The following is a 144,179-nucleotide window of genomic DNA, read 5'->3' on the forward strand; positions in this document are numbered from 1 at the left end:
TGGTGCTAGCATTGACTCAGTCTTTTTAGATCAGCATCACGTCCAAATTTCCCATTGCCCCAAGCCACATTTGCTTTTCAATAATTGTAGCAACCATGTTTGTAAACTCCTTGGTAGCCGGCTCTAGAAGCTCAGATTTGCAGACAATTTGATGGTGAGCCAAGGTGTGGATGTCCCATTCCCTGAACCTTAGGAGATCCTTCGCATCAACAAGACGGTGGACACCATGTGGAAACTTGATCATTGCTGTGGCTGTGGCATCATCGTATGCCGAAAATTTCATATCGTCCAAAGATCCATCTTGATAGTATTGAATAATAGGAATCTCTTTCGTTTGTTTAGTTGGAGGCCACATCACTATCTTCATAGGCTCATTGGTTCTGGGATCAAGCACATCCTTGTCTCTCCTCACAAATGAATTCACAGATTTCATCCCATCAAACTAACTTTTGACTTGATTCTCTAATAACATCTTGAAAGCAGTAGCCTGAGGATCCTTGGATTGGTTAAGAAATGGAGCTTCTGAGAGTTCAGTGAGATCAGATATCGTCCTAGAACAAAATTCATTCTTATTATTGTAATAATCTAGATTACCAGTTTGTCTTTACACTACCCACAACTTTAGTTTGTCGTGATACCCCCCACATTCTGATTCAAGATCGGTTGACATAGTTGTCACCGAACTGCCTTTTCTCGAGATCAGTCACCGTTAATTTGGGATGGTCCATACGAAGATTTTCGTTGGAACTCCTCATGAAAAGCAATTGTGCTTTATTTTTAGGAGCAGACGGTTTCTGAGCTCTTTTGAGTGTAACTAGAGGGTTCGCTTGAGCAGGCTCCTTTTTGAAACGATCAACAATCCGTGTGGTTCTGATAGGTGGTGGCTGAGATGATTGGGCAAGGTGTTGGGAGAAGCCTTGGTTGCCTTGAATTCTTCGACAGTGGATTTGAATTTGTTGCCAAATTCCTCTGCAAGTTTCTTCTTTAAGTCGAAGTAACAGGCGATTAGAGCTCCAAAGTGGGTCTGGAGATCAGATATATGCGATGTCTTCAAAAGAATTGTCTGCTTTTAGCTTCGAGACTTGTGTTTTGAGGTTTTCAATCACACCATCTCTGTCAATAATTCTCTAATTCAATATACCCATTTCCACTGTCTCTGTTGTCGGTTGAGCAACTTCATTGACAAAGTGAAAGAAAGAATCGACATCTTCATTTGTTGGGCTGTACTCATCATGCTCAAACTCAGAATTTAAAACTTCATTTAAATTCGACAAATCACCACCAAAAATATCATCTTCATTACCAAATTCCTCTTCATCATCATCACCCGCATCTTCATCCTCATTGAAGTCACTTTGTATCTCAACATTCGTCATTTGATCATGTTCCTCTGCCACGATTATGACAGGAGGAACATGCTCTTTTTCCTTTTCAGAAGCAGTGATTACATCATCTTCCATGTCCATATGATCTGATGAGATTTCGGTTGATGATGCATCACTAACTTCAGAAAACTTTTCGAAATTTACCAATGGGAACATGGCTTGAAACATAAACTTCCCCTTTCTATTTTGCTTCATAAGCTCAAAGGTGTTTGAGCCAAGAGATTTGACATCAACGATTTCTCCTCTTCTTTTTATTTCTAGGTGCTTGATGTTTAGGATCAGTTGCAAAAATCTTGGGTACATGAGAAACTTATCTTTTTTCTCCTCTTCAACATTCCACGCCATTTCATTTAGAATGAAATGTGAGAAGTTGAATTCTAGACCCATAGAAAGAGCTGCAATTGCACCCGTATTTAGCAAAGAAATTTCATCAGCTCCGGCTCTCTGACCAGAAATGCAACTCACGAACACATGAGCTAAGAATCTCTAGTAGGATGGCAGAAGCTTTTTGATGGTTGGAGGAAACACCCCTTCATAGCCCATATTCTCAATGATAGTTTCAGTTTGATCCATTGAAATCTCAGTCGGAAAACTTGGCTGGTCATCAATTTGCAGAACCTATCGAATGATCTATTCCGTCACAAAAATCGTCTTTCCTTTAAATTTTGCTTCTAAGAAAACAAAAACATTTTCACCTCTTAGCACCACAACATTGCTCCAGAATTCCTTGATTAATCCATGATAGATAACAAGACTGGATGTGAGAGCATGAACAAGACAACACTTCTTCAATCCATGAACCATGGACTTGAAATCAGTGTGGGCTGCACGTGGATCAACCAAGAAAATAGCCAAGTTGTGGACATCATCAAGTTTCAAGTCAGCCATTTCATTGATCTCCACAAACCGAGCCAAGTGAGAAAACCAAATGATTTAAACAATTAAGATTAGGTTTTACTCATTAAACAATTTAATTAGGCTTTTAATTGATGATTAAGTGATTGAAAATTAATGTTCCTGTCCGTAGTTTTGAGTTCACGGTTAGAATGGGGTTTACGGTCGAAAATAGGTTCACGGCCGTGACCCATCAAAGCGCCGTGAACCCTTCAAAGAGCCGTAAACGCCAAACAATCAGTTTTCTTTGATTAAACCCTCGATTCATGGTCGATTTTTGTTAAGTTTAGCATAAGATTGATTGCCATTAAGATACTAACACGAATCAGTAAACGATTTTGGATGAAAAACACTAATGAAGTCGAATATATGAACAGTGAAAGGGGAGGGACTGAGAAGGTTCACGGCTGTAAACTGAATAGTGAGAGTGAAAAGAAGAATACGGCTGAGAACAGGAGAATTTATATGGATCCAAGATCCGGTCCATCCATATGGGCTGCAACCCAAGATGCTTCAACTCCAAGCCCAATACCACTAAGTAATTTAAATATAACACATTTTGAAGACTTTAAAAATTAAAATATAATAAAATAGAATCTAAAAAATTTAAACAAAAATAAAATGTATTTATTTTTTTTATTATTTTTATTATTTTTTATTTTTTTAGCAAAATAAAAATAAAAATAAAATAATAAAAAAAATTGAAATTAAAATGAATTAATACTAATTTCTCTTTTACCAATGCTAATAATATTTTGTGAGTTTGGGATCAAAGTTCTTAGACATCCTTAATCTGTTTATCGGTACCTCCTCCTTCATGAATAGATCTGGTCAATCGTCGGTATGGTGGTCCACTTAAACACGAAAGACTGTGACAAAAATAGAACATACTACAAGTGACAAGACATTGTGACCTTATGATTCTAGAAAAATTCCTAATGACCATTTATCTGATGACGACCAAGGATATTGTTGTCCACCTAAATTGAGCAATGAGATCTACAGACAATCTATTAATTGTTCAATTTTAGATGTACTAGAATATGTTTCCTGCTTCCTGATATACCCCAATAATCAAGAACTTCCGAGATACTCCTTACTTTAGGTAAGCACACAATTATTATGGGAGAAGACAAATTTAGAATGCATATGCTATACACTCAGGTCGGATCTCTTCCAATCACACAAAGGGTGAAACGTATGACTAACTAGAGTTCAGAGGGATTGAGAAGTAGAATAGTGCATATGCTATGTACCAGGTCGGATTGTTAATCACACAAAGGATACAACATATGGTTAACAGGTAGAAAGAATTGCATAGAATGAGATGCATAGAGATAGAACTGCATATGTTGCAGTCCACGTCGGATCTTTCGATCACGCAGAGGAGGCAACATATGACTGACAGAAAGAAAGCAAGAAAATAACTTTCTACAGACCTAATTTATCGGAATTCCCCGGTTGCCCCGTCAATATCGGAATCAAGGACAGAGTCCGTACATCAAGGAAAAGTAAACCACGATTCTAGATACAAATAATTTAGTGTAATCCTAATATTCCCATGTATATCTCCATTCGGTATTTCCATTCTGGGAAGCCCTCAAAAGATAACAGTCTTGGAATGCATGTAGTTTTTCCCATAAAGGAGTCAAGTTCTTGATGAACGGTGTTTTGAGATTCTATTGTTTTTGTTTTTCTTGTTTTTTTTTAATTTTCTAAACAACCGAACTAATAAAGAAAATACAATTGAATTTGTTCATTGACCAACGGGGTTTACGGTTGTATATGGATCACGGCCGTACACTCTTCACGACCGTATACAGCAGTTCACGGCCGTACATAGTCAAGAATGAAGTTTCATGGTCAACGAATGAAGGTTTCTCGGTCAAGGATGGATCACCCTCAAAAATCAGTTCACGATAAAAATTTTTTTGAATGGTTCACGACCGTATACTAGATCACGGCCGTAATCACTTCAATATTTTCAACAGTAAACACTTAGATTTCGATGAAAAACAACAGATTTTGATCCTAATAGCCTTGAATCCTAGAACAAATGCAGAAACCCAACAATCAAGCTCGAATCACACACGAAAATGATGAGAACCTTGAGCCGTAAACACCAAAACGAGTTTGACACCGGATTTTCTCTGATACTAATTTAGAGTCCCAAATCCAGGAACCAAACCAGTATTCAAACAATTAGACGAAGGAGATGAACAATAAAGCACAAGCACAAGAACAAAGAAGAAGAAAAGAGTTAATCAAGCAATGCACACGTAGTATAGCTAGGCCGCAAAGATGTCTGGCACACCTTGACACATACACTATGAATTATATTTGACAACATCGCTGACATAATATTGACACACAACTATTTATAGGGATAGACCAACCGCGAACTAGGTTCACGACCGTGAACAAGTTCATCACCGTGAACACCTACACAGTCGTAAACACACACAAGGAACAGACCAAACCCTACCAAGACTTGTACATAAAGAGCCTAGCCCAAACCACATTAATATGACATATCATACACAAACCATACATATCCTTGGGCCTAAACCTATGGTATATTCCAACCCGATACACATATATGGTCCCCGCCTGGGGGACTCGCCCTGGGGTGTATTTGAGCCTGATCAACACATATGGGCTCTGCCGTGGGGCCTCGCCCTGGGGTATCTTTTAACCCAATAATACTATAGTGGGCCTTGCCCCAGGGTGTATTTCAGCCCAAGCATATGATAGTGATCCCTGCCCTTGGGTATATTTTAACCTCAACATGCAATAGTTGGCCCCGCCTATGGGTTTATTTCAACCTGAGCATGCAACACCTATAAGCCGCATAACAAAAATTATACCATGTAACTCTTACAAAGACTGATAGCATATAAAAGTCCTAGTGGGTCGACATTGGTGCTTTCGACCCACGGGTATAGTAAGGAGACTCACCTCTCCATCTGAAAGATCGCTGAATAGGACACTTCTCCGAATGTTAGCTCTACTAGTCACCTACTCATTGAAACATGAACAAAGTTAAATTCTAATCAATATACCCAAAATACACATAGGTCAAACTTGGTCAAAGACAGTTCAATGTCGAAAAATCAAAAAAATCAACTTAGTCAAGTTAGCTAAGTACGCCCAGCGTACTCAGCTTGTACAATTAGCATACACATGCCTTGACCAGAAACAAGGTGTTGACCTCATAATCCATGTGTACCATAGTATATGCGCAACATACGTGCAACCATCATTTTCTTATATTTAGAGCTTAATCACTTAAACTTCTTAATCAAAATTCCAGATCTAGTCCTCAAATGATATCCTCAACCATAAAGTTTCCAACTTTATGGTCTTGCATGGCCATTAAGTGCTAAATTCTAAAAACCCTAGCTTCTTAAATCTTTAAGACATCGTAGCTCATGAATGGAAGGAAATTAAGGTCCAAGTATTTTATGGTTCCTAATAACTCCATAATGGATAAAGCTTCCAACTTTATCCATTATAATGGTCCAACAACCAAAGATCTAGTCTTTAAGTCTGAAAGGGACCAAAAGTGCATCTTTTCCAACTTAATCCATTAATTCCATGTATTAAGTGTTTAGATCTGAATCAATATGATGTTTAGATGGATAAATTTTCCAACTTTATCCATAACAAGGTCATAAACTTTCATGATCTAAACATTATGCATTAAAGTGACGAAAAGCTCATAACACCCAAGCTTTGCTAGATCTATCAAACGCATCGTCAAGATTCAAACTTTATACCTCTAGAAAAAAGATAAAGGTGAACCAAGTTTGGATCTACAAGCTCCAAAGCAAACAACACTTCTTTATAGAGCTCCTTCTTCTCCAAGATGAACCAAGAACATTCCAAAGAACTTAAGCACAACTTCTTTTACTCAAAAGGCTCAAACTAGGGTTAGGGTTTTGAACGGAGGGCGTTGGAGAGGTGGAGGCTGAGAATGGAATGGGTTTGTTAAAGTTAAGGAACTTAAATCGGGCTCAAACCACAAACATAGGGTTTGGGCACTGATCACGTACGCCCAACGTACTACTGGTACGCCCTAGTACGCCCAGTGTACTAGACTATGTCCAAAACCTTCCTAACTTCTAACGTTCTTAACTACATTGTTCCAACTCCATTTTTGATGATCTTTATATCCAGGGAAAGGTATTGGGGAGCTCTACAAACCTACCTAATCACTTTTGACTTAAAACACATCGAACTAAAATCCTTAATTCATAAAAGAAGTTTGAAATGCCACTTTTCCCATTTTAGCCTTTGACTACAAAGCACAAACTGAACTTTTGGAACACATAATCTACATTACCCACATCTAAATGGGTATAAACCTCTCTTTCTCAAATCCTGAAGCCTTATGATACTTGATCATCAGGTCACGTCCCCGTATTTATGAAACGACTCGAAATAGGGTGTTACAACTCTCAACCAGTTAAATTAGATTTTGTCCTCGAAATCACTCCTTGCTACTTCCTAGGCTATTAGAAGATCTGACCATATCTTCAAGATCCATGATACAATTCCACACAAATATACGATGGCCTTCCAACAAGTGAACCCATACTTAGTAGAACTCACATATAGATGAAGAATGAATCCTTTTTCTCACTAACCTTAACCAACAAAGGACAACCATCACTACTCAGCTCAAATCTAGGAATCCAATACCTTATCTAACTTCCTGACATAAAAAACCATTCCGAATCACATCCAATATGGCTCTACTTCGTAATCTAATCTGAATGAAATCTTTCCACCCTAAATTATCCTACTAACCAAACATTCACCTTTTCGATCTATCAAAGATCTTTTGAGCACCAAGCTGATGTACAAATTATCTGAAACGCTAGATTCCCAAACGGTAACTGAAACCAACATCCTTTCAAATGACTATACCACGAGACTTTATCCAAGTGTTTGTCTGGAAAATCTAACCTAACCTACTTGTATATAAGGCTTGAACAACCCTGCTGTTCCAACCAGGGATATCATAACCAACCATCACACCGATGTAATGTAACTCACTTTGCTCTAAATGAATGTTACACACCCAGTTGTAGGCTTACATCATGATCGGCCCCATACGGCCCAAAACCTTTCTTAATTCCATGAATGATTTCGCCTTCCCACAGTCTCACGACATGTCCTCCTATGGTCTAATCCCACCTAGAGGAAACTACGAGCTAAATCATAGATTCACAATGCTCTCACAGTTGCTTAAGGACTAGGTGAATGCTACGGGATACCCCGTAATCTTACAACATTACAACACTACCTGCCAACCTAGTGAATGATAATGCCACCTTCGCAGTCTTAAAACATCTCTCTCAATATCTGCCAATCTAGTGAATGTTATGGCCACCCCGTTGTCTTACAACACTTCTATACTGCCATGGTCCCAAGCCACGGTCTTACACCTCATCTACCATACCAACCATAATCATCATGAGTAGAACCCGCATTCGAGTATACCCCAACCAGGTGTTTGGGTTATGCTTCGAACCCTAAATCCCTAATTAGACATGATAGATAGAGAGGCCCTAACGTAAACCTTAACCTATTCCTGATCACATACCCACCATGCATCACTTTTGATGTCCAAGGTAACCTGAATATTCTTTCACGTGGAACTGTTAAAAAAACCAGTCTACCACACTTGGATTCGATTGTGCTCTTCCAATATACAAAAATTGATGGATTGCCAATCCATCTCACAACCTTTGAATTTAAGCTATCGACAACCTGAGCTTACATGATGACTACTTACTAAAATCTATACGAGCTCAATAATTCCAAGTACTTCCCATAATACAACTCCAAATCCTTAGCCACTTCAGCTTATGAGAAAGAACTGTAACCGTCGACCGAAATGGAAAGGTCACCAACCCAACTACCCACTTGCCAAAAAATCGATGCACTCAAAACATCTCTAAAAATATCCATTTACATCCTCTTGACAATCCCAACATTTGATCAAACCCATAGGACATCCATCCTGAGCGATACAAGCACTCCTGAATTCTGACTTCATTGTCCCAAATTGGGACAACTAACTTCCATTAGATATTTCCTAAAATTTCTTGATGCGAGTACCACACGTGCATTCCTGAAGACATGAATTTGGCAGCTACTCATCTGACACTTGCATTTTGAATAATCCCTTACACCTATCAATCATGACAAATCTTCACCAGCTTGAGTTCCAATAATCTCATGAACTTCAAAATTACCAATCTTACACCCACGATCAAACCAATTCCTCATTGCCTCGAAACTAGGAAGAATCCCTACATATCCTGCCTTCAAACCTGGCATGCCCACCTTGCAGATTCCTTGAATTCTTGTTGATACCAGCAAAGATCATATCGACTGCTGATCTTTTCTCACCTTAAGCTTGTCCCGATTATGGCTGATGCCTCACTTATCAAAACCCAAAATTGGCTTGCCCAAGTATCCCCAAAACACGAGAGCCTTCTTCCTAAACATAGCGGTGATCTCCACTACAGTCTCAGTCGTTTGGAGAAGATCATGAAACTCCCTCGACCACTACTACACCTCAGTAGCTGGTGCAAAATCTTCCCTAAACCGGGTTACAAATCATCTCAAGTCATCGTCTCAATGGCCTCGCCTCCGAAAGTGAAGTCTACCTCCTCCCACCAATCTCGAGCTCTATCTTTCAAAAGATAGGAAGAAAATCTAACCATCGGCAGAAACTCGTCCGAGAAGCGTTTACTGTATCCACCAACCACCTCCTACTAGAAATGGGTCCTTCTCCCCAAACAAATCAGGAGCTCCACAAGCATGAGTCTCGTGGAAGGAAAGTGTATGAACTCCCACAATATTCATAATATCAGTGCGGAACGCGCCCAAGCGATCATCCAAAATCTCCATAATCCCCTCCTTAACCGTTCTAAAGTTCATAGAAGTATGCTTCAAAATATTGTTGGATAAGGTGTCTAAGCCTGTAATTATATTTGGTATGTACTTGACCCAACCCGACATGGTCCATTTGGGTTGCACTTCCACGAAACAATTTATATGGATAATCTTTTAAGAATAATATTATTTATGATTTATTAATATATTATATGTTATAATATATTAATATGAAATCATATTATTTAATTAGTATTGATCAAGAATTAATTTGGAATTAATTTAGTGATCGAAAGAAACTAATTATGGACTCTTATATATATAGTGGGCTAAGTTCATTTAGGATGAGCTATGCTTGCATGGATATTCCATGGAGTTTTAACCCATGGATCCTATGGAAATGAAAGGTCATGGGTATTAGGGTTTACATGGATTTAACCCTAATCCTTCATACTATATAAAAAGGTCTTTGGCACATGAAATAGGACTAGTGTGTGTGAGAACAAGGGTGGGCCGATTTTAATAAGTGCTTCATATTCTCTCAATCTTTCAGTGGTGTTTTGGTTATTTGTGATTCCACTTAAGGCATCCACATTATTGGTGTTAGGCTCTCAAGACTCAAAGCAATCAACCACAAGAAAAGGTATGTTATTATACTAATGTTTTTTATATTACAAGTACCCCATAACATGCTACTTAGGTTGAGAACCTTGGAAAATGAATATTTTCATGTATAATAGAGAAAACATAGATCCAAGGTTCTACGGTTGCATGTACACCATAGGAGTGTTAGAATGATCAAAACCCTTCAGTGGTATCAAAGCCTAGGCTTTTTTTTCAATTATACTTGATGCTACATGTTTTTCCAAAGTTGAAATTCTGCATTTTTTGCATCTGACTGCTCACCATGGTGTAGCAGTCTTTACAACGACATGGTGATGCCCTTGTATGCAGAATTTCGGGGTTTTGCATGGTATTGGATGAGGATCATTACCCTAAACTGTTTTTGAACCTAGAAACATGTTTTTCAAGGGGGTAATGTTCTTCCTTGTTCAATTAAAAGGTGATTGTCAAAATTTCATACTTTGTTATAGTTTATATGATTAATCTAAATTATATGGAATTTTTTTTATTTGAATTACCTTAATCATATGAGTTTAATTTAGAACTTTAACATTCTTGTTAGTTGAATTGTTGTTCTTGATGATTTTAATGGACTCCATAACTTGTCCTCAAGTTATGGAATTCCAAAAGTTTTCTTTTAAATGGATCATTAAAAGTCATAGGTTATAAAAATGAAGAGTCTCATTTTCAAGAACCATTAAACTTATATGTTATGAAGTTAAAAAGTTTTTAGTAGTTTCAAAACTTGCCCTCGAGTTTTGGAATTTGAAAAGTCTCACAGACACTTTAATTCCAAACCCTAGAGTTTTAAAAGTTAAAATTCAACCCTTATCCTTTATAGTATTATAAGTTAATAATATATATATATATATATATATATATATATATATATATGTATGTATGTATGTATAAGATAAAGTCAGTCTTATCGTTAGTAGGCCTTATTCACGAAGCCGATCTATAAAGGGGGGGGGGGTATAAGGTTGTTGCCTATAAAATGGCAGCTTAATGGGTGTCCACTCTCACCCACCGCTTCCTTGACTATTGGAGGGTCGTTTTCCAAACGGGTAGGACAAGGACTATAATTCTCATTAAAAGTATAATGATAAATATAAAGTAACTAAGCTTTTATAAATTCCCAATCTTAGTTACTTTAGGAAAATGTGAAATTGGTGCTAACCCATGAAATTACACTTTGTACCTTACCAAGTCGTTGGTGGAGCGTGTGTGTAGGTAACCGGCACACTAACATGGACTAGTAAGAGTGGCAAAGAGTGACTTAATGTTTATCATAGATCGGTGGAGCGCGTGTAGGTAACCGACACATCGATTAGGTGATAAAAATTAAGGGCACCAAGTTAATTTGCATGGTTATTCACACCTTGTTTGTGATCCTCAGGATCCTAGTCACAAACTTGAGAGGGCACAATCAAGATTTAAACATGTCATTGAAAAGTTCAATGAATCTCAAAAGATCAAGGAGTTTCAATCCAATTAAAACCTAATAATTTATTTTGTTTTTCATGGTGGAAATCGGTGAATCGTCATTCACTTACCTTCAAATATTTTAAAGCTTGGATTACGATCCCTCTTCCAAGTTATAAAGTATTGTGTTGGGTCCAAGCCTTAATATTACATTTGGGTGTCTCACTAAGGATTCTATATCTAATCTATACTTGTCTTTCTTCTTTTTCAGATGTCTTCCAACAATGTTGCTTCTGGTTTAAACCCTACCGACTCCTTCTCTATCAGGAACCTTTGTGGGAGAGTCATCTTTGATGGTTCAAACTTTAATGATTGGATTAGAAACATCGTTACAATCACGCGTTATGAGGAAAAGGAATATGTACTCAACAAGGAGCTGAAAGAAATTGATAAGTCTACTGCTACTCCAGAGGAGATCGCTGACTTTGGGGCACATGAGAGAGATGCTAGCAAGGTGGTGTGTATTATGTTGGCCACAATGAAAGTTGTACTCCAGAAGTCCTATGAGGATTCTTACCCTTTTGAGATGCACACGGACTTGACGGACCGCTACCATCAGAGTGCTCGTTAAGAGAGGTATGAAATCATCTCTTCCATGATAACAACCTGTATAAAGGATGGTGAATCCATCACAAGCCACATGCAGAAAATGCAATGGTTTGTGGACCTTTTGTTGAAGTTGAATGTGAACTTCCCTAAGGAATTGGCTATTGACATCATATTGCACTCCTTACCTAGTTGGTATGATCAATTCCAAATGAGCTATCATATGAACAAGGAGGAGGTCACACTCAACAATCTTCAAGGACTTTTGATAACCGCTGAAACTAGTCACATAGGTAAATCGGTTGTTAGTACTCCTACTCCTAACACCACCCCTGTTCTGGCAATCGGGCAAAGTAGAGGGAAAAAGAGGAAGACCCCTTGGAAGGGTACCAAGGGAAAGTCTCTTGATGGATCCTCTTCAAGTGGAACCAAAGATGGTTCTGTCACTCCATCTTCCACCCCAAACAAATCTGAATGCTTTTATTCACTGGAAACAAAACTGTCCCAAGAACCTGCAAGATGTTAAGGATGAAAAGGTCAAACCTACCTATGCATGTATTTACACTATATTGTTTAATAACTCACTATATACTAATTCTTGGGTCCTTGATACAGGTTGTAGTATTCATATACGTTCTGATTTGTAGGGCCTAAGAAGAAGTGAGGATGTAGAGCACGGAAAGATAAATTTGATCATGGGGAATAGGAAAGCTTCACTTGTCACCAAGATTAAAGTTTATTCTTTGTTTCTAAGTAGTGGGTTAATGTTAGATTTGAATAAGTTTTGTAACTTGTATGAAATAGCAAGAAAAATTATTTCTTTTCACGGTTTGTACAAACAAGCATTTACTTTTTCATTTGATAATGAATGTGGTGGTATTAATTCTTTTTATAATAATGTTCTTTATTTTAAAGCATTACTTTTTGATGGTGTATATGAAACTGTGTCGGTTGTAGACAAATTAGGAAATAATGTGCTGCATATCAATTCTTCCACTAGTTTGGATAAAGTGCACTTGTGGAATTGTCGTCTTGGACATGTTAAAAAGAAGCACATAGGCCAACTCCAAAAGGCTGGAGTCTTGGAATCATTTGACCTAAAGTCTGATGATAGTTGCGAGTATTGTTTACTTGGAAAAATGACTAAGTCACTCTTCACTAGTACTTGTGCTAAGGGTGAATGTTTGTTGGACCTCATACACACAGATGTGTGTGGACCGTTCATAACCGCCACACGGGATGCTAACCGTTCTATGTGACTTTTACTGATGATTACAGTAGATATGGTTATGTCTACTTAATCAAGTATAAGTCAAAAACCTTTGAGAAGTTCAAAGAATTTAAACATGAAGTGGAGAATCAGCTGGGTAGGAACATTAAGATGCTTCAAAACGATCGAGGAGGAAAGTATCTTAGTACAGAGTTCCTTGACTATCCTAAGGAATGTGGAATTGTTTCACAATTGACACCTCCCAGAACACCACATCTTAATGGTGTGGCTGAGAGGCGCAATTGAACCTTGTTGGACATGGTTCGTTCCATGATGAGTCGAGCTTCGTTACCAGTCACATTTTGGGGGTATGCCTTATAGATTGTCGCCCATATCCTTAATCTAGTCCCTACCAAGAAGGTTTCCAAAACACCTCACGAGATGTGGACTGGGAAAGTTCCCAATTTAGACCACATCAATATTTGGGGTTGTGAGGATTTTGTGAGGCATGAGACTAAGGACAAGCTCGAACCTTGTAGTGAGCAGTGTATTTTCATTGGCTACCCATAGAAATCCATTGGTTACTTCTTCTACAGACCCAGTGAGAATATGGTCTTTGTGGCAAGGAGAGGGGTCTTTCGCGAGAGAGAATTTATAAGACAAGGAAACAGTGGGAGGAAAATTGACCTTGAAGAGCTTCAAGAGTCAAGCGGTGAAGGAACATCAAACCTTAGCAATCAACCTGAGGAGGAAAGTCCTCTTGAACTAACTGACGAGTATGTACTTCTGAGGCATTCCACTAGAATTCGGAATGCACTTGAGCACTACTATGGTTTCCATATTACTATGAAAGGTGATACATTTATCAATGATAGTACACTGGTAATTATCGATGAACCTAACTGCCATAGGGAAGCCAAGGCAGGCCCTAAGTCTGCAAAATGGAAAGAGGCTATGGACAACGAGATTCAGTCCATGTATGACAATCAAGTTTGGAACTTGGATGACAATGTACCGGGTCATAAGACGGTCGGGTGAAAATGGATCTACAAGAATAAGACCAACATGGATGGAAAAGTGCACACTTATAAGGCATGACTGGTTACAAAGGGTTACACACAAACTCAGGGAGTTGTCTCTGATGAAACCTTCTCACTAGTAGCAAAAATTAAGTCTATTAGGATTATGCTAGCCATTGCTTCATTTCATGATCATGAAATATGGAAAATGGAAGTCAAAACTGCTTTCCTTAATGTAAAGTTGGCTGAGGATGTCTACATGAGTCAGCCAGAGGGTTTTGTCATTGCAAAGTACCCTGATAGAGTGTGCAAGCTTCAGAAATCCATTTATGGATTGAAATAAGCATCTCACAGCTGGAATCTTTGTTTTGATGAAAAAGTCAAAGAGTTTGGTTTTTCAAGAAGGGAAGATGAGTCCTGTGTATATGTCAGAGCTAGTGGGAGTATAGTTAGCTTTTTGGTACTGTATGTGGATGACATACTACTCATGGGAAATGACATTCCAACTTTGTAGGAGGTTAAGTCCTGGCTTGGGAAGTGTTTCGCTATGAAGGACCTTGGAGGAGCTACCTATATCCTAGGGATAAGGATATTAAGACAAAGGAGTAAAATACTAATCGGAATTAGTTAAAGCACATATGTGGACAAAGTGTTGAAAAGGTTCAACATGCATAATTCCAAGAAAGGTGATTTTGCCGATCCAGCATAGCCAAACTGAGCAAGGCTCAGTGTCCGAGTACAAAGGCTGAGATAGCTGAGATGAGTCGATTACCATATGCTTCCATTGTTGGCTCGATCATGTATGCTATGACTTGTACCCATCCTGATGTGGCCTTTCCTTTAAGCATGGTCAGGATATATCAGGGGAACCCTGGCAAGGCTCACTGGACTGGGGTGAAGAACATTCTCAAGTACCTGCAGAGGACCAAGGACTGGGTCCTTACCCTTGGTGGGAGTGATGACTTTAGAGTAGTAGGGTATAGTGACGCTAGTTTTCAAATTGATAGGGATACTTTCCACTCTCAGTCGGTCTAGGTCTTTACCATGAACAGAGGAGCAATTACATGGAAAAGTTCCAAGTAGGAGACGATAGCTGATTCGACATGTGAATCAGAGTACATAGCAGCGAGTGAAGTGGCAAAGGAGGCGATATGGCCGAGGAACTTAATCGGAGACCTTGGAGTTGTACCAGCTATAAAGGAGCCTATGGAGATTATCTATGACAACAATAGCTTGGTTGCCTTAGCCAAGGAACCGAGAGATCATGGCAGATCCAGACACATTGATAGAAAATATCACATCATAAGACACAAGACAGAAGAAGGACTTCTCGTGGCAAAGAGGTTATCGTCAAAAGAGAACCCAACAGATCCCCTCACAAAGGGATTGACTAGGGTTAAGCATTTGCAGCATGCGAGGCGCATCGGGCTGAAGGACGATATTAGTTTGACAGATTAGATAGCTATTTCTGAAAGTTGTAAAATGTAATTAACATTTGATGATTAAATAAAAGTTGTTGTTTATTTATAAGTAAGGTGTTGCTATCTTGTGTCAATTGTTTACTATTGTTTCAATTTTGTATGTTTTGACTTCCAGAATAATTACTTTATTCAGACTCTCCACAGTCAGTCATATGTTGGAAGTAGGCATGAATCAAGACTATCATGAATTGGGCTTGTAGATGTCTAATGTGTTATACATGGAAAAAGTTGCTAAAACATTCATGAGTACTCATAAGTTCTAAGTATTGGATTAAACCGATGCTCACTTGTATCACTTCATGGAATTTATCTCGAGTGATCATGATACGGTAGTATCATATAAGTCTTCAAGCCTAGACATATGAGTTGTTGCCTATGAGTTGGTTGTGCATTGATTGTACGAAAACACATCAGTAACTTGATGTTATAAAACGTGCCTTTATGTATGATTCAACAAGTAGTAGAACAAGCATATGAGTCGAAGTTTATTTGTTCCTTTTAGTCCTTGGAGGATTAAAAGCAATATCCGGGCCCCTCGATGATTTTGTTATAGCCTATGTGTCAGGCCCGGTCAGAACCAAATTGATGTGTTCAGTTTAGTTCTATGTCAAACAGATCGGAAATCGGGAAATAAACTGTTGGACTATAAGTACGACATTGTTCCACGTATTTTTCCGGCTGATATCTAGAATATAGGATTATATGATCACTTATCTAAAATCGCACTTCATAGCTCAACAGAGTTTTAAAGAGCTACGATTGTTGGTTGGTTCCTGAATTCATACTTGCAGCTATAGTTATCCGACTTATCCAAGTGGGAAACTGTTGGATAAGGTGTCTAAGTCCGTAACTATATTTGGTATGCACTTGACCCGACCCAGCATGGTCCATTTGGGTTGCACTTCCACGAAACAATTTATATGGATAATCTTTTGAGAATAGTATATTAATATGAAATCATATTATTTAATTAGTATTGATCAAGAATTAATTTGGAACTAATTTAGTGATCAAAAGGAACTAATTATGGACTCTTATATATATATATATATATATATATATATATATATATATATATATATAGTGGGCCAAGTTCATTTAGGATGGGCTAAGCTTTCATGGATAGTGCATCGAGTTTTTAACCCATGGATCCTATGAAAATGAAAGGGCATGGGTATTAGGATTTACATGGATCTAATCCTAATCCTTCATACTATATAAAGAGATCTTTGGCACATGAAATGGCACTAGTGTGTGTGAGAACATGGGTGGGTCGATTTCAATAAGTACTTCATATTCTCTTAAGCTTTCCAAGGTGTTTTGGTGATTTCTGATTCCACTTGAGGCATACGCATTATTGGTGCTAGGCTCTCAAGACTCCAAACAATCAACCACTAGAAAAGGTATGTTATTATACTAAAGTTTTTGATATTACAAGTACCCCATAACATACTAGTTAGGTTGAGAACCTTGGAAAATGAATATTTGCATGTATAATAGAGAAAACATAGATCCAAGGTTTCTAGGGTTGGATGTACACCATCGGAGTGTTAGAATGCTCAAAACCCTTCAAATATCGTGGGTGATCTTCAACGAGATGAACTCCCACATATTCTCATCAATCGACTTAGTACCTGTAGCTGAGCCTGAACTAGAACCTGAACCTGGTCCATACGTGGTCATCTCCATTCTGAAAGTAGTCGTAAAATTGACTAAAACATAACCAAGAATCCTAAACCCATAGGCTTCCTAGATTATTCGTGACTCTCCTCGATTCGAGTATGGATCATGTGCTTTCAGTAGTATGGGCCCCATACTACCTTCCACACCTATCCTTACTTTCCTCAAGAATTATCCCAAATCCTCCTAGTCACCTTCTCAAACTTGTACTCAAAGTACTCGCTAAACAACGCATCTAAACCCATTACTAAACTTCCTATGCTCTCATAGGTTTTTGACCTCAGTCTGCCATCAGCTGCTGAAAAACTCCCAATAATGTTAGTTAACCACTTCATGAATACAATCACATGCAAAAAAACTTTGATAATTGTCTGAGTAAAATTCTTAACCCTATAACGGTTAGACTCAGACGAGAGATACGTAGTAGGTTCAAATCAGGCACTCTTAGATTATTTAACCTATGTAGCATGTGACTTAACATATTCACTTAATAGTTAACTCGAACCATTAAGAGTCCCACTTAGCACAAAGCAAGCAAAATTCATGCAGTAACACTCCAAGCCATAAAATCAATCAAAGGACATCTCAAAATCACATGCTACTACCATGCTATGAACTTCTAATCTCACTTTCGGTTGCGTTATGCATGCAAATGATATACAATACAGGATCAATTACACTGTCAAATAAAAGAATCTACCGAAGGACAACAACCAGACAAGGAACATGAAATAAGGCAAAATCAGTCATTTTAGGGCTATATGATCCTAATCGTATACAAATTTTAAAGCATACACTTAGCAATTACTTCTACCAATATACATTCCAAATCTAGCATAGCATCCAATCCTCTTAGGCTATGAGGCATCACATATAAGGATAATCCATCCAGTCATCTAAAATCCATACTAGCATGCAATTCCAAAAGATCAAACAATTAGGCATATAAAGGCATCTCGCCTAACAAGAAATCTTGAGTAGATCCTTATCCCTAATCTAGTATGTAATTCTTATAACATATATCATCGCAACATGTATGGTTATTTAGGGAATCACTTACTTGAGCCCGGCTGATTGCACACATCATACCTCCTTTTTCTTTATAAAAATATTTTTTGAAACTTATTTTCTATACAAAAATCTTTTTACAAACTTATTTTCTTTCAAAAGATTACTAATTCCTCAGTTTGAGTTCACACATACGCGACAATGTGCTTGAATCCCTCAGACCAAGGCTCTGATGCCAAATTGTAATGTCCGAAAAATTCATTGTAAAATTTTCCTTTTTTAAATAATAAACCATACAAACGAGTTGTTCCAAAACCAGTCAAAGTGAATTTATTATTTAAATATTAGTGTAAGTATTGAAATTGGTAATGCGGAAAACTCTGGTGGATGTGGTGTAGTCCCGTCAGGCCTTTCCCTTTCATACCAGAAGTACCTAGAATCATAAACGTAAAATTGTAAGCATAATGTTTGGTGAGTTCCCCAATATACCACACACCATACATATCCTTGGGTAACCCTAGGGTATATTCCAACCTGATACACATATATGGGCCCCACCCTGGGGCCTCGCCCTAGGGTGTATTTCAACCCAATCAAAAAATATGGGCCTCGCCCTAGGGTATCTTTCAACTTGATCATACTATATTGGGCCCTACCTTGGGGTGTATTTCAACCAATGCATATGATAGTGGAACCCCCCCCCCCCCTAATGTATATTTCAACCCGAACAAGCAATAATGGGCCCCACCTTAGGGTTTATTTCAACCCGGGCATGCAACACATATAAGCCACATAACAGGAAGCATACCAAGCAAGAGTTATAAAAGACAGCTAACAAATAATAGATCCTAGTGGGCCGACATTGGTTCCTTCAACCCACGGGTATAGTGAGGACATTCACCTCTCCATCTGAAAGATCACTGAACAAGATAATGCTCTGAATATCAACTCTATCGATCACTTATTCATTGGAACATGACTAGACTTAACTTATAATTAATATACACAAAATACCTATAGGTCAAACTTGGTCAAAGACCGTTCAATGTTGAAAACTCAAAAAGCCAACAGATCAACTCAACTAAGTATGCCCAACGTACTTAGCTTGTACGCTTAGCGCACACATGCCTTGGCTAAAAACGGGGTGTTGACCTCGTATGCCCTTTGTACCATAGTGTATGCCCAACGTACATGCAACCATCATTTCCTTCTATTAAGAGCTTAATACCTTAAGCTCTTTTGTCTAAATTCCAGATCTATTCCTCAAATGATGTCCTTAACCATAAGTTTTCCAACATTATGGTCTTGCATGATCATTAAGTGCTCAATACCAAAAACCTTAGCTTCTTAACTCTTTAAGACATCCTAGCTCATGTATGGAAGGAAACTAAGGTCCAAGATTACATTTTTATGGTTCCTAATAACTCCATAATCGATAAAGTTTCCAACTTTATCCATTAGAATGGTCCAACCAACCAGGATCTAGTCTTTAAGTCTCAAAAGGAACAAAAGTGCATCTTTTCCAACTTAATCCATTAAGTTCAAGTCTCAAGTATTTAGATCTGAATCAATATGATGTTTAGATGGTTAATGTTTCCAACTTTATCCATCACAAGGTCACAAACTTTAAAGATCTAAAATTTATGAACTAAAGTGACCAAACGCTCCTAGCATGCAAGACTAGCTAGATCTATCAAATGCATCACCAAGATTCAAACTTTATACCTCTAAAAGAAAGATTAAGGTGAACAAATTTCGGATCTACAAGCTCCAATACAACTAAGACTTCTCCAAAGAGCTCATTCTTCTCCAATATACACAAGAACACTCCAAAGTACTCAAGCACACCTTCTTTAGCTAAAAAGGCTCAAACTAGGGTTAGGGTTTTTTAAGGGAGGGTGTTGGCGAGGTGGAGTGCAAGAATGGAATGGGTTTGGGGAAGTTAAGGTGCTTAAATAGAGCTGAAATCACGAAAATAGGGTATAAGAACTAATCGCGTATGCCCATCGTACTCTTGGAATACCTAGCATACTCAGGGATACCCTAGTATGCCCAACGTGCTTCCTGTTTACCCATCATACTAGACTAAGTTGAAAACCTTCCAAACTTCTAACGATCAGAACTTCTTCGTTCCATCTCTGTTTTTGACCATCTTTATATCCACTGAATGGTATTGAGGAGCTCTACAACCCTATCTAATTACCTTTGACTTAGAACACATCAAAATAAAATCCTTAATTCATAAAAGAAGTCTAAAACACCACTTTCCCATTTTACCCTTAGACTCCAAAGCACAACTTGCACTCTTGGATCACATAGTGTACAGTACCCACATCCAAACAGGACAGAACCTCTCTTTCCCAAAGGCCGAAGCCTTATGATACTTGATTTTCGAGTAATGGCCCCAAATTTATGAAACGAATCAAAACATGGTGTTACACTTGGGTTGGTTGTTCTGTTTCTGAGGTGGCGGTTGAGCTTTAGATGAGTAGTTTAGGTGAGTCTCCTCACAATACTTGTTGTTCGAAGATGTGAACGCTGGTCCATTAGATTATGTTATAGTATGTTAGCTATATTTGTGAATCTTGGATATATATTGTATGTGTTTGTATGTATACCAGTCGGGGCCCGATGTTAGGCAGGGCCTGATGAGTGTGTTAAGCGAGGCCTATCTCATGTTACAAAGAGATCTGTTCCGGGCAGGGCCTGATGTCGGGCGGGGTCTGATTGTTGTTGGGAAAGGACCATTATATGTATGGTATGTGGTATTTTGGGGAACTCACAAAGCTTTGTGCTTACGGTTTTGTGGTTTAAACCTTTTCAGGTACTTGTAGTTTTAAAAAGAAGAGCCCGACTTGATCGCACCGAATCCCCTGAAGATTTATTACACAATATTATTTGTGATTATACTCTGATGTTTTGAGAATATTTTACTCTAATCATATTTTAATATAATGTAAGAATGGTTTTGATTTATTCAAAATCAAAATTTTACTCGATATTTTTGGGACGTTACACACATGGTGTAGAAACTCAAATTGGAGGAGGAAGATCACCTGAAACCCTAACAACTTACTTGGATAGTAAAGGGAAACGTTGTTAAGGTAAGAAAGCATTGTTTTGTGTAATTTTCAGTGGAAAAGCTATTTGGATGAGGGGTGGTGTGAAGTCTCACCTATGGATGCGTGCAACATTTTGTTATAAAGATTGTGTCAGTTCGATAGGCGTACAAAACATGATGTCACACCCCAAAACCGACAATGGTGGAAACGTTCTGGGGTGGAGGACGTCATGTATTGTATCACAACAATGCAAAGTAGTAAACAAGCAACAACATCATCCATTGCATTTATAGTATAATTTTAATTACATTTGAGTTCTTTCATAGTATAATTCTACAAAAACTGAATATTCAAAAATAAAAGACGAGTCTTGATCGCTCCGTCTTCACAAAACCTGGTAGTCGTACCCGTCTATCCGTGTCCTGGGAATACAAGTTATTTTGAAAGCGAGTATCCGCAATAATGCTGGTGAATTCATAAGTATTTATGTGACTTTGATTTGTAAAGCTGTACAGAAAGACTTGTAAATGTTTGAAGGAAAGTTTGTACCAACGAACATGTTTGTAAGTAACTGTAAACGTTTGAAAACCCTAAAAAATCCCATATTTTCTACTAGTATAAAATGTAGCCTTCTGCCAAGACTCGGGTGTTTTGAATGTTAGCTTTAGAAATCCAATATTTTTTTTATAAGTGGGTTGTAGTTTAAAAATCCCAAAAATGAACTACCTTGACATTTTTCATGTCTAAAATAGTAGATTTGTGTACATACATAATCGCTAAGGTATTTGATAACCCTGTAAATCAACATGTTTTTAATACTCCATGTGAGTTTTATAACCATGCTAATGACCCAGACTGCCTGTAACAACGTTCTTCAGGCATTGGAATGTTATGAAATTTGTCACCCCGGACCTGCCGGTCTAACTGTAGCTAACAGTTTAGGTGCGGGATTGTCAATCCCGTATAGATCTATACACAAGTATCACGCTCCCCTACAAGGGATTATTGTATATAATACAGGACTTAATAATGCATACTCGAAAGTACGTGAAATGTCTCACAAAACCTAGTATAAAACAGATTTACGTATGAAAATGTCCATTTGTTTCTTGTATATGAAAATATCTCTTTCATATGGTACTTTGTAGTATGTAAAATTTCATGAATATCTAGTACACTATCTTATGTAATCGTATATCTTGTAATTGTATGTCTTGAAATTTGTATGCCTTGTAATTGTATGTAATCGTATCTCTTCATATAGTATGTAATGTATTAGTATAGACTCATAAACAAACTGACTCTTGTTGATTCCTTGTACTTGGAATGGTATGTAGTATATCTTAACTATACCTATTATAGTTACTAGTAGTGTGTGTGTATAACCGAAATATGCCTTTGCTACCCAAAGGTACTGAACCAACTGATGGAAAACTTTTATGTCTATATATGTATACATGATATATATATATATATATATATATATATATATATATATATAACTACACATATATAGGCGTGCATTTGACAATAAAAATATAAAAGAAGTTTCGTATAACCTTTGAGAAGTTTAATAAATAAGAAATGATGACTTGATGTCAGTTTATAAAACGATTTGAAAGTAGTTTGTTTGATAAGAGCAATTTTAAGTATAAGAATACCTTTGTTTGAAATACGATTCTAATAGCGTTTGAAAAGAAACATAAAGTATGTAAGACAGTTTGATAAAGAGTTTTTAACATGTAAAAATGTTGGTCGTAAACTATTATAGTTTTTCCAAAAGTTTGTTTCGTTTGTATAGTAAACCCTAGTGAGATGCTCACTTGTTATGTAATGTGTAACTTTTGTGGTGACCTAAATGAACACATATACTCAAAGTATAAATAAAGTGTTTGATTCGTATATATATAACAATATATTTAATTTCAATAGACAAGATGATATCATGATATATTTTGCGTATGAAAGGCTCCATGTAGTGGTTATGAATCATATATGATTTACTTGATAAAAATGAGTATTTAGTGAAACTTTGGGTTACACACGATAGTAATCGTGTGTTTACTTGTATTCCCCCCCCCCCCCCCTTTAAAAGTGTATATAAAAAAATATTGATAAAAAAAAGTAGTTTATAGGGGTATGAACTCACCGAAGAAAGTGCGTGTTTTGAAGAAACCGAGATTTTCTCGGGCGGCACCTCGACCGGAAAGTGATGAGATTCTCGGGAATCTCGGGGCTTCGGACCTTCGTCGGGGCTTTAGATATGAAACTGGGAAGTCGGGATGTTGTCGGCATGAAAAATTAGATGAAAAAGTGAGAGAAATGAAGCATTTTAGCAAAGGCAGCCGACACCCTCGGAATCTATTTATAGGAGCTAGAGGTCCTCGGTATGCTGGGCGTACTTCGGACTTACGCGGGGCGTACCTCGTAGGCTGGGCGTACTCCGAGGGTACGCTGGGCGTTCGCTTGCATCACTGCTGACCGCATCCTCGGGCGAAGTGTCTGGTCGACGTGGACGATCCGGAGCCTAGTATTCGAGTACGCTGGGCGTAAATCGTTTCGGTGTGTGTGCCACGCACTTGTAAAATCCGTAACTTTTGCATACGGGCTCCGTTTTTTACTTTCTTTATATCCACGCGAAGGTGAGAAAATACTCTACAACTTTCATTTAGACTCCGTCGGCAAATTTTGACTTTATTTTTAATTATATTTCAATTAATAGGCCGGGACACGATAACTTCGTTAAAAATCCATAACTCCTTCACCTGGTGTCCATTTTCGTCAGACTTTTTGCTGTTGAACTCCTATTGTCGAGGTCTTCAACTTTCGTTAAGGTTGTGTTGGCTAAAAATCGCTCGATCTTTATTTCGAGTTTTTAGCTGTCTACCGTTGTTACGAAACTTAGAAAATTTGTAACTTCTTCATACGAAGTCCGTTTTGGGCGTTCTTTTTACGCATGATCACGGTTTAACATAATCTACGACTTTCGTTTAGATACCTAAGGCTAAAAACTATTGTATTGAAACTTCGCGTTTTTCTCTTAATCGGTGTTGCCGGTTTTCGTCGCGAATCTTAGATTGGTCATAACTGCTTCGTTATAACTCGGATTTTTGTGTTCTTTATATATACGAAAACCTTGATACAATTCCTACCACTTTATTTAACCCAAAAAATATTTTAGGAAAGTTATATTTTGGCCTAAATTTGACTGGTGTTACATTATATTGTCTGAGAATGTCTGGTTGTCACATCATCCCTCTGTTAGAGGGAATTTCGTCCCGAAATTCAAGTTTAAGCAGTATTAATAATCATGCTACGGACAAAAGTTTTATTTTCTACTCGTGTTCTTAAGTAATCATTCGTCTTCTCCTGGCATTCCAGCGAACCTTTCACTCTCGGGATACGACTTTGCTTCTTTCGTTTGACTTCACTGGTATGATATCTTTTTCTTGTCGAATGTGTGTTGAGTGTTTATGTGGTCTGTGAGAGTATTACACCTTGTGTCCTACAAGTAGTGTCTCCAGATCTTTAGAGCAATTATAGCTGCTCATGATTCAAGATCACGTGTTGAATAGTTAATTTCATGTGTCTTAGGCTGTCTTGAGGTATGGGTAGTGACTTTTCCTATTGCTTCCAACCAAACCCTTGGTTGAATGTACCGCATTACACTACGAAATAGTCTATCCCCTTTTGGGAGGGATACTGTTGGTGCGATGTATCAGACTTACTTTAACGTTTGGAATGCTCTTTCTTGTTTACAGACAATTTCGGTGCTCTTCCAAGTGAGAAACTTGTCCTAAAGAATCCCCTTCTGAGGAGTTTGTTAAGCTCGCTAGGAAGTTCTCGCATCTCGGTTGGAGCTAGATAATAAGGTGATTTGGCTACTGGAGTAGCCCCTGGAACTAAGTCGATTCTGAATTCGACTTGACGTTGTATTGGTAGTCTCGGTTGTCCTTCTGGAAGGGTGTCGGGAAAAGCCACGTACTTCTTGGATGTTCTGAATGTCCTTCACTTCTCGGCATGTCTCAACGATGTGTGCAAGGAATGCATGATATTCCTTCCGTAAGCATTTCTGAGCTTGCATACATTAAATGATGAGAGGGTTCGTACTTGGTTCGTGGCTGTAAATAACTAGGGCTTCGTTGTTTAGGGAGGTTAGGACAAATTGCTTTATCAAAGCACCTGATGTCGACTCGATATAGACTTAACCAACTTCTACTAATTATGATGTCAAAACCTTGGGGTGGATTAGTTGTCGTGAAGATCTAAAAGACAATATGACTACTCATGAATTAGGGAAAAGGATAGGTATTTCTAAGTTTATTCTTACGGAAGCACGATCATTCGCAATCTTGGGCAGTCTCCGTCCTGAAGTTCGTAGTAGAACTCATACCTGGTTCATCTATCACAGTCTCGGGTATACGAGTCGTATATAAATAAGGTTGAGAAGGTAGTCGAATAGGTGATTCTTCTTTAAGCTCAAATCCCATCGAGGAAAACGAAGTTAAAGTGGAATTGTCAATTCCAAACCCGTAGAACCTTGATTATATATCACCCCTATGTATACATTCATCAGCGAAGATCAACCGTATGGACCTTTGTATTTGAACTTGACTACTGTACAAGTGGTACTTCGGGGAATCCTTTGGAAAGGAAAAGAACTATGGGGTACTCTATACATGGGTACTTTGGTATCTTGGAATGACGGCTTCGTTGGAAAGGCGATTTCAAAGAAAGGGATGTATGAAGTTGCTTTTGTGAGGATCAAATTGAATCAATTCGTATGATAATGTCGGAATCATAAGGAAACTTAAAGACATTAGATTTGAATATAAAGCGTTTACAAACAAAGCACAACCGTACAACCATCAACAGAGTTACAGTACTTTAGACTACTACAAGACTATTGTTGCGAATAAGGTATACTACAAAAGGCAAATATACGCATCACGAGCATCCCTATACCGACGAGATCCCGCAAAGGATAAGACTCTGATTGCCCTATTTTTGGATGGTTTATAAGTCTGTTACAATGAAACGCCAAAATCACATTAACGTGGGTCCGGAGTAGGTTCTCCTGCAGCTGTGATCCTGAGAATCCTACCGTTTGTGCCAGAGTTCTTTGTTATAGGGCAATCCTTCTTGAGGTGCCCTATCTCCCCGCATTGGTGGCATGACTGGCTAGTACTAGCCTTGGTGGCGGGAGTGAGGTGTTTAGCCAGTGTTATGTAGACACGAGTGCCTTCCTCATTACACCACCTTGGAAATTGCTTCCTAAAGCGTTCTGCAGGAGTTGCCATTTGTTGCTGTGGCATAGCAAGTCTTTGGGATCTCTTGCGCTCCTTTAGGGCTTGACGATATCGTCTCTTCCTTTCGGTCATACGGCTTCGCAAGTCTATGACTGTTGCTATTTGTTGCTTTGCCGGTTTGGTACTACCATCGGAACTCTCGACTCCTTTGTCGGTCTTGTTTGTGTTGCCGGAGTTGATGTGTGTAAGGAAAGTTTTCATCGCAGCTGCTACTGCAGCTTGAAATGAAGCGGCGTCGATATGGAGGATAGGGGTTTTATTGTTCGGCTGATCGTTTCCGGATGACGACATGATTCTGTAACACGAAAGAAAGATTTTTGTGAGCAATTCTAGTTGACTCTAGATGTACTTCGATTGCTTTAAGTAAAGAGTAAGAGTATGTTCTCGAAAGTTTGACCTACATCCCTATGATGCAGTCCTAGTACAGTGTAGAAGTATGTTTGTAGGATGATCTTAAGAGGTTTGGCGTTCAAGCCGAGGTATCGTTGGTTGGTGAATAACATGATCTTACCACTAACAGAGACTTGGAAATATTTTCGGAGTTAAATTACTATAGTCTAATGACTTGACTAAAGCATGTTTCGGATAGGCTCTAACGAAGGTATGATGAGAGTTTTTGAACAAAGAGCGACACGGAAGTTAGCCGACTGTCAATATCATCTGTGTTTAAGATGTAGTAAGTTTAGGAAAATTTTATCTTGAAGAAGGTCTTACATCATATTATGAGTATAAAGGTTTTGGCCTCATAAAGGCCTAACTAACAGTACTTACAGTACAAGATAGTTACATAGGAAAATGCTACATAGGACATACACAGGAAAAATGATTCCTTAAAACAAGGAAGGGAAATAAAGCCTTTCTTACTGGCGGCTGTCATCCTTCTGGTGAACTCTCAGTTCAGCCAATTTACGTTCCATTATTAACAAGGTGTCTTTCGTACACTCTCTGGCGTACTCGTATCTCTATGACTTCGGCTCATGTTTTAGCTAATGCTTGCAGCAGGGTCTCATGGTCTCTCTCAGATCTCTCACGAGTGTTTTCAAGATGATTGGTGTAGATGGTGTGCATTCTTGCGTTGGTATTTAACCTCTTTGATACAATGGAGAGTCGCCCTGTCTTGAATTTCGTTTCGACCAACTCTACGGATCAGGATTGGTAGAAATTTCTCTGCTGAGCTCCCTTTGCTTAAGTTGTAGCAGCTTCGGTCTCCTTTTGACGACATAGTTGGATCTTGATCTATGCTCCATGTTTCTAGGCATTCTACCCAAGGAGGCGTCGAGCCATGAAAAGCTGGACAAGGGTTAGGGTTTGAATTCAGAGCTACCGGGGGTAGGTTCGCAACCTCGAGTTCGGAGTTATCATCATCCGAAAGGTCTTCAGTATGGTGATCATTCAAAAGGGATTGGATGATCATTCTCTAGTTCTTCTCTGAACCATCCAGCATTACCTTTGTTCGGGAAGTACGAGTCGTTGTGGGGATGGCGTCCAGCTATGTTATCTATGCGGTAATTGGGGTATAAGAATCTAACACATAAGTAGTTTTATAGTAATAAACAAAATACTCCTATAGTATTTTAGGTTTATGTTCTATTGTTCTCATTGTGGAATTGTGGGTAAGTTTTTAGACTTGTTGCAACTCACAACCACACTTAGGCACATGCTAGTCAACCCTCGGATAATATAGTTGATCAGCATATATCATCCCAGTTTTGACTATATGTCTCTAAGTCTACTTGTGCTGCCCAACAATCACAATACTTTTGTTCTGTCTTAGTGACACTGATTTTAGTATGAATGCAGGCACGTATACTTACTTAAGTATTTTATTATTTAAAAGTATAGACTCTTTATCAGAGTATTTTAATCCCTATTGTATTTATAGTTTGTATATCTTTTATGGGTTGATATACTCAATTCACTATAAACAATGCTCTGATACCAATCTATCACACCCCAAAACCGAGAATGACGGAAACATTCTGGGGTGGAGGACGTCATGTAATGTATCACCACAATGCAAAGTAGTAAACAAGCAACAATATCATCCATTGCATTTATAGTATAATTTTAATTACATTTGAGTTCTTTCATAGTATAATTCTACAAAAATTGAATATTCAAAAATAAAAGATGAGTCTTGATCGCTCCGTCTTCACAAAACCTGGTAGTCGTACTCGTCTATCTGTGTCCTGGGAATACAAGTTATTTTGAAAGCGAGTATCAGCAATAATGCTTGTGAATTCATAAGTATTTATGTGACTTTGATTTGTAAAGCTGTAAAGAAAGACTTGTAAATGTTTGAAGGAAAGTTTGTACCAATGAACATGTTTGTAAGTAATTGTAAACGTTTGAAAACCCTAGAAAATCCCATATTTTCTACTAGTATAAAATGTAGCCTTCTGCTAAGACTCGACTATTTTGAATGTTTGCTTCAGAAGTACAATATTTGTTTATAAGTGGGTGGTAGTTTAAAAGTCCCAAAAACGAACTACCATGATGTTTTTCATGTCTAAAATAGTAGATTTGTGTACATACATAATCGCTAAGGTATTTGATAACCCCGTAAATCAACGTGTTTTTAATACTCCATGTGAGTTTTATAACCATGCTAATGACCTAGACTACCTGTAACAACGTTCTTCAGGTGTTGGAATGTTATGACATTTGTCACCCCAGACCTGCCAGTCTAACTGTAGCTAACAGTTTAGGTGCAGGATTGTCAATCCCGTATAGATCTATACACAAGTATCACGCTCCCCCTACAAGGGATTATGGTATATAATACAGGACTTAATAATGCATACTCGAAAGTACGTGAAATGTCTCACAAAAACTAGTATAAAATAGATTTACGTATGAAAATGCCCATTTGTTTCTTGTATATGAAAATATCTCTTTCATATGGTACGTTGTAGTATGTAAAATTTCATGAATATCTAGTACACTATCTTATGTAATCGTATCTCTTGTAATTGTATCTCTTGAAATTTGTATGCCTTGTAATTGTATGTAATCGTATCTCTTCATATAATATGTAATGTATTAGTATAGACTCATAAATAAACTGACTTGTGTGATTCCTTGTACTTGGAATGGTAAGTAGTATATCTTAACTATACCTATTATAGTTACTAGTCGTGTGTGTCTATAACCGAAATATGCCTTTGCTACCCAAAGGTACTGAACCAACTGATGGAAAAATTTTATGTCTATATATGTATACATAATATATATATATATATATATATATATATGTATATATATATATATATATATATATATAACTACACATGTATAGGTGTGCATTTGACAATAAAAATATAGAAGAAGTTTCGTATAACCTTTGAGAAGTTTAATAAATAAGAAATGATGACTTGATGTCAGTTTATAAAACGATTTGAAAGTAGTTTGTTTGATAAGAACAATTTTAAGTATAAGAAGACCTTTGTTTGAAATACGATTCTAACAGCGTTTGAAAGGAAACAAAAAGTATGTAAGACAGTTTGATAAAGAGTTTTTAACATTTAAAAATGTTGGTCGTAAACTATTATAGATTTTCCAAAAGTTTGTTTCGTTTGTATAGTAAACCCTAGTGAGATGCTCACTTGTTATGTAATGTGTAACTTTTGTGGTGACCTAAATGACCACATATACTCAAAGTATAAATAAAGTTTTTAACTTGTATATGTATAACAACATATTTAATTTCAACAGACAAGATGATATCGTGATATATTTTGCGTATGAAAGGTTCCATGTAGTGGTTATGAATCACATATGATTTACTTGATAAAAATGAGTATTTAGTGAAACTTTGGGTTACACATGATAATAATCGTGTGTTTACTTGTATTCCCCCCCCCCCCCCAATGTAGTTTATAGGGGTATGAACTCACCGAAGAAAGTGCGTGTTTTGAAGAAAACGAGATTTTCCCGGGCGGCACCTCGACCGGAAAGTGATGAGATTCTCGGGAATCTCGGGGCTTCGGACCTTCGTCGGGGCTTAATTATGAAACCGGGAAGTCGGGATGTTGTCGGCACGAAAAACGAGATGAAAAAGTGAGAGAAATGTAGAATTTTAGCAAAGGCAGCCGACACCCTCGCAATCTATTTATAGGAGTTGGAGGTCCTCGGTACGCTGGGCGTACTTCGGACATACGGGGGCGTACCTCGTACGTTGGGCGTACTCCGAGAGTACGCTGGGCGTTCGCTTGCATCACTGCTGACCGCATCCTCGGGCGAAGTTTGTGGTCGACGTGGACGATCCGGAGCCTAGTATCCGAGTACGCTGGGCGTAAATCGTTTCGGTGTGTGTGCCACGAACTTGTAAAATCCGTAACTGTCATATACGGGCTCCGTTTTTGACGTTCTTTATATCCACGCGAAGGTGAGAAAATACTCTACAACTTTTATTTCGAGTTTTTAGCTGTCTACCGTTGTTACGAAACTTAGAAAATTTGTAACTTCTTCATACGAAGTCCGTTTTAGGCGTTCTTTTTATGCATGATCACGGTTTAACGTAATCTACGAATTTCGTTTAGATACCTAAGGCTAAAAACTATTGTATTGAAACTTTACGTTTTTCGCTTAATCGGTGTTGCTGGTTTTCGTCGCGAATCTTAGATTGGTCATAACTGCTTCGTTATAACTCGGATTTTTGTGTTCTTTATATGTACGAAAACCTTGATACAATTCCTACCACTTTATTTAACCCAAATAATATTTTAGGAAAGTTATATTTTGGCCTAAATTTGACTGGTGTTAGATTATATTGTCTCAAAATGTCGGGTTGTCACACATGATGTGTGTACCATCCTGAAATTTAAGACCGAGTTCTTAAAGTAATAGAGTAAATAAATGAAAAATGGTTTATATAGTTAAATCATCAACGTATAATCATATCGTTAGTTGATATAAAGTTTGGAAGTTTAGAAGGGAAAATAATAACATTTTAGAAGTTAAAGGGGGGCAAAAGTGTCAAATTAGCAAAGCGAGTTTACCGAAAGGGTTGACTTAGTTATTGGAAAGGACTACAAAATTTGTATAATGGATGGGGAAGTGCTTAGTATACAAAAACTTAAGTTAAAATCATAAATAATGAAGTTTGGTGGGTTTTGGCATAAACAAGTAAACTCGAGGGGCCAAATGTAAACAAGTAGGAAATAAGATGAACACTCCATTCTTTCTCTTCCAGTTAGGTATTGAGCATGCTAAAGAGCTTCAAATGGAGATTTTATTCTCCTTTCCATCTAGGGTTCGATCCAAGTGAAGAATGAAACAATCAAACAAAGGAGAGAAGGAATCAAGGCTTGAAAGATAAAAATCTTCTCATCCTTTAGCTTAGAATTTGAATTTTTGAAGTGGATCTAACCCCCAATGTCGAAACTGGTATGATTCCTTGATTAGCTCTTGGTTTTCAAACATCCCATGAGTTGCTTTGATGATCCCAAACTCAATCTAATCATCCAATTGATGGATTTTGGGATTTAGGTGAAAACACTCATGAACCCTAGATATCAACCTTGAAGATTTCATTTTGTTATGTTAGGCTTGAGAGATCTTCAATGACCTAGAGGATGTTTAGAAGCAATAAATCCAATTGGAATGCTCAAATACATCTATGATGGTAGAATGTTAAATAAACATGGAATTTATATGGTTTTGGGAAAAATGTGATAATACAATGGAATCCTTTGAATTTTAGCATTTGGTGAGTATATGATACTCATAATCATGAGTTGATATTAAAAATATGATTTGCATGCAATTACATGAAGGTTTGAGTGATTTATGGTTGAATTTATAGAATATTTGGGTATAAGCGTATTTTGGGAAATGTATAGATTACTACATAAAGTTTGACATCTAAGAAGTGAATGACATTCATGAATGTGAATTGACACTATAGAGATGATATAGGAACATAAAAACCAAGGGTTGCTAGTAGGCTTCTAGCTTTAGTGATTGTTTTGACCCAAAGGGTAATTTAGGAAACATGGAATGTAATAAAGGATTCCATGGTTAGTTTAACTATTTGCAATGAGATTAACATTGGTTTTATCTACTTGACAGCACCTAATGACGTATTAAATGATTTGGGAATAATTCATATTGATTAAAGAGTGTGTTTGAGAAAATTGAGCTCTCAAACCTTTCATTGATTGTTTATAAGCATTATGAACTTAACATTTTGATTAAGGAATTAATGAATTAAGTTGAATATTTTGACATGATAAAACATCCTCTAGTAGTGCTTGGAAACATTTAAAAGTGTTACAAGTGGTTACCTAAAAGACCAAAACCACCCAAGAAAGTTTAGGACTCAAAAAGTGAGATTTTGGGGGGTGTTTGAGCTGCTACGAGACATACCCGTGTGGTCAGGCACGTGCCCCACACACATACAACAGAGTGTTTAGCTAGACCAAAAATTTAAACTTTAGTATTTTCCTCATAACTTTTTCATACGGACTCGGATTTATGCGCGGTTTTTGCCTACCTTCATATATTTGCATAAGGAACGAGATGAAACAATAAAATTTTAGTAATGGAAAATTTGAGGGGTATTTTGATCATTTTAATGACTTGTTTCCATGTTATATAGGTGTTGAATTAGAGTGATTCAATAAGGAAATGAACAAGAAGAAGACTAGCTATCCTACGTGTGATTGAGGTGAGTACGTGCTGGCATTTTTCCCACTTTGGGGTACATAGAAAAATGATTTTATGAATGAAATGATTTGATATATGAAATGTTTTGAAATGAAAGCATTAAATGTATTTGGAAAGGGTATTTTGAAAGAGTTCCTTAAATGCAAGAAAGTTTTTGAAAAAAAAGAATGTGTTGGAAGATCGAATGTTTTGAAATTATGATTGAAATGTTTTGAAATATAGATGCTATAATTTTGAAATGATTTTATGATACTAATGTATGAAATATGTAAAGCATGAAAATTAATGAAAATAAATGTACAATAATGAAAAGGAATGGAAAGTAATGAAAGGAATTTGAAAGTAATCCACTGGAGGAATATATCAGGGTGGCACCTCCCCTTCGCGAGATAGATGTCCTAATGAAAATGATGCCTTGATGGATTGATTTGTACTTTCCACCTTTGTGACAACCCGAAGTTCGTCTCGTCGTCGTAACCCGTTCCGTCGTTAAAAATTCGTCGTCTTAAATTATTTCCGTTTCGTTTCTAAATTAAGTCATTTTGAGTTTGTTTATGACTTAATAATTGTCCAAACGCATTAAAAACTCGTGGAAATGCCCCAAGTTATTATGTAGAAAAATAATAATTTATTCCGTCAAGTTATAAAACAATTAAATTGGGTACGACCAAAAGCCCCACTTATCAGCAGTATCGGGTACAATTCCACCGTGTCCTAAACCTTGAGCATATATAAAGTTGAGAAAGCCTCATTTGAAGCTTTTCCACTCTCTCTACTCTCTCGCTATACTTTCTCTCTCTAGAAATCGAAATCAAGCCAAAAATCATCCAAAACAAGCTCCAAATCGTCAAGGTAACTATCCTAGCTCCTAGGATAACACCTTTTGCCTTCAAATTCGTGAAAAATATGAGGAATAGGACCATAAACATGTGTTTATAGTCCTAGAACTTCCTTAGGCCGTGAACAAATGTTATGAAGGGTTTTGAGCCTTAAAACCCATCCAAAACTCATTTAGAACCTAGATATGACCTAAGGACTTGTTTGCATGGACTTAGAACACCTTAATCTCATCATTTGGGGTATAAGCATGAGTTTACGGCCCAAGCACATGCTTGGACTGTAAACACCTATTCTTAGGGAGTAAACTCAATTAAAGGTGTTGTTTGCCCCTAAACACCTCCAACAAGCTTCCATGAGAGTATAGAAGCCTATAATCCTTCACGAAATGCACCAGAATTTACACAAATGGGACAATCTTGAGTTTACGGTCCAAGAACATTCTCAGACCGTAAACTCATCTCCTTAGACCTTAAACTCATTCAATGGGTGTTAAAGTGCCCTTAACACCTTGTATGGCTTAGAAATGGGTCTAGAACTTAGTATGCTTAACTTTCAGCCACCAAAACCCATGAATCTTGGGTAAACATGAGTTTAAGTGTAACAGCCCGGTTTCCCAGGTATTATTCATTTATTTATTTTTGATAATTTGTGAGGAGACTCGGCGAGTTGGAGCCTAGACTCGTCGAGTATGATCGCGGATTTGGACACGGGTTCTCGTCCGGACTCGGCGAGTCTACGCTGTTTAATGAAACCCTAATTTCCAGGCCTTGAGCCCTATTTAAAGGACCGTATACCCCTTCATTGCGGCTACCTTCGACCTTGAGAGCACCAGAGCAGCTGAGAGTCCTTGTGAGTGAGATAAGAGGCCATTATTCACCATTTTTGTGTGTGTTTGCAAGATAGGAAGAGGAAGGTCAAGCTAGGAGAGTTGGGGAACTTGGATCTACTTCCATTTCGATAGAGGAAGCTATTTGAGGTAACATTCAGAGGTTATTCTCGTGTTTTTGTTGATATGGCAAAATCTAGGGTTTCTTCATGCCTTGTTTGCCTTGTATTTGGAGTGTGAGAGGTCCCTTGGGGAAATGGTACCTAGATCTGGACCTTATTAGGTCCAGAGAGTCCCAAATGCCCTGCTTTATGCCTTTCCTTTTGAGTTGGGGACTTAGGTTACCATTTTAGAGGTCCTTTCACCATAAGGAGCCTTGTAGGCGTTGCATGGTAGCCAAGATTGTAACTTTATGTGATGAATGTGCTTGGGAGGACTAGATCTATGAGTTGTTGGAGCGGATCTGACCTCAGGAGCGAGTTTGAGTTGATGCATGGCATGGACTCGCCGAGTCTGAAGAACAGACTCGGCGAGTAGCATGAAGATTGTCCTTAACCACTCAGCGAGTGGTCTTGCCGAGTTAAGGGGTTGACTCAGTGAGTCAGGGAGAGTTAGAGAGGGTTGACAGATGGACTGAGTCGAGCTGGAACTCGCCGAGTTGTTCTTGAGACTCGGCGAGTTGAGTCGTGGTGACCCCGCGATTCATGCCAGGTGGAACTCGTCAAGTCAGGGAAGTACTCGACGTGTCAAAAGAGGATCCTAGGGAGTCAGTGAACACGTATAGACTCGCCGAGTCGCTCTAGTGCACTCGCCAAGTCCGGTCAAAGTTGACCCTTGACCGTTGACCGGAGTTGACCAGTGTTGACTTGATAGGGGTAGTCAACCTTAGTTGAGAAAGTGTTAATTAGAGATATATTGTGTTATAGGAGGATTATAGCTCGGAGGATCGAGCGCGAGTGATTTCCAGGATTTTTGAGTTATCGAGATACGTGAGGTGAGTCTTCTCACTATACTTTACCTTGAGTAGGTAATCAGAGTTATGTGACAGAGTATTTGTATGCTATATGTATGTTACGTGTTGTACTGCATTATTTCTATGTGATTTATGCTGTGCATGTTTATAGAGTTGGAACCGGAAGGTTCCCAGAGTTAGAACCAGTGGGTTCACAGAGTAGGGTCTACGGACCCACAGAGTTATAGCCTCGAGTGGCTAATATGTGTTATGTGTGGTATTTTGGGGAACTCACTAAGCTTTATGCTTACAGTGTTGGTGTTATTTGTTTCAGGTACTAGTGATGACTGTGGGAAGGTGCCGGCTTGATCAGTACACACACATGGGATTTTTATCATAAGTGATCTTGGGATTTTGTATGATATGGATTGGAGTTTTGAACATTGATGTTTTTATGAAAATTAAATGAATATGTTTTTATATTATGCGAAAAATTAATTTGAAAATTTACGGTGTTACAAGTTGGTATCAGAGCCTTGGTTTGAGGGATTCGAGTACACCTTCGGGCGTATTTGAACTGAAACTGAGAATTTGAAAAGTATTTTCAAAAAGAGTTAAAGATTGTTGGAAAAACGTAGAGCAGAGTTGTGTGTACGATCAGTCCGCGCCCGAACGGTGATTTCCCAAAATACCCTCATGTTATGTGATATTGATATTGATATTGATATGATGTATTCTCATGCTAGAGTAGGCTAGGTACTCCTATTAGGACTAGAGTGGCCTGATTTGTGATGCCTTAGCCTAAGGAGGGGTGAGCTGCTATGAGATGCTTGAGAGTGAGTAGGTAGCAGCGAGGGGTTATGAGAGATCTGTTAGAGAGTGGATTATGCATTATAGAGTACTTGGAATTTGGGATCCGAAGAGGAGGACTTGGGGTGTATTCCGATACAGTGCGGACAGTAGTATTGGGCCCGTACTACTGAAAGCACCGAAGCGGTGTACAACCCACGTAAGAATCTTTGGAATACCAAGGATCAATGAAGGATGAGTTGTCGAGTGTGAGTTTGCTCGAATGGATTCTAATTTATCGTATGTTGTATTTCAGAGGTAGATCATGGTGAGGACACGTCTGATGCCTGAGAGCAGTGAGACCAGTGATGAGGAGATCCGCCGGATCATCCACGAGGAGGTGGATGCAGCCATCAGGGCAGAGATACCAGAGATGTTCCGGTCTATTAAGACCACGCTGATTGAGACCTTTGACGAGCGTTATGCCGCTCTTTCTGAGGCTGCTGTTGCAGCGGCCACCGCAGCTATTGCTGCAGCGAGGCCGCAGTGTGGTGATGCGTTGCTGTTCCGAGAGTTCAGCAACACAAAACTGCCAGAGTTTGATGGGACCCAGGACCCGGTGGCGGCTATGAGATGGATTTCTGACATGGAGGGGTGTTTCTTCACTTGCTCAACTCCTGAGCATTTGAAGGTTCGGTTTGCGCTGAACCAGCTTCGCTTGGGAGCGAAGGACTGGTGGAAGTTTGTGACGGCGCACTTTACGCCTGCTGAGCTTGCGGTAGTGACCTGGGAGAGGTTCACTGCCATGATCCGAGATGAGTACGTTCCCCAGGTGGAGAGGGAGTGTTTGGCCCAGGAGTTTCTGACCCTCAAGTAGGGTACTGAGTCTGTTACGGCGATTACCAGGATGTTCCATGAGAGGGCGATGTTCTGCCCTGAGCACGTGTCCACTGAGAAGGCACGTATGAGCCGATATCTTAGTATTTTGAGGAGAGACATTCGGGAGTTCGCGGCGAACTCCTCGTACCGGACATTTGCCGAGCTTCAGGCAAATGCCCGAAAGAGGGAAAATGAGCTAGAGACTCAGGCCACGGAGGAGGCGGAGTCTCAGGGGAGGGATCGGCGACCGGCGCAGTCTCAGCCGGCAGCCAAGCGGGCCAAGCCCGTTGATCCCAAACCAGGGAGCTAGAAGGGCCGCACTTGTGGGAAGTGCGGCAAGGGTCAAGATGGAGTCTGTAGAGCGGGATCTTGCTACAAGTGTGGCAAGGAGGGGCATATGGCCAAGGACTGCCCCAAGGGGTTAGCGGTGTGTTTCCACTGCAACCAGACCGGACACCGGAAGGCAGAGTGTCCGCAATTGCGAGGATCATCTCAGGGAGCACCTCAGGGATCTGCCCTTGCCGCCATCAGAGCTACTGAGAGTCGGCCGGTGAAGGCCGAGGCGCTGAGGCCACGAGGGAGAGCTTTTCAGCTGACCGCGGAGGAGGTCCGCGCAGCGCCCGATGTCGTGGCTGGTATGGATTCTTTCGTGTATTTATTTTGATATCGAGATATTATGCTTATATTATGTTATGCGTAGGTACTTTTCTTGTGAATTCTGTTCCTGCCTTGGTGTTATTTGAATCGGGTGCGAGTCGATCCTTTGTATCTTTGGCTTTTAGTCAGCATATCAGTGTTAGTCGTGAGGTGTTGAGTCGGCCTCTGAGAGTTTCCATAGCTGATGAGAGGGTGATATATGCCATGGAGGTTCTCCGAGGGTGCGTAGTCGAGATTTTCGGTGTTGAGTTCCCGATTGATCTGGTTCCTATTGCGATGGGTGATGTCTGTGTCATTGTGGGCATGGACTGGTTGAGCAGATTCAGTGCAGTTATCGACTGCGAGCGATAGCTGGTGACCATACGTGACCCTAGTGGGGGAGTTCTTTCGGTGTACGGCGAGGGTACACGTTCAGGATCAGCGTTTTGTTCAGCTGCTAGGGCGAGGCAGTGTCTACAGCAGGGCTGTAAGGGTTTTGTGGCGTATGTGATGGATACGCGGGTGGATTCTGAGAGACCCAGTTTAGTTGAGGAGGTTCCGGTAGTGCATGATTTCCCCGATGTATTTCTCGAGGAGTTTCCAGGTGTGCCTCCTGTGAGGCAAGTGGAGTTTAGTATCGATTTGGTCTGGGGGCCGCGCCTATCGCTAAGGTGCCTTATCGCCTTGCACCTCCAGAGATGCAAGAGTTATCCTCGTAGCTTCAGGAGCTGCTGGGGAAGGGGTTTATTCGGCCGAGCAGCTCGCCGTGGGGAGCGCCTATCCTGTTCGTCAAGAAGAAGGATGGTTCACACCGGATGTGCATTGATTACGGGAGTTGAACAAGTTGACGGTCAAGAACCGTTACCCGTTGCCGAGGATCGACGATTTGTTCGATCAGTTGTAGGGAGCATCTTGGTTCTCCAAGATCGATTTGAGGTCTGGATATCATAAGGTGAGGGTGCGAGTTGAGGACGTCCAGAAGACAGCGTTCAGGACGCGTTATGGGCATTACAAGTTTGTGGTGATGCCTTTCGGGCTCACCAATGCCCCTGCAGTGTTCATGGATCTCATGAACCGAGTGTGCAGGCCGATGCTGGATCAGTCGGTGATTGTATTTATCGATGACATTCTGGTATATTCGAGATCTAGAGAGCAGCATGAGGAGTATTTGAGAGAGGTTCTCAGAGTTTTGAGATCAGAGAGGCTTTATGCCAAATTCTCCAAGTGTGATTGCTGGTTGCGGGAGGTCCAGTTCTTAGGACATATCGTTAAACAGAAAGGAATATTGATCGACCCGGCCAAGGTTGAGGCGGTGATGAGTTGGGAGGCGCCGAAGTCACCCTCCAAGATCAGGAGTTTCCTAGGGTTGGCAGAGTATTATCGGAGATTTATCAAGGATTTCTCTAAGATCGCAGTGCCACTCACCAGATTGACCCGGAAGGGTGTTGCTTTTTCATGGGGCCCCGAGCAGCAGGCCTCCTTTGAGACACTTCGCCAAAGGTTATGCGAAGCCCCGGTGTTAGCCCACCCGGAAGGGATGGAGGACTTTGTGGTATACTGTGACGCATCGATTTTGGGGTTGGGGGCGGTGCTGATGCAGAGAGGGCATGTGATAGCATATGCATCGAGGCAACTAAAGCCTCTTGAGATGAGATACCCCACCCATGATCTAGAGTTGGGGGCAGTGGTGTTCGCTCTCAAGATTTGGCGTCACTACCTGTATGGGGTTCGGTGTACGATATACACGGACCACAAGAGTTTGAGATATTTGATGGATCAGCCCAACCTAAACATGTGTCAGAGGAGGTGGTTGGATGTGGTCAAGGATTATGATTGTGAGATCCTGTACCACCCGGGCAAGGCTAATGTTGTAGCCGATGCATTGAGCCGTAGGGCGGAGAGCACCCTGCTGCGGGATGTATGTTTGAGATTAACCATGGTATCTCCAGTGTTGGACGCCATTCGTGGGGCACAGGCCGAGGCTCTGCAACCTGAGATGCAGAAGAAAGAGCGGGTTGTTGGTTTGGTTTAAGAGTTCGTTACCGATGGTCGGGGGCTTATGACATTTCAGGGGCATATCTGGGTGTCGTTTATGGGAGGAACGCGTACCATTTTGATGGTAGAGGCTCATCGGTCGAAATTTTCGATCCATCCCGGGGCCACTAAGATGTATTTGGACCTGAGAAAGGTGTATTGGTGGCCCTGTATGAAAAGGGATGTTGGGTGGTTTGTTGAGAGGTGCTTGACCTGCCGTAGGGTTAAGGCCGAGCACCAGAGGTCGCATGGTAAGTTGCAGCCATTGGAGGTTCCCGAATGGAAGTGGGAATAGATCACCATGGATTTCATCACCAAATTGCCAAGGACTGCCAGAGGAGTTGATGCAATTTGGGTGATTCTGGACAGGTTGACGAAGAGCGTTCACTTTCTTGCTATCAGCAAGAGTTCATCAGAATTGGCAGAGGTGTATGTGAGGGAAGTGGTATCTCGGCATGGGGTGCCGATCTCGATTGTTTCAGACCGTGATGTGCGTTTCACTTCTAGATTCTGGAAGAAGTTTGATGAGGAGTTGGGTACTAGGCTGCATTTTAGTACCGCATATCATCCCCAGACAGACGGTCAGAATGAGCGGACGATTCAGACGCTCGAGGACATGCTCCGGGCATGTGTGTTGGATTTCGGGGGTAGCTGGGATGCATATTTGCCCTTGGCAGAGTTTTCCTACAACAATAGCCATCATTCGAGCATTGGTATGCCGCCCATTGAGCTGTTGTATGAGAGGAGGTGTCGGACCCCCATTTGTTGGGGAGAGGTTGGACAGCAGGTGATGGGCAGTACAGAGATCATGCTTCAGACGACAGAGTAGATCCAGCATGTCAGACAGAGGTTGTTGACCGCCCAGAGTCGTCAGGTGAGTTATGCAGATAGACACCGGTCCGAGCTTGAGTTTCAGGTCGGCGACCTTGTACTCCTGGAGGTCTCTCCTTGGAAAGGAGTGATTCGATTCAGGAAGAGGGGCAAGTTGGAGCCCCGATATATTGGTCCTTTCCGAGTGATCGTGAGGGTAGGCCGGGTCGCCTATCGTTTGGATTTGCCAGCAGATTTGGGGCAGATTCATGACACTTTTCATGTGTCGCAGCTAAGGAAATGTATAGCCGATGAGTCGGCAGTGGTTCCATTAGAGGATATTCAGGTGGATGCGAGCTTGAATTATGCTAAGAGACCAGTGGCCATCAGAGATCGGAAAATCAAGGTTCTGAGGAACAAGGAGGTACCCCTGGTTTTGGTTCAGTGGCAGCATCGGAAGTGGTCCGAGATGACTTGGGAACCACGAGCTTGAGATGCGTGAGCAGCATCCAGAGTTATTTGCAGAGCGAGACTTCGAGGGCGAAGTCTAATTCTAGTGGGGGAGAATTGTAACAGCCCGAATTCCCAGGTATTATTCATTTATTTATCTTTGATAATTTGTGAGGAGACTCGGTGAGTTGGAGCCTAGACTCGCCAAGTATGATCGCGGATTTGGAAACGGGTTCGCGTCCGGACTCAGCGAGTCCAAGAGTGGACTCGGCGAGTCAACGCTGTTTAATGAAACCCTAATTTCCAGGCCTTGAGCCCTATTTAAAGGACCTTATACCCCTTCATTGCGGCTACCTTCGACCTTGAGAGCACCAGAGCAGCTAAGAGTCCTTGTGAGTGAGATAAAAGGCCATTATTCACCATTTTTGTGTGTGTTTGCAAGATAGGAAGAGGAAGGTCAAGCTAGGAGAGTTGGGGAGCTTGGATCTACTTCCATTTCGACAGAGGAAGCTATTTGAGGTAACATTCAGAGGTTATTCTCGTGTTTTTGTTGATATGGCCAAATCTAGGGTTTCTTCATGCCTTGTTTGCCTTGTATTTGGAGTGTGAGAGGTCCCTTGGGGAAATGGTGCCTAGATCTGGACCTTATTAGGTCCAGAGAGTCCCAAATGCCCTACTTTATGCCTTTCCTTTTGAGTTGGGGACTTAGGTTACCATTTTAGAGGTCCTTTCACCATAAGGAGCCTTGTAGGCGTTGCATGGTAGCCAAGATTGTAACTTTACGTGATGAATGTGCTTGGGAGGTCTAGATCTATGAGTTGTTGGAGCGGATCTGACCTCAGGAGCGAGTTTGAGTTGATGCATGGCATGGACTCGCCGAGTCTGAAGAACAGACTCGGCGAGTAGCATGAAGATTGTCCTTAACCACTCAGCGAGTGGTCTTGCCGAGTTAAGGGGTTCACTCAGTGAGTCAGGGAGAGTTAGAGAGGGTTGACAGATGGACTGAGTCGATCTGGAACTCGCCGAGTTGTTCTTGAGACTCGGCGAGTTGAGTCGTGGTGGCCCCGCGATTCATGCCAGGTGGAACTCGTCGAGTCAGGGAAGTATTCGACGTGTCAAAAGAGGATCCTATGGAGTCAGAGAACACATTATAGACTCGCCGAGTCACTCTAGTGCACTCGCCGAGTCCAGTCGAAGTTGACTGTTGACCGTTGACTGGAGTTGACCAGTGTTGAGTTGATAGGGGTAGTCAACCTTAGTTGAGAAAGTGTTAATTAGAGATATATTGTGTTATAGGAGGATTATAGCTCGGAGGATCGAGCGTGAGTGATTTCCAGGATTTTCGAGTTATCGAGATACGCGAGGTGAGTCTTCTCACTATACTTTACCTTGAGTAGGTAATCAGAGTTATGTGATATAGTATTTGTATGCTATATGTATGTTACGTGTTGTACTACATTATTTCTATGCGATTTATGTTGTGCATGTTTATAGAGTTGGAGTCGGAAGGTTCCCAGAGTTAGAACCAGTGGGTTCACAGAGTAGGGTCTACGGACCCATAGAGTTATAGCCTCGAGTGGCTAATATGTGTTATGTGTGGTATTTTGGGGAACTCACTAAGCTTTATGCTTACAGTGTTGGTGTTATTTGTTTCGGGTACTAGTGATGACTGTGGGAAGGCGCCGGCTTGATCAGTACACACACATGGGATTTTTATGATATGTGATCTTGGGATTTTGTATGACATGGATTGGAGTTTTGAACATTGATATTTTTATGAAAATTAAATGAATATGTTTTTATATTATGCGGAAAATTATTTTGAAAATTCACGGTGTTACATTAAGGTAGTAAACTCGTGTTTAAGGTATTAAACTCGAGTTTAAGGTAGTAAACTCGAGTTTAAGGTAGTAAACTCGTGTTTAAGGTAGTAAACTCGAGTTTAAGGTATTAAACTCGTGTTTAAGGTAGTAAACTCGTGTTTAAGGTAGTAAACTTCCGAGGAACATCTTCATAGACCGTAAACTCTTATCCAAGGTCATTTAGAGTCCCAATCACTTCCTAAGCCATGGAATCAACCCTAGAACCTTCCCGTGTGCATAGTATGACCATTTGGCATCCAAGAACCCACCACCTATGAGTTTACAGCCGTAAACTCATGGGGATATGGTCAATGGACCATGAACTCGTCAAGGAGTTTACTCTTGAAGAGTAAACTCCATATCTAGGTCCTACACATCCATAGATGCCACCCGGGTCACTCCGAACACTTAAATTGAAGTGTTTTCACGCCTCAAAGTGTATAATCATATCTAATTAGTGATTTAAAGTCTAATTAGATACATTTGTATCTCATTTCATATTTCATAGGAACCTCGCACGTTATCAAGCCTCGAACTAACGTTTAGCATCCAATCAGGCACATCCTTCAATCGGTGAGTTCATACCCCTACCCTTTTTCAGTGTTTTTCAAAAGTTTTCAGGGGGGAATACAAGCAAAAGTACAAGGAAATCTTGTACTCAAACTTATGACTTTACTTCATTCATTTCATATTTCGTATGCTTTTAACACGGAAAACTGTATTAACCAAACGTTCAACTTGCAGAGTAAACCTTTATGTTATTTGTGAAACTCGTTTTAAAATGTTATATTTTATATTTCACAAATGAATTGTTCCATATCAATATTGTTAAAAGCATGAATCATAAAGTATTAAAATGTTCTTGATATAACTCCCCATAGATACGAGAGTGCAGGACTAATAATATTAAACTTAGAACTTTACTACTCCCCGTAGATACGAGAGTGAAGGGATAATAATACACAGTTAGAACCAGATAATAACACGAAAGTACACCTAGGAACAGAACGAATACGAATAGGAATAGGAATAGGAATAAGAATACGAATATGAATTCGAATACGAATACGAATACGAATACGGATACGGATACGAATGCGAATACGAATACGAATACGAATACGAATATGAATGTAAATAGGTATACGAATACGAATACGAAAGCACGCCTTTGGATGACGCCAAGACTTCGAATATACTGTTAGTGTATGCCTTGGGTGTCACCAGAGTTTCGAAATTAATTCGAAAGTACACCTCTGGACATCGACTAAGTTTCGAAAACATGCGCTTTTGGATGTCGACGGAGTTTCGAAAATACATCTAATGTACTCTTTTGGAAATCACCAGAACATCGAAAATACTGTAATGTACGTTTCTGAGTGTATCCAAATATTCCAAAATACAACTAAGTATAGTAGATAATCGACATTCGAATATAGGGTAACTAAGATATCAGAGTACCTAACTAATACTATAAGTATGGTAGATACTAGCACCACAAAATCCGAACTAAAATCTAACCGTAACATTAGGAAAATATGGGATTTTCCTGGAATAACATAACATCTCGTAAACAAATGGTGTAACGAATGGAAAACTAAACTAATAGGAAAATATAGGATTTTCCTGGGATAACATAACTACTCATAATCGAATCGGGTAACGAATGATAACTAAACTGTTTTTATAAGAAAATATGGGATTTTCTTGGACAACAACTTTTCAGAAAACCAAAAAGGGAACTCAACTTTTGAAAACTAAACCGCTTATGAACTCACCAGCTTTATGCTGATTTTCAAACTGCTTGTATTCTCATGTAAGCATTAGACAGGTTCACCGCCATCCTTTGGAGAAGACGAAGTGCTTGGAAGACTCATCTTTGCTTTTGTTCATATGATATATATGTATGACACTTGTAACATTTTGATTTCAAAAAAATGTAATAACTCTATGTAATGTATTGTTTTGTGTTTACTATGCTTACTATGTACATTGGTTGCGATATTCATGATGTCCTCCGCCCCGGAACGTTTCCGCCTTAGGTTTCGGGGTGTGACAGATTGGTATCAGAGCCCTTGTTTATAGTGAACTTGTATACTAACCTTACATGGTATAAGATTATAAACATTAAGGGGCGTAATTGCTCTGAACTAAAAGTATACCTTAAGATATAAGTATTTTCAAAAGTATACAAGTATACCTAACCGTCGAAACCCGTTACTACAAGTAGAACAAAACATAAGTAAATGGGTGTTGTACGCTGCGGTTAAACCTGGGCAGTTATGTAGTCGTGTCTAGGATCGATATAGCCTGGCCAACTATATTCATTCGAGACATGGCCAACTAGATCAAGATGCCTCCTAGGAAAAGACCCAGCTCAAAGAATAACAACCCTCCGCCACCACCACCTCCTCCTCAAATTGATCCTGTCGTGTTCCAAACAGCTGTTGCTACTGCAGTGGCAGCCGCCTTATCTCACATAAACCCTGGTGGATCAGGAGGTGGTCCCCAGCCCCAAAACCAGGAAGGTAGCCAGGGACACCGGAAGGAGTGTTCATATAAGGACTTTATGAACGCAAAAATCACATTCTTCGATGGCACAGGGGGTGTCATTGCTCTAACTTGGTGGCTATAGAAAACTGAATCTATCTTCGAGATCTGTGCCTGTTCAGAATCCGACAAGGTGAAATTCGCCGCCTGCACATTCACCGATAAAGCTCTGACTTGGTGGAACGGCCGAGTCAAATCTTTAACTTTACCTGTAGCAAATGCTACGGGTTGGGAAGTTATGAAGGAACTTCTATTCGCAGAATACCGCCCTTGGGGTGAAATACTGAAGCTGGAGCATGAACTCTGGAACCTGAAGATGAAAGGTTCCGATATCGCCGCCTACACATCCAGATTCGATGACCGGGCATTACTCTGTCCGGGAATGGTTACCCCGGAGAGTAAGAAGGTTGAGAGGTTCATCTGGGGATTGACCCAGCCAACCAAAGGGAACGTTTTAGCTGCGAAAACGGATACTTATGATAGTGCCAAATGCCTAGCGTAAACCTTGATCGACCATAGTGATGACCCAGAGGAAGCGGCCACCACTCCTGAGCCGACGGAGAAGAGTGGTGAGAAAAGAAAGTTTTGGAAGAAGAAGAAGAAGAGCCAGTATTCCCCGGAGTCCTAGAAGAAACAACAGATAGTGGCAGTCCATGTTGCCACTACCCCTGCTGTTGTTTCGGTTATCGGTTCCTCAACCCAAGGACCTATCACCGGATATGCCGGTATCCTTTCGTGGTGCAATAGGTGCAGTTACCACCATCGTATCTCTGGACCTTGTCGCGCAAAGTTTTGTAAGAACTGTGGCCAAGAGGGTCACCTCGCGAGAAGCTACAGAGCACCAACTCAATCCACCAGTCAAGCTTCTGGAGCGGGTATCGGTCAGTCCTGCTACAGTTGTGGAGAAGTCGGACATTACAAGCGAAACTGCCCTAAGGCAGCAACATCTGGCAACACTTGGCGATTCCTAGCTATAGGACAAGGTGAGGTAGTCGTCGATCCCACCGTTGCCATAGTTATATTCCTCTTCGACAACCTTTATGCCTGTAATCCTTTTCGATTCTCGTACTGAAAGATAATTTGTTAGCTATTCATTCGAACTTCTTCATAAACCTAGTCCTCAACTAGTAACCGAAACATCTACCGTCGAGATAGCTAACGATGAGAGAGAAAGTATGTTACCTTCTGAAACACGTATCCCGAAGTGTATAGAACTTTTCGAAATCCTCATTAGGGTCGATTCCGTAGCCTACCAACTCCGACTACCCTTAGAACTTAACAACATTCATCCGGTATTCCACGTCTGTGTCCTTAAGAAGTACCTAATCGAAGAAACCATAGTAATCCCTTCGATGAGACCGAAACCAAAGAAATTATGAACTTCATGGTAGAACCAATCGAAATCATAGATCAAGAGGTTAAACGTACAAAACAAATCCGCATCCCGATAGTGAGGGTTCGCTGGAATGTCAAGCGGAGACCTAATTCCACTTGGAAGCGTGAAGATCCGAAACAGTAGGTTCATCCATATCTCTTTTCAATTCATGAATTGTATCTTAATCTTTCAATTTCGGGACGAAATTCCCTCTAACGGGGGGATAATGTGACAACCCGAAGTTCGTCCCGTCGTCGTAACCCGTTCTGTCGTTAAAAATTCGTCGTCTTAAATTATTTCCGTTTCATTTCTAAATTAAGTCATTTTGAGTTTGTTTATGACTTAACAATTGTCAAAACTCATTAAAAACTCGTGGAAATGCCCCAAGTTATTATTTAGAAAAATAATAATTTATTCCGTCAAGTTATAAAACAATTAAATCGGGTACGACCAAAAGCCCCACATATCAGCAGTATCGGGTAGAATTCCACCGTGTCCTAAACCTTGAGCATATATAAAGTTGAGAGAGCCTCATTTGAAGCTTTTCCACTTTCTCTACTCTCTCTCTCTCTCTCGCTCTATACTTTCTCTCTCTAGAAATTGAAATCAAGCCAAAAATCATCCAAAACAAGCTCCAAATCGTCAAGGTAACTATCCTAGCTCCTAGTATAACACCTTTGGCCTTCAAATTCGTGAAAATATGAGGAATAGGACCATAAACATGTGTTTACGGTCCTAGACCCTCCTTAGGCCGTGAACACATGTTATGAGGGGTTTTGAACCTTAAAACCCTTCCAAAACTCATTTGGAACCTAGATATGACCTAAGGACTTGTTTGCATGGACTTAGAACACCTTAATCTCATCATTTGGGGTATAAGCATGAGTTTACGGCCCAAGCACATGCTTGGACTGTAAACACCTATTCTTAGGGAGTAAACTCAATTAAAGGTGTTAGTTTGCCCCTAAACACCTCCAACAAGCTTCCATGAGAGTATAGAACCCTATAATCCTTCACGAAATGCACCAGAATTTACACAAATGGGACAATCTTGAGTTTACGGTCCAAGAACATTCTTAGACCGTAAACTCATCTCCTTAGACCTTAAACTCATTCAATGGGTGTTAAAGTGCCCTTAACACCTTGTATGGCTTAGAAATGGGTCTAGAACTTACTATGCTTAACTTTCAACCACCAAAGCCCATGAATCTTGGGTAAACATGAGTTTAAGGTAGTAAACTCGTGTTTAAGGTAGTAAACTTCTGTTTAAGGTAGTAAAATCGTGTTTAAGGTAGTAAACTCGTGTTTAAGGTAGTAAACTCGAGTTTAAGGTAGTAAACTCCTGTTTAAGGTAGTAAACTCGTGTTTAAGGTAGTAAACTCATGTTTAAGGTAGTAAACTCGAGTTTAAGGTAGTAAACTCGTGTTTAAGGTAGTAAACTCGTGTTTAAGGTAGCAAACTTGTGTTTAAGGTAGTAAGCTTCCAAAGAACATCTTCATAGACCGTAAACTCTTATCCAAGGTCATTTAGAGTCCCAATCACTTCCTAAGCCATGGAATCAACCCTAGAACCTTCCCGTGTGCATAGTATGACCATTTGGCATCCAAGAACCCACCACCTATGAGTTTACAGCCATAAACTCATGGGGATATGGTCAATGGACCGTGAACTCCTCAAGGAGTTTACTCTTGAAGAGTAAACTCCATATCTAGGTCGTATACATCCATAGATGCCACCCGGGTCACTCCGAACACTTGAATTGAAGTGTTTTCACGCCTCAAAGTGTATACTCATATCTAATTAGTGATTTAAAGTCTAATTAGATACATTTGTATCTCATTTCATATTTCATAGGAACCTCGCGCGTTATCAAGCCCCGAACTAACGTTTAACATCCAATCAGGCACATCCTTCAATCGGCGAGTTCATACCCCTACCCTTTTTCAGTGTTTTTCAAATGTTTTCAGGGGGAATACAAGAAAAAGTACAAGGAAATCATGTACTCAAACTTATGATTTTACTTCACTCATTTCATATTTCGTATGCTTTTAACACGGAAAACTGTATTAACCAAACGTTCAACTTGCAGAGTAAACATTTATGTTATTTGTGAAACTCGTTTTAAAATGTTATATTTTATATTTCACAAATGAATTGATCCATATAAATATTGTTAAAAGCATGAATCATAAAGTATTAAAATGTTCTTGATATAACTCCCCATAGATACGAGAGTGCAGGACTAATAACATTAAACTTAGAACTTTACTACTCCCCATAGATATGAGAGTGAAGGGATAATAATACACAGTTAGAACCAGATAATAACATGAAAGTACACCTAGGAACAGAATGAATACGAATACGAATAGGAGCAGGAATAAGAATATGAATACGAATACGAATACGAATACGAATACGAATACGAATACGAATACGAATACGAATACGAATACGAATATGAATACGAATAGGTATACGAATACGAATATGAAAGCACGCCTTTGGATGACGCCAAGACTTCGAATATATTGTTAGTGTACACCTTGGGTGTCACCAGAGTTTCGAAATTAATTCGAAAGTACGTCTCTGGACATCGACTAAGTTTCGAAAACATACGCCTTTGGATGTCGACGGAGTTTCGAAAATACATCTAATGTACTCTTTTGGAAATCACCAGAACATCGAAAATACTGTAATGTACGTTTCTGAGTGTATCCAAATATTCAAAAATACAACTAAGTATAGTAGATAATCGACATTCGAATATAGGGTAACTAAGATATCAGAGTACCTAACTAATACTATAAGTATGGTAGATACTAGCACCACGAAATCCGAACTAAAATCTAACCGTAACATTAGGAAAATATGGGATTTTCCTGGAATAACATAACATCTCATAAACAAATGGTGTAACGAATGGAAAACTAAACTAATAGGAAAATATAGGATTTTCCTGGGATAACATAACTACTCATAATCGAATCGGGTAACGAATGATAACTAAACTGTTTTTATAAGAAAATATGGGATTTTCTTGGACAACAACTTTTCAGAAAACCAAAAAGGGAACTCAAATTTTCAAAACTAAACCGCTTATGAACTCACCAGCTTTATGATGATTTTCAAATTGCTTGTATTCTCAGGTTAGCATTAGACAGGTTCACCGCCATCCTTTGGAGAAGACGAAGTGTTTGGAAGACTCATCTTTGCTTTTGTTCATATGATATATATGTATGACACTTGTAACATTTTGATTTCAAACAAATATAATAACTCTATGTAATGTATTGTTTTGTGTTTACTATGCTTACTATGTACATTGATTGCGATATTCATGATATCCTCCGCCCGGAACGTTTCCGCCTTAGGTTTCGGGGTGTGACAACCTTGGTCTAGATTTGGGAGTAGTTCATTTTTTGGACGTAGACCCTAAGTATGAAAATGGGAACGATATAATACCGGTATTAGCCCTTAATGATAAAAGAAAATGAAATATGGAAATATGGATTTTGAAATGAAATGAAAGGAAATGAAATGAGAAGATATGAAATGATATTTATGATATGTATGAAATCAGTTTTCCTTGAAAATGGTTGAAAAAGTTTTATGGTCTAAAATTATGTTTTGCAAAGATGAAACGTTTTTGACGAAAAAGTGATAAATGTTTTGGATCTCAAATCCACATATCTCACGAGACATTATTGTCTTACATATCTATTTTTAATGCCTTGTACCTCAGCTTACACTTAAGGAGAGAGAATGATAGACGGAAGTTAGAAGTCAAGTGAAAGAGAATGGAGTGGAACTTCTTAAGTTCCTTATTAATTGTATTGATGTAATTCTAATTTGCTTGCAATGGTTATATTGATGCTTAATGGTAACACTCACTGTTTTAAATTTATAAATGCTTTTTTGGGACCAGTTTCTGTTAAATGTGGGTTAACACCCGAATGTTTTTATTAAAACCATAGCATATTAAAGTTTGAAAAAAATTAGGGTGTTACAATTTCGTATCAGAGGCATAGTTTAAGCGAATTAGGATTAGATCATTCCACTCGTAGGTTTAGACTTTGGTTATGGAAAGTGTGAATGAGTATATGATTGCTATGTCATAGATATAATCTCTTTCAACATATGTTAAAAAGGAAATAGCATGCTAGATGTTTATAAAACTCTAGATAAGTTGGATGTACTTGTAGAAGGCTACATTGTGTTCTTCTAGAGTGAGTAATGGAAAGTCTAAACCAATAGATCAAAATCTACTAAGTGGTGAAGTCAAAGTTGGTTATGTATGATGTGGTTATAATAGTATACGGCTCGTACTATTATAAACACATGATACATACATGAACTTGGTGGAACCATGGAAGGGTTTTGTGAAATGTGGTAAGCATTCAGGTCATTTAGCGTCTTAATGAACACGTCCCTTGTATTAAATAAGAGTCATGCACAAATATAATTCATGTTAATCGGCAATGTAAAATTTTGACAACTTTGACTTTTCTGTCAAAGTCAGACAACTAGTATGATAATGAGAAACTACTTAGGATACAATTGTCATATGGTTGAAATTGAGTTTAGACCCTTTTAGTATCATTGGTATTGAGTTAGAAACACAAAGGAATGAATTGGATTGATCTATTAAATTGTTAACAAACAATTAGCTAAAAGTGGCCATAGTTGACATTTGGTAAAAGAAAAAATGGGACAAGAATGTGAAATCCCAAATTTATGATTAGGAAAATAATTGAAGTTAATTATTTGAGACAAGCCAATGTTACTACCCATGGAAGATAACTTCAAACTACATGCAAGTTGATTGAGAAGAGAATGGAACGGAATCATGAATTCCATATTTTGATGAAAGTAAATACGAGTATATGATTGACGACACGAGAAGGTGGTCCAATGACCTAATTGACGAAATGGTGATATTATGATAAAATAAAGATAGTACTAGAAAGCGAGAACATGACAACTTGGAAAGGAGTACAATATGGTTGAATCAATGAGATATATTGGAATCCTACGAGTTGACAACCATATAATAACAATATCGAGTGTCGAATGTAATGGTAAATGTGAAAGGAACGTGTCCTTTTGAAACCAGTATACAAGTAAAAGGCGAGAAATGGTGCATTAACCTAATATACTAAACTAGTGAGTGAAGTCATTATGAGAAAAGAAGTATAGTGTGAAATACCTTAATGTATTTATTGAGCTTGAAAGAAGACAGATAGTATGAAGACCACCTTGAATGGTAAAAATAATGGAAACTAAAAGTGATGATGATAAGTCCATGAGAGTACCTCACCTTAGGGTGCTAGACTATTATGAATGAAAGTTTAACATGAGAAACTTTCTAAGGCCTACTTATTATGCGAGGTGTGAGAAAATGTTAGGATTACACAGAGAACATGATAAGGGTGAAAAAAGAAACAAGACTCCAAAGTGAGATAGTTTGATCATGAAAGAGAAGTATCTAGAAGGTGTTCCATGATCGATAAAGTAGGAAGACATTTCCACATGACGGAATATCAAAGGATGTAAATTTAACATCAAAAGAATGTATAGTACTGATGAGGTATGGACAAGAATGAATAACTGATGTTCATATAAAAGGACTGTCAAGAAGACGATGATGAGTTAGGAAATTTTGAAATTCCCATGGACATGTTAGAGAAATGAATAACTTCAGTGTAAGTATAAAAGAGTGACTTGGACCATAAAATAAATGCCCTCATTTCTTTTAAGGGGTAGATGGTAAGAAGGATACGAAAGTGTGATGATGTGATGTTACAATATCTCACAGTACTCTAGGGGTTGAGTAAGAACAACACGCGACACTTGAAATTTTAAGTGACAAACAAACCAAGTTATGCAGCCTAATGATGTTGACCAAGCACACACAAGTACAATTTAATACTATGTTTGAGTATTGCCGCTAATTGGAATCGACGACTAGGCAAAGAGTGGATAGATTTATGATAATGGCAGCTTTTATTATGAGTAAATATAGAATACATGACTTTACCTTAGAGCATTATACAATATTTAGAGATACCAAGTTATGCAACCTAATGATGTTGACCAAGCACACACAAGTACAATTTAATACTAAGTTTGAGTATTGCTGCAAATTGGAATCGACGACTAGGCAAAGAGCGGATAGATTTATGATAATAGGAGCTTTTATTGTGAGTAAATATTGAAGACATGACTTTGCCTTAGAGCATTATGGGGAACTCGACTGTGACCAAAGGACTCAAAAATCAATTGATATAAAAGTTGGTAGTGTATTCATAAAAAGGGACAAGGAATAGAAACAGTGAAGCATGATGATACTTTAGGAGTATCCTGATAAAGTACATAATGGAAGAGTTGAGTGCTCGAGCAACAATGTTGAAGGACACTTGAATGATGAAGATGTGATGAAAGCTATGCACAATCAATGGGAAATACATAAGTGTAATCTGAGATCCGTAAGGAGTATATGTGAGGCATCGAGTTTCCATTAAGAAATAAGAGAAATATCTTGCTACACGGTGAGCATCATCTTGTGTTTTCACCTTAAAATAAATGCCCTCATTTCTTTTAAGGGGTAGATAGCTGGGAAGAACCAAGTTACAAGTAACGAGATCATTCATATCCAAAAATATTTTAAAATTTAAGTTGAAATCGTTCAATATGATTTGGATCTTCTCTTCATAGTATGTTTAGGCTTGCAACATAATAAATGTGCTAACTTATGAAATGAGACTTTGTGTTTGACATGATAGTTAAAGTGAATGAAAGAGTATACGGACAACGCGGGAATAGACATGAACTTGGATAGTTTGGTACATGTTGGTACAAAGGTATAAGGTTCATAGTTATATACATGATTGAGTTATTTTGTAGATAACATTGAAGGAAAGAATTGTTAGTATAAAATCCATCAAGTGGTTAACTGCGATTACATAATTTGAAATGAAACATTATATGAACTGTAGTGTGTTTTGGCATGTATTTGATAGGATATGTTAGTCTGTAGACCATGAAAATCTTATTTTCGCAAGCGTTCAGTCCAAGTTGAAGTCACTCGGTTAAGTTTAAGACTTTGATAATAGAGAAAGTCAAAAAGGGCAAGTTGAAAAGATATTTAGGGAGCTAAGTTTGAGAAATGACTTACTAATGGAATTAGTAAAGATGGGAATATTGGTGACATGCTTGAGCATGAAGGGAGATACTTAGGAAAATTGGGACCTAAGTAAAGAAATAGACAAATGTTGACTTAAGGTTGGATAACCTTTTTGCATGATGTGTTAAAAGTTCAAAAAGGGACAAAATGGTAAAAGTGTCCCAGAGGGTTTATAAACCTTAATGATGTCTTATTAATTATTAAAATGGATTGAAATTGTGATCAAATGACAAAAGGATACGGTCATCAAAGAAATTGAAAAGTCATGGAATGAAGTTCCAGTGAGATGGTTCATGATGAGATTCCAGGGACATAATACTTTAAGGGGTAGATAATAGTAACATCCTAAAATTTAAGATCGATTTCATAAATTAATAATGATTTATATAGTTAAATCATCAAGGTATAATCATACTGTTAGTTGTTATGAAGTTTGGAAGTTTAGAAGGGAAAATAATAACATTTTAGAAGTTAAAAGGGCAAAAGTGTCAAATTAGTAAAGTGAGTTGACCAAAAGGGTTAACTTAGTTATTGGAAAGGACTACAAAGTTATATAATGGATGGGGAAGTGCTTAGTATGCCAAAACTTAAGTTAAAATCATAAATAATGAAGTTTGGTGGGTTTTGGCCAAAACAAGTAAACTTGAGGGGACAAATGTGAACAAGTAGGATATAAGATGAACACTCCCTTCTTTCTCTTCCAGTTAAGTATTGAGCATGCTAAAGAGCTTCAAATGGAGATTTCCTTCTCCTTTCCATCTAGGGTTCAATCCAAGTGAAGAATGAAACAATCAAACAAAGGAGAGAAGGAATCAAGGTTTGAAAGGTAAAAATCATCTTATCCTTTAACTTAGAATTTGAATTTGTGAAGTGGATATAACCACCAATGTAACATCCCAAAATTCAAGGCCAAAATTTTCATTTTTAAATAAGTTATTACATAAAACCATCAGTATAAAAACATTCATAATAAAATCTCGTGTCAAACCAAAGTGTCAGTAATCAAAACATATTATCATAAAACCATATCAGAGTGTAATCCCCAACGATCTCATGTGCGGAAAACATAGTGTGATGCGCTGCGATCAAGTTGACTCCTTTCCTTTGAAACAAAGTGCCTGAAAACAAAACTTTAAACCATAAGCATGAAGCTTAGTGAGTTCCCCTATCAGACCACATACCACATAACACCATCGGTATCTTTCAACCGGTAACCATCATCGGTATCTTTCAACCGGTAACCGGGGACTATTTCACCCCTACCACTATCACATAATAATACGTCATAAACATACTAATCACATACTAACATATCATAAACATGCTGATCACATACTAACATATCATAAACATACTGGTCACATACTAACATATCATAAACATACTGATCACATACTAACATATCATAAATATACTGATCACATACTAACATATCATAAACATACAGATAAGCATTGCATGGGTTCTATATACCCCTTCGGTATCTTTCAACCAGTAACTGCCATCGGTATCTTTCAACCGGAATCCGCCATCGGTGTCTTTCAACCGGTATCCTTTCAACCAGTATCCGGGGACTATTTCACCCCTACCACTATCATATAATATCATGATATAATCATACAGTTAGGCATTTCTGGGGTAATGACCTACCCTTCGATCCTAACGACCGAGTCAGGGAAAAACTATTCCCCGCTACTAGCACTAACACACATAGCATATCACATAAGCATATCACATAAGCACATCACATAAGCATATCTCATGAGCATATCATATAAACATACCAAGATAATTATCACAAAGACAATTATCTACCAACTACCCCTGTTGGTGGGCCGACATTGTGGCCTTAGACCCACCCATACTGGAAGGTAACTCACCTCACACTGCTGAAGTCCCGTAGACACAATCCCACACTTGCTGAAGTCCCGCAGACTCAACCCCAGCTGTTGGATGACAAATTCTCGAATTGCCAACACCAAAACAACACCCAATTAATAATTGGGTCCCAACACATAACCATAATACATACTTGGATAATTACTACATTACCCCAGGGTCGGCTTATTTAAGCCCAACAAGGCCCAATCCATTAGCCCAAAGCCAACTAGGAATCAAAGCCCATCATATGGCCTAATTTTCCAAATTGGGCCCAAACCCATACAAGGTCTTACCATAAGGCCCAACCATTTAGTCCAGTCCAACATTCAACATTCTAATGGTCCAATATCACATAATCATAAAGGTCCAAACTATGGTCCATCTATGGCCTAATTTTCCAAATTGGGCCTAACTACTCATATGGGCCTTGCCTTAAAGCCCATTAATTATTCTAGTCCATTCGCATGATCTTGGATGCCCATTGATAATCATCAAGGCCCAATGGGAAGGCCCAGCAATAAACCTAAGTGAAATTAGGGTTACACATAAAATGGTGATTAGGGATAAGTTTCCTACTTAACCCATTAACGACTTAATCATCTGAGGACTTAATCCATTAAGTCCAATATCGCTTAGATTAATCTTTACCAATGATTATTGTTTAATATATCAAGTTATTAAACAATTCTCGTGTGTGTGACCAGATTAATTCTTAAAGTTAGGGTTTCATTGGCATTAGGGTTTTCCAATCCAAATATTAGCCCATTTATCAATGTGTTGGGATTTTAGGTCAATTAGGGCTTTATTGGGCCTATTAAGCCCACTAGAATATCATTAAGCCCATTAGGGTTTTATTTGGGTTAATTAGAGTCCATTAAGCTTCATTGGGCCCATTAGGGCTTACAAGGCCCACTAGGGTTTCAAGCACCCCAAACGAATTGATCAATACGAGGCAAAACACACCGCCACCCGACACGGCGGCCGGTGGCGGTAAGAGGCGTCAACCACCACACTAAAGTGGTGGTTTTCAATTTCTTTTCATTATTTTTCTTTCCAGTTACATTTTACAATGCTAAAACCCCAAATAATCACACACACACACACACACTCTAATACAACACATGTACCCAACAACCTAATAGTGGTTGGCGGCGACGAACGGCGGCAGCCACCATGGCCGGCGGTCATGGTGGATTGTCTTCAGGTCCTCCTGTCCATCAAACGTTCAAATCGAGATTAGCAACCCAAAAGCACCCCCATGCTGGCGACACACGACTGAAACTCACACACACCCACCCTTACACTGGCGGTGAGCGGCGGTAGTTGCGGAAACAACATAATGGCGGCGATAGCAGCGATCTAGGGCAAAAAAAACAACCACTGTCTCGGTTTTTCACTCTTCTGATTCACCCAGTCGATAGTTCACCATGGCGTCACAGAGGCGTTGGCTAGAGGCAAAATGAGAATGGACGGCGGCGGCTAGTGTTGGCGTCGGAACTGCAGCAACAGCTTCGTGAAGGTGGCTTCGGTGGTCACCGGTCCCAACCGTGGTGGTGAGATGCCGAAAGTGAAGAAGGAGGTGGCAGTTAGCAATGACAACGGGCTCAGCAGCACAGCGACGACTTGGTGGTCGGAGGAACAAGGGTGGCCGATAGGGGCATAAGGGATGACGGCTGGAAGGGGTTTGGCTAGAGTTAGGGTTTGTTTCATTATATATGGAGGTTGCATGAGGCGTACCCGAGTTCCTTCAAACTTATGCCCATTTTAACACTATCGACCCCTCTTTTCATAATTATTTTCAAAATAGGTCCCATATTAACCCTTTAAACCCTGTCCCTTGAATTTCTTTGCAAACTAAGTCCGAATTTTACTAAACAACCACCATCTTTTAAAATCATTACAAGACTCATCCACAATTTACCTTTTTAAACCCCTAACTCTCAAATATGAAATATTCAGTTTTTCCTTCTCTTTCTCTTCCAAATTAAGTTCCAATAATTACCATGGATTTCCCGCCATCATAAATATTACAAAATAAGTCTCGAGTTTATACTCTAACCCACGAATAATCCCAATAATAACTTTTGGCTCCTAAAACCAACACCTGGCTAAATAATTATTGAATTTAGGGCTACGATTCATTCGTTAATTTATTTATTTATCAAATAAATAAACGGGGTGTTACAACTCTCCCCCACTTAAATTAGATTTCATCCTCGAAATCGCTCCTTACCATTCCTTACACGCCCAATCACTCTAGTAACATGGTCACCTTCCAGAGCACACCCTAGGCTTCCCAGGGTAGCCGTGACCAATCTTCATAAAGCCCTAAGATCCGCAGATGAACGAATTCATTGCAACGATTCACATCTACTCCGTCTGAAATTTGCTGTCTTGAGATGGTCTGATTCCCTGACAGACCAATCATACTGAATCATTACCGATGGAACCAGCCCGCTTATCCCTCAACTGACTACTCCACTTCTGATACCTCGAGGTTCCCACTATAAAACAGGGTCACAGACCCAATTATCCTTGCAGACCACTAATACTTGGCCAAGGCTAAGATACTCCCGCTGTGAGTGACTTGTCACTCCCCAAATCATCTAACTATTCCGTCCACACTCGCAACCTGCACACAAATGCTATCACTGCCCAAACGCTGAAACTGTTGGAACACTGATCTGCCTGCAGCAGTATGCTGCCACATGGCTACTTCCCACAAGCTACCGAGACCTCCTGGGTCTCAATTCGCTCGCCAATCATCTGAAATATCGGGTTCTGGCCCGGCTGCGGAGCCAAAGGACTCCCACTTAGTCGCCTCACACGACTTCTGAACGAAATCTTCCTCTGGAACTAGTTGTGAGTAGTTATCATGCCACTGTGACTCTAACAACTTTCTGATCTAACCAATCAGATCCATACATCGAATCCTGTCATCATCAAAGCCAAGGATGGAATTGGTTGCTACCTGATCAATGGTAGCCTTATCTCACAGACAATCTTATACAGTCCATTGCTTTCCTGATCCCATAACTTTAGTGGCGCTCCTACAGTCTTATCACTGTCTCAACCAGATCTAATCCATCTGGGTAGTTCCGAAATCCAATCTATGGATTTCCTTATCCTTACTGCTACGCCCGAACTGGTGGGTACTATTGTTCCTTTTGCGTCCTAACAACGTACTCACACTATCTACTAACCTAGTGAAGGTTGTGGCTACACCCGCAGTCTCACAACAATCTATCACTTTCTGACCGCTAGTGAATGCTACAGCTACACCCGCAGTCTTACAAAACTTCCCATGATAACTGGCCACTAGTGAATGCTACGGCTACCCCCGTAGTCTTACAACACTTTCCATACTATATGACTGTTAGTGAATGCTACGACTACCCCCGTAGTCTTACAACACTTTCCATACTATTTGATCGCTAGTAAATGCTACGGCTACCCCCGTAGTCTTACAACACTTTCCATACTATCTGACTACTAGTGAATGCCACGGCTACCCCCGTAGTCTTACAACACTTTCCATACTAACTGACTGCTAGTGAATGCTACGGATACCCCTGTAGTCTCACAACACTTTCCAAACTGGGTCGAACACGCACTCGACCTAACACACCACTGAACTTGAGTCCTAACTAGAACTCTAACCTGTTTCCCAAAACCTGCTATCACGTGACCCTATTGTATCAGTACCACACCCATGCCCGTGATCATAATGTCACAGTAAACCACGAAATGATCTACACCCTCTGGCAGGGTGAGAATCGGTGCCTCGCACAACCGCTGTCTAGGAGTCTCGAAGGTTGCCTGCTGCTCAAAGCCCCAGCAAAAGGCCACCGATTTCTTGGTCAGTCGGGTTAAAAGGAACCTCAATCTCAGAGAATCCTGCATAAATCTCCAGTAATAACCTGTTAGACCCAGGAAACTCTGAATCTCAGATGGAGACCTTGGAATCTCCCACTGCATCACTGTCGTTATCTTGGCCGGATAGACTAGTATACCCTTCTGGTTGACAGGGTGCCCAAGAGATTGCACCCCGCGCAACCAGAACTCACATTTGGAGAACTTTATAAAAAGTATCTCCCCCACTTAGATTCAACTAAGTCTTCACGACACGCAAGAATTGAAGGATTCCCAATCCTTCTCGCTTTCTAGTATCCTACTGATGACAATGTGTACTAACCAATGCTAGCGATTAATCACCGGTTAAACCTTAAGATCGCCCATACTCGGAAACCTTGATGAGTACCCTTGAAATATGGTCAATATGACACCTCAATCCACCTCCTGTGCTGACACTAGAGGCCTTAATCTTCACCCTGGCTGACGAGTCCTCATTCCCACTTCAAATCTTACAGTACCACTGAACACTAACTCCACTGGAGAACTATCGCTCTAACCCTGACCGGGGATCTTCCAAACAATACTCCTGCACAGATCTCGACAAGTATCTGGAATGATAACGGTACACATGGAACCCACTCCGCAAGGTACGTCCCTCTGTGGGTTCATCAAGGACCTTTCGACATGCTGGATGGCATATATGATCCTTGATAACCCAAACACTAGCAAAAAACCGACCCGAGATCTGACTTACGCAAACTCGCTCACAATCCCAAAGCGATACGTATTACCATCATCCATTTGTTAGCAGTAGAAAATGACATACCCACAACATCTGGAGGAATACCGATCACCTCCAGCTGACATGATCAACTCTGCCACACCTGTAGCGGCCTAAACCCCTGGAGTGACAAACTCCCTTGTGTACTTTCTCGTACGTGTTGCATTGACTCCGACCCTGCTAGCCTTTCACCCGATGATCGGAGGTCGTGGATCTCTCCCCGGGACCTTCTACCATACACACCTGGCACGAACCTTTCTTCTCAAAGTGCTCCAAATCGATCTCACATCTGCACCCTCTTGGAAATCATATCCTTCAGGGTCTGACACCCTGTCACGCTCACTAGCTCGCTTTCCAATGGCTAAGTTGTAACAACTGGAACATCCTCTATCCCCAAACCGGGTCACAAACTTCTCCCCGAAGCTTCTCAAATTCTCCAAGACTCTCGCCAATTCGAGTATGGATCCTGTGCTTTTAGTAGTACGGGCCCAATACTACCTTCCACACCTATGCATACTTTCCTCAGCAATCTTCCCAAATCCTCTAAGTCACTTCTTCAAACTGATACAACCAAGTCTTACTGAACCTCACAATCAACCCACTAAAACATCTCCTTGGCTGTCCTAGGTTCCTAAACTCAACCGGTCCTCAGCTGCTGAAAGATTCCTAGTAATGTCAACTAGCTATTTCATGAATATAGCTAGCTCACATTACTAAGAGTCCCACAAAGCACAGAGCAAGCAGCATTCAGACAATGGAAAATCTAACCATCATATTCCAATCAAACCATTCTATCCTCTACTCAAGAATCTATACATGCAATTCAAAGGTTCATTCAATCAGGCCTAACCTAAACATGTTATCCTATCACTAACTGCTCAGCACTAGCATGCAAGTCTACAAGCACATACAATAGGCATATAAGGCATCCTCCTAGATCCTCAGCCCTAATCTAGCATGCAGCTCTCATAATCATATCATAACATAACATGTATGGGTATCTTAGGAAAACTTACTTGAGCTCAGCTGATTGCACGCATCACACACCTTGTTCTTTTTCAAAGTTCTCTTCCCTTTTCAAACTTCTTTTTATAAAATGATTTTTACTTTTGAAAATTTTCATACCAAGTCCTTAGTTTGAGTTCAAACACACCCGGGAGTGTGCCCGAATCCCTCAAACCAAGGCTCTGATACCAACTTGTAACATCCCAAAATTCAAGGCCAAAAATTCCATTTTTAAATAAGTTATTACATAAAACCATCAGTATAAAAACATTCATAATAAAATCTCGTGTCAAACCAAAGTGTCAGTAATCAAAACATATTATCATAAAACCATATCAGAGTGTAATCCCCAAAGATCTCATGTGCGGAAAACATAGTGTGATGCGCTGCGATCAAGCTACCTCCTTTCCTTTGAAACAAAGTACCTGAAACCAAAACTATAAACCGTAAGCACAAAGCTTAGTGAGTTCCCCCATCATACCACATACCACATAACACCATCGGTATCTCTCAACCGGTAACTGTCATCGGTATCTTTCAACCGTTAACCGGGGACTATTTCACCCCTACCACTATCACATAATAATATGTCATAAACATACTGATCACATATTAACATATCATAAACATGTTGATCACATACTAACATATCATAAACATACTGATCACATACTAACATATCATAAACATACTGATCACATACTAACATATCATAAACATACATATAACCATTTTATAGGTTCTGTATACCCCTTCGGTATCTTTCAACTGGTACCTTCCATCGGTATCTGTCAACCGGTATCTGCCATCGATATCTTTCAACCGGTATCCGCCATCGGTATCATTCAACCGGTATCCGCCATCGCTATCTTTCAACAGGTATCTGGGGACTATTTCAACCACTGCCACTATCATATAATATCATGATATAATAATACAGGCATTTCTGGGGTACTGACCTACCCTTTGATCCTAACGACCGAGTCAGGGAAAAACTATTCCCTGCTACTACCACTAACACATAGCATATCACATAAGCATATCACATAAACATATCACATAAGCACATCACATAAGGATATCTCATGAGCATATCACATAAACATACTAAGATAATTATCACAAAGACAATTATCTACCAACTACCCCTGTTGGTAGGCCGACATTATGGCCTTAGACCCACCCCAACTGGAAGGTAACCCACCTCACACTGCTGAAGTCCCGTAGACATAATCCCACACTTGCTGAAGTCCTGCAGACTCAACCCCAGCTGTTGGATTACAGATTCTCGAACTGTCAACACCAAAACAACACCCAATTAATAATTGGGTCCCAACACATAACCATAATACATACTTGGATAATTACTACATTACCCCAGGCTCGGCTTATTTAAGCCTAACAAGGCCCAATCCATAGGCCCAAATCCAACTAGGAATCAAAGCCCATCATATGGCCTAATTTTCCAAATTGGGCTCAAACCCTTACAAGGTCTTACCATAAGGCCCAACCATTTAGTCCATTCCAACAATCAACATTCTAATGGTCCAATATCACATAATCATAAAGGCCCAAACTATGGCCCAATTTTCCAAATTGGGCCCAACTCCTCATATGGGCCATGCCTCAAAGCCCATTAATTATTCTAGTCCATTCGCTTGATCTCGGATGGCCCATTGATAATCATCAAGGCCCAATAGGAAGGCCCAGCAATAAACCCAAGTGAAATTAAGGTTTCACATAAAATGGTGATTAGGGATAAGTTTCCTACTTAACCCATTAAAGACTTAATCCTCTAATGACTTCATCCATTAAGTCCAATATCACTTAGATTAATCTTTACCAATGATTATTATTTAATATCTCACGTTATTAAATAATTCTCGTGTGTGTGACCCGATTAATTCTTAAAGTTAGGGTTTCATTGGCATTAGGGTTTTCCAATCCAAATATTAGCCTATTTATCAATGTGTTGGGCTTTTAGGTCAATTAGGGCTTTATTGGGCCTACTAAGCCCAATAGAATATCAATAAGTCCATTAGGGTTTTATTTGGGTCAATTAGGGTGCATTAAGCTTCATTGGGTCCATTAGGGCTTACAAGGCCCACTAGGGTTTCAAGCACCCCGAACGAATCGATCACAACGAGGCAAAACACACCGCCACCCGACACGGCGGCCGGTGGCGGCATCCCCCACCCTAAGGTGGTGGTTTTCAATTTCTTTTATTATTTTTCTTTACAGCAACATTTTACAATGCTAAAACCTCAAATAATCACACACACACACAGACTAATACAACACATGTACCCAACAACCTAATAGTGGTTGGCGGCGGCGAACGGCGGCAGCTACCATGGTCGGCGGCCATTGTGGTTTGTCTTTAGGTCCTCCTGTCCATCAAACGTTCAAATCGTGATTAGCAACCCAAAAGCACCCCCATGCTGGCGACCCATGACTGAAACTCACATGCACCCACCCTTACAGCGGCGGTGAGTGGCGGCAGTTGTAGAAACAACATAATGGCGGCGATAGCAGCGATCTAGGGCAACAAAAACAACCGCTGTCTCGGTTTTTCACCCTTGTCATTCACCCAGTCGACGGTTCACCATGGCGTCACAGAGGCGTTGGCTTGAGGCAAAATGAGAAGAAGAAGTTGCGAAGGGACGGCGGTGGCTAGTGTTGGCGTCAAAACCACAGCAACAGCTTCGGGAAGGTGGCTTCGGTGGTCACCGGTCCCAACCGTGGTGGTGCAATGCTGAAAGTGAAGAAGAAGGTGGCGGTTAGCAACGACAACGGCTCAGCAGCACAACGACGACTTGGTGGTCGGAGGAACAAGGGTGGCTGATAGGGGAATAAGGGGTGACGGCTGGAAGGGGTTTGGCTAGAGTTAGGGTTTGTTTCATTATATATGGAGGTTGCATGAGGCGTACCCGAGTTCCTTCAAACTTATGCCCATTTTAACACTATCGACCCCTCTCTTCATAATTATTTTCAAAATAGGTCCCATATTTACCCTTTAAACCCTATCCCTTGAATTTCTTTGCAAACTAAGTCTGGATTTTACTAAACAACCCCGATCTTTTACCTTTTTAAACCCCCAACTCTCAAATATGACATATTCAGTTTTCCCCTCTCTTTCTCTTCGAAATTAAGTTCCAATAATTACCATGGAGCCCCCGCCATCATAAATATTATGAAATAAGTCTCGAGTTTATACTCTAACCCATGAATAATTCCAATAATAACGTTTGGCTCCCAAAACCAACACCTGGCTATATAATTATTGAATTTATGGCTACGATTCATTCGTTAATTTATTTATTTATCAAATAAATAAACGGGGTGTTACAACTCCCCCCCCCCCACTTAAATTAGATTTCATCCTCGAAATCACTCCTTACCATTCTTACACGCCCAACCACTCTATTAACATGGTCACCTTACCATTTCCTTGAAAATGCTTGAAAATGTTTTATGGTCTAAAACTATGTTTTGCAAAGATGAAACGGTTTTGATGAAAAGGTGATAAATGTTTTGGGTCTCAAACCCACGTATCTCATGAGACATTATTGTCTTACGTATCTCTTTTTAATGTCTTGTATCTCAGGTTACAGTTAAGGAGAGAGAATGATTGATGGAAATTAGAAGTCAACTGATAGAGAATGGAGTGGAACTTGTTAAGTTCTATATTAATTTTATTGATGTAATTCTTATTTGCTTGCTATGGTTGTATTGATGCTTAATGGTAACATCCACTGTTTTAAATTTGTAAATGTTTTTGTGGGACCGGTTTTTGTTAAATGTGGGTTAACACCCGAATGTTTTTTTTAAACCATAGCATATTAAATTTTAAAGAAAAAATTGGGGTGTTACAATGGGTTTCAAAAGGATGGGGTGAACATCATGTTTTTCCTACTTGATACACACGTGGTTAAAGAAAAAGAAACTACGTTGTTTCTGAAATGTGGTGATTTAGAGGTGGTAGCGAAGACTATCCCATTTATGTTACCTTTAGTGGTGGAATTAGAGAAAGAATCGGGCAAGCAAATTATGACTGCAGTCCAACCTTTGGTTAAAAATTTTACAGATATTTTGGCAGAAGACACTGAAAGATATATATGCTCAAGAATCAGTATATTATGATATTTTCTAATAATATATATGATCCTAAAGGGTCACACTAATAAAAACTTGATGAAAATATATTATTTACAAGAATCTGATTCTTAATAAATATTTATAGTTCTTATAATTAATTGGAAATTATTTATTTTAGGAAAATAATATAATTTCAATATATGTATCAAAATATATCCATGTTTATGATTTATTAAGTCATTTACATATTTTTGGACTAGAAATACTTTTGTGTTTTAGTGGATACGGGTTTATAACTTATACAAGAATGACAAATATTTAGGTATAAAAACTCTTTCTTTTAATAATCAAGACCGTAGCATGCATGAGAGGGGGCAAGCTGAAACCTTTTAATTATTATATTATTACATACATTGCTCTAAAGTGTGTCTTGACATAATCATTAAGCTCGGTTCTGAAAGTCCTAAGACCCTTCGGATAAAGGCAAAAGAGAATAAGCTTAAACCTAGTTTTCCTTCTTCCTTTGTAACTCGATCAAACTGTAGCTTTCTATTTTTTCTACACATTGTCTCTAGTTTTCTTAAGGGGTTAAGAACATAAGAAGAAGAATTTTGTACTTTATATTCTCCTTTAAGACAAAAGTTTTGTTTTGTTCTCAAAGGATTAATAGTGTTTAGAAACAAATTTTTTGAATAAAACCCAACAAAGATACAACCTAGATTTCCATTTATAAGAGATATCCAAGATTATATTGACGTCTTTTTAGGGTCATCCTTTCTAAATAAGGCAGCCTATCAGATGAAACTGGAAGACTATGAAGAACCCCAACGACAAGTTTCTGAATTGTTAAAGAAGGGTTTGATTCGGGAAAGCAAGAGTTTGTATGATGTTCCTGCTTTATTGGTTGAAAAACATGGCGGGGTGTGACAACTAGAAATATTTGGGTCAAATAAAGTCTAAGGGGTCCTATGTATAAGTGTACACACAACGTAGTTATATGTAACTTTGATGCAATAACAATCATTAGAAACCCAAGAAGGTTTCATGATATGATTTAATATATATATATATATATATATATATATATATATATATATATATATATATAAGTGCTATGCATACTTTAAAAAGCAATGTTGGTAGTAAACACATAAGAGTTTAGCAAATAAACTAACTGGAACATAAAATCATTGAATTAAAACATTGTTTTATAAATTGTGGCCTAAGTACCCCACCCGTTGTTATTTTTGCTTTCTTAGGACCACACAAGGCTGAAATCTCCGACCTAGAATACCCTAGGCCGAACACATCATATGTGAGGGGGCTAGAACCGAAATCACCCCCTTATTGGGTAAACTCAAACCAAAAACACCTCAAATGAAGAATTAGGACGAAAATCACTAAAGAACAAAGTGATTTCGATCATAGATGGCCGAAAACATTTCATTCGAATCCTTCCTAAAGATATTTCAGTTAAGGGAAGGAGAAGATAAGGTTTGACTTAAGGATTTGATAGTTTAATCATTTCCAAGACAAGTTTATACCCAACAGTACTCCAAGCAAATAAGCCAACAGTTATCAATGTAAATATCCCATCAGTCTTTTCCACACTCCATTAGAACCAAAATTACCATTTAGGAATTCCCCCATTTTGATTTCAATTACCAGAGAACTTCAATTTCTCTCAAAACTCAAGCCTAAGTCTACAAGAATTTTCCTCCAAGCATTTTCTTAGATTTTGGTAAGTGATTTCGAGACTTCTTAGCATCCTATACATTCTTATGTTTAGTTCATTCCATTTACACACTTTAAATGTGCTAAAACCGTTAGGATAACATTATTCTCAAGGAAGTTCAACTCCATTCAAGTGGTTAGGCTTGAAAACTTCTCAACACCTATTTAAATAAACCAACATAACCACTCAAGGTGAGTTCATACCCTCATTGTTTCAAGCTTTTTCATGTTTTTAGGGGGAAGGGGGGGAGAGAATACAAGTAAAACTTTGTTATCACACAAATATTTACGTATTTTCATCTTTATGTTAAAATACGATATTAGTTGCATATTATATGCTTAATACTAGTTTTTGTACAATTATTTGTGATATATATTAGTTTGAAATGCAAAACTAACAAAACAAACATAATTTGTGTTATAAAGTCATCAGAAGTTTATGAGTTGTAAAACTACATGATTTCTGAAGCTTTTACTAAAATATAACTTTCATAACAAAGGGAGTACATTCTAGTTGGTTTACAATTTTGTGGGTTACAACCCAAAACAAAATGTTTTGACCTTACATTTTGAAGCTAGACATGATAATTACTACATATTTATAAAAATGGTTATATAAATGTTCTTAGAAACAAACATATTAAACTATAATAGGTATAGTTTATGGAACATACGTACTATTTTACTATGTTCGGGATACAATATGGATTCTAATAGGTATAGTTTATGAGACATACATAAATTTTATTCATTACAGAAGGGCTTTTTATTATTCTACATGTAACCGTCAATATAGCTTTGTGAGACACACTTCAAGTACTTATCTAAGTATCAACAAAAGACCTGAAATTACAACTACAGTCTCCTGGAGGGAGATCGTGACACTTGTGTATAAATCTATATAGGACTGACAACCCCACAACTAAACTACTAGCTACAGTTAGGCTGGTATGCTTGGGGTAACAAATGCCATATCGATTCTGACGCCTGAAGAACGTCGTATCAGGCCATCTGAGTTCATCAAGCATGGCTGTAATAACTCAGAATTTGGTATTAACAATACGATTAGTGTATGAATACATAAATAACTTCCAATAGTTTTATTTAATAATAAAACTACAATACAATATTTTACAGTACAGATGGTGAATCCAGACGCATACGTTAAAAAGGATTACATACAAATACAATTACAATATACTATTTTCTATTACAGTGCAACTTACATTTCTGATAGGACCATTATTGTTCTCTCTATGATTTCTTAGTGTACTCATTTAGATTATATAAAATGAAGAACCGATAGGTAGTCGAATGTGTAATTTTTGCTTTACTTCCTGTTCCTTGTTTGGTTGTGGGCTTAGGGCAGAACCATTCATTCGACTGTCTGTTTGATCTTAATTATATATAACTTGTATAAACTAAGTGATCTTAGAAGCAACCAGTAAAGGTTACACTACCTACTCAAATTTCATATTTCGTATTACAACTTTTAAGCATAAAAATCTTATACGTTTTTAGTCTTAAGGTCTAAGACTACATTTCATTTATAAAAGAAAATATAGGATTTTCTGGAAGAACACACTTACGTTTTCAAGGAACAAATAATAGATTTATCATACAAACATGCTTATGAACTCATCAACTTAAATGTTGACGCTTTTCAAAATCACTTGTATTCTCAGGAAACTAGTAAATGGGTATCCAAACATTTTGAGGGCAGGTGGCGCTGCATCATGTTTTCTACTTTTCAAGTACTTGTATTTGACTTTTTAACAAACGACGTTTGTAAACAATGAAAACTTGTAATCTTAATGTATGATGTTTTGAGTTGCTATGATTCATTTATATTCAATTGTTATGATATTGTGCAACGACGTCATCCACCCTTGGACGTTTTCGCCGTTCCGGTTTGGGGGTGTGACAAATTGGTATCATAGCGTTGTTTGTAGTGAACTAGTATATCAACCCATATGAGATATACATCTATAAATACAATTGGAATAAAACACTCTGACCAAGAGTTATACTTTTAAATATAATAATATTTTATAGAAGTATACATACATACATACATACATGCTAGAACAATGTCATAATAAGAACAAAACAAAAGTATTAAGATAAGTTCGACACTACGATTAAACCTTGGTATATGTAATCAGGTCTAGGATGAATATAGCCTGATCAATTGTATTTATCCAAGTGGTGACTAGCATATGCCTGGGAATGGTTGTAGTGAGCAACAAGTCTAAAAATTTTGAACTCTATATACCAAGAAACTCTAGAAGCAAACATAAAGCTTAAAATACTATAGAAGTATTTTATGATACTATAAATAAATTGTGTGAAAACTAAAGACCCTTACTGGCAGGTCTATAATTATTTAGTGTATACGTTAAGGTTATATATAATTAAGATTTTATAGACTTAGAATTTGTGATTTTGCTCTACTTCCCGTTCCTTATTTGGTTGTGGTCTTAGAGTACGATCACTTATTCGAATGTCTATTCAATCTTAGTTATTTACAACTTGTATACACCACGTGATTATAGGAGAAACCGTTAAGGATCACACCATAAAAAAAATCATTAGAAATGCTTCTATTAATTTCATATATTCTTAATATACCTCTATTGTCACACAAACGACATATCTAGACATCACAACCCCACTACCACAACCAACAGATGAATCAAGGAAGAACCAGGGGGTTCTTGAGGAGGAATCGGAGAAGGGGTCAGACGAAGAAAAAGGAACTAAAGAGGTTGTTAATGTAACCTTACCCTATCAAGAAAAAGCATGAGACCATTTCACCCCTGTCTTTCTAAGATATATCCCCACAATATACATAGACCCACTACACCATAATCCAGACCCTAGCACCCACAAATCAAGCACCGACACTGATTGTACCATGAGAGGCTCGCTTAGACATTCAGGTTCAAACTCTCCATCATTAAGTAATGGAGATCAGTGGCAAAACCCGAAACATGACGATGCAAATCCAACACACCCACGAAGAACAAAGAACACCATATGAATGTCATGCCTACAAGTAGATTGGGTAAACAATATGGACCACCTACACTCTTTATAGGAATAGATAGTCATCATTAGAAATTTAATCCTTGCAGATAAAACTAGGACAATCATAGCAAAACAGAGAGCAGAGGAGACCACTCGCAAGACATGCAAGACGACAGGATACCTGATGCGTCACATTAATAACTAACAAACTAATATAACCTAGTGAATTAGTGACTACATTACTCACACTATGTGTTAGGCTTATCACACCTTAAGTGACAACTAATAATGGTAAATCAAATCATAGAATTTCATTAAGGCATTACAATAAGAAGTCATAAGTTTATTGTTACATAAACTCCTATTATGAATTGGTTACAAAATACTTTTAAGTCGGAACACGATGCATGTAGAAACTAATATAGTTAGTTCAATAACACCTGACTTATAGCCACTACTAAAGACTTACCACATTTCCATCTTTAAATTCTATGATAGAAATATGCCGCCACGTAAATCAAACAGACGTTTCAACTACACACCACCACCTCCACAGTATGACTCTGTTGTTTTCCAAGCGGCAATAACAACTGCCGTGGCAGCTGCCATGACGCAAATCAGCGCAAGTAGTGCTAGTGTGGCGGGAAGTGGTGCCAACAATTCTAACCACGGAGAAGGTCACGGAGACCCAAGAGAGTGTTCTTATAAAGACTTTACAAATGCCAAACCCAAATTCTTTGATGGCACCAGAGGTGTCATTGCTCTAACTCGCTAGTACGAGAAGACATAATCAGCGTTTGAAATCTGTGTGTGTCCCAAAGCAAGCAAAGTCAAATTTACAACCTACACTTTCATGGATAGAGTCCTCTCCTGGTGGAACGGTTATGTCAAATTGTTGACTCTCCCAGTAGCCAATGCCATGAGCTGGGAAAACTTAAAGGTCATAATGTTAGCAGAATACTGTCTAAGGGGCGAGGTATAAAAGCTAGAGAAAAACTTTGCGGGTTAGACGATGAAGGACTCCGACATTTCAGCTTACACTACCAGATTTAGTGACCTGGTTATTCCATGCCCCGGGATGGTCACACCGGAAAGTAAGAAACTGGAAAGGTACATCTGGGAGCTATCTCCTCAGATCCAAGGAAACGTGATAGATGTGAACCCACTTACTTTTGACAATGACAAAATTCTGGCACAAACACTCGTGGATCATGGAGTTCGCCAAGGCTTCATGACATTCGTTCCCAAGTAACCCAAGGAAAGTAACAACAAAAAGAAGTTTTGGAACAAAAGGAAGGGCAAATCGTCACAAGAGTCCTCAAGGAAGCAACAAACCATGGCAGTCCACACTGCTACTGTTCATGTTGTTGTTCCTGCTAATCCAGCACCCCCCAATCGATATGCTGGAAACCTTCCAAAGTGTAACAAGTGCAATTTCCATCACACGGGAGTTTGTCGGGAAATGCACTTCAAAAACTACAACAAGAAGGGGGACACCACACGTTTCTGTAGAGCACCAGCACAACCAATCACCCAAATCCTCGGCGTTGGAATAAGCTCGGCTTGCTATTAATGTGGTGAAACTGGACACTTCAAGAAAGATTGTCCAAGAGCAAGGAATGCTGGTGGCGATGGAAGGGTACTTATGATCACTGCAGGATAGACTCTCTCGGAACCATGTGTGAATATTGGTATGTTTTCCTAAAAAGGATGTTTAGGATCTAAATGTTTACTAAAACTAGTGCCAAATAAAGTTTATCAACCATAGATCTCGAAACGCGACAAATTATAGTCATAAATTGCCCCCTCACCCGAATAAATCCCATCATTCATATAAAAACTAAGGACTCTTATGGGTGATCATTGGTGGCTGGTGTAAACATTAGGGTCATATATAATTAATATTCTATAGACTTAGAATGTGTGATTCCGCCTTACTTCCGGTTCCTTGTTTGGTTTTGGGCTTAAGGTAGAGTCTCTCATTTGACTGTCTTTTCAATCTTAATTATATACAACTAGTTTACACCAAACGATTATAGAGGGACCTAGTGGGGATCATACTACGAAATTTCATCACTATTTGTCGAAGCAATCGTACTGCTGGTACTCACAAATTACAATACAAAATATTCACAATAGTGATAACAAGGATAAGTCCGGAAGCATTTAAGAGATATACATAGAATACACTATCATTCTAAACAATCACCTCCCCTTCTAAATCGACTTAACACCTGTTACAATAACAAGTTTCAACATCCTCATTTGAAATGGATTGACTTGGTCCTCATCATACCAATTTCATGAGCTGCGAAAAAAAAACCTACGCCTTAACCGACCGACTAAAAAAAACCCTTTCAATCTATAATGACAAACCCGACACAAACCTCCAAATCATCTCTTGCTTCAATACCCAGAAGTACCCACACGAGGGGTACCATACCTTCCTATCCCATTCAGTAGATGAGAAGCAAGAAGCAGAGAACATCGAGGATGTTTCGGAAGTCCGTAACCTCCCTGGAGTGTTCCCAGCAGACCTTCCTGGAATACCACTCGTACAGCAAGTGAAGTTCAAGAATAGAGACTAAGGACCCATGTGGTTCAACTATTACTACTAGGTGTATACGTGAGGGTTGTATATAATTAATATTCTACGGAATTATGATGTGTGATTCCCCTTAACTCATGTTCCTTGTCTGGTTGTGTGCTTAGGACAGAATCACATATTCGACTGTCTGTTCAATCTTAATTGTATACGACTTGTATACACAGAGCAATGATAGATGAACCAGGTGTGAGTCCTACCACGAAATTCATAACAAAGCTGCCCAGGTCTACTAGTGGAAATGTTACCATTTGGGTGAATGTAGGCAAATCAACCAAACTCACACACTCCCTACCAATTAAAGCAACAGATGAAATAGAAAAGCATACAAGATCATATCACAAAGAGGTGGTGAGACTACACAGTATATCGTTATCAATTATCACATATAAAGGACAATCGATTTACCTCGTGCCCTTAACAGTCGTTACAAGAGTCTTTTAAGACCCAAACCGTCTGGAGTACAGCTTTCCATCGCTAAACGAACAAAAAGAGTAACCGAAAAAAAAAGCTACATACCAAAAGCGAAGGACCGCTGGAATGCCAATCGAAATCCGAATCCACTTGGGAACGGGAAGATCAGATGAAACAAAAGTACCCACATCTTTTCCCTAGTTCACGAGTAACCAATTTAGAACTAATTTCGGGACGAAGTTCCCTCCAAAGGGGGGATGATGTGACAACTAGAAAAATTTGGGTCAAACAAAGTCTAAGTGGTCCTGTGTATAAGTGTACCCACAACGTAGGTATATGTAACTTTGATGCAATAACAATCATTGGAAAACCAAGAAGGCTTCATGATATGATGTAATATATATATATATATATATATACACACACACACACATAAGTGTTATGCATATTTTAAAAACCAATGATGGTAGTAAACATAAGAGTTTAGCAAGTAAACTCACTGGAACATAAAATCATGGAACTAAAACATTTTTTATAACTTTTGGCCTAAATACCCCACCCCTTAAGATTTTGGCTTGCTTAGGACCACACAAGGCCGAAATCTCCTACCTAGAATACCCTAGGCCGAAAACACCATGTGTGAGGGGGCTAGAACCGAAATCGCCCCCTTAGTGGGTGAAACTCAAACTGAAAACACCTCAAATGAAGACTTAGGACCAAAATAACCAAAGAACAAAGTGATTTCGGTCATACATGGCCGAAAACACTTCCTTCGAGTCCTTCCTAGAGATATTTCAGTTCAAAGAAGGAGAAGATAAGGTTTAACTTAAGGATTTGATAGTTTAATCATTTCCATGACAAGTTTATACCCGATAGTACTCCAAGCAAATAAACCAACAGTTATCAATGTAAATATCCCATCACTATTTTCCACACTCTATTAGAACCAAAACTACCATTTAGGAATTCCCCCATTTTCATTTCAACTACCACTGAACTTCAATTTCTCTAAAAACTCAAGCCTAAGTCTACAAGGATTTTCCTCCAAGCATTTTCTTAGATTTTGGTAAGTGATTTCAAGACTTCTTAGCATCGTATACATTCTTGTGTTTAGCTCATTCCATTCACACACTTTAAATGTGCTAAAACCCTTAGGATAACATTATTCTCAAGGAAGTTCAACTCCATTCAAGTGGTTAGGCTTGAAAACTTCTCAACACCTCTTCAAATCAATCGAAAAACCACTCAAGGTGAGTTCATACCCCCACATTTTCAAGCTTTTTCGTTTTTTTAGCTGGGGGGGGGGGGGATACAAGTAAAACTTTGTTATAAAACAAATATTTACATGTGTTCCTTTTTATAGCTTTGTGAGACACACTTCAAGTACTTATCTAAGTACCAACAAAAGACCTGAAATTATAACTAGAGTCTCCTGGATGGAGAGCGTAACACTTGTGTATAGATCTATACGAGACTGACTGCCCCGCACCTAAATTTTTAGCTACAGTTAGACCAATATACTTGGGGTGAGAAATGTCGTATTGATTCCGATGACTGAAGAACGTTGTATCAAGCTATCTTAGGTCATCAAGCATGGTTGTAATAACTCACAATTTGGTATTAACAATACGATTAGTGTATGAATACATAAATAACTTCAAATAGTTTTATTTAATAATAAAACTACAATACAATATTTTACAGTATCGATGGTGAATCCATGCACATACGTTAAAAAGGATTACATACAAATAAAGACTTAGGACCAAAATCACTAAAGAACCGAAATCACCCCCTTAGTGGGTAAACTCAAACAAAAAACATCTCAAATGAAGACTTAGGACCAAAATCACTAAAGAACAAAGTGATTTCGATCATAGATGGCCGAAAACATTTCCTTCAAATCCTTCCTAAAGATATTTCAGTTAAGGGAAGGAGAAGATAAGGTTTGACTTAAGGATTTGATAGTTTAATCATTTCCAAGAAAAGTTTATACCCAATAGTACTCCAAGCAAATAAACCAACAGTTATCAATGTAAATATCCCATTAGTCTTTTCCACACTCTATTAGAACCAAAATTACCATTTAGGAACTCCCCCATTTTCATTTCAATTACCAGAGAACTTCAATTTCTCTCAAAACTCAAGCCTAAGTCTACAAGGATTTTCCTCCAAGCATTTTCTTAAATTTTGGTAAGTGATTTTGAGACTTCTTAGCATCCTATACATTCTTATATTTAGCTTATTCCATTTAAACACTTTAAATGTGCTAAAACCGTTAGGATAACATTATTCTCAAGGAAGTTCAACACCATTCAAGTGGTTAGGCTTGAAAACTTCTCAACACCTATTTAAATCAACCAACATAACCACTCAAGGTGAGTTCATACCCTCATAGTTTCAAGCTTTTTCATGTTTTTAGGGCGAGGGGGGGGGGGGGAGAATACAAGTAAAACTTTGTTAGCACACAAATATTTATTTATTTTCATCTTTATGTTAAAAATACGATATTATTTGCATATATATGCTTAATACTAGTTTTTGTACAATTATTTGTGATATATATTAGTTTGAAATGCAAAACTAACAAAACAAACATAATCTGTGTTATAAAATCATAAGAAATTTATGAGTTGTAAAACCACATGATTTCTGAAGCTTTTACTAAAATATAACTTTCATAACAAAGGGAGTACATTCTAGTTGGTTTACTATTTTGTGGGTTACAACCCAAAACAAGATGTTTTGACCTTACATTTTGAAGCTAGAGATGATAATTACTACATATTTATAAAAATGGTTATATAAATGTTCTTAAAAACAAACATGTTAAACTATAATAGGTATAGTTTATGGAACCTACGTACTATTTTACTAAGTTTGGGATACAATACGGAAACAAACATATAAACTATAATAGGTATAGTTTATGAGACATACATAAATTTTATTCATTATAGAAGGGCTTTTTATTATTCTACATGTAACCGTCAATATAGCTTTGTGAGACACACTTCAAGTTCTTATCTAAGTACCAACAAAAGACCTGAAATTACAACTAGAGTCTCCAGGAGGGAGATCGTGACACTTGTTGATAAATCTATATGGGACTGACAACCCCACAACTAAACTGTTAGCTTCAGTTAGGCTAGTATGCCTGGGGTGACAAATGTCGTATCGATTATGACGCCTGAAGAACGTCGTATCAGGCCATCTTAGTTCATCAAGCATGGCTGTAATAACTCACAATTTTGTATTAACAATACGATTAGTGTATGAATACATAAATAACTTCAAATAGTTTTATTTAATAATAAAACTACAATACAATATTTTAAAGTACAGATGGTGAATCCAGACACATACGTTAAAAAGGATTACATACAAATACAATTACAATATACTATTTTCTAGTACAACGCAACTTACATTTCTGATAGGACCATTACTGTTCTCTCTATGATTTCTTAGTGTATGCATTTGGGTTATATAAAATGAAGAACCATTAGGTAGTCGAATGTGTGATATCCGATTTACTTCCTGTTCCTTGTTTGGTTGTGGGCTTGATAGATTTATCATACAAACATGCTTATGAACTCACCAACTTAATTGTTGACACTTTTCATAATCTCTTGTATTCTTAGGAAATAAGTAAACGGGTATCCAAACATTTTGAGGACAGGTGGCGCTGCGTCATGTTTTCTACTTTTCAGTTACTTGTATTTGACTTTTGAACAAACAACATTTGTAAAAAATGTAAACTTGTAATCTCAATGTATGATGTTTTGGGTTGCTATGATTCATTTATATTCAATTATTATGATATTGTGCAATGACGTCATCCACCTTCGCGCGTTTCCGTCATTCTAATTCTGGGATGTGACACGGGGTGTTTCGTATATATACGGATTGTCGAGTTGTTAACAAGATAGGGATTAACCATCATTTCATATCCATCATTTGCATGATATGTTAGACTAGTTGCATGGCCTGACGATATTCTCAAAGGTTGATTAGAGAAGTGGTAACCAGCAAATTCGAATGAGTTTGAGCGACAAATGGAAGACGACTTTCATGACTCGTGATGGGTTATACGAGTGGGTGGTTATTCCATTTGGATTATCTAATGCCCCAAACACATTTATGCGCCTTATGAACCTAAATTTAGATTTTTAGCAAAACTGATGAGGACCATCTCTTTCATCTTCGACAAGTTTTCTCAATTTTTCGAGAGCATAAGTTATATACCAATGGTAAGAAATATCATTTTTTGGTTAATGAAGTCACCTTCTTGGGCTATGTGATTTCAGGAAAGGAATAAAGATGGAAGAGTAAAAGAGTGAGGCTATCCTTTTATGACAGAATTTTTTGAGATTGTCAAGGCATAAAATGGGAATTTTATGATAAAAAACAATACGAACTCATTTTATGCTCTGCTCCAAGATGTTTGATGCTAATCAGGTTGCTCGTCTACACTTTTATGAGATTCTCAAGTTGTATGGCATTCAAAAAATGATTACTTCTGAATGGGATGTGAAATTTGTTTGCCACATTTGGCGTACATTGTGGACACGGTTACGGTCGAAGTTGCAGTTCAATAGTTCTCACCATGCATAAACTGATGTTCATATTGAAGTTACAAATCGAAGTTTAGGAAATTTATTGAGAAGTTTGATTAGAGAAAATGCCAATCAGTGAGATATTACTCTTCCACAACCGAACTATGGGCAAGAGTCCATTTGAGATTATGTATGGCAGAAATCCAATTATCCCTCTTGACTTATCTCCATTAGTTATTATTGATCAATTTAGTGTTGAAGGTGATGAGCAGTCGAGCCAAATTAAAGAGCTTCACCAACAAGTTCACATGCATATTGATAATCATAATAAACAATATGATGATCATGCCAAAAATCATTACAAGCAGGTTGTTTATCATGAAGGTGATCTTGTGTGGTTACATTTGAGGAAAGAGAGGTTTTCCAACAGATGTTTTAGCAAGCTTCACCCAAGACTTGATGGTCCTTTTGTGCTTTGAACAAAATCAACAATAATGCGTACAAGATCGAGTTACTAGGTTATTATAATGTGTCTGCTATGTTTAATGTTGTAGATTTCATACCTTTCGGGATGATGAAGTTGACTCGAGGTTGACACCTTTTCAAGAGGGGAAATATGATGCAGGTGGTACAAGTGTTTATGTATGGCTTGATGATGTCAGTACCACTAGGAATGGAAATTTGATGACATCGACGCCTAATATGTTGAAATGATCCAACAACTCGGAGGATGAAATTCGTACACAACATGTAAAATGGTCCGATTAAGAAAAATCCTTGCTTCGCCATGACATGTGGTGTTTTTCGGCCATTCGGGATCGTTTAGTGCCTCAAAACGTGTTATTTCTATTTTTTTTATTTGCCGAAACTTTTTATTTTGATTTTTGATTTAGATAATTGATGAGAATATTTTCCTTATCAATTATGATCTCATAGGATTACTGAATGGAGCTTATATTCTCATCCTTATAATTATATAGTTTTGGTTGTTTGTTAATTTGATTTTTTTGATTATTAATAAATGATCCCGTTTTGGAGTTATCTTTATCCTTTATGTTAGTGTTGGTTGTACTTGGACATTCAATCCAATCGTTTAGGCATATCGGTATATATCATAGATTAAACTTATCAGTATATAGCATAAATTAAACTCATTTGACAATATCATTTGTTTTCTGTTTTTGATCATTTCTTGTTGAAAGTTGATTTTATAAATGAAAAGAATGAAGTTTTGTTTCATACATACTCGAACGTGCAATTTAATGGTTCCGTGTAGGGGCCTGATTGATGTTATTAGACCATAGGTGATAGGCCGGTTCTTCTTCTGAATATATGGACATTTATTTAAGAGAATATGTGAAAAGTTGCAAAAAATGGATTAACAAAATGATACAATACATATAAATAAATAATAGTTCAAGGCAGATGATTGTATATAGCAATTAAGGATGCAGGTGAGCAGTTGTAACTTTTCGTGCTAAAAGAAGAAAAAGTGAATTAAAGTTTGCATGCCAAACGTCATTGTCGTCGTGTTTGATGTTTGCGTAGGGGTCTTGTAATGCATAGAGCTCGTGCTAATTAACTTTGCACTGTTTTCCCCAGATTTTTAAGATAAAGGGGCAAAGACAGCAATATTTTTTCTGGATTTGTTTTCTTAGTTGTTTTCCTAAATATAAACTCAATTAAAATGAAGACGAGATGAAGAAAATATCTGGAACTATATAATTATTGCAAGCTCCGAAATTTTGCTACATAAAACGTAATGGAGGAGAGCATAGATATTTGTTAGTTCATCTATCACCTAGAACTAGCTAGTCTCTACTCTCGAAATTTTATACATATATATATATATATATATATATATATATATATATATATATATATATATATATATATATATATATATATATATATATATATATATATATATATATATATATAAAAGCTCGTTGAGCTTAGCAATAGCAACATTTAGTGTCTTTAGGTTTTTGACACAATGTCAAAGGTGTGGGCTGGCGCTCTACTTTGCTCTCTTGAATGCTCATGCAATATGACCCTCTTGTATATTACAATTTTCTATGGCTACATATATCTTTAATTGTCGTTGTGATTGGAGAAAATTTGCACATGGAGTAGGATTTAGATTTGAAGAAAACTTATTTCACGATTGTGTTTGATGTTAGTACAAGTGTACTAAATAGACCTCATGCATGCACGTCCGATCCATTGATTTTGAAGTCTCTCTACAAAGAGTAAATATCGGTCATGAATAACTTTTTTTCTGTAGAAAAAGTTATAAAAAAAAAATAAAAAATAAAAAATAATAATAATAAAAATAATAAAAAAAACCGGAAGGAACAAGAATTATTGAAGCTAGGTGGATTAATCAAAGGGAAATGCTAAAGTCATTCCGGCTACGCTATTTTTATTTATATATTAAACGAAACACATTTTGCATATAAAGATTAATAGATAAATCAACCGATTTTTAGGTTCTAAATTTTTAGGGGCGATGTGTGATCACTCATCATGCACACCTTCAGGTTTCTGCGCCTGACCGCCTTGACCTCATGTTAAAATAGATTGCACGACAATGGTTGTCCCTATAGACAGTGTTGCAAATATTTCATATGTATTAATAGCAATAGTGACTATATACACATCATCGTTGTAGACATACGCAATTTCGACAATATGTCGTCGCACCAGACATTAAAGTTGAAGAAGAAAATTAGAAACTTAAATCTATGTACTAACGACATGCTGTCACAAATAGGTAACTTAATAAAATATACAAAGCCTTATTGGACAGCGTTTTGTCGCCATAAGGGTTGTGTTTGAAAAACCCCTTCACACATAGTGACATGTGTGTTTCCCACTTATGAAAAATAATCTAATTTTCTTATTATTTCATTTTGAGAAAAATTTATAGATCAATACAATATTTCTTGAAAAATATTTTTTACAATATAATCATTTGTATTTTAATAGTAATTATTCAAAATTAATCAGTACTAACATTCATAATTCTACACAAACCATTCAAAATGTAATATATTTTTTACAAACACAACAAGAAAAGCCACCTTTAGCGACACCGCTTTAAGCGATGGCGCATGTGTTAACAACGACATCGAACCGGACACGCCTGGTGTCATCAGTAAAGGGAGCGTCACCACTAAAAGCGTCATCGCTAATAGCTTCTATCGACGATCCGTGTGACGTTGCCGAGAATGAATCGTGCCTATAGTTTCTTATGCTGATCCAACGGTTAGAGTTTATCTCCGTATGTGTGTGTATATATATATATATATACACACACACACACAATAGTGGAGATAACAATCGAGTTGACACCGTCTCTGCTAATGCTCCCAAAAAATTGTACTTTCGTACTTTACTAATTTGTTAAGTGCTTAATACATTTGTTAGGAAAATTGTTACTTTGGAACATTGCTATATTGTTAAGCACTTAACGCATTTTGTAGTGAATTTTGCTAGTTTAGTACTTTGCTAATTTCTTAAGTGCTTAATGAATTTATTATGAAATTGGTTGTAACACCGTGAAAATTTACAACCAATTTAAACTTTTCAACAACAACCTATATTCATTAAGTTATTACAAAAAAGTTTTCAATTCTTTTATTATCAGAGTATCCTAGAACATCAACATAAAACTGAGGAGCGGTACGATCATGCCTTCGCTTTGTCACGGTCTCCTGAAGTACCTGAAACAATACACTGAAACTGTAAGCCCGAAAGCTTAGTGAGTTACCCCCAAAATACCAACCACAATACCATACACATATCATATCATATCATAAATAGAACAGCCATGCATATCGAGTCTACAGTGTGACTGGTCCGCGTGCACCAGACCTTCAGTCCACCCAGTGCACTCTCTGAGTCTACAGTATGACGGGTTCGCCCGCACTGGGCCTTCAGTCTGTCTGGTCCACTCTCCAAGCCTCGACACGTCTGGTCCGCCCTCTTGGGGCCTTCAGCCTATCCGGACCACTCGTCGGGCCTTTGGTCTAACCGGTCCGCCCTGGGTATGTTGGCCTATAACACAAAGCAGGACCCGCCTCAACCCAACCCCCAATCCAACAACCATGTGCACATAAACATATAATCATATAGCAATTCACAACCAATCAACTGATCTAGCAAATCACATAACATAGCAACATCCTAACTAGGATACCAACCTAACCGGTCACTAACATAGCATCATCCTTTATACCAAGATACCGACCTTAACCAGGTCTCTAACAGATACCATCCTAACTACCAGGATGCAGACATAGCAAAACAATAACATAACAAACAACTACCCGATTCTCATCCGATAAAAGGCTGGCCTTGGTGCCTTAGACCCTGTTGATATGGTGAGGATAACTCACCTGCAACTGTCGACTTGAAGAAATAAGACCATGCTGCTCCGACCACCAGCATGAACTCCACTATTGATCATTACCAAATAACCAAAACCAATAAACACCAATAATTACCAAAATACCCTTGGAAGGCAAACTGGTCAAACCCTTGGTCCTAGTCAATGTGACAACCCAAGTTATCCCGTTACATTTCCCCGTTACCGTTAACGGAATATTTCAGTTTATAAAAGTTCCATTAATTAGAGGTCGTCAATTTAATAAACATTCCATTTGTCTACATTTAATATGTCGTTAAGTCGTGATAAAAGGAAATAAAAACACATAACACACATTTCCATTTATTTGGAAAATGTTATGTTTTATTATTACGACCACTAAATCGGGTGCGACCAAAAACTCCGTTTAACGGCAGTATTGGGTAGAATTCCATTGAGCTCCAACTCCCACCTATATATAAGGGGAGTAAACTCCATTTGAGCTCTTTCCACCCTCTCTCTATATACTCTCTCTCTAGACCCGTTTTCGCCCCAAATCCGCAACCAAATGCTTCCAAATCGTAAGTCCACTTACCCTAGCTTACTCTAAACATTATGATTCATGTTTGTAGCCTAGAATTGGACCATTTAAGCTGTTGAAAAGGAGTTCACAGCCTAAGCTCCTCCTTAGGCCGTAAACCCCTTATATGTGGCCAAAATGACCCAAACTTGTCCCTTTAAGCCTAGGAACCAATTAAGGAACTTGTCTAGGAGTGTTTAATCATAAAAACACAACGATTTGAGGCATAAAAGAGAGTTTACGGCCCAAGCACATGCTTAAGCTATAAACACCTCTAATCCATGCTAAAATGCCCCAAAACACTCCCAAACCACCCTTAGGCTTCATACATAATTTAGGGACTTGGTATTTTGGGTTTAGACCATTTAAACACAATGAAATGAAGGGAAAAAAGGAGTTTACGGCCCAAGTATGTACCAAGGCCGTAAACACCCCTAAATGTGCCAAAAATGTGGTTTTTGCCCCCCAAATGGCCTTAGACTATTTCTATAAAATGCTAAGAATGATTTAAGGGCTTAAACTCCAAGAGTTGTGGGTGTATGAGAGTTCACGGCCAAGCCATAGTGCTTACGGCCGTAAACTCTCAAAGATTGGTCATTTGGACCATAAACTCTAAAGGAGTGCCCTCTTGGAACCCCAAACACCCTATAGCCTTGAATAATTACTAGAAGTGATATAAGGGCTTGAAACTTCACAAGACTCAAGGCATAGGAGTTTACGGCCATCAACTCCCTTAGGAGTTGTCCCTGGGCCATAAACTCCCTAATGAAGCCTTAAAAGACCTTAAACTCACTCATGCCTTTTGGAATTGGACTTAGAATAATTCCATGAACAAGCTAGAAGCCTTAAACACACTAGAACCCTTCACCATGAGTTTACGGCCGTAAACACATGGTGAGTAGTCCCTGGGCCGTAAACTAAGTATTAAGGGTTTACTCTCGGAGAGTAAATTCCATTCCTAAGTCATACACACCTTTAGACGCTACCCGGGACACCCAAACACTTAACCAAAGTGTTTTCCACTCCGTTGAGTGCGTATATGTGTTTAATTAGTATTAAATACACTAATTGTATGTGAACATATGTTATCATATGTTAAATAGGTCATTGAGAGTGTTCGAGTCCCTACGTGACACCGAACGCCCAAACGGCACCTTCGTCGGACCTACTTACACCAGGTGAGTTCATACCCCTGAATGAACCTTTTAAATGTTTTTACATGTTTTATAGGGGGGGAATACAAGTGAAACATGCCATTTATCATATCAATCACATGTGATTGATAACCCGCATGTCCAAGATTTTACCACACTGTACACTGTTTAACCGAGTAGGACACTATACTGGTTTTCAAAAGGGATTTCAATTGTTTCAAAACTCATACTTATACTGTTTTACTTCAATTCATTTTAACTTGGTTTATAAAGGTTCCAAAGGTTTTAAAGGTTTTCACACATATTTTACCAAGGAATACAAAATGCGATTTTTCCTAACTATAAAAGTTTTTCCAAGGTTTTCATGTATACTTTTACTTGTTAATTACTGCCGCTTCGCTTTCATTTATTTTAAACTCCTACTCGATAACGCATTCACTTCGTCATGCGCTTATACCTGTTATTGTCTCTATTTTGCTTATACTTGATAGATGCTTTTAATTCACTTATCGTCGTTTCCACTTCGTGATACACTTATACTTGGTACACTTATACTTCACGATTCGATTTTCCCACTCTGTACGCTTATACTTCACGTCTCGGATATTCCACTGTATGCTTATACTTCACAAGTCGGTTATTCCACACTGTACACTTATACTTCATGACATGATACCACTTGATACACACTCAAGCGTAGTTAGGTGTATGTCTGTGCTTATATAGATGCATATAAATAATGATTGAAAGACTTAGGAAGGCTTGTCCGCCCTATTCCCTTTTCTTCGTTGAGATGTGGTCTGGTGGGATCGGATGTCCATCCGAAGGTCATTCGATTCATTAGTTATATATTATGTACACAAGCATAGACATATGGGTTTACTTCAGTCAGTTCAGTTATGAGTCTCTACCTCTAGTTCGACACTTACATTAGAAACCCACTATTTGGAAGTCTCTACCCACTATTTGGGATGCATCTTCAGGACACGGCCTTCTCCGTTGTCTAGTTGGTAACCAGAGTCTCCTGTAGGGAGAGCGGACATTGTGTGTATAGATCTATACGGGATTGACATCCCCGCACCCAGACTGCTAGCTACAGTCCCGGCCTACCAAGCCAACGGGTGACAAATGTCACATCTTATAGACGCTTGTAGGGCGTCTGGAACTCTAGTCAGTATGGTTACGAGCATCCCGGGTTACCTTATAATTCATGGCTTTAAGGTAACGGTATTTCACCAGCAATTTACACTATATGCTGGTAATTCATTTTCAGAGTCACACTGTTTTGACCTTACAAGACGTATCTTTCATTTGATACTGTCTGGGGTCTGTTTTCACTGTTTTGACCTTACAAGACGTATCTTTCATTTGATACTGTCTAGGGTCTGTATTCACTATTTTGACCTTACAAGACGTATCTTTCATTTGATACTGTCTGGGGTCTGTATTCACTGTTTTAGACCTTACTAGCTGTACCTTTCATTCTATACCTTCTAGGGTCTGTGTCTCCATTTTGTTAGACTGAACCGGGCGTGTCATTCGTTCGATACTTTCCTGGAGTCTAAGATTCTTTGCCTTAGTCAGCAGTCCTCACTGCTGAGGCATATGTTATTCACTGATGTAGTTTGCTTTCCTTAATAATCAAATTCAGTATTTTGATAATGATAGCAATTTAGGGAAAATGACTTTTTACCACATAACACTGACCAGTCTTGGTAGAAGGCTGCTTTATTAAAGAAAATATAGGATTTTCTAGAAAGAACTCTAATACATAGTAAACACTTAAACTACTACTTTATAAGGTTATTTGAATAAATGTCACTAAATGCTTATGAACTCACATGCATTTGTAAAAATGTTGATACTCGCTTTTCAAATAACTTGTATTCTCAGGTCAGCATTAGACAGGTACACCCCCGGAGCTGTTGATGAAGATGGCTTAGTACCTTGTTGTACTTATTATATTTACTTGTATTACTTTGATACCTTGTAATGTAACCATGTAGAATTATTACTATTAATGCAATGTTTTGTTGTACTTTGATTACTATATGCATGTGTTGTGATACTTGACATGACGTCATCCACCCCAGAACGTTTCCGCCGTTCCGGTTTTGGGGTGTGACATATTGGTATCAGAGCATTGTTTATAGTGAGCTAAGTATATCAATTCATAAAAGATATACAACCTATAAACACAAAGGGATAAAACACTCTGACCAAGAATTAATACTTTAAAATATAACCATATTTTACCAAAGTATAATAACATCCAGAATCTAAACACTTGAACAAAAGTATCACAAGAAGAACAATAATAAAAGTCTTCGGATGTTGAGCACTACAGTCAAACCTGGGCAGTTATGTAATCGTAAGCTGGAATAAATGTAGTCTGATCAACTACATTTATTTGAGATGCGATGAACGTGTTCTCGGGAGTGATAGTGGTGTTGCAATAGGTCTGAAACTTACCAACTATGATTGCTAGAGCCAAACATAAAGTTAAAATACTATAGGAGTATTTTAGAACGCTAAAAGATTCACACTAACCCCAGAATCATAATCAGAAGATAAAAATCAAACAAGAATTAAAATACCATAGGGGTATTTTAGAATACATAAACAACCTTGTGGGAATAACTAAAAAGATCCTTATTGATATACCTACAAATACAGAGAGTATACTCCTACGGTTATATATAATAAGGATCCCATAGGCTAAGAATGTGTGGTTTCGCTCTATTTCCTTTTCCTCGTTGGGATGTGGCTCTAGAGTAGTATCACATATTCGAAGGCCTATCGGATCTAAGTCATATATGATTTGTATACCATGTGTAATTGTAGTAGGACTCGATATGGATCATCCAGTGAAATGTAAATAATCTCTTAGGATTCTTTAGATATTTCCATTCTCGCACGAACCCTATAGAAAACCATATCCACTTCAGTACACGGCAAAAGAGTTGATTCAGACCCAGAAGAGGCTCATTGAGAAGATTTCCTGTTCGGAAATAAATGAGCTGGGTCGAGACTATTGAATTCACCAAGTGCCTATATCTTTTAGGGACAATGGTGGGAGATTCGCCTAAACTTCCGAGATTCCAGTCATCCATCATGAAGTGATGACACCTAGAGTCGGAATCAGAAGGAAGGCGGAGTAGAAATTCAATGTATCCATACGAGGAGAGAACCCTAGGAAACTACCCGAAGGAAACCAACGCCGATTCCAGTCAAAGATACAAGGAAGACCAAGGGAGCCAGTACATGGAACCCAGGAAGTGCCTTTTCCTCGTATTCGTCACGCTAATACACCCATAAAATAATACAATTTAGTGAGTTAGTGGTTACACTACTCACGCTATGTGTTAGGTAAATCGTCGTTTCCCGATGCCAGATACACGATTAGGGCGGATCCCCACATCTCTATTGAGAGAATTTAGTCATTTGCCCTTGCGAACCTCTCCTTCCGCAGTTTCGTTCCGAACTGTTCTCAAATCTCTCCAGGCCGGAGAGTGAAACCTTTCCCAGTATAAAAGTAACGTAGTAGGAATGACTCACATCTTATGGCCTTTTTCCGATACTCATACTCTTATCTTGATTTCCAGGACTACATCATAGGGATGTAGGTCGACACTCAGACAACCAGTACTCGAGGCACGGGAAAAATTTATGCCTAATACGTTCTGGACATAAATGTCCAGGGTTAACCATCGTCTCTCATTGCCTTGTGTTCCTTTCTGTGTAGGAAAACCATGCCTCCAAAGAAGCGCAATCAGTCCACAAACAAGAAACCCACTCTCTTATTCGATGAAGCTACGTTCCAAGCTACAGTCTCAGCAGCCGTAGCAGCTGTCATGGCTCACCTGAATGCTAACAACGCCAATGTTAGCAAGGTGCCTATCGGGATTTCCAATCCTTGCAATGGACAGCAGCAACCAACACTTTCATACCCAGTCACCCAAGAACCTCAGTCGAACCCACTAAAGAGAAAGATCAAGATCGAGGAGGGAAGTACCTCGGCTCAAGGACCTTCCGAAGGGCAGTGAGCTGAGGCGGTTAAATTCCCTGCCAACCCTTCCATCCCTACACCTAGGAGACCTTCCCCATTGTAGCAAGTGCAGCTACCATCGTCATGGTGTCTGTCGGGAGCTCTATTGTGCTAGGTGCCGCATGTTGGGGCATACTGCTCGCGTCTGCAGAACCCCAGTTGAGTTCATTACATCAACCACCAATGTGGTGACCCGCACAGTTTGCCACATATGTGGTGAAATGGGACACTTCAAGAAGGACTACCCAACCGAAGGAAACAACAAAGACACATGAGGAGCCTAACTCTACTGCTTAGGGAGTAGCATCAAGACACTCGGTAGATTTTTGGTACGTCTCTCGATCTCAGATAACTAAACTAAAAACAATAAAAGACTAATTCAAATGTGAATGCTTCCCAGTAAGGCGAAAGTCGCAACACTGTTATAAAATTTAAAAATTCATCAGGTAAAACTATAATGGCTAAACATATACATTACGACCATGTATATTTAAGATGGACAGACCTAGAGTGAGCGAATGCCGCCTCATTTCCTGTTCCTCGTTTGGTTGTGCATTTAGGGCGAGGTCGCTCAGTCAACAGTCCTCCCCACCTTAAATATACATGACTAGTATATGTGAGGCGATTATAGAAATGCCTCATGAGAATCCATTCATGAAAAGATACTCTACTCGGAAACACTTAGAACACTCTGTAGTTCCGCGTCGACTCTATCGGTCCAAGTATCCGCGGTAGTGATACATAGGACGAAACCCGAGACGCCTAGAACTTGTGTGCCTGCTCGGCACATGACTCTATCGATCTTCATTATACACCATGTCGAAGTGTGCCAACTTCGACGACTCTATTGATCATGGTTTGACTTCGTGCAACTATGTGTACATCCTTAGTGCTGTGTAAAAAGAACTTTCTCCGTAGCCATATCGTCAAATAAAGGTTCTCCCGAATCTAAACCTAACACAAATAATCAAACCTAATGCGACCCGTCAGTCGTCCCTCTTACCTCAAACCTTCCGAAGTACCCAAGAGAGGATACCGTACGCTGTTGACCGAGCCCTCGTAGTCAGATGGACACCGAAGTGAACGACACTGCAGATACTCCAGAAGACGATAACCACCCAAAGCATACCTAGTAGATTTCCTAGAAAGACCCTTCGTCCTATCCCATGGAACGAGAGCTAGAGTCAAGACCATTGACTACGACCATCCATTCACGCTCAGATCCCCAATTTGAGCATCGCAGCGGATGTCCCAGAAATCCGAGAGCTGCGATAAAGTAAACTCTAAGAAGAGTGGATGAAAAGATTTAAGTTTCGGGTAATGGGAACCTATGCTCACTAGATTTGACCTAGACCGAGAAAACTCAGAACCTTCGGAAGAGTAGTGACAGTAGATGCTTGCACTACTCAGGCACTTCGCCCACCCTGTTATAGACGAACAGTGCCTATCGTCCTCCACCCTCTCGCATGGAGGAAACCGTCGTCGCCCTGTAGACGATAAAATACATTCTCCGAAGTGAACACTAGGATACCGAGAACCACAGGATAACCTTCGCAGCCAAGAATACTTGGTCAAGTGCGAAAGTGGTTGAATTCAGCCTCATGACCCATATCCCGAAGAGATTATAGACTTGACACCAGCCCTGGTGTTAGTCGAAGGGTTATGCAGGAACATACACTTTCCGCACTAGGATAAACCAAAGTCTTGGAGAATCCTTGGACTATTAGGTGTTCCATGAATACTACCTCACACAGAGATAGTAGAACCACCTCTCGAGATAGTCCAACACTCGTCTAGTGAAACCCTATCTCCCTGACCCTCAGGGTTTCCGTATCTCAAGATTCTTTAGTGTAGGTTCATTTTGCACAAGCTTGAGATAGACACTCTATAGCACACAGATAACCATAGTCACGTAACCCACTCGACGATCTAAAAAGTCTCTATCAACCAGTTGGTATGAAACACGAAACCAAAAGACCACCCGAGCTCCCTAAGAACCAACCTGCATGACTACACACAGTACGAGTGAGAACGTTAGGAACTTCGGAATGGCGATCACGCCAGTGATGATCTTGCCATAGAAGTATTCTATGTTCTAAGTGCTGAAAAGCGCTACCCTTCCAAGAGCTTAGGACCATATGAGGATCCCCATGGAGACTTGGTCCAACCCTTTTCAGGCCGCTACTACTTTTGGATATTCCATAAGCTTCACACCTCAATCGATCCACTTCTTAGACTTGATATGCATTTGCCCAACATCACTCTTCGTGCCCCACTCATATTGATAGAAACCATTGAGAACCCTAACCTCGTAGATACACCAGTTGGAACCCACTAGCTACACTAGATGGAATCCGCATCCCGTACGTGAAGGTCTGTCGGAATGACAAACACAGACTAGAGTTCACTTGGGAATGCGAGGACAACCGTATAGGAAGTACTCTCCTACCTCTACTTGGCCATTCATACCTACTTCCTTGCCTGGACCTGAATTTCGGGACGAAATTCCCTCTAACGGGGGGATGATGTGACAACCCAAGTTGTCCCGTTACATTTCCCCGTTACCGTTAACGGAATATTCCAATTTATAAAAGTTCCGTTAATTAGAGGTCGTCAATTTAATAAACATTCCATTTGTCTACATTTAATATGCCGTTAAGTCGTGATAAAAGGAAATAAAAACACATAACACACATTTCCATTTATTTGGAAAATGTTAAGTTTTATTATTACAAGCACTAAATCGGGTATGACCAAAAGCCCCGTTTAACGGCAGTATTGGGTTGAATTCCATTGAGCTCCAACTCCCACCTATATATAAGGGGAGTAAACTCCATTTGAGCTCTTTCCACCCTCTCTCTATATACTCTCTCTCTAGACCCGTTTTCGCCCCAAATCCGCAACCAAACGCTTCCAAATCGTAAGTCCACTTACCCTAACTTACTCTAAACATTATGATTCATGTTTGTAGCCTAGAATTGGACCATTTAAGCTGTTGAAAAGGAGTTCATGGCCTAAGCTCCTCCTTAGGCCGTAAACCCCTTATATGTGGCCAAAATGACCCAAACTTGTCCCTTTAAGCCTAGGAACCAATTAAGGAACTTGTCTAGGAGTGTTTAATCATAAAAACACAATGATTTGAGGCATAAAAGAGAGTTTATGGCCCAAGCACATGCTTAGGCTGTAAACACCTCTAATGCATGCTAAAATGCCCCAAAACACTCCCAAACCACCCTTAGGCTTTATACATAATTTAGGGACTTGGTATTTTGGGTTTAGACCATTTAAACACAATGAAATGAAGGGAAAAAAGGGGTTTACGGCCCAAGTATGTACCAAGGCCGTAAACACCCCTAAATGTGCCAAAAATGTGGTTTTTGCCCCCCAAATGGCCTTAGACTATTTCTATAAAATGCTAGGAATGATTTAAGGGCTTAAACTCCAAGAGTTGTGGGTGTATGAGAGTTCACGGCCAAGCCATAGAGCTTACGGCCGTAAACTCTCAAAGATTGGTCATTTGGACCATAAACTCTAAAGGAGTGCCCTCTTGGAACCCCAAACACCCCTATAGCCTTGAATAATTACTAGAAGTGATATAGGGGCTTGAAACTTCACAAAACTCAAGGAATAGGAGTTTACGGCCGTAAACTCCCTTAGGAGTTGTCCCTAGGGCGTAAAATCCCTAATGAAGCCTTAAAAGACCTTAAACTCACTCATGCCTTTTGGAATTGGACTTAGAATAATTCCATGAACAAGCTAGAAGCCTTAAACACACTAGAACCCTTCACCATGAGTTTACGGGCATAAAATCATGGTAAATAGTCCCTGGGCCATAAACTAAGTATTAAGGGTTTACTCTCGGAGAGTAAATTCCATTCCTAAATCATACACACCTTTAGACGCTACCCGGGACACCCAAACACTTAACCAAAGTGTTTTCCGCTCCATTGAGTGCGTATACGTGTTTAATTAGTATTAAATATACTAATTGTATTTGAACATATGTTATCATATGTTAAATAGGTCATTGAGAGTGTTCGAGTCCCTACGTGACACCGAACGCCCAAACGGCACCTTCGTCGGACCTATTTACACCAAGTGACTTCATACCCCTAAATGAACCTTTTAAATGTCTTTACATGTTTTATAGGGGGGAATACAAGTTAAACATGCCAGCGATCATATCAATCGCATGTGATTGATAACCCGCATGTCCAAGATTTTACCACACTGTACACTGTTTAACCGAGTAGGATACTATACTGGTTTTCAAAAGGGATTTCAATTGTTTCAAAACTCATACTTATACTTTTTTACTTAAATGCATTTTAAACTGGTTTATAAAGGTTCCAAAGGTTTCTAAAGGTTTTCACACATATTTTACCAATGAATACAAAATGCGATTTTTCCTAAGTATAAAAGTTTTTCCAAGGTTTTCATGTATACTTTTACTTGTTAATTACTGCCGCTTTGCTTTCATTTATTTTAAACTTCTACTCGATAACGCTTTCACTTCGTGATGCGTTTATACCTGTTATTGTCTCTATTTTTCTTATACTTGATAGATGCTTTTACTTCACTTATCGTCGTTTCCACTTCATGATACACTTATACTTGGTACACTTATACTTCATGATTCGATTTTCCCACTCTGTACGCTTATACTGCACGACTCAGATATTCCACTGTACGCTTATACTTCACGACTCGGATATTCCACTGTATGCTTATACTTCACAAGTCGGTTATTCCACACTGTACACTTATACTTCATGATATCATTCCACTTGATACACACTCAAGCGTAGTTAGGTGTATGTCTGTGCTTGTATAGATGCATATAAATAATGATTGAAGGACTTAGGAAGGCTTGTCCGCCCTATTTCCTTTTCTTCGTTGAGATGTGGTCTGGTGGGATCGGATGTCCATCCGAAGGTCGTTCGATTCATTAGTTATATATTATGTACACAAGCATAGACATATGAGTTTACTTCATTCAGTTCAGTTATGAGTCTCTACCTCTAGTTCGGAACTTACATTAGAAGCCCACTATTTTGAAGTCTCTATCCACTATTTGGGATGCATCTTCAAGACATGGCCTTCTCTGTCGTGTAGTTGGTAACCAGAGTCTCCTGTAGGGAGAGCGGACATTGTGTGTATAGATCTATACGAGATTGACAACCCCGCACCCAGACTGTTAGCTACAGTCCCGACCTACCAAGCCAACGGGTGACAAATGTCACATCTTATAAACGCTTGTGGGGCGTCTGGAACTCTAGTCAGTATGGTTACGAGCATCCCGGGTTACCTTATAATTCATGGCTATAAGTCAGTATGGTTACGGGCATCCCAAGTACACCCCCGGAGCTGTTGATGAAGATGGCTTAGTACCTTGTTGTACTTATTATATTTACTTGTATTACTTTGATACCTTGTAATGTAACCATGTAAAATTATTACTATTAATGCAATGTTTTGTTGTACTTTGATTACTATATGCATGTGTTGTGATACTTGACATGACGTCATCCACCCCAGAACGTTTCCACCGTTCCGGTTTTGGGGTGTGACAGTCAAAGTCAATCTTCCTGGTTGACCCTACTCACCGAGTCAACCCATTGACTCGTCGAGTTCCTATGCTCAGAAACTCCCATGCCACGACTCAACTCGCCGAGTCGCCCCAAGACTCGTCGAGTCCAACAAGCTCTAAGTCCCTTCTTGCTCAACTCACCGAGTCATCCTCGACTCACCGATTCACAGCTCAACCAGAAAAGGTTAGGACTTCACGACCAGACTCGTCGAGTCCAAGGCAATCTTCAACAGACTCGTCGAGTTGTTCTTCCAACTCGCCGAGTCCATGCACATAATCATACGACTCGTCGAGCACACCCATGTGACCCGCTAAGTCTCTTCAGTTCTCATTCCATATTGAGGCTTTTCAAGCCATGCGGGGACTCCAATCCATAGATCCACTCTTCTACAACCTAACCCTCACATAAAGTTGCAAACTTTACATGAAAGCAAGGAGATATAAGCCCAAAACACTTATAGGGATAGGGTTAAAGACAAAGGGCTTCACCAATAACTCTTAGACAGGAACTTTATGACCTTTTGGGCCATCACAATTCTAGATCTGAATTAGCAACTTCAGATCTAAGCCTCAAACTCGAGATAGCTCCCAAACAAGCTAATGAATCCCAAATCAACCACCATTCATGAATCAATAATGAAATAGCTTAAAGATGAGGTTCCTTACCCCTGAAATGTGCCCAAATAGAAGTAGATTCCAGATCTACCCAAGCCCCTTGATGATGGGCCTCTAAATCCCCAAGCTTCTTACACCAAATTTCTCTTCCAAGCTCTAATTCTTCATCAATGGAGTCACACACATAAGATGAGGGTTTCTGGATCTCAAATGGGTAGCAAAGAGGCTAAAAGGTTGGTTATAATGTGCTTTATATAGGGCACAATCCCCGTATTAGGGTTTTCTCCCTTCAGCACCAACTCACCGAGTCCAGTCGCCGACTTGCCAAGTTGGTCACTTAACACGTGACTAGAATCGCGACTCGACTCGCCGAGTCTACCCATCGACTCGCCAAGTCGACCTTCCTTATTTACACTAAGAACTCTGAACTTGCACTTCTGAACTCAGGGTGTTACATTGGTACTTTGGAACTTTGCTACATTGTTAAAGATTTGATGCACTTTATAGTGAATTTTGGTAGTTTGGTATTTTGCTTATTTGTTAAGTGCTTAATGCATTTGTTAATCAGCTAAGTTGTTAAGGACATAAATAATTTGGTAGTTTGATAGTTGTTAAATTGTCAATGAGTTAATGTGTCTGTGTAAACTAATTGTAACTTGTACGTAATAATTTGTTTTTCTTATTTTGTTATTTTAACATATATATTTATTTTGTAGGACTGAACTCGACATTTAAAGCGACATTGGGAGATATTATAAATTCGTTCATTTGATAACCAAGTCAACAAAAACAATGAGATCAACAACGATGGAGAAGACGACGATGAAGATGAGTAATATTTGTTTTTGATAACCAAGTCAACAAAAACAATGAGATCAACAACGATGGAGAAGACAACGATGAAGATGAGGAATATTTGTTTTTATTATCGATGATGTTATTATATAAGATATTATAGATTTATTACATTGTTCATGGATTAAAAAGTTAAAACGGTATAATTATGGATTATATCATTTATGTAATGTAGTATATTTTGTTTTATGTTATTTGATCGTTTATGTAATGCAAATTCCTAGATTATTATTTATGTATTTTTATAATTTATATATTTTTATAATATAAATTATGTAAAATATAATTTAGTATTTAAAAAAAATAAAACAAAAATAGCGACAACGAGTATATGTGACATCATGGCCATATGCTTTACAAGTATTATTCTTTTGGGTTAAATGTTTTAAATCTTAAACATTTTGGGAGTTTTGGCTGACTGCAATGTGTTGGTGGAGGATCACCATGGCGCGACCACATCATTAAGAAGACGTGTGTTCTTGTTGACCGCAATGTGGTAAAGCATTGGCCACGCTATTGTGGCGGCTAGGGTTCAAAACACTAGACTCTGGGGTTTGATGCTTATTTATAGGCTCTAACTTCTATGGTTGCCTCATTTGCTAGCCCCCACTCTCTAAGAACGAAATGTTCCTTAACCCTAGCGTCTATAAGTGTTTATTGAGTGTTTGAACTTCATTTTGGGATGGTTTGAAAGAATAAGGAGCCCCCCTTGTTATTTAAGTGCTTGATTCCAATTTAGATCCATCATCTTCATCTCATGTTTGATCATTTGGAGGTATAAATCTCTAACCTGGTGTTATCATTTCATTAAATCTAGTTTTGTGCACTTTTATGAGCTTTTTGTCCTAAAGACTCTAAGTTCTTGGAGTTGAAGTGAACTTTAGAAGCTCTTGGTGGAAATTATGACTTCTGGACCTTGGTGGTGGTTAGAAATGTTGCTTACATAACCTAGCTTTGTATTCGTGCACTTAGTGTATCACTTATTAGAATGTCGTAATGGATAAAGTTGGATACTTTATCCATTACGATCCTTAGAAGGACCAAATTTGAGCTTTTGATCAGTTCTGAAGATTATGGGTTAAGTGCTTAATCTATTAACTTGTTTTGGCTAATGGCCACAACGCGGTGGTGGGTTGAAACTCAACTACTCTGTCTTTTAGCCACCATGGTGCGGCGACTTGCCTGTTAACTACAACCGTTGACCGTTGACTTTTGTCTACGTTGACTTTTGGTCAACTTGAGGGTTTTAGGTTGTAGACTAAGGGTTGACATCTAATTAATGTTAGGGGTTCATAGTACCAGTGTTTACTTCTTTCTGAGCTGTGAAGTTTGTCTGCTTGACTGGGAGGTGAATTTTCTCACTATAATATGTATTGTGGTATGTGTCATAACGTGCTAGGATGTGGTTAGACTGTTGTGTGTTGTTAGGCAGGTGGACCTGTGGATTGCTACCTGTAATGTTGAGTTGTCTATTTATTTGTATTATACATATGCCCACATATTTGTGAAGGGATAAGGTGTCCAACTTTGTGGGGATGGCCAATAGTACGGTCAGTATAATTTTATATGTGGAGGGCCAAAAGGGGTGAAATGATGACAAGATCAACATTTAGTATTGTGAGTCTAGACATTCACAAGGGTCAGGTTGACGGTAAGATCAACTAAAGTGTTATGAGCCTGAATATCTGTTGGGTTGGTACGGACCCGCTGCATGTATGTTTGTACATATATTGTTTTATATGGTATTTTCAGGAACTCACTAAGCTTTGACTTATAGTTGTGGATTTAAATGTTTTAAGTACTTCAAATGATCGTGAAAAGACGAATGCATGACTGTACACACATATCGACAACCTTCTTATTTTGTGATTCCGCATTTATGATTCTACTCTGATTTGGGTTGTAAACTTTTACAACAAGTGATTTTTGTGAAGTAACCCTATGGAAATGATTCCTTTTTATCTAAGTAAAAATCGAAAATTTTTTGTTGCGAAAATTGCGACGTTACAACTGGTAACTCCGACAACCTTCTCCGGAAAATCTTTGGCCAATGTCCCAGAATGGTAATAGAGGCACCCCTGTTTACGACGAAATATATTTTAGTGACACACATAATAGTGATGTTTTTATGAGTATTTGACATAAAATAATAGCCGCGACATGTCATCGCTAATCCCTTTAGTGACAATTTTATAATCAATTGTGATGTCTTTTGTTGCGCTAATGGTCCGATTTTTTGTTGGAAAAGTTAATGCTATAAACAAATTAATCGTCCACTTTGGAAGACCTTGATTTATATCAACATATCTTTATTTTTCATATATAAATGTAACTAATAAACCTTATTCGTAAAAGATTTCCCCGTAATGTCTAATCAACCAGAAGAATTAGAACTTGACTCAATTTTAGATGCATTAGTTTTTTGGTTATTCATACATTTTCACAAAGAAACTATCCGAGACTAAAGACTAATTAAACATGTCTCTTCACAGTAATTATAATGAAGAAAATAACAATTCAATGGGAATGGATTCAAAATGATGCTACATACTATATACTACGGATTATAAATTTGACCACCTTTATCTAGTAATTGAAAAATCTATTTGAAAATTTCAAGTTGCAAATATTTAATTCTCAAGATCTGATTATTGGTTATTAAACTGGAAAATAAATAAAAATTATAAATTGGAATGTATGTTCCTAACGAGCCAAACATTTTCCTAATTGGAATTAACCGTTATCTTTTTAGTTGATTCTTTTATCGTAATGGCAGAGATTACATAGGTGAATGATGCTATTCGAAAAGAGTTGCATGATAATTTTTTTTTATCAAAGATGGAGATTCTTTGTTTCGATTCAACAAGATTCAACAACATATGGATAGCTGGTTGATTTGGATTAAAAGATTCTTGGGTAAATTACATAGATGGTCCTTGCAGTTTATGTTTGGTCAATAACCTTTTTTTAAACTCGAACTAACTTTATATTTTTATTGCATGTTTAGTCCCTGTCCATTTTAAAAAGACTAATTTACTCTTATTGATTTCTTTTGCCTTTTTTAATATATATATATATATATATATATATATATATATATATATATATAGTTAGGTTATAATGTGAATGGACAAATATTGTGCGGACAATGCTATTCTATGAGAATTACTAAAAGAAATAACTTGTTTACTAATGTGAATACGTTCAACCTCACAAAAATATCTTCATTTTCGTACATTTTTACTAATTATTATTCATTTTTGTTGTCACACATCGTTTTTCATTTATTTTCATTCTTACAGAATACAACTCAATAAACAATCTGACAACATTCCGAAAGAATGAGAATAATAATAAAAAGTCTATAACAACCTTATAGACAATTTAATTAGTGAGAATGTGTGATAATGTCAACAGTTATGTAAGATTGAATGTATTCATATTATCAAACAGCATATTTTCTTTGTCATTCTCACATAATAGCACTGTCCACACGTCCGTACAATAGATGTCTAGATGTCAATCAATATTTGAACCGAATTATAACATATATATATATATATATATATATATATATATATATGATTCATGAACCCACACCACCAAACCCTCTTCCCCTCCCTCATTTCGTCCTTGTGTTTAGTCGTCGGAAAGTCTCACTCCTCTCACTGGAAAATGTTAGACTCCACCGGAAAACAGTAGATTCCACCAAAAAAAAATATCTAAAGCAAATAATCTATTTTAAAGAAAAACTCCTTGGTTCTCCATGTCTGGATTCCTCTAAATGTTCTAAGATGTTTGAAAGCAAAACTGAAATCGACTCCCAAACATTCTAGAAAAAGAGAAAGTTCAAACTCAATTTCAAGTTAATTTAAAATCAGTTTTTTATTGTTTTAAGTGACAATGGTGACTTATGTGGGATTCGGGATCTGGATTTAAAGTCGGTGGTTGGGAGAACTTCATTCACTTAGATTAAGCATAACACCAAGAGTTCCGTCAATCAATTGAAGGGTTCAAAACTTCACATATGATTCACCAGGATCTTTAGAAAAAACCAACTATACAAATGATTGAACACTTGGAGGGCACCATCAGAAACATGAACATCATGATTAAGCATAACACAAACAATGGAAATCAAACTTTTTTTTTTCTGGGTTGTTTCTTGGGATGAAATACTTGATTAGTTGAGCTTTAATCTATTTTACCATCTCCCATCTATCTCATTCCAAGCTTCTTATTGATCTCCACTCACCACCGACTGGAATTTTCAATTCTCAAAAGACGAACTAGAAAAAACGCAAAAACAAATTAGAAATCCCCAAAACAACCCTGAAATCATTCATGACTTTGAATTACTAGAGTGAAATCCCCAAAACGTACCAAAACCTACCAGAAATAACACAAATCCAAAATCACTGAAGTACATCCGTTTTTCGATACTGTTGTACAAAATGATATCAGAACTTGATGATTTAGAACTCTATGTAGGGGGTGGGGGAAGAGAGAGAGAGAGAGAGAGAGAGAGAGATAGATTGTGTGTGTGTGTAATTGAGCATATGCAAGTTTTCATTGAAGAGATGAGGGAGGAAGAAGGGATGTGTTCGTGTGTAGGTGGTGACGGACAAGAGCAACAAGGTAAATGCCTAACGGTTTAGGTAATATCTGGTCTTTAGGCATATGTTTAGGTAGGGATGTCAAAAAGTCCAGTAGGACCCCATTTCTGTGGGTGGCATGTCTCGTTTGGGGGAATTTTTTTTAAAAAAATTGGGCGAGGGGGCAAGTTAAACCCCCATTTTAAATTCGGGGGCGGGGGCGGGGGTAGGCAGTCTCGTCCTGAAACCCCTCATTAATAAATTACACATATATTTACATATATTAATTATATAAATATAATAAAAAATAACATGATTTTGAGCTTCTAAAATTTATCAAAAAAACACATTTTTAAGTTGTTTGTATATTGTTTTTAACACGTCATAACTTTTTTATTATTTAAAATTCTACTATAAATAATTATTTTTTACCTAAAAAATAGCTTCTTTTAGCTTAAACAACTTTTTTTAGAAAAAAAAAGACAGTCGAAAATCAATCGCGGGTGAGGGAAAGGGGCGAGGCGGGGAGGGGCGTGGGGGTAATAAAGGGGATTCGTGGGCGGGGGTAGGAAAACTGAACATTTCGAGGGCGGGGGCGGGGGCGGGGACGGGGGCATGGAGAAATTTCGGGGGCAGGAGTGGGGGATGCACTCCCCGTCGAGTTTGCTCTCATTGACATCTCTATGTTTAGGAATAAAGGGCCCATATTTTTTTTTTTGAATTAATTAATAAATCTAAAAATTGTAAAAAAAGAATAAAGGTAAATTAGTATTTTTAGAACCGACAGGGACTAAGCGTCCAACAATAATATAAAGTAGAGATGGTCCGAATTTAAAAAAAAAAAAAAATTATAAGAAACCAAACAAGTAAGTTGCCCTAAAACCCACGTAGACGTGTAATTTACCGAAGATTCTTTAGTCTTTCAATATAAATAAATGGAAAAAATGGATTGAAATTAACATATCTGATCCATCCTCGATCATTCTCCTAATGTTGTGCAGATGGTACGTGGTTTATTCGTATTGGCCTTACACTCACTAACATATGTATTAAATAAGAGTTCTTGTTGCTTTTTATTAATCCAGTGTAATAGGTTGATATACCTTGTATCATTTACATCAAATTGACTTTGACTATTATGTCTATGTTTGAAAATGCATGATAGAACTCGCAATATGTTTTAAATGTCATTACATCCTTGGTGGTGGCAACAAATTTCTAAGAACATTCGATAGGATTTCAGTCTAACTCATCGTTAATGCACTATTGGGGAAGATGCGGATCATACATGCTGAGTCTATGGATTTAAATCGCAAACCATCCTCTCTAAAATATTGGATGTAAAATATGTGTAAAATATCCAAACATATGTGTAAAATAGCCAAACATAATATTGGAAATAAAATATGTTTAAAATAGCCAAACATATGTGCAAACCATCATCGTTAATCCACTATTGGGTTGTCTAGTCATCCCAAGTTACAAAATATGTGTAAAATAGCCAAACATAATAATGACTAAAGTCTAAAAACTTGAAATCTCCAAAACATTTTCAGTATTCTCTTAAGAATCCTCTCAATGCATTAACTCGAGATACAAATCAAAATATAATTCAAGCCAAAAATCACGTGATATACAAATGGATTGACGCATTCTAAAATTGTTTAAGATAACTTCAAAAAATTAAAATCCAAATAAACATTCATTTGATATAATGATGATCATATTATCAAATATCTACCCTAATAAATAAATAAAAATGATTTTGCCACATGTCCTTCTCTCATTCAATTTGCCTTTTTTCCACTTGTCATTTATTTCATTTTCCATATCTAATATATTATTAATTAGTTTCCATAAATTAAACTTATCATAATGGTATTAATTTCAAATTTTAAATTTTAAATTTTAATTTCAATTTCAAATAAATTTACAGTTTAAACCTTTGTTTTTAACATTTTGTTATAATTACCAATTTAGTATACGGGTCTGATAACTAAACAATAATTTTAATTTATTTATTTTTTGCATGTTTTTTTCTCATAATTTTTATTTATTTCGAATTCAAATAAACTTCTCATTTAATCGTTTCTATTTAACATTTTGTTTTAATCAACCCTTATAATATACGGGTTTTACAACTAGTAGAATAATAAAAGGCATAAACATTATGATAACATAAACAATACAATAAATGACATGTGTCATGCAAAACCTACCCTAAGTCCTCATCGTCAACAATGGTCCTTGCTTCCTTGTGACACACATGGTCTGAGGTATTCCTACTATACGTGCTAGTACGTCATGCAAGGCTTTTCTTTTACTGCCTTAGACGGTAACAACCTAAAGGTACCTAACCTTAATACCATCTCATAAGGCAAGACTGTTGAATCAGTTAGTTAACAAGAAAAATATTATTATACTAGGATAACTTTGATTATAGAAGGTTGTTTTTCCTAGTTTTGGTATTAGAGTAGGATTCTAGTTTTATTAGTATAAATAAGGTTAATGTTTAGGATGTTTAAGTTAACTTTTTCGAGCAATACAGTTCATCAAGTAATTCTTCATTTTTGTTCTTTTCTTTTTCTTTGTTCAATTTATACGTTGGGCGCTAAGGTAATATCAGCTGGTATACCTACACTTTGTATCAAAGCCTATGGTTCGTGAAGACATAAAAGGCCGGTTTGAGAGTCGGTTTCAAAAAAAGCATAGCCTTTTGCCGTGGGGCAGATGTAGTGGGAATTAGGTTACGTTGAAGGGGTGTGATTCATTTTTTATCGCAAGCAGCCACAATTTTTCTTGATCGGGTTTGTTCTAAGGTAACAAGAGACTAATCGGAGGCGCAGAATAAACGAACGGGTAGACGTCATAGCAGATGGATTTGATTTGGTTCGTTTTGCGGGTGACTGAAGACGATAAAGGTGGTTGTGACCTTGTCTTGTTGTTCGGTGGAAGAGTGCTCTCGGAACAAGCTTGATTAAAGAGGTTGGGGTTGTCAAAAGAGAGAATAAGACGTTGATTAGCGAGGAAGAAAGATCAAAAAGCTGAAAAATCAGTGGGTTGTGTTTACATTAAATCGGACAAGAATGATCAGCGAGGAAAAAAAAGATCGATTTGTTCGTGATAAGGGGAGACCAACATAGGTGCATGAAAAGCGGGTAGAAAGGATCCGTCAAAGCATGTGGCTTTGGGTCTAGTTCGTTTTTTGGCAGGTTGAAAGAAAACGGTGAAACGGGTGGCTTTGTTTTCTTAGTCGGTGGAAATGCCTCTTTGAACAACGGTGATCGAATATATCATAATAATCTTAATTATTACAGTGATGTCATTAAATCGATATATGTTATCAACTTGGATGCATATCCTATTATCACTATAAATCATCATCAAGCATATAATAAATCATAATACTTATCTAAGCATGCATCATTCTAAGTATCTATATATAGCATACAAATTCATACATCGCACATACATAGAGACATATATACGTATTGATATCACATATGTTATACACATATTTCGTGCGATATCTTGATACGTATTGATATCACATATGTTATACACATATTTCGTGCGATATCTTGATGTTTTGAGCTGTATTTTTCTACATTGAAATATAAAAGATGCTTATAGTTCTTGGAATTATTATTTTGTAGATTTATACTAGTATTGATGAAGCAGTGTATGATTCAATATCTAACCAAAATATATGTTTGTATAGTAAAAAATGGATTACAAATTCCAAATTACATGTTGGAAAAAAATTAAGTTATTCCGAATTCATATGAGTGAGTTATGCGCATTTTAAATACTGAAAAAATATCAAACAAGTTCTGGTTTTTAGAACCGGGACTGGTTTTCATAAAAATGGAGAAACCGTTAATTGGACCTTATTACGACTTCTGGTTCTGGTTCCGGTTCGGTTCGGGTTCGGTTCCAGTTCCGGTTCCGACAATTCTAATGCTCATCCCTAGTCTCCATTGTATCTATTTCAACTTTAATTGATGACCCAAAGTGGTGAAATCGAGTCAAATAGAAACAGATGCTAAGATGACGAAATTTGGAATCTAACAATTAAATTGATAGTATGGATGTAGCCAAGATAAAGGTTAAGGGGTCGAGATTATCATAATTGAGAATTTGAAATATGAATCGAAAACCTCATAAAATGTTTGTGCATTGAGTTTTAAAATCCAGTATCAATGGCTCATTGAAAGATTTCTGGTAAAAATCGAGAACCTGCAATTGGAATATGGAATCAGAAACGCAAATTCTCAAGTACATTCATGAATGGAGCTGACTGATTACGACGGAAACATTAATGGATAGTAAAAAAATAGAAATAAAAAAATCCAAGAGAGAGAGAGAGAGACGATACCTTGAAAGTGGTTGACGGAGGGTGATTGGTGGTGGTCATGGTCGTGTGTGTGTATGTGTGTCAATATATATATATATATATATATATATATATATATATATATATATATATATATGCTCATAGATTCAATAATCATATATGATTATGGTGGTTAGTCAAAAGAGGAGGTGGTGATGGCAGAGGTGGTGGTGGTATAGGTGACAAAGGTAGTACTGGTGGGGTCGGTTTGTAGCAAAGGTGGTGGTATTGATGGTGGCGATGACGGTTGTGGTGGTGGGGGGAAAAGATGCGGGCGGCACTGAAAAATCATTTTATTATAACTCTCCACCCATTTCTTTTTTTGGCAGAACATTTTTTCCATTGAAAAATAAAAATCTAAATAAGCCAAAGTTCTTGAAATTTAACTCATTACAAAAAGAACACAATCATGAAAATTTGAAAAAAAAAATCTTTTTCTGCTTTTTCTTTATAAGAAAACCCAGAAAAAAAATTCTCCAAAAACCATAAAAAATTTAAGATATAGTTTTACTAAATATATTAGCGAATTTATAAAAGAAATTCAAAAATAAGTTTTTTAAGTATTTATTTTTAATTTTAAGACATATTTGTAGCATCCTAAAAATTCCAACAATTTTTAAACCTTTCAAAACTACCCTTTTTCTAATAAAATGTTTACAAAACTAGTGTTCTCAAAATATTATTTAAAAATTTAGTTCCTCCGAAGATCAATGATATAAAATCAGGATGTGTACGGACACGCCTTTGCCTTACCACGATTCTCTAAAGCACCTGAAACCATAAACAAAATACTATAAGTACAAAGTTTAGTGAGTTCCCCCAAAGTATTAACACACAACAGATAACATATACAACAAACAACATGCATACATGGCCTTCAACATGACTGGAACGCCCCACCGGCATACTGTCCATCTGGTACACCCACACAGCCTTTAATCTTACTGTAATGTCTCTCCGATTGCAGTCTATCTGGTACGCTCACAGAACCTTCAGCATGACTGGTATGCCTCACCGGGCCTTCAGCCTATCTGGAATGTTCTCTGGGCCTTCGACCTGACTGGTATGCCGTACTAGCCTTCAGTCTATCCGGGATGCCTTGGGTCTGATGGTCTTCAGCATAAATTAGGATCGCCTCAACCCAGCCACACACAACATGTCAACATATACATATGCAAAACACATATAAGCCTAGCAAATCATAAAAACATATCGATATAAAATTTCCGGGTTTGTTGACTGACATCACAAAGTAGTCCCGTCTCAACCCATCCATACTACAACAACATATATGTTAGGGTGCAAAGTCACACTTGGATGTATTTGTGTTTTGATGTGTAAATGAGTTGTCTTTCCTATAAATAGGAAGTGAGTAACACTCATATTGAAGGATGATTATTTTGGAGTGTTAGACTAGAGAGAGAAATTTATACAAACCCACTTGTATATCCTTTCTAGATCTAATATGAGCTTACATAGATTTATTTACTCATTGTGTGTTGTATTAGATGTCTAAGGCCATAACTATTATTGGTATGTACTCGACCCGAGAGTAGCATGGTCCATTTAGGTTGCATATCATCAGGACAATTTGTTAGGATGGACTCCTAAGAGAAAAGTTATATATGATTTATTAATATATTATATGTTATAATATATTAATATGAAATCATATGTTTTAATTAGTATTGATGAAGAATTAAGTTGGAATTAATTTAGTGATCAAAAGAGACTAATTAAATTTATACGGACTAATTATGATAATTAGTTATATGTATATGTGTTGGGCTTATGATCCATGTTGGACCAAGTTTATGTATGGATACATAAAGAGTTGGGCCACATGAACCATGGATCATAAACCCATGGGTATGGATCTGGGTTATACCCATGACCCTAAAATCTTAACCTAAAAAACGCCTACATGCTTGTTCATAGAGTTCATGGGTGTTTTTGGGTGCTTCGAATTCTCTCTCAAGTTCCAACTTTGTCCATGATATGTTGTGATTCCATTTGAGGCTTCCACATTATTGGGGCTAAGCTTTTAAAGGCCAAATTCATCAAGTTCTACAAGTTACACAAAGAGGTAAACTTCTAACTAGTATTTTATGTAGTTTATATCATTTGTATGCTAGTTGTAGGCTTAAAGCTTTTGAAATAATATTGCATATATAATTAGAGAAAGCATAGATCCAAATCTTTTAGGATTGTATGTGCACCATTGGATGTTGTAGTATACTAAAACCCAACAGTGGTATCAGAGCCATGTGTTGTATTCTGTTATATTGATGCAAATGTTTTATTTTCAAAGTTGAAAAAAAAAATCAAGTTTGTTAAATTTTAAGATAATTACTTGTTTTTCTGAAAAACTAATTATTTGTAAAATTTGAATCATTTGATATATGAGTTCAATTAGGTCAAATTTAGTAAAAGATACAATGATATGATTATTTTATTAGTTTTAATAGTTTGATCTAAAGAATTTTTTTGAAACCTGCATAAGTTATAGATATGAAAGTTTTTTTTAAAAAAATTGATTCAAAGTGTTTAAAAAAAATTGATTCAATGTTTTTTATGGAGCTACTAGACTTGGTGTTAATGTTTTAAAGAATTCCTTAACTTGCTCTTAAGTTATGGAACATGAAAAATTTCATCATAAAATAAGCATTTAACTCCATAAGTTATGGAATCCAAAAGTTTTCAAGAGTTACAAAACTTGCCCTCAAGTTTTGGAATTTGAAAAAAAGTTTTTTATGAAAAAAAAATTGAATTCTTAAACTCTCTGGTTCATAACTTAAATAATTAATTAAATGGTTTTAATTTTGAATTTAATAATTGGAATTGTGATGTTTTGTTGAATAGTTCAAATTAACTCTTATGCACTTTATTAATAGTTAATGAAAACATTTAATTAAAAAGTATTATTAAATCCATATATATATATATATATATATATATATATATATATATATATATATATATATGGTTTGAGTTTAATTAAATTAAAAGTCTAGTTTAATTAATAGATTGAACCACCAAGTATTTGAAATGTCTAAAATACACCCTTATACTATTATAATATTAAAAGTTTAATATGTTATATATATAAGTAAAAAGTCGGTCTTACCATTAGTAGGCCTCATTCACGAAGCCGGTCTATAAGGGGGTATAAGGTTACTGCCTATAAAATGACAGTTTAATGGGTGTCCACTCTCACCCACCACTTTCTTGACTAGTAGAGGGTTGTTAGCCGAACGGGTAGGATATGACATTAATTTTCCCTTCATTAAAAGTATAATGATAAATATAAAGTAACTAAACTTTATTAAATTCTCAATCTTATTTACTTTAGGAAAATGTGAATTTGGTGCTAACCCATGAAATTACACTTTGTACCTTACCAAGTCATTGTTGGAGCGTGTGTGGTTAACCGGCCCACTAACATGGACTAGTAAGAGTAACAAAGGGTAACTTAATGTTTATCATAGATTGGTGGAGCACGTGTGGTTAACCGACACATCGATTAGGTGATAAAGTTAAGGGTACCAAGTTAATTTGCATGGTTATTCACACCTTGTTTGTGATCCTCGGCATCCTAGTCACAAACTTGAGAGGGCACAACTGAGATTTAAACATGCCATTGAAAAGTTCAATGAATCTCAAAAGATCTAGGAGTTTCAATCCAATTAAAGCCCAATACCCTATTAGGTTTTCATGGTGGAAATTGGTGAATCGTCATTCGCCTACCTTCAAATATTTTATAACTCGGATTACAGCATCCCTCTTCGAAGTTATAAAATATTGTGTTGGTTCCTAGCCTTAATATTTCATATTGGGTGTTATATTAAGGACTTAAATCCACTAACTTGAATTTCTCCCATTGTAGATGTCTGGTTCAGAAAACTATGATCTTCCCAAATCTCTTGGAACAAGCTTTCCTAATGAAGACGATGTCCAACGATTGGTTCATGGAAATCATACTTATCTTCCTCCACCTCCTCCAATTATTCTCCCTAACCCACAAGTTCTTGAAAAGTTCAAGGTTACTCAATCCCTATTGAAAAGCAAAGTCTATATGTGCTTACATCTTGGAGATGAAGTTACATATTGACAGGCTGGGAGAGTTGGGTGTCGAAGTCTCGAGGTAGCTGGCTATTGACTTGGCTCTTTAGTCACTCCCTGATGACAGATCACGACATGAACCTTATTGATCTTACCTATTTGCTTGTTTTTACTGAATCAACAATGATTTAGGGGCTGGTAAAGCAAATTTGATTGGAAGATCTACTTCCCAAACTTTCATGGACATTGACAATGGAAACATTAGAAGTCCAGAAAAGCTTTCTCTTCCCAATGGAAAGGGATCAGCCATGGTCAAGTTAATTGACCCAATGCTAAAGAGAAATGTTAATTCTGAGATAGTCTCGTGTACCATTACTAAAGAGTTTGCATGTTTCTATTGCCAAAGGAAGGGACATTGGTTGCGAAGCTGCCCTATTTACCTGAAAGATTATAAGGATAGTAAAGTCATAAAGTTTGACTTTATTTCGGGTAAAGTCTACTATCTAACTCTATTAAGTTCCTATTTTGATATTCTTATTACATGATGTGACTAGGTCTCATTTTCATGTTTTAAGAATCAAAGAAAAGAGAGGAAGCTTAATGGAAGAATATGCTGATTATGATCGCAAAGATGGATTTCGATCGTATGGTTCGGTGATCATAATTTTGAGTTGTTTAATAATTAAGACAGATTGCTTAGGAATGCATAATAACATAATTTTCATATGTGTTTGAATTGTAAGGATAAGTTTTTCTGCAATTTTAAAATAATAGCAAAATTTTTGATATTATTTATTTTAAGTATCCTTACAATGGAATTTGCGAAAATTGTTGTTTATAAGATTCTATTGATAGCAATATTGGAAAATGGATTTGATTCTTTCGTTTGTGGTAGTGTGATAATTTACCAAATGAGGGAAGATTCTCATCACCCAAGTTTCAGTTGGATAGAAACTTGGAATCATGCAACTTGTATTGTATGTTTAATGAGAATTTTCATATTTAGGAAATTAAGATTAATTCCTTGATCACATGTATATGTGAGTCAACTGAAGGATTAGGGGATCGGGTACACTTGAGTGTGCGCTGGTCAGGTCCACCACAAAGATCGATAAGGCTATTCATCATGATTTACTAAAGTTTAGTGAATATGGTTATACATACAAGTTTAAGTGTAGTTCTGAAACATTGGGAAAGTTTCAATGTAAGGCAGAATGAATAAGAAGAATCAAAGTAGGCAGAAAGATAAATGTTTCTCCAATCTGAAAAGATGGGAGAGTACTTGAGTATTTTGTTTTATGATTATCCTAGTGATTATGAAACCATATCACAATTGATTCTCTAAGGACATATTAGTGAATTTGTTTGACTAAGAAGAGGAATCGTAAATTGTTGAAATGGTTAAATCAAAAGGACGAATCATACTTTGTTCCAAAATTGAATCTTAGAGTAACACTCCAAGATTGTAACTTGAGTGACATAATCTTTAGAAGGTTTATAACACTTTTCAAATGTAGAGAAAAATGTTTTCTACTCTTGTACATTTGAAAATGGTAAGTTGTGATGTTTTTGGATAAAACAAAGACCAACTAAGACCAATTGAGTGAAGTGTTTATCTTGATAAGAATCTGCACTAACTCTTGAATATTGGTTTTGTCAAGGAATGGCTCTTGACAAGAAAATCTTATATGTCAAGAGGTCAGTGGGAGTCTTAAAGATCTTGAAAAAGTGTCTAGAACTAATCAAGAATAAAACATGTTTATCACTAGCACACGACTTGAGGTTTGTAACCTATCGTATTGACATATTCTTATTTTTGTGCCCATTCCAATTAAAGTTGTCTATTCATGTGGGTTCTATGAGTTCTCAGTAGTTTGCATAAATACTTGGAAGCAATGGTAGGCCCTTGTGCTGCCAGGTGGCAAGAAGTTAAGATTGAACAAGTTCGGTCCATATGAGTTTATAATTGTCACTAACCTCCTCTTGTGGTTATGACAAGTTCACATGGATAGGAACACATACACCATAAAATCTAAGTGTCATAAGGTTTCCCTCCGATTCATGAAAAATGATGGTGAGGAAACGCTTTCACTAAGTAGATTTTAAGTAGATAGCAATTGTGATATTTGCATTCTCAAAGTCGTTAGTGGAGCGTGTGTGGTTAACCGGCACACTAACATGGACTTGTGAGAAATGGCAAATGTCTAAACAATTGAGCCTATGATTATGACATCCCTTTTCATAGGTTTTAAAATTGTTTAGACACACATGTGATCTATCTAAGAAAAGGTGTATGATTTTGATAAAGTCTTATCAAAGGATCTCGTATCAGAATTCTGAACTTTGGTAAGAAAGTCAATAAAGTATTGATTTCTAGAAGTCCAGCTGATTTATGGATACATGTCAAAAGCTAGTGGGAGCATAAGTGTTATGATAATAATTATCATGTTGGTGGGAGCATGATTATTATGTTAGTATTGCAAGTTAGCAATGTTAATTATAGAAAACAAAAGTTTCAATTTGCAAAGTTGCAAGGTTTGAAAAGTTGTTTTGTTATAATTAAGGGAGATGAAATCATACTTCATCCCAATTCTAAAAGCTTAGATTGAGATTTTAATCAAATTTTGTCAAGTATATATACGAATGTTATGTTGGAATGGTTCAACATAAGGAAATTCTATATATGGGAACATTATTTGTGTTCTGAAATTCAATTCTAATTACGGCATCTGTCACACCCCGGCCGTCGGTGGAAACACCGGGCAGTCTAACGTCATTTCTCGTATCATAGTTATCAACTTCCTGAAAACACATGCAATTTAAAATACGTCAACATAAAGTTGGTGAGTTCACAGATTTTGACTCCATATAAAAATAACACTTTTTCTCAAGTTCAAAAGTAGAGTTTTAAAAGTATAATTTTGACAAAAGTGTAGTTTTGAAAGTATAATTTTGACTCACAAACGTTTACTATATATATCCTAGGTATAAAAGTTTACTTACCAAATAAGTATATACCTATAAGTCTCATATACTTTAAATATAAGTGTTTGTAATTTCATACAAACAAAAGTTGCTACGTATAAATCTTATTTCAATTCTATACGAGAAAAACCACTACGTATAAATCTATTTCAATTCTATATGAGTATGTGTGCTAGGTATAATTATCTACTTAATATAAGTAGTACCTAGGGTATAAGTAGGGGGAAACTTATACTTAACATTAATACTTGTATAACGACAAAGTATAATGCTTCTAACAACCTGCTACCATGAGTCCGTAACTGCTGCTTGACAACAAAACCTCTGACAAAACAATACACTCATGATTTACCATGAGAAACAATACACACATGATTTACCATGAGAATAATACACTCATGATTTACCATGAGAACAACACCGCACGCTTCATCGACGCCGGAATAAAAATAAAAGGAACGAATCGGCACTCGCTTGTCTTGGGTTGTAATTAACAACCACGAGTGCGGTCTTCAACCCGTATCTTATTCATACACGACTTCCTCGCTCACACGGGATTAACGGTTACAGGTCAGAGGACTTCCACTAAGATCCCCAATCTTAGTTGATGGATGAGGTGGCTCATGTAGACTTTGACGACTTCCTATAGCTCTAACAACAAAAGTATTTTCATGTCTAAAACCCTAAGTTACTAGACTATGCTTTTAAACATTACTTCTAACTTCATAATATTTAGGCAGTATAACCGCTATATCTTGAAGTAAAACCAGGTTTTATCTTGACCTAAAATCAATAATAACAACATATAACGTTTCTAGTTTTATCTTGTCATAAAACTATCAATAACAACATATAACATATCCAGTTTTATCTTGACATAAAACTAACAATAACAACATATAACATACCAAGTTTTATCTTGACATAAAACCAATAATAGCAACATACTTTATAACTTAACATATAGAACTTCCGAATATAACTTCGGAACTATATCGCACACAAAATATATATAGAATCCTAAGTATAACTCAAGATCTACATTAATATACTACTATAACAATAACATGTTAACAACTTTACAATAGTTGTATATTTTCAGATACGAAATAACTATATCCCGGTTATTATAACTATCTATGTTGATACTAATATACTATCATATAGACATAATAATAACGTATATACAATATTTAACATGCGTTTTCCCCCCGAAAATATTAGAAAGTGGGGTCGTGAAACTCACCCTAGTAGCGTGATTTTATGTTATCTAAGCAGAAACGGCCAACGTATGAGATCGTCGGGGCTCGGGATGCAAAATGGCCTTAGCAAAGGAGAGAAAGGGAAGAAGTTTAGGTGTAAGAATGGCTGAAGTCGGACCTGCTATTTATAGTAGGGATTCTAGAAACTTACATCGTGAGTTTCATAAGGCTCACATCGTGAGTCTTGCGTGATCATCCCGTAGTCTTGCCATTTGCGTCTGTAGCTTCGAAAGGTGGCCATGTGACTGCTCACGTTGTGAGATATCTTTGTTCACATCGTGATTTTGGATCTGATCCCCTCGCAGCCTTGTCACACACCTTCTAGATTCCGATATATGGATAAATCACTTCTCACATCGTGAGTCCTGTGCTCACGTTGTGAGCTCACTCAGATTAGGGTTTTTGACAGCTGAATCTTTGGAAGGTTGTAACTTTCTCATACGAACTCCGTTTTTGACGTTCTTTATATGCACGCATAGGTATTTAAGAGTAATACAACTATCTTTTAGACTTAAATAGCTAATTCTAAGTCTATTTTAAAATTCCTCTTATTATAGAGATTTATAGTGTTCGGTTTATCATAACTTCTTCATGCGAAGTCAGATTCAGACGTTCTCTATACTTTTGGAATCGTGTCGACGTATACTTTGAGTTGTATCATGAAAAGTTCATACTTTAACATGAATTACATAGTAAATTTATCGCATTAATAGTTTAAAAAAATCACATTACATGATTGGCATAATCACATGTGATTGTTATTGACCTAATTTTGACAGGTGTTACATTCTCCCCCCGTTAGAATAATTTCGTCCCGAAATTTATCTTGTGGATGGGGTTTTGTTAAATAGTTGGGGGTATTTTTCTTTCATCTGATATTCACATTCCCAAGTATATTCAGGTCCTCGTAAAGAGTTCCATCGAACTTTCACTATAGGAATACGACTTTGTTTTAATCGTTTGGTTTATCGATCCATGATTTAGACAAGTTCTTCTACAACGTTGAGTTTTGTATTGACTTGTATCTCGTCAATAGGTATAACAAGAGTGTCATACGAAAGACATATTTTGAGATTTGATACATGAAATCGTCGTGCACATTACTTAGTTCTTGAGGCAACTTGAGTTGGTATGCGACGGAACCAATTCTTGTCAGAAAAAGGTCCTATATACCGTGGGTTTAGTTTGCTTCGTTTCCTGAATCGAATTACGGTTTTCCAAGGAGAGACCTTCAATATTACTTTATCTCCAACTTGGAATTCTAAAGGCTTACGTCTTATGTCAGCATAGCTCTTCTGACGATCACGTACTGCCTTTAATCGATCCTTAATTTGCATCCTTCCGAGTTATCTCGTGGGTTATTTATGGCTCGGCACATAAGGTATATATGTTCTCTGGCCAATTGTGTGTCTCCAACTTCCCAGTGCAAAAACTACAGCTCCCAATTCAAGGTCATGGGTAGTGTAATTATTCTCATGCACCTTAAATTGTCGTGATGCGTTGGCGATAACTTTTCCTCTTTACATCAACACACATCCCAATCCTTGATTTGATGCGTTGCAGTATATGACAAAATCTTCTGTCCCCTTTGGAAGGGATAGGATTGGTGTACTACACAACATTTGCTTCAGTTTCTAAAAAGCAGCTTCTTGTTTGTCTTTCCAGTTGAACTTCATATCTTTCTGGGTTAATGTTGTAAGTGGCTTGGCTACCTCAAAGAAATTCTCTATGAAGCTACGGTAATAGCCTGCAAGTCCTAAGAATTGACGCACTTCTGTTGGCGTCTTTGGTGCTTCCTAATTCCTGATTGCTTCAAACTTGGAGGGTTGGACATGAATCCCTTTGTTTCTAACTACATGTTCTAAAAATTGTACTTCTCTAATCCAAAATTAACATTCGGAGAATTTGGCGTACAACTTTTCTTTTCTTAGTAGTTTCAATATTATTTGCAAGTGTTAAACGTGTTCTTCCTTGGTTCGTGAATATATCAATATATCATCGATAATACTATCACGAATTTATACAAGTACGATTTGTAAGCACTATTCATGAGGTCCTTGAACATTGTTAGAGCGTTGGTCAATCCAAAGGCATAACTAAGAACTCTTAATGACCATACCGAGTCCTAAATGTTGTTTTCAGAACATCGTCTTCTTGTACTCCGAGTTGATGGTATCATGATCTGAGATCTATCTTCAATCTTCTACAATCTTCATGTGTTTTAGTCTATCAAACACCATATCCAGTTTTAGTTGTGCATTGGTCTAACCATAATTAAACATAGGTGATCAGTCTACATTTAGTTGTGGTTCGGCCCATGTATAATAAAACTCGACTAAGTAGTTTGACCTAAATCCTTGCGTTGAATTCTTATCGAGGGTTTGGGTTTTCTATATTTTTGGTTTATATATGTGTTCTCATCGCAGCACTGAGTTCATACATAACTCTATATCTTTGTGTTTGTTGTATTCACAAGTATTATTAATTATTGTTTGTTACTTCAGGTCTAGCTGATAAGGCACCGGCCAATCAGGATAGTCGAAAGGGCAGGATCATTTTAGCATATAGTCGTTCTGAAATCCAGCAACCCAAATCGACATGTCTATCCTTGTCACCGCTCCAGTAAGTAGTCCTTCAGTAGTATAATTTAATAATACTTTTTATTTTTAGGTTAAGGGATATACCTAAACCTAATAGAGTAAGCCCTAAACTATAGTCGTGCTTTCCTAAGAAAGTACTAATTCACTATAGTTAATAGCTCTGATACCAATCTGTCACACTCCGGCCGTCGACGGAAACACCGGGCAGTCTAACGTCATTTCTCGTATCATAGTTATCAACTTCCTGAAAACACATGCAATTTAAAATACGTCAACATAAAGTTGGTGAGTTCACAGGTTTTGACTACATATAAAAATAACACTTTTTCTCAAGTTCAAAAGTATAGTTTTGAAAGTATAATTTTGAGAAAAGTATAGTTTTGAAAGTATAATTTTGACAAAAATATAGTTTTGAAAGTATAATTTTGACTCTCTAACATTTACTATATATATCCTAGGTATAAAAGTTTACTTACCAAATAAGTATATACCTATAAGTCTCATATACTATAAATATAAGTGTTTGTAATTCCATACAAACAAAAGTTGCTACATATAAATCTTATTTCAATTCTATACGAGAAAAACCACTATGTATAAATCTATTTCAATTCTATATGAGTATGTGTGTTGGGTATAATTATTTACTTAATATAAGTAGTACCAAGGGTATAAGTAGGGGGAAACTTATACTTAACATTAATACTTGTATAACGACAAAGTATAATGCTTCTAACAACCTGCTACCATGAGTCCGTAACCGCTGCTTGACAACAAAACCTCTGACAAAACAATACACTCATGATTTACCATGAGAACAACACACTCAAGATTTACCTGATGGGTTTTAGCCATAAGAACTTTCCTATGTGCGCATGCAAAACACTAATGCTTGGATCTAGGCTTTCTAATAAAACATGCTTTGAATCCAAGACTTCTAATGACTATTTAGGAATAAGAACAATGTTAAAATAGATCTAGAATCATACCTTTGAATTCCTTGTTGATCTTGTTGTCTTGAAGCTTCTAGAGTCACAATTGTTACTCCTCTAATGGCTTACAAACACCAAATAGCAAGGAGGATGATCTGGGAGAGAGGAAAGGGGAGGAAATCGGCCAGGGGTTCTCTATTCTCAATGAGGTGCCGATTTCCTTATGACATAGGGTCTATTTATACTTGTAGACTCCTTAAGGGTTACAGCTTAAACCCTAATTGGATAATCTTCTCTTAAAGCTATCCAAATCCATTCCTTAGATAGCCTTGGATGATTTCAAGCTATCCTTAGCTTCTAGAATCCGTCCAATCCCTATCTATATGGATTTACAGTTTAAAGTTTAACTATCAAACAATTGACAGTTTATACCCTCTTATTTAATTAATCTCTTTAAGTCACCAAATTAATTCTAATTAAGTCTATGACTTATATTAATCAAATAACAATATTATTATTCTTTATATTTTTCTCATAATATATTAATAATATTTATTCTCTCTCTTAATAAATCATCCTATCAAGTTGCTATGGTGAAGGCAACCCAAAAGGACCATGCACAACCGGGTCAAATACTTGCCTAATATAGTTGCAGCCTTAGACACTATTCCAACAGTCTCCCACTTGGATAAGTCTAGTAACTATATGCGCAAGTACAATTCGGTTTGCAATCGTAGCTCTCAAAGACGCTGTCAAACTCTGATCTAATCAATCTTGTCCTTTAGATAAGGGATCGTACAGTCATCTGTTAGATATCATGCTGACAATCCTATGGAATGGTTAGTCAAGCATTTAGGTTTCTCGATCTCTGATTTATTCAACATAGAACTTAATCGAACACATCAATTCAGTTCTGAACGAGCCCGGCACATAAGTCAAATCAAATCATCGAGCGGCCGAGATATCGCTTTTACCTTCTTAGATAAAAGTTACAGATAAACTTTGACTTATATGCATTTACTTATTCATTAACTAAATATACACAACAATGCGTTTTATAACACCGAGTTACTGATGCGTTTTCGCATTATCAATGTACAATCAATTAACAAATAACAAACCATATATCTAGGTTTTAAGACTATATGATATTATCGTCTTGCGATCACCCTTTTATATCATATTCCATAAGGTGATTCCAGCAAGCGCGGGTTTGTTCCAATGCTCAAAACTAGTTCATAAGCACTCATGAACGTTGCAGCAACCCTTTGCTATGTCTAACACCATTTAGACAATCTACACACCAATTCATGACAATCTTCATTCATATCTACTTCCAACATATGAACGATTGTGGACAATTTGAATAATTCGATTATTCCTAATAAACTCAATTATTCTGGAAGTCAAAACATGCAAAGTGAAACAATAGTTAAACAATTAACATAAGACAGTAACATTACTCATAAATAAAACTCCTTTATTTAATCATCAAATGTTAATTACATTTACCTATTACATGTTTCTAATACTATCTAATTTATGCTAATATCATCCTTCAGCCCAATACTCCTAGCATGCTGCAAGTGCTTAACCCTACTCAGTCCCTTCGTAAGCGGATCTGCTGGGTTATCTTCTGATGATATCCTCTTCACTACGAGTTGTCCTTCTTCTACACGATGTCTGATGAAGTGATATTTTCTGTCGATATGTCCTGATCTACCATGATCCCTCGGTTCTTTGGTCAAGGCAACCGCTCCTTTGTTATCACATAAAATCTCCATGGGCTCCTTTATGGCAGGTACAACTCCAAGATCACCGATGAAGTTCTTCAGCCATATTGCCTCATTCGACGCTTCGCTCGCTGCAATGTACTCTGATTCGCACATTGAATCAGCTACGATTTCCTGCTTGGAACTCTTCCATGTTACTGCTCCTTCATTTAGGGTAAAGACCCAGCCCGACTGCGAACGGTAGTTGTCCCTGTCGGTCTGAAAGATGGCATCACTATACCCTCGCACCTTCAAGTCATCACTCCCTCTGAGGACTAAGAACCATTCCTTCGTCCTCCGAAGGTGCTTAAGGATATTCTTCACCGCAATCCAATGTGCTATGCCAGGATTCCCTTGATATCTGCTAACCATGCTCAAAGCGAAGGGTACATCAGGGCGAGTACAAGTCATAGCGTACATGATTGAGCCAGCTGCGGAAGCGTATGGTACTCGGCTCATTTCTGCTATCTCAGCTTCGGTACTCGGACTTTGAGTCTTACTCAACTTGGCATTACTTTGTATCGGTAATTCTCCCTTCTTCGAGTTTTCCATACTAAAACGTTTTAGTACCTTCTCTAAGTAAGTTTTCTGACTAAGTCCAATTAGTCTCTTACTTCTTTCTCTTACTATCCTTATTCCCAAAATGTAAGAAGCCTCTCCAAGGTCCTTCATAGCGAAGCACTTCCCGAGCTAGGACTTAACCTCCTGCAGAGTTGGGATGTCGTTTCCTCTGAGTAATATGTCATCGACATATAGAACGAGGAAGCTTACTATACTCCCACTGGCTTTGACATATACACATGATTCATCTTCGCTTCGTACAAATCCAAACTCTTTGACTTTCTCATCGAAGCAAAGATTCCATCTGCGAGATGCTTGCTTAAGTCCATAAATGGACTTCTCAAGCTTACACACTCTATTCGGATGCTTCGGATCCACAAACCCCTCTGGCTGAGCCATGTAAACATCCTCAGCCAATTTTCCGTTAAGGAAGGCGGTCTTGACATCCATTTGCCAAATCTCATAATCATGAAATGTGGCAATAGCTAGCATCACTCTAATAGATTTTATCTTCGCAACTGGTGAGAAGGTCTCACCATAGTCAACTCCGGGAGTTTGAGTAAAGCACTTCGCAACTAATCCTGCTTTATATGTGTGTACGTTTCCATCTACGTCGGTCTTCTTCTTGAAGATCCATTTGCACCCAACGGTCTTACGTCCGGGCACATAATCAACCAAATTCCAAACTTGGTTATCATACATGGATTGGATCTCGCTATCCATTGCCTCTTTCCATTTTGCAGACTCCGGGCCTGCCATGGCTTCCTTATAGCTATTAGGTTCATCAAGGTTTATTAGTGTACCATCACTAATATACGTGTCCCCTTCGGTAGTAATATGAAAACCATAAAACTGGGGATGAACTCTAACTCTATCGGAATGTCTAAGAGGTAAGGACTCGTCAATCGGTTCAACCGGAGTTTCCTCCTCGGGTTGAGTGCCAGCGGTAGAGGTTCCTTCATCTATCGACTCTTGAATCTCTTCAAGCTCGATTTGCCTCCCACTGTCTCCTTGGCCTATGAGTTCTCGCTATCGGAAAACTCCTCTCCTCGCAACAAAGACAACATTGTCCTTCGGTCTATAGAAGAGATATCCAAAGAATGTCTGCGGATAGCCGATGAAAATACATCGCTCACTTCGAGGTTCGAGGTTATCGTGAGTGTCTCGTCTTACGAAAGCCTCGCAACCCCAAACCTTGATATGTGCCAACGAGGGAGCTTTCCCCGTCCACATTTCGTGAGGTGTTTTGGCAACCTTCTTAGTAGGGACTCGGTTAAGGATATGGGCGGCAGTCTCTAAGGCATACCCCCAAAAAGAGATAGGTAGTGAAGCATGACTCATCATAGAGCGAACCATATCCAGTAAGGTTCGATTACGCCTTTCTGCCACACCATTCAACTACGGTGTCCTAGGAGGCATCAATTGCGAAACTATTCCACACTCCTTTAGATAATCGTGGAATTCAAGACTTAGGTACTCTCCTCCTCGATCGGATCGAAGCATCTTGATTTTCCTGCCCAGATGATTCTCCACTTCATTCGTGAATTCTTTGAACTTTTCAAAGGTTTCTGACTTTTTCTTGATTAAATAGATATACCCATATCTACTATAATCATCGGTAAAAGTCACGTAGAACCGGTTCCCATCCTTCGTGGTTGATCTAAACGGTCCACATACATCGGTATGTATTAGGTCCAATAGACCCTCACCCCTTTCACACGTACTTGTGAAGGGTGATTTATTCATCTTTCCAAGCAAACAAGATTCGCACGTGTCATCTTCCCTAAGGTCGAATGACTCCAACACTCCATCCTTTTGGAGTTGGGCTATGCGTTTCTTGTTGACATGTCCAAGACGACAATGCCACAAGGATGCTTTATCCATACTAGTGGAAGAATCTATGTTCAAAACATCATTTCCTAAGTTATCAACAATCATAACTGTTTCATAAATTCCATTACATGGTATAGCTTCAAAGTAAAAGACACCATTTAGATAAGCCAAAATAGAACCATTCTCATTATAAAAAGAAAATCTAAAACCTTGTCTATATAAACGATGAAATGAAATGATGTTTCTAGCCATTTCTGGCGAATAGCAACAATTGTTCAAATCTAAACATAAATTATTCCTAAGCACTAAATAATACACTCCAATCTTGGTCACAGGCGACGATCTTCTGTTCCCCATGATTAGATTGATTCTTCCTTGCTCCACATCCCTACTTCTTCTTAGTCCCTACACATTAGAACAAATGTGGTAACCACAACCGGTATCAAGAACCCAAGAAATAGCATGATTAGAATCGTTAGATTTAATTGTGTATATACCTGCGAAAGATGGCTTGATCTTTCCTTCCTTGATGGCTTGCAGGTACTCTGGGCAGCTTCTCTTCCAATGTCCTATCTTGTGGTAGTGGTGGCACTCTGCCTCCTTAGAGTTAGGGCAGGGCTTAGCGGGATCAACTTTGGTCCTACTAGAAGAGGCACCATCCCGGGCTTTAACCTTGCGATAGTTCTTAGACGAAGCCTTCCTCTTCTTTCCCTTTCCTTGACCAATAGCCAAGACAGGAGCAGTGGGTGGATTGGGAGTTGGTGCAACAGACTTGTCTTTGAAGTTGCTTTCAGCGACCCTTAAGAGACCTTGGAGTTTGCTTAGGGTGACCTCCTCTTTGTTCATGTGGTAGGTCATCCTAAATTGATTGTACATCGGAGGCAAAGAGTGAAGCACCATGTCGATCGCCAAGTCTTCCCCAAAGTCAGCATTTAACTTGCGAAGGCGGTCGACATACCTTTGCATCTTTTGCAGGTGCACGGTAAGAGATTCTCCATGACCCATCTTAGCAGAAATCATGTTAGTGAAAATCTCATAATGCTCTTGTCTTGCGTTTTGGTGGTATCTCTCCAATAAGTCTTGATGCATCTCGTACGGGTACATGTCCTCGTAGGACTTTTGGAATTCGGAGTTCATGGTGGCTATCATGATGCAATGTACCTTTGTTGCATCTCGCTCTTTAGTTTCAAAAGTGGAAATTTCAGCCGGAGTAGCGATTTCAGGGTTGATTTTCTCTAACTTCTCATCGAGGACATACTCCTTATCCTCATAGCGAGAAATGGTGCGAATGTATCTTATCCATTCGCTAAAGTTCGTTCCATCGAAGGTGACCTTTTGGCAAAGGCTCATCAATGTGAAAGAACTAGCAGCAGCGTTGTTTGCGTTCGACATCTACAAACAGAAAGGACAAAGATAGATTAGAATAAGAATCCCTAATTATCACCCAATAACAAAATTAGGGCTAGGATCCAACAACAACATTTACATATTAGAAAAGGGATGTCATAATCCAACATGCAAATAAATTGAAGGTAAGTGAATGACGATTCACTAATTCTCCACCATAAAAACTAACTATAAGTCCTAAATGTATTGAGAATTCCTAGGTTCGGATGAGATTCATTGAAACTATTTAATGGCATGTTTAAATCTCGATATGCCCCTCTAGTTTGTGACTGGGATACCACACACGCTCCATCGAACTATGATAAACAATGAATCACCATTTGCCACCTTCGCTTAGAACCAATTAGTGTGCCGGTAAACCACACATGCTCCACTAACTTCTTAGCAAGGGTACAAAGTGTAATTTCATGGGATTGCATCAATTCACTTTTCCTAAACTAACTAAGATTGGGAAATTTTTAAAAAATGTGTAGTTACTTTGTATTACTTATTATACTTTTAATAAGAGGATGAGGTTGCCCTATCCTACCCGTTCGGCTAACGACCCTCCACCGATCAAGCAAGCGGTGGGGAGTGTACACCCATTAAGCGCCATTTTATAGGCCGCAACCTTATACCCACCTTATAGATCGGCTTCGTGAATGAGGCCTACTAACGGTAAGACTAGCATTTTAGTTATACATATATATATATATATATATATATATATATATATATATATATATATATATATTATTCTTGTAATATTATATTAGTATAGGGTTGTATTTTAAACCTTTTAAAATCTAGGGTTTGAAATTTAAATTGTCTAAATTAAAACTTTTAATCACAAAATATAAATTTCAAAACTTGAGGACAAGTTTTAAACATTTAAAACATGGAGGATCAAATAACAAATAATTTCAATTAACAATTAATTTCCTAATTATCTATATTTGTTTTATTCAAGATTTCTTTCAAGATAATTACCAAAATAATCAAAATAATTAATTAATTATCATATAAGGAAATTAAATATTTTATTAGTTGATAAATATCTTTAATTAGATCAAGATTATAGTCATATATATCAAAAAATCGGATTAGGGTTGATCTAATATGATTAAGGTAAGTTTCCATAAGATAATCATGAAGAAATCCCGAATCTGGCCATTCGACGCTTGGACTCGCCGACTGCAACAAGGGACTCGCCGAGTTAGGCCAACTCGCCGAGTCCACTATGGAACTCGCCGAGTCCATGACTCAGAAACACAAAAATCGAATTTTGCAGTTAAGTTTCAAACAAACAAGCAACAATTTAATGAAAACCAAGCTAGGCTCTGATACCACTGATGGGTTTTAGCCACAAGAACTTTCCTATGTGCGCATGCAAAACCCTAATGCTTGGATCTAGGCTTTCTAATAAAACATGCTTTGAATCCAAGACTTCTAATGACTATTTAGGAATAAGAACAATGTTAAAACAGATCTAGAATCATACCTTTGAATTCCTTGTTGATCTTGTTGTCTTGGAGCTTCTAGAGTCACAATTGTCACTCCTCTAATGGCTTACAAACACCAAATAGCAAGGAGGATGATCTGGGAGAGAGGAGAGGGGAGGAAATCGGCCAGGGGTTCTCTATTCTCAATGAGGTGCCGATTTCCATATGCCATAGGGTCTATTTATACTTGTAGACTCCTTAAGGGTTACAGCTTAAACCCTAATGGATAATCTTCTCTTAAAGCTATCCAAATCCATTCCTTAGATAGCCTTGGACGATTTCAAGCTATCCTTAGCTTCTAGAATCCTTCCAATCCCTATCTATATGGATTTACAGTCTAAAGTTTAACTATCAAACAATTGACAGTTTATACCCTCTTATTTAATTAATCTCTTTAAGTCACCAAATTAATTCTAATTAATTCTATGACTTATATTAATCAAATAACAATATTATTATTCTTTATATTATTCTCATAATATATTAATAATATTTATTCTCTCTCTTAATAAATCATCCTATCAAGTTGCTATGGTGAAGGCAACCCAAAAGGACCATGCACAACCGGGTCAAATACTTGCCTAATATAGTTGCAGCCTTAGACACTATTCCAACATTACCATGAGAACAACACCGCACGCTTCATCGACGCCGGAATAAAAATAAAAGGAACGAATCATCACTCGCTTGTCTTGGGTTGTAATTAACAACCACGAGTGCGGTCGTCAACCCGTATCTTATTCATACACGACTTCCTCGCTCACACGGGATTAACGGTTACAGGTCAGAGGACTTCCACCAAGATCCCCAATCTTAGTTGATGAATGAGGTAGCTCATGTAGACTTTGACGGCTTCCTACAGCTCTAAAAAGAAAAGCATTTTCATGTCTAAAACCCTAAGTTACTAGACTATGCTTTTAAACATTACTTCTAACTTCATAATATTTAGGCAGTATAACCACTATATCTTGAAGTAAAACCAGGTTTTATCTTGACCTAAAACAAATAATAACAACATATAACGTTTCTAGTTTTATCTTGTCATAAAACTATCAATAACAACATATAACATATCCAGTTTTATCTTGACATAAAACTAACAATAACAACATATAACATACCAAGTTTTATCTTGACATAAAACCAATAATGGCAACATACTTTATAACTTAACATATAGAACTTCCGAATATAACTTCGGAACTATATCGCACACAAAATATATATAGAATCCTAAGTATAACTCAAGATCTACATTAATATACTACTATAACAATAACATGTTAACAACTTTTCGATAGTTGTATATTTTCATATATGAGATAACTATATCTCGGTTATTATAACTATCAATGTTGATACTAATATACTATCATATAGACATAATAATAACGTATATACAATATTTAGCATGCGTTTTCCCCCGAAAATATTAGAAAGTGGGGCCGTGAAACTCACCCTAGTAGCATGATTTTATGTTATCTAAGCAGAAACGGTCAACGTACGAGATCGTCGGGGCCCGGGATGCAAAATGGCCTCACCAAAGGAGAGAAAGCGAAGAAGTTTAGGTGTAAGAATGGCTTAAGTCAGACTTGCTATTTATAGTAGGGATTTTAGAAACTAAAGTCGTGAGTTTCATAAGGCTCACGTCGTGAGTCTTGTAGGATCATCTCGTAGTCTTGGCATTTGCATCCTTAGCTTCGGAAGGTGGCCATGTGACACCTCACGTCGTGTGATATCTTTGCTCACATCATGAGTTTGGATTTGATCTCCTCGTAGCCTCGTCACACACCTTCTAGATTCCGAGATATGGATAAATGACTTCTCAAGTCGTGAGTCTTGTGCTCACGTCGTGAGCTCAGTCAGATTAGGGTTTTTGATAGCTGAATCTTCGGCAGGTCATAACTTTCATATACGAACTCCATTTTTGACGTTCTTTATATGCACACGTAGGTATTTAAGAGTACTATAACTGTATTTTAGATTTAAATAGCTAATTCTAAGTCTATTTTAAATTCCTATTATTATAGAGATTTATAGTGTTCGGTTTATCATAACTTCTTCATGCGAAGTCAGATTCAGACGTTCTTTATATTTTTGGAATCGTGTGGACGTATATTTTGAGTTGTATCATGAAAGTTCATACTTTAACATGAATTACATAGTAAGTTTATCGCATTACTAGTTTACAAAAATCACATTACATGATTGGCATAATCACATGTGATTGTTGTTGACCTAATTTTGACGGGTGTTACAACATCCCTTTTCATAATCTGAATTATGAGAACATGGAAAATAGAAATAGAAATATTTTAGCAAAAGAATGGTCTAGTATCATGTCTTTATGTGATACATCATGAATCATGTCTCGTATGCTTCGGATATAGGTTCGATTATATGTGCTGTAATATTCATCAATTCTACATTTTTCCAAATGCCTAGGGCATTAAGAGGGAAAAAAGTACTAGAACTGGATATGAATAAAATGATTAAACAATTTTTGAGGACAATCTGAGGTTTACCAAAGATCGATTGCTCATGGACAATTGGAAGTATAGTGTTAATTTTGGAAGGACCATATTGACATATTCTAAAAGGTGACAACTCTTGTTCAGAAGTGATGGTCAAAATGGGAATGTGGAAATGTTTCCATAGGTGGAAGTTATTCATTAAATCTGTGTAAGATTAGAAAACTTAATGCAAGAATTTGTGAATTTGAATTTGAGACTACGTTTCCATGGAATTGCTCTCCATTGGAATACTTTGTAAATGTCTGTTGCCAAGTATTTGTGACTTTTGTGCATAGTCATTACAAGAGCATCAATGCAAATAAGTTTAGAATCTAACAGATTTCCGTAAATGACAAAGAATCTTGTATTCTTACATTTGCAGTAAAGATTTGAGATTGTGAAATGAGCATCATTTGGATCATGTTCAATTGGTATATTTCACAAAGTAAGGATCATAGACAAACATAGTGTGCATACTTGGAGTATGGCATAACTAATGTTTGGACAAACATAGCGTGCATGCTTGGAGCATGGCATGACTATTGTTTCAGTTCAAGTATTAAGTTGATTATTTGAAACATTATGCAATGAATAATGTGTAATCAATATGGCAATTAAATAAAAGGTGTTTTATTTATATTCATAAGTTCTGAGACCATATTGGATTCGATTATTATTGTGTTTCACTTTGCATGTTTTGACTTCCCGAATAACTAGGTTATTCAAACTCTACACAGTCAATCATACTTTGGAAGTAGGTGTGAATTAAGACTATCATGAATCAGGCTTGTAGATGTCTAAAGTTTTTAGACATAGCAAAATTTGCTGCAACATTCATAAGTGCTCCTGGAATGAGATTCGAGTGTTGGATTTCACCCATGTTCATTTGAATCACTTCATGGATTTTATCACAAGTGATCATGAGACTATGATATCTTATATTCTTCAAACCTAGAGATATGAGTTGTTGACTATGAGTTGGTTGTACATTGATTGTACGAAACGCATCAGTAACTTGATGTTATAAAACGTGCCTTTTTGTATGATTCAACAAGTAGTTAGTGCAAGCATATGAGTCAAAGTTTATCTATTCCTTTTACCCTTGGAGGGATAAAAGGGATATATGTGGGCCCCTCAATGATTTAGTGATGAAAAACGTAAGTGCTCGGTCGGGCCTGGACTGATTTGAATGGTTCAATTTGTCGGTCGTCATAAATCGGAAATCGGGAAACAGCAAATGGACGGAGAGAATGATTATAATCCATTTCTTAGTCCATATGATATCTAGAATGGAGGAATATATTATCCCTTATCTAATAGACGTATTATTGACTAGGTCAGTGTTCGACAACGACTTTTAAGAGCTACGATTGCTAGTTGTGTTTTGGAGACATACTTGTAATAATAGTTTTAGACTTATCCAAGTGGTAGACTATTGTATTAGATGTCTAAGCCCATAACTATTATTGGTATGTTCTCGACTTGAGAGTAGCATGGTCCATTTGGGTTGCACATCATCAGGACAATTTGTTAGGATGGACTCCTGAGAGAAAGGTTATATATGATTTATTAATATATTATAAGTTATAATATATTAATATGAAATCATATGTTTTAATTAGTATTGAACAAGAATTAATTTGGAATTAATTTACTGATCAAAAGAGACTAATTAAATCTATGAGGACTAATTATGATAATTAGTTATATTTATATGTGTTTGGTTTATGATCCATGTTGGACCAAGTTTATGTATGGATACATAAAGAGTTGGGCCACATGAACCACAGATCATAAAACCATGGGTATGGATTTGGGTTATACCCATGATCCTTGAAATCCAACATAAAAATACATGCTCTTCACCTAAAAAACGCCTACATGCTTGTTCTTGGAGTTCATGGCTGTTTTGGGTGCATGGAATTCTCTCTCAAGTTCCACCTTTGTCCTTGATGTGTTGTGATTCCATTTGAGGCTTCCACACTATTGGGGTAAGCTTTTAAAGGCCAAATTCATCAAGTTTTACAAGCTACACAAAGAGGTAAACTTCTAACTAGTATTTTATGTAGTTTATATCATTTGTATGCTAGTTGTAGGCTTAAATCTTTGGAAACAATATTACATGTATAATTAGAGAAAACATAGATCCAAAGCTTTTAGGGTTGTTTGTGCACCATAGGATGTTGTACTACACTAAAACCCAACATTGTGTTCTTGAGTTTACATGATGATTCACTAGATCTTTGCTAATTCCACACATGACATCATAATCAACACCACCACAGTTGGTATCAGAGCGGGTGTTCTTGATTTGATCAAGAATTGATCCATGGTGGCAATCTTAATTTGGTGATTCTTCATGTTCTTATTGATCTTCATGTTTTGAGAGTCTTGTGTGTTCTAGAAATCAAAATTTTCCTTTGGGAATCTTTCCTGAGCTACTAAAATCTTGGAAATCGACTAGCCTTACTTCTTTCGGGGCTCCATCCCTCCATTTTCTCTCTCTAGAATACTTGTTTGTAGCAATTTCTCTCACTAGAATTTGGTTCATAATCACTTTCTCTCTCTAGAGATCTTCTTGATTTTCACTTTCTCTCTCTAGAAAACCCAAGTCCATATCATTTGATTCAAAAGTAAAGAAGAACTTATGGCAAAATGGATGATACGGAGTAAAGATTTCAAAGGTGAATACATGTTTGGATATCTTCTTTATAGCTTGACTGTTGCATTGAATAGTGAATGTGATCTCGTTGTAAATGGAGAAAAGAATGAAGTTGGAGAATTAATTAGTTGTCTTATTTTTCAAACCAAATATTTGTATGATCATTTGGTTACAACATATCAAAAGAGACGAAGAAATAAGAAAGAGGGAGAAGTTATAAAAAGGAATTCCTCGTGCTGAATGCAAATATGGAAGCAATAAACTTGAATATTATGCAAATTGTCGTGAAGCTCGTGAAGGTGTTCTTGATGATGATCATGATGTTCAAGAAAAAGGAGTTCAAGTTGATTCTCAAGATGAAAATGTTTTTTGTTCAATGAGAGTTCACACCGATGATATTTTGTGTTCTTGTAATTCGTTTGAAGAAATGATTCCTTATCGGAAGCCGGTGATCCAAGAAAATCACAAGTATCAAACTCCAAAAGATTTGATTCAAACTAGCAAAATTGAAATTATGGAAAGTGGATTTGTTCATGAAATCAAGTCTTCAAGATGCAAAAAGATGAGAAAGAAAAAGAAGAAGAAGATTAAACGGTAGAACAAGCGGGTTTATTCACAAAAATCATCGAATGTTGTTTTGAATCCGGAATCTGTGAAACAAATTTGGGTTCAAAAGCAACAATCTTCAAATGTTGCATTGAATCCGAAGTCAAAACCCAAAAGTGTTGGTGGTTCTTTTGAAGATGTTCTTGGATCGTTGAAGAACACAAAGAACACGAAGAACGAGTTATACATCTCGCATAATGGGTGGTACAATGTTCAAATTGGAGATTTCCTCATTCCAACAAAAGAACAAATTTCTTCAAAATTTAATTCGTTCGTTGCAAATGGAACTCGATTTGTCAAAAGGTATCACAAATTCTCAAATGGATTAAAAAACATCCATGATTTCGATTCGTGTTTTTCGTTTTTCAATTGTTTGATCGATTTGCCTCATTGGATCAAATCCATTTCAACCCCATTGATTGATCCAATTATTTTTGCTTAGATCAAAATTCCAAAATCATTCTAAAATTCAAAATTCATTGTTCATACACATTTTTAATTGAGTTCAAAAGAAACTCATTTACTGTTAATATCGTTCTTGAGCCTACATCAAAATTTAGAAAACTGGTCATTTGATCTGGATCCACACATACGAATCGATATTGATTGAGCCCAAACAAAATTTATTATCCGTTACTATTCATATGAATTCGAAGCCCAATCAAATCATTTGACTGTTCCACATGTAATCAGTTTGAGCGCAAGAAAAATCTGATCGTTCTTATTCATTGATTGAATCGAAAATTTGACCTGCGATTGCTTACGCCTTCTTCCCGAGTTTTTTTTTTTTTTTTTTTTTTTTTTTGTAAATTCATTAAAGGAAAGGGACGGAAAATGTTGACAGAAAGAAAGGGAGGTGAAGGAAAATATTCACGATTCTGTGTTCCCGAGTTCGAAGAAAATGAAAGGAAAGGAAAGAAAAAATTTTAGTTTTTGTGTTCCTAAGTTAGGAGGAAAAAGAAAATAAACCTTAAAATTTTCCTTCCCCTCACTTTATTCCCAAATCCGCCCAATTTGGGAGGAAATTTTGGAAGGAAAATATGACTCCAAAATCTATCCCCTCCCCTCACTTTTCTTCCATTAATGAAACTCGAGAACACAATTTTCCTTCGACACTCACTTTCCTTCCATTAATGAAACTCGGGAACACAATTTTCGTTCGACACCCTTCACTTTTCCTCCATATGCTCCCATTTCACTCCTTAAGTAGAACTCGGGAACAAGGGCGTTAAGTCAAATAAGTTTTCGATTTGGTCTAGACTCGATGTCGATTTCATATCTTCATTAGAGTTATTTGAAAATCAAGTCCTAGTACTATTGATTGGAGTTCGAAATCGAATCACATAATTGAATTTGAGTTAATCGGTTTTAAGTTTAAAGTGGTTGACATCTAATAGTCTAACTCGATTTCGGGTCAATAATTGATTTCGATTTTGTTTGTACTTGGATTGAGTCGATTGAAAAACGAACGTCGATTCAACTGATGTTTGTTGATCGAATCGAAAGAGTTTTGAGAAATTGATTGTTGAAGGATGAAGTCAAAAGCAAAGGTCAAAGTTTGATGTTTTGGGTTATCTGGAATCGAACAGATTGAAAGAAATTTAAGAACTGGATGCTTTTTGCTGAATCGATTTGGGACTCTAATTCGATTTGGGATATAGTTGATTGTGATGTGTAGAAGTCAATTTTGATAACGAACAGGTGAAGCGAGATAGTCAAAGCCTGAATCGATTGAAGTCAAAATAGAGTTTGATTATTGAAGAATCGCTTGAAATCGAAACTTGATTCAAGATGTCTAGCCTCAATTTCAATTGTTGTTTGTTTGAGTTGAAAGCAATATTAAAGTCAAAGAATCATATTTCGAAAGCAGATGAAGTTCGTCTCGGAGTAGCGATTTTACTTTTGATGTCGATATTGGTGTCAAGGAAGCAAGGTTTGTTAATGGTTGATTGACTTTGAAATGAGAAGTTGTTGATTTTGACTTGCTAATGGTTGAATCGTTTGCAATTGTTGATTTTGGTGAGTCGACTGTCTAAGTGTAGTTGTTTTTGTCGATTTATGTTTTGGTGTTTTGGTTTCAACGAAAAAGCGAATCCATGAGTTTGGAAAGTGATAATTAAGAACAAAGTGATGGTCATGCTCAATTCGTTAACTGGTATTGTCAATGTTGGATTGATGAGTAACAGATACTTGAGATTGATGTCGATAATCGAAGATTTTATGGTGAAGGATTCGTTAGCAACGGGTTGAAATGATTGTTGACGAAATCTGCTAAATTTGGAGTTGGGAAGGATGAATTGATGATCTTAAAGGATGTGTTAGTTCATTGTTTGTAGATGTATTGGTGACTAGAATTAGCGAAGATTTTTATGTCGCTTCCTTTAACGAATTAAAGAAAATATACAAGTTTCGTTAAAATGGCGCATCGAAAAGTTTTCGTTAAAAATGGTGTCGATGTTCGTGATTGACGATTTGGGGTAGAAAACATGAAAGTTTCGAAGTTGGTCCTTATACTTTCGAAAATTTGATAGTTTACACCTATATTCGAAAGAAGGATCAAATTTTCGATAGTTTGAAGAAGTATGCAGAAGTTTAGAAAGTTTGGCAGTTTATACCAAATTTCGAAAATGAGTTCTTAAATCTGTGAAATTGAGAATATTCATTTCTGGTCCCTTCAGTTTGTACGGATTAATGTTTTCTACCCAGTTTCGCAAATGGGGGGAGAATTTCGCATATTTGACTGTTTTGGTGCAATGGGTCCTTGCCAAAGTTGTAGAACTCGTTACTCGGTACCTGTTCGGCCGACTACCGAGTAGCGAGTACTCAGGAGTACTCGAGAGTGCTCGGGGAGTACTTGGATTTAGTAATTAATGTAGAAATATTTTTAGGGAAGTTATGTATGTCAAAATCATAAGTTCAAATCTTAATTTGATTAAAATATATAACAGAATTAGATACATGTGAATACATAAGAATTGAAAAACACATAATGGTCTCACTTCGTCAATAATTATTAAAAATTTAAGATATATATGTAGTAATAATCACATATGTTTGTGTTAAATAATAAATCGTTAAATATATTATACATATTAATCAGCGAGTTGCCCGGGTTTTACAATACTACTCAATTCAGTAAGGGGCCGGTCGGGGACTACTCAGGATTCCGTAACTTGCCTCGGTAAGGGGCCGAGTAGCGAGTACTCGGAGGAGTAATCGGCCAACTCGGCGATTTTTACAACATTGGTCCCTGTAGAATTCAGAAAATGAAAACTTCTACCCGGTTTTTGGAAAATCTTGCAACTTTCACCCAAAAAGTCAAAAATTTTCACGAATTTGGAAAAAATTTGAGGCTTTTTCGTGATTGTTTTTTCTTGCAAGATTTTTGGTGATTCATTTTTGGTACACATCAAGGGGGAGTATTGTGAAGTTTATTCCACGGGCGCTTCTCACCCTTAATGGGTTTTATAATCATTTTTTGATTATAAAAATGGGGAGAATCATGGGTATTCGAAGCGGTTTGTTGGATATTCATTTGCAGATTTGAAGACCGATGTTACTTCGAGTGAGAGTTTGGTCTTGATCGCGCTAGCTCGTTGGAGATTGAAGCTGGGACATCCAATCCTAAATTTAAGGGGGAGAATGTTAAGGTGCATAGTCACGCTTGGATTATTTGTGCTTTACCCTTACTGATATGTAAATGAGTTGTCTTTCCTATAAATAGGAAGTGAGTGACACTCATATTGAAGGATGATCATTTTGGAGTGTTAGACTAGAGAGAGAAATTTGTACAAACCCACTTGTATATCCTTTCTAGATCTTATATGAGCTTACACAGATTTATTTACTCCTTGTGTTCTTGAGTTAATATGATGATTCACTAGATATTTTCTAATTCCGAACATGCCATCATAATCAACACCACTACAATATACACAGCTAATCATATAACCAGTCAACAGATTATCAGGCATATATATAGAGCACTGAGTATAGCATAATCTTATCTACAAGGATACAAATCTAACAAATCAATACGGTACTCAATCATAAATATAAACCATGATAACAATCCAAAGGGCCGGCATCGGTGCCTTCGACCCAAAAGTATAGTGAGGAAGACTCACCTCAATCCGTTGATTCTCAAATGACTGCTCGCACTGCTGAACCAGATAACCTTGCACCACCTAATAATAAATACAAAATCTTGATCAACAAATAACTTGATAACCCAAAATAAAAGACCATTATACCCTTTCCTTACTTTTTCTATAACCAAATCCCAACCCTACATGCATAGAAAGCACCAAACTTAAAATGGCAATCCAAGGTGTCATGCTCGGTAATTCTCCATGGTATTATATATATATATATATATATATATATATATATATATATATATATATATATATATATATATATATATATATATGTTGGGTTAATTATTTGAATTGGTTTGGGCTTAGACCGATTGGGTCCTTATGATTGGGCTTAAGAGTTTCGTATATGGGGCATACCACTCTAAGTACGCACAACGTACTCATGAGATATGGTCGTAGATGCCATGCACGTACGCACTGCATACCAAAGGGTAAGCGCAGCGTACACATGTAGTCCCTAAAACCCTAAAATTCAGGGTTAACCCTTATATAAAGAACATTATGCCCTAAATCCCAGCCGCCTCTCACCCTTAAGCAGATCCCACAAAACCCTAATCCCTTGTTTGTCTGTTTTGTGCTTAGAAGACCATTTTGGAGTGCATCTTGGTGTTTTAAAGGAAGGTGGACAACGTTGAAGCATCATCAAAGGAGCAAAGGCTTATAGATCCAGAACCTTATCAACATTTGGCATTCATATAAGGTATAAAGATTTGAACTCGGTGTTAATTTGCTTAGATCTCTTGTGTTGGGTTTTATGGAATTTTTTGGTCCCAAGGACGAAGCTTTATTATCCAAATCCGTTTCCTAGACTTAGAGTTTCCACTCTTAGTGCTATTTGGGACCCAAAACCATAAAGGTACCATTCTTGGGGATAAAATCCACCCATGCATGAGTTAAGGTAATTTTATGAAAGTTTATTTCTATTTCTTGAGATTGGAACTTTTTGGGACATGCTAAGGCACCAAGTCAGTGACTTTATGGGGTCAAGAGGTCTAGTAGAGCTCAGATCTGTGGTTTGGACCAGTTGTTGGAAGAATTAAGTTGTTAATGACCAAAAAGGACTTAACTGTCACACCCCCAAAATCGGAACGTCAGAAACGTTTGGGGGTGGAGGACGTCATGTATAGTATCACAACAATTGCATCATAGTAATAAAAGTATACACAACCGTTACATTGAATATATATTAAATGTATTTACATCTGTTTGCTTCATGTTTTTATACATCAGAAGTAGCAAAAGAAAGACGAGACTCTATACGATCCATCTTCTCAAAAGTATGCCGAGGTACTTGTCTACTGATTTCCTGAGAATACAAGTGATTTTTGAAAGAGTATCAGCATAAAGCTGGTGAGCTCATAAGCATGTTTTTGTAATGAAAACTTGTTGATGAATCTGTGAATAAGTTCATACGTTCCAAGAAAATCCAATATTTTCTTTTGGAAAACCCTATATAAAGAACATAATGCCCTAAAGCCCAGCCACCCTCTCACCCTTAAGTAGATCCCACGAAACCTTAATTCCTTGTTTGTGTGTTTTGTGCTTAGAAGACCATTTTGGAATGCACCTAGGGGTTTTAAAGGAAGGTGGCCATTGTTGAATCATAATCAAAGGAGTAAAGGCTTATAGATCCAGAACCTCATCAACATTTGGTATTCATTTAAGGTATAAAGCTTTGAACTTAGTGTTTATTTGCTTAGATCTCTTGTATTGGGTTTTATGGACCTTTTTGGTCCCAAGGAAGAAGCTTTATTGTCTAAATCTATTTCCTAGGCTTGGAGTTGCCACTCTTAGTGCTGTTTGGGACCTAAAACCATAAAGTTGTGCAACACCAGCGAAATTAGGGTCAAAATTTAACTTCTATAAAATGATAATTGGGATATAACAAGTGGTAGATACCATAACAAGGGTTTCATAAATATAAAGAACACTAAAATCCGAGTTATAACGAAGAAGTTATGAGCAACCTAAGATTCATAGCAAAACCGTCAATACTGTTAAACGTAAAACGTGAAATTTCAATAAAATACTTATTAGCCTTAGGTATCTAAATAAAAGTAGTATATATCATTAAAATGTGAACATACATAAAAAGAACGCTCAAATCTGACTTCGTATGAGGAAGTTATGATTTTTCAAAGATTCGGGATAGCGGTAGACAGCTAAAAACTCGAAATAGAGATCGAGCGATTTTTAGCCAAAGCAACCTAAATGAAAGTTGAAGGTCCCAACAATAGCAATATAGCGGTAAAAGGACAGATGAAAAAGGACGTCGGATGAAGAAGTTATGAATTTTTAACTGACTTTTCCAGTCCCGGCCTGTTAAAAATATATTATTAAAAATAAATTCAAAATCAGCCGATGAAGTCTAAACGAGAGTTGTAGAGAATTTTCTCACCTACGTGTGCATATATAGAACGCCAAAAACGGAGCTCGTACGTGGAAGTTACAAATTTTACAAGTTCGAGACACGAAATCTGAGGCTGTCAGGCTGGCCACGACGTGTAATAGATGGCAACGACGTGGTATTGTGGCTGATGGGTGCCAGGGTTGTCAGCAGACGTCTCGTCCATGGAAGAGGATAAGATCAACACCACGACGTGGCGCCCAAAAATAGCGCTATAAATAGAAGCCGATGGTTTCAGGTTTAGGTGCTCATTTATTCTCTTTCTCGTGCCAAAGCTCTGCGTTTAATCCCTCGATGCCATCCCGAAGCCCCGGTCTTCACATCCAAGTTCCGAAAGAAGGTTTTACGCTCCTGAGATTCCCAAGAATCCAGACAAAATCAGTTTTCTCTAGTCGGAGTTCTGGTTGATTTTCGTCTCACCTTCTTTAATCTATCAAGTGAGTTCATACCCCCATTTCTATGCTTTTAAATGTTTTATAAATGTTTTGAACATATTATGGGAGATAATACAAGTAAACACCCGGTTAATTCCGAGTGCAAATATGGAAACTTTTGCTATGCTTTTCATGTGATTATCTTATCTATAAAACAGAATTGTTAAGTATGCAAAACACATTTTACATGGTCTTATCCTTATAGGATGAAACGAAACTATACTATTATGAATCTCATCTATACAAATGCATTATATCAAGGGTAACCACTCTTGTTAAACTATTTTATGCATTCAAGAAAACACGAATTACGCCTTTGTTAACATTGTTAAAAAGGATAATCATTGTATACAAACTCATCATTTTCAATACGCGACTTAGTTGAGAATCCGTGAGACGATTCGCCTTTACTCTACCTTTTGTTAAAGGTACCAACAAAAGTCCTGTTTATAACAAGAATATCCCGTTTAGAGAACGTGATAAGTGTGTATAGATCTATACGGGACTAATGATCCCACATCCTGACTGTTAGCTATAGTCCTTTGGGTGACAAGTGTCATAACATTTCGACGCCTGAAAAACGTCGCCACAGGCAAAACTATGATAGTATGGTTATAACAACTCACCGGATAGACAATTATTATGGTATTATGATTTCGGTGGAAAGTAACTATTAATGTTATTTTTCATATTTTTCAAGCTCGATCTTCATATAGTTTTATTATATATAACTATACCTCTATCTGTTTAAGCGTGTTATAGATGCTTACACTTTACGGTCTTGGACATTTAAGACTGCTATTTACAATTGGAAAATAAGGGATTTTCCTGGTTCAACTATACCTCTATCTTTTTAAGCATGTTATAGTTGCTTACATTTTACGGTCTTGGACATTTAAGACTGCTATTCATAATTGGAAAATAAGGGATTTTCCTGGTTCAACTATTAACAAATCATACAACGGTCTTTCATACTCATTGCATACATCTATAAGAAAATAAGGGATTTTCTGGAAAACAAGCACGAACTTTCGAATGACATACAATTTCTCAAAAAACTACTTATGGAATCACCAACTTAATTGTTCACACTTTTTCTCGAAATAACTTGTATTCTCAGGAAACCGCTAAACCAGGTAGCATCTACTTTTGAAGACTAACGCGCTGGCGTTAGTAACATATTTTGGATCACCATATCATATTTGATATTCAAACATGTAATACATTCAATCATGTAAGCTTTTCAAATATATATATATATATATATATATATATATATTATGGTGGTGTGTACTTTCCTTACTATGCAATTGTTATGATACTGAATATGACGTCCTCCGCCCCCGAATCTTTCTGCCGTTCTGGTTTGGGGGTGTAACAAGTTACCATTTTTGGGAATAAAATCCACCCATGCATGAGTTAAGGTCATTTTTATGAAAGTTTATTACCATTTCTTGAAATTGTAAGTTTTGGGGACATGCTAAGTGTAACAGCCCAGAATTCAGGTTCGACCATTTAACCCTTCATTTTTCCAAGTTGTCATGTTGGGTCCTTTGTGTTGAGTGTTAAGCTTGTGAGTACGCTGGGCATACAAGGAGTATGTTGCGCGTACTCGCGCGCTTAATATTGTACGCGGTTCCATCCGGGTACACTGGGCGTACCTAAAGTTACGTCGGGCGAAACCGGCACAGACTCAAAACCCTAATATGACTTGAGGGCTATAAAACGAATGAGATGGTCTTGTCCCTCAGCCACCATCTTTTAGAAAGAAACCCTAAGAGAGCATTTCCTTCATTTTTAGCTTGGGTGTGAGTGTTCTAAGCTTCAAAGTGTCATTTCAAGGTGGTGAAAGAGAAGAGGAGACCATCGTGGAGGCTAGAAGTTGGTGGACAAGTGTAGATCTGAGGACTACAAAGGTTGGAGCTTCTTCCTAAGGTAAAAAGTTCAGATCTTGCCTTATAGTTTATATGGTGTGCTTCTTGGACCAATTTCTACGGTTTTTGGTCCCATGATGGAGACTTTATGAGCAAGTAGTCTCCATTGGCATAGATCTATCATATTCCAGAACTATATGAGTTGTATGTTCATAAAAATGCAATCTTGGACATAGATGTTAAGCCATACATGAGATCTAGACTCTTGGAGGAGAAAGGAAAGGTGTTAGAAGGTGTGGGGAACCTTTATAGCCATGCAAAGGCTTAAAGGTTTCGACTTTATGGATTAAGAGGTATTAAATCGGCCAGATCTGGAATATGGGGTTATGTCTTAATCGTTTAAGACATTAGAATGAGGAAGTGAGAAACTGGGATGTATGCTGGGCGTAATCCCAGTACGCGCCGCGTAGTGGGTCGCGTTCCCCGTTTCTGGAATGCAAGGGTACGCCCCGTGTACTGCTTGCTGTTGACTTTTGTTGACTTTTAGGGTTTTGGTCAACATGTTGACTTTTGAGTCAAGGAGGGGTGAAATGGTCTTTTACCCTTCTGTGGGATAGTGGAAAAGGGTGTGGCTTAGTCTTGGAAGCCGATAATAATTAGAATGATTATTTGTTGTGATTAGGCGAGGCTAGGTCGTTGTTCGAGATTCAGAGATATCGAGCGCGTGATATTCTAGACATCATACGAGGTGAGTCTTCTCACTATACTGTACTTGGAAAGGTACATATGTGTGACCGTAAGGTCTTGTATGCTCTGAGATGCATGTTTTGTATGATATGCATTGTATGTTCTGTATGCGTTATGTATGTGATATGTATGCTATGTATGATGTAGGCCGGAAGGCATTATGACGTGGACTGGAAGGTCAGGGAGTCATGGAGCGGAAGGTCGATACGAGTAGGACCGGAAGGTCTACTGGGACTGGGACGGAAGTCCCCTGAGACACATGGGCCGGAAGGTCGTGTAAAGTATGGCCTAGAAAGGCGTATGTGTGTAAGGGTATTTTGGGGAACTCACTAAGCATTTATGCTTACAGCTGTTGTGTTATGTGTTTCAAGTACTAGTGAGGACCGTGGGAAGGCGCCGGCGTGACTCGTACACACTAGAGAGAGGATTTGACTTTTGTGATCTTGGGATACGATATGTTTTGATAACTATTGTTGGATATGTTGAAAATATTTTATGTGAAAATGGTTGTGACAAAATAAAATTTTTGTTTTGAAAATTACGTTGTTACAAGTTGGTATCAGAGCCTTGGTTTGAGGGCTTCGGATGCACCATCGGGCATAACTAAAGTCAAACCGAGGATTTGAGAAAAAAGAAATTCGAATGATAAAAGCATTAATTTTTACAAGAAGTTTTGAGACAACCAAAGCGGAGCAGTGTGTACGGTCAGCCAGCGCCCGAACGATGAATCCCCAAAATGCTTTGTGATATGACATTTTATATCCTGCATGCTAGAGTTGGCTAGGTATTCATATTAGGACTAGAGTGGCCTGATTTTGTGATGCCTTAGCCTAGGAAGGATTGTGCTGCTATGTGATGCTTGTGAGCGAGTAGGTAGCAGTGAGGGGCTTATGAGAGGTCTACCGAGGAGTAGCCAATGCCAGTGAGACATAGAGTACTTGTGACTTTGGACCCAAGGATGAGGACTTAGAGTGAACATTGATGCGGTGTAGGCGGTAGTATAAGGGCCCGTACTACCGAAGACACCGGAGCAGTGCGCACTCTAGGTAAGAATCCTTTGGGAACTAAGGAACAAGTAGGGTCGAGATTTCGAGTCTGAGCATGCTGGAATGAGTCTTTGATACTGTTATTATTTTTTATATATTTTAGAGACATCACGGTTGGGACACGCCACAGACCTGAGGCGAGCGGTGTGAGTGACGAGGAGCTTCGTCAGATGATCCATGATGAGGTGGCTGTGGCGATCAGGGCTGAGATTCCGGAGATGTTTGGGTCTATCAAGACCACATTGTCGGAGACTTTTGATGAGCGGTGCGCCGCAGTGACTGAGGCCGCAGCCGTTACAGCTACAGCAGCTGTGGCTGCTGCCAAGCCTCAGGGAGGTGACTCGTTGTTGTTCCGGGAGTTCAGCAACACGAAGCCACCCAAGTTTGATGGGACGCAGGATCCGATCGCTGTGATGAGATGGATTGCTGACATTGAAGGATGCTTTTATACGTGTTCATGTCCGGAGCATCGGAGGGTACGGTTCGCTTTGAACCAGCTTCGCTTGGGAGCGAAGGATTGGTGGAAGTTTGTGACATCGAACTTCACTCTTGCAGAGATTTCAGCGGTGACCTGGGAGAGGTTCAACACCATGTTCAGAGACGAGTATGTTCCTCCGGTGGAGAGGGAACGGCTGGTTCAGGAGTTCTTGACCCTCAAGCAGGGTAATGATTCAGTTACTGTGGTTACCCGGAAGTTTCATGAGAGGGCGATATTCTGCCCTGAGCAGGTGTGTACTGAGCAGGAACGGATGAGCCGGTATTTGGGTATTCTGAGGAGGGACATTCGTGAGTTCGTGTCGAACTTGACGTACCGGACATTTGCTGAGCTCCAGGAAAATGCCCGGAAGAGGGAGATTGAGTTGGAGACTCAGGCTAGGGAGGAGGCCGAGTCTCAGAGGATGGATCGGCGGCCGGCTCAGTCCCAGCCGGCAGCTAAGCAGACCAAGTCTGCTGAACCGAGGACTGGGGGCCAGAAGGGCCGCACTTGCGGGAAGTGCGGCAAGGGTCATGAACGGGCCTGTCGATCAGGTGCTTGCTACAAATGTGGCAAGGAGGGGCATATCGCCAAGGATTGCCCCCAAGGGATTTATGGTTTGCTTCCATTGCAACCAGACTGGCCATCGGAAGGCCGAGTGCCCTCAGCTACACCAGGGATCAGCGCAGGGATCTGCGCCTGCTGCTAGGGTTACCGAGGTTCGACCTGTGAAGGCCGAGGCTCCGAAGGCTCATGGGAGAGCTTTCTAGTTGACTGTAGAGGTGGTCCGTGTGGCGCCCGATGTTGTAGCTGGTATGTATTCTGTATTTTATTTTTTGTTTGTGATATTGTGCTTATATGATGATATGTGTAGGTACTTTTCTTGTGAGTTATGTACCTGCTTTGGTACTATTTTACTCGGGTGCGAGTCGGTCATTTGTTTCCTTGGCATTTAGTCAGCACATTAGTATCCATCGAGAGGCGTTGAGTCGACCTCTACGAGTTTCCATAGCTGATGAGCGAGCAGTGTATGCTTCGGAGGTGATTCGAGGGTGTATCCTTGAGATCTTCGGTGTGGAGTTCCCGATAGATCTGGTCCTGATTGCGATGGGGGACGTGTGTGTTATAGTGGGCATGGATTGGTTGAGTCGATTTGGAGCTGTTATAGACTGCGAGCGTCAGTTGGTGATGATATGAGACCCTAGTGGGGGAGTGCTTACTGTGTATGGCGAGGGGACCCGGTGTGGGTCAGCATTTTGTTCGGCTCCCAGGGCGAGACAGAGTTTACAACAAGGCTGCAGTGGATTCGTAGCCTATGTGATGGACGCACGAGTGGCCACAGGGAGGCCAAGTTCGATTGACGAGGTGCCGATAGTGTGCGAGTTTTCGGATGTTTTTCCCGAGGAACTATCGGACGTGCCTCCGAAGAGGCAAGTGGAGTTCCGTATCGATTTGGTTCCGGGGGCAGCACCTATCGCCAAGGCGCCTTATCGCCTCTCGCCGCCAGAGATGCAGGAGTTATCCTCGCAGCTTCAGGAGCTGTTGGGGAAGGGGTTTATTCGACCGAGTAGCTCACCTTGGGGAGTGCCGATCCTTTTTGTCAAGAAGAAGGATGGCTCACACCGGATGTGTATTGATTACCGAGAGTTGAACAAGTTGAGGGTCAAGAACCGGTATCCGTTGCCGAGGACCAATGATCTGTTCGATCAGTTGCAGGGGGCATCTTGGTTCTCCAAGATAGACTTGAGGTCAGGTTATCATCGGATGAGGGTTCAGGATGAAGATATCTAGAAGATTACATTCAGAAATCGTTATGGGCATTATGAGTTTGTGGCGATGCCTTTTGGGCTCACCAATGCACCAGCTACGTTCATGGATCTCATGAACAAGGTGTGCAGGCCGATGCTGGATCGGTCGGTGATCATATTCATTGATGATATTTTGGTATATTCGAGGTCTAGAGAACAACATGAGGAGAATTTAAGGGAGATCCTTGGAGTTCTGAGATCGGAGAGGCTGTATGCCAAATTCTCCAAGTGTGAGTTCTGGTTACGAGAGGTTCAGTTCTTGGGACATCTCGTCAACCGGAATGGGATATTAGTCGATCCAGCCAAGATTGAGGCGGTCATGAGGTGGGAGGTGCCGAGATCACCCACCGAGATCTGGAGCTTTCTGCGATTGGCCGGCTATTATCGGAGATTTATTAATTATTTCTCCAAGATCGACGTGCCACTTACCAAGATGACCCGGAAGGGTGTTGCATTTTCATGGGGTCCGGAGCAGCAGACCTCTTTTGAGACACTTCGCCAGAAGTTGTGCGAAGCCCCGGTGCTCGCACTCCCGGAAGGGATGGAGGATTTTGTGGTGTACTGTGATGCATCGATATCTGGGTTGGGGGCAGTGCTTATGCAGAGGGGGCACGTGATAACATATGCATCGAGGCAGCTGAAGCCTCATGAGTCGAGATATCCCACCCACGATCTAGAGCCAGGGGTTGTGGTGTTCGCCCTGAAGATCTGGCGTCACTATCTATATGGGGTTCGGTGTACCATATAAATGGACCACAAGAGTCTGAAGTACTTGATGGATCAGCCCAACCTGAATATGCGCTAGAGGAGATGGTTGGATGTGATAAAGGATTATGATTGTCAGATCCTATACCACCCAGGCAAGGCTAATGTCGTAGCCAATGCTTTGAGCCGTAGGGCGGAGAGCGCCCCGATTCGACATGGTTGTATGAGGTTGGCAGTGATAACTCTGGTGTTGGACACTATACGAGGGGCCCAAGCACAAGCAGTGAGACTGGAGAACCGCAAAATGGAGCGAGTGATTGGGCAGGTATTGGAGTTTGTTACCGATAGTCGAGGACTTATGACTTTTCAGGGCCGGATTTGGGTACCGTTTGTGGGCGGGATGCATACCATCTTAATGGAGGAGGCCCATAGGTCAAAGTTCTCGATCCATCCCGGGGCCACTAAGATCTTCTTGGATTTAAAGTAGGAGTATTGGTGGCTCTGTATGAAGATGGATGTTGCATGGTTCATATAGAGGTGCTTGCCCTGTTGTAAGGTTAAGGTCGAGCACCAACGTCCGCATGGTAAGCTGCAGCCGTTAGAGATCCCCGAGTGGAAGTGGGAACAGATTACCATGGATTTTATCACCAAATTGCCAAGGACTGCTAGAGGTGTCGATGCAATTTGGGTGATTGTGGATAGGTTGACGAGGAGCGCTCACTTTCTTGCTCTCAGTGAGAGCTCTTCTGCTTAGAGGCTGGCAGAGTTGTATGTGAGGGAGGAGGTATCGCAGCATGGAGTTCCGATATCGATTGTTTCAGATCGAGACGTGCGATTTACTTCAAGATTTTGGAAGAAGTTTCACGAGGAGTTGGGTACGAGGCTGCATTTCAATACCACATACCACCCACAGACGGACGGGCAAAGTGAGCGGATGATTCAGACGCTCGAGGATATGCTTCGGGCATATGTATTGGATTTCAGAGGGATTTGGGACATGTATTTTCCCTTTGCTGAGTTTTCCTACAACAACAGTCATCACTCGAGCATTGGTATGCCACCTTTTGAGTTGTTGTATGGGAGGAGGTGTCGGATCCCCATATGCTGGGGAGAAGTAGGGCAACGCGTGATGGGTAGTATGGAGATTGTGCTTCAGACGACAGAGCAGATACAGCAGGTCCGACAGAGGTTGTTGACCGCTCAGAGT

The sequence above is a fragment of the Lactuca serriola genome, chromosome 4, assembly GCF_051521515.1.
Source record: "Lactuca serriola cultivar US96UC23 chromosome 4, Lser_US96UC23_V15, whole genome shotgun sequence".
In the NCBI taxonomy this organism is placed as follows: domain Eukaryota; kingdom Viridiplantae; phylum Streptophyta; class Magnoliopsida; order Asterales; family Asteraceae; genus Lactuca; species Lactuca serriola.